General features: G+C 38.1%; 3 protein-coding genes across 5 annotated transcripts; 2 read left to right on the top strand and 1 right to left on the bottom strand.

Annotated features, from left to right (window-relative positions):
* Positions 1–10,643: 10,643 nt before the first annotated feature.
* RIOK2 (RIO kinase 2) lies at positions 10,644–33,387 on the top strand. Of its 2 annotated transcripts, none has more exons than XM_082723931.1 (10): positions 10,644–10,823; positions 13,864–14,002; positions 14,775–14,891; positions 16,938–17,113; positions 20,057–20,145; positions 22,028–22,219; positions 24,905–24,997; positions 25,783–26,304; positions 28,690–28,786; positions 32,099–33,387. In XM_082723931.1, exons 1-10 carry the CDS (start codon positions 10,758–10,760, stop codon positions 32,261–32,263), a joined length of 1,656 nt encoding a protein of 551 aa, XP_082580057.1. In that variant the 5' UTR covers positions 10,644–10,757; the 3' UTR covers positions 32,264–33,387. The 2 variants fall into 2 exon arrangements, with proteins under 2 accessions (XP_082580057.1, XP_082580058.1); XM_082723932.1 differs by having other exon boundaries at positions 32,103–33,387.
* Positions 33,388–34,094: 707 nt separating this feature from the next.
* On the top strand, positions 34,095–93,018 carry LIX1 (limb and CNS expressed 1). 2 transcript variants are annotated; one of them, XM_082723939.1, is made up of 6 exons: positions 34,095–35,041; positions 59,704–59,867; positions 77,516–77,656; positions 79,938–80,033; positions 89,347–89,424; positions 91,360–93,018. In XM_082723939.1, the coding sequence occupies exons 2-6, from the start codon at positions 59,718–59,720 to the stop codon at positions 91,645–91,647; spliced, it is 753 nt and encodes a 250-aa protein (XP_082580065.1). In that variant the 5' UTR covers positions 34,095–35,041; positions 59,704–59,717; the 3' UTR covers positions 91,648–93,018. The 2 variants fall into 2 exon arrangements, with proteins under 2 accessions (XP_082580065.1, XP_082580064.1); XM_082723938.1 differs by lacking the exon at positions 34,095–35,041 and adding an exon at positions 42,570–42,897.
* Positions 93,019–93,506: 488 nt separating this feature from the next.
* LOC309861204 (2'-5'-oligoadenylate synthase 1-like) lies at positions 93,507–121,367 on the bottom strand. Its single transcript, XM_082723935.1, has 10 exons — positions 121,253–121,367; positions 120,570–120,761; positions 119,462–119,648; positions 116,969–117,159; positions 114,618–114,778; positions 109,849–109,973; positions 103,545–103,734; positions 100,421–100,630; positions 99,754–99,906; positions 93,507–93,669 (listed from the first exon to the last, which is right to left on the bottom strand). Exons 2-10 carry the CDS (start codon positions 120,726–120,728, stop codon positions 93,558–93,560), a joined length of 1,488 nt encoding a protein of 495 aa, XP_082580061.1. The 5' UTR covers positions 120,729–120,761; positions 121,253–121,367; the 3' UTR covers positions 93,507–93,557.
* Between the last annotated feature and the right edge of the window lie 529 nt (positions 121,368–121,896).

The raw sequence follows: 121,896 nt of genomic DNA on the forward strand, positions 1-121,896 counted from the left end.
GTCAAATATTATTTTTAAGAGGATTCTTTCTGAGGGATTTGCCCAATAAAGGAAAAGAGGAAATTCAGAGCACGCAAATTACAGTAATATTTAAAACATAATTTTGGAAAAAGTTTATATTTACAGAAATATTATAAAGAAGGTTACAGCTGCATTTAACCTCCGAGTCTTAACATCTTACATAAACATGATAAATTTAGCAAAACTAGGAAGTGAAAATGGGTGAAACACCAATAACTAAAATTCAGATTTCATCAGTTTTTTGAGTAATGCTCTTTTTTTGTTCCAGGATCCAAACCAGGATATCAAGATAGTCTTGATGTCTACTTAGTCTCCTCCAATAGCTGTCAATTTCTTAGTCTGTCTTTGTTTTCCATGATTTTGATACATTTGTAAGGTACTAGTATCGTATTTTGTAGAATGTTCCTCAATTTGGGCTTGCTTGATTTTTTTTCTCATGACTATACCAGGATTAGGAATTTTTGTGACTACTACAGAGGTTATCATCACATATCACAAGGTATATGATATCAACATTACTTATCTAGTGATGGTAAATTTAATCATTTGATTAAAGTAATGTCAGCCAGTTTTTTAATGATAAAATTACTATTTTTTTCCTTTCCATTCTACTTATTGGAAGTAAGTCCCTAAAATCCTGATCACCCTGAAGGGGGAGAACATAACTCAACCTCAGAGAGAAGAGTATCAAAGCATTTTTACACATATATGAAGTCACCAGAATAATTTATAAGTATTTGAGAAGAGATACTTTCAGGCTATGCAAATATCCTGTTTACTCTTTATAGTGTTACCCCCTAATTTTAGCATTCATCAGTACATGAATCATTATTGGGCTGTGCTGTGATTTTCTATTTCCCTCATTATTTTTACATTTATTATTTAGAATTCTTTTGTAAAAAATATTTGTCTTTTGTCCTTCATTCATTTATTTATTCAATTACTTATTTGTATCAGTATTGACTCACAAATATCTATTTTATTCTTTGAGTTATAATTCATTACTATTGCTATTTATTTTGTTGCTCAAATAATTCCATCTTTGACTATGGTTCTTTCAGTTTGGCTCCTGCATCCTCAAAGCAGAGAAATTTTTATTTCTTTTTTTGGATATCAAGGAAGAGGAAAGGATGGGTACATAGCACCACTCCCACAGGGCCAGGTGGAAATTATACCGCTGTCTCATCTCACACACAAGAGCTAGAAGTACTTGGCTTCGCCACAGAACCCAGGTTCTGGGAACAGCCAGGCTAGGTATCAACTGGTCCTTACAGAGGACATGAAGGGATCAGGTGAGTTGGTAAGTGCCCCACACACCACGGACTATGCTGTGAATGACAAAGCAGAATAATTTTAAGTGTACAGTTCAGTGCCTTTTAGCATATTTTCAAAGTTGTACAATAGTCACCTCTAATTCTAAAACATTTTCACCATCCCAAAAAGAAATGTGGTTCTTCTGATACTTCTTTTTTTTTTTTTTTTAAGATTTTATTTATTTGACAGAGAGAGATCACAAGTAGGCAGAGAGGCAGGGAGAGAGGAGGAAACAGGCCCCCCCACCCGCTAAGCAGAGAGCCTGAAGTGGGGGTCCATCCCAGCACACTGGGATCATGAACTGAGCTGAAGGCAGAGACTTAACCTACTGAGCCACCCAGGCGCCCCTCTTCTGACACTTCTGCCTAGCCAACTACAAATTCAGAAGTTCCCACACCTATCAAGTTCGAGAATTCACTAAAGAATTCACAGAACTCAAAAAACCACTTTACTTATATTTTCTGATTTATTATAAGGGATACAACTCAGTCCAGCCAAATGGAATACATAGAACAGGGTACGGGGAAAAGGACTGGCACAAAGCTTCCATGCACTCTGAGGGACGCCACATTCCCAGCACATCGATGTGTTTACCAGCCTAGAAACTCTCTCAGAACTCTTATCTATTTAGCAATTTTTAATGGAGATTTCATATTGTAGGCAGTGCTGATTGACTCACTGGCCATTGTTGACTGAATTCACTCTCTAGCCCCCCCCCCCCTTTCCCTGGAAAGTCAGTGGGTGTGGCTGAAAGTTCTAACCCTTTGGCAACCAACTCCCATCCTAAAGCCATCTAGGATTCCTCTAGGTATTATTTTATTACCATACAAAAGACAGTATCAAAATAAAATAAAATGGAGACCAGGTTTGAAGAATCGCTCAGGCAGCACACAAAACCATGCAAGCAAAACTTAAACTAGCTTACTTCATGAATGTAAGCACAACTTAATTTAGATTATTTCTTATAAATGCCTCAGATAATCATAAATAAAACTTAAGCCATCTTCCTGAAAGAGTATAAGATAATCACTTTTAACCAATCCCTGCCATCTGAAAATCTCCTTTGTAATAAGCAATTATTGTAAAGTTTACAACATCCTCATTTTCACTTTATAAGCCACCCTGTAATGTCCTGCCTCTTAGCTTCATACCACTTTTAAGTTTGACGTCTCCCTGTTCATAGAGTTTGTTTCTCACCCAATATAATATTCATATCAAGTAAAGCTCTGAATTTTCTTTCAATAAGAGTACATTCCAAGTCCTTTAGGAGCCCTGTGCTAGGAACACAGGACAAACACCAAATACTTATTTTTTATTATACCACAAAACCCCATTTCAATTAGAAGTCATTCCATATTCCCCCTCCTCTGGCAACCACTAATCTATATTTTGTTTCCATGGATTTACATATTTTGGACCTCTCTGACAAAAGGATTCATGTAGTATTTTCTCTATTATGTCTTCTTCATTAATTTATTACAATGTTTTCAAGTAGGCAGAGAACTTCATTCCTTTTTTGGCAAAATATTATTCCATAGGATGGATATAATACACTTCTTTTATCCAATCATCAGTTGATGAACATTTGGATGGTGTCCACCTTTTGGCTACTATACACACACACACACACACACACACATATATAAAATAATGTCCCATTTTTTACTATGTATATATATATATATATATATACACAAAATGATGTCCTATTTTTTCAATGGCAAATCCAATTAAAAAGCTTTTTTAAAAAAAAATGAATATATAAACTTTTATGTATATATATATGGAATCACCAAACACCTATTAATAAAATTAAATTCACTAAATTTAGTATACTTAAATCACATATAAGATTATATATAAATCTAGAAATATTGCTTTGTTCCACTTAGAGCTTGATTAAACAATTTTATTCAAACTCATCACATATATCTTCAACATTTGGTTCTTCACCATTAGCACAGCCACTCATACCATAAGGACATTTCAAAATAGGTGGCTAAGAAATGGATAGACAATTCACCTTTACCAAGTCTATAAAGCCTTGACCTCTAGAATCTTTTTTGAAACTCCAAGTCATCAGAAAAATATTTACTTAAAATCTTGTTTGTATTATTAGGTTCAGAACAAATATTTTGTAACAAAAGACCCCCAAATACAGTAGCTCAAAGAAAGTAGAAGTATGATGCTCTTCCATTTAACATTCAGAGCCACGCAAGTGGAGTAGAATCGGAAGGCAGACTGCTCCTTGATGTCACCCAGGGATCAGGGCACTTCCACATTATTTTTTAGATATCCCCTCAGAGTATAGCCTTATCAGCATGGTTGAAGATAACTCACTACCATAAAAGTTAAGGTCCAGTCTGTAGAAGAATGGAATAAAAGACGGATCTACACAGGTGCCTGCGTGGCTCAGCGAGTTAAAGCCTCTGTCTTCGGCTCAGGTCATGATCCCAGGGTCCTGGGATGGAGCCCTGAATTGGGCTCTCTGCTTGGCAGGTGGGCCTGCTTCCTCCTCTTTCTCCCCCTGCCTGCCTCTCTGCCTACTTGTGATCTCTGTCTGTCAAATAAATAAATAAAATCTTAAAAAAAAAAAAAAGATGGATCTATGTAGATCCATCTATAGATGGATGCTATATACTCAGTTTTTTAAAGGCAAGACTTAAAAGGTGCATTTATAATTTCTACTGACACACCATAGGTAAAAATTAAGACATGTAACCACATCTAGTTCTAACAAGGCTGGGAAATATCATCTCCAGCTTACGGCCCATGTGCCCAAATGGAAATCAGAAGCTGCTCTTGCTAAAACAAAAAAGGGAAGAATGGGCATTGGGGATAATTACCAGACTCTGTTAACAAGCCTTATAAGTAAATTCAAAATTAAAAATGAATATTGAAAAAGAAATTACTGAGGAAGTTTAACATGAAATGCTATATTCAGAATATACTTTTAAAAATAAAAATGTGTCTCTTTAAAAATTTAGTCCTAAAATACCTCAAACATGCATAAATTATAATCTATCTTGACATTTAAGAAACTAATGTTGAGATCTTTGGGATCTACTTTTAGTGACCTAGAGAAATAGTGGGGGAAAAAATCCTTAGATAAGCCAGGACCCTCAATGTAATCCCGTCAAACTCTCAAATATTTTATCTGAGCTAATAAAATAAAAACAACAATAAAAATAGCATAGTTTTTGTTTCATCTACTTTTATCCACCTATCCTGAGTTAAACAGGTAATAAAATGCCTAGAGCAGGAACTAAAAGAAAAAAAACAAGAGAGGGGTACAAAGTAAATAATTCCTCCGTGACTGTAAAGAAGGCCACATATTACATACTAGAAGACATCACTTCTTTTATAGAAATAGTGAAAGTTCTGAAAATTACCAGCCAATGGGTTATTTTTGGCTAAACTGCACTGTGTGAGCTTTATTCCATGCAGGCTTAATATATTTTAGATATGTTCAAAAAATAAATCAGTTCAGCATGAACTAATAATCAGGTGGCAACCAGATCAGTTAAAGCCAAGTTCTGACTTCCTTGATGAAAACTCCCTAGTAGGTTAATAAATGAGTTTGGCGTATCAGAGTATTAGGGACTATGATAACTCCAGTCACTTTTTAAAACCTAATTCCAACATTTCTAGATGTCCTCTGACTATAGGTGGCAGCTTAACGAAGTTGAGAATTCTAAAAGAACTAAACAATCTTATCCTTAGAAGTCCTGTTTGAAAGAGGACACCTGCAGTAATAAAGGTAGAACCATCTGAACATGTCTTAAGAACACTGATTTCCCAAAATGAGAATGAAAGAGCCCATATATGAACTGCTCTGTTCAGGGTGGACTTTCAGCAAGTATTTATATAAATTTACCTATGGAAAAGAATTTGCAGCATTTGGGGGTCTGGCATGAGTACTACCTTTCATTAAGCCTAACTAGAACCATTTTCACAATTTGGATCTTAGAGAATGTGTATTTTTGGAACATCACATATATTTTATATAGAAAATAAAAGTGTTTTCATTGATTATTATTTAAAATAAAGTTTCAACTGATAAACAGAAGTGACTAAATAACTACATTTTCATACATTTATTAATGTCAACAGACTTTTTAAGTATTCTTCAGCTAATTAAACCACCATTCCACTTTTGAACCTCATTTTTAATATTTTCTATTTATTTGGTCATTTCCTACTATAAGTTTAATACCACATTTTATATAAAGTCTACTTTAATGAGAATTCCTTGTGAGCAAATAATGTTTTCACATTGAAGCATAGCATATTAAACTATGTTAAAAGGGGCATAGTAAGAATGTTTAACAAAGTTTGGAATTCAAGCAGTAGCTTAGCCTAAAAAAAGCTATTCTGACAGAAGTGCTCCACTGTCAGAAAAATGTTTTTAAAACCCAGACTCACAATTCAAAGAATAAAATGATAAAACTAAGTAAAATTTAGTGTGTGGAAACTTAAAATTTGGAAGAGTAACTTGGAATAATAGGTCAAGTGCTTAACTTGTATTCAAAATAATTACACTATTTTTAGGGAACCCAAGAGCCCTTATTTATTAAAAGTATGTAACAGAATAATGAGATGACTTTTGATTCTTGTAAACAATAAAATAACAAAAACAACAACAACAACAACAATGGACTAAAACTGATACATCCATTAACTCAAGTAAAGCAATAAAGTAGAAGAACAAAAATCTGAAACAAGTTATTTATTCTCTAAATCAAGGTACATAAAAAGAAAACACACCAAAAAAAGACAAACTATAAAAATCTCACTTGATAATTACTCAGTGCAGGTCTATAAGGCAGACAAGTAGAATATTAAATCTCAAAAATCTTTTAGAGATTGTGCCAGTTATTAAGCTATTGTCTCTAAGTTTCAAAACCCAGACCTCTAACCCCACTTTCTGGTACAAGAGCTGGAACCTTGTAAGCCACATTTCTGCTTTGCCAGCTAGCTCCACACTGCACTCTTCCGAAAAGCAATCCTAAAGGAGGAAGAATTATTTTGTTCCTCTCTCTGCTTCCTGTTTGCTTCCTCCAGGCTTCCTAGGTATTTCATTTTTATTAGCATTGTCCCAACACTTATTCAACCCAGCAGCATCTCTTTCCATCTAGTTTGCAGTTGTTCCAAACTTGCCAAACTAGCCTTATCAAGTCTTCCTGCTCCTGAACTATTATCATCAACCTGGCAATGCCCCTCCTCAGAGGTCTGGGTCTCAGGTCAATGGTGCCTTTCCCCTAAGCTTCCAAGTCATTTCAGTTTTATTTTAGTTGCTCTAGCCTTAGTAGTGGCAGCTATGGTGCCTCAGTATTCTCCTTTCCCATTATTCAGTTTTCTATTTAGCTTTATGACAAATTCATGAGTCTTAATATTAACATCTATGTTTAAATAACAAATATGGTTTCTGTCCTGACTGAACTCAAAGTGATTGTTCAGTAGTTCCTTAGGTGTTATCAAAATCATTAAGGCTTGGGAGATACAAGGCATATCTATTTTCACGTTACATAATTTTCTATTTGCAAAATAAAAGAATCTTATTTTCATAAAATAAATCTTAACCAAATATTCTTGGTTCCTAGGGATATACAGAAGAGAGTGATTCTCAACGTGAGTGGAATGGAGATTATGGAGCTTGAGATGGAGACTTAAATTAACAAAAGGTTTAGAAACACAATTCAAGTTGAGTCCTTTCATAATATAAATAAACAACCTAAGCATTATTAGACCTATAAGCTCCTTGAGGAAAGGAACTGAGTTTTGTTTACCAAAATATGTTGTATAATAAACATTCAAAATAAAAACTTGTATGAATAAGAAAAGTTAAAGAGAGTACCTAAGATCAAAAAGCTAATTAGTGGCAGAATTAAGCCTCAGTTGGCTGGTCTTTTTCTGCCTGTCCCATTTTTATAACAGTACCCTATTAACACTGCACTGAGGGCCCAAGAAAGCAATGGTAAAGGTTGAGTTCCTCAGGAACCAGATCTGTACTGTATTAGGGGTATTAATTATGATCAACCCCTGGAGGAGAACGGGGAAAGACAAGGAGTAAACAAAGAAAGAGGTTGGACTACAGTGCAGTACCAAGAGAGGTTGCAGTTGACTTTACAAGAAATTTGAAAGATCCCGTGATCCTTTGGATTATGCTGAGTTATGCTGATCTGGCAAAGAATTTGAGCCTTTAGATGTCTATGTCAATCAGCCATTGGATCCAGGCAAACCCAGAAAGGAGTATGACTTTCAGTGAGGTAGTTCCATCAACATAGGCAATCCCAGTGGAGGCTGACTACTCAGCATTTTCTGCTGGCAGTACTTCCAGGAGCTGGGGGTCGGGGGAGTAAGTCCTTCATTCCTGGAGGGGGACAGCTGGGTGGTATATCACGGTGTCCACTACAGTCCAATCCTTGTGCTACTAAATGGAAAGACATGCATTTTTATAAGACAGAAAAAGAGAGACACACACATAGAAATGGAGAAGGCAACGTGACTCCAGAGGCAGAGATGGAGGGATACAACCACAAGCCAAGAAATGTCAGTAGTCATCAAATGCTGATAGAAGCTGAAAGAGGAAAGAAACTAATTGTCTCTCGGAGCCTCCGGAGGGAGCATGGGCCAGAACTGTAAAAGACTAAATTTCTATGGTTTTAAACCACCAAATTTGTGGTTATTCATTACAGCAACCCTAGGAAAATAACATAAGGATAATAAAGAAAAATGTTATGGGATGCATAGCGTTTTATGAACAGTAGGTAAGACTTAGATATGTGGTGACTAGAAAGAAGGAAAAAAATGGTGGGAAGGTAAGCATTACAGATGAAGGGAAATGGCAGTAAGACAGGAAATCAAGGGGACAGTACTTGATTGAACTGTAAAAAAAAAAAGAAGCTGTTCAATTAGGCAGGAGCATATGTTATTTGAAAGTAAGCAGTGATGCAGATTATTGAAGATCCTGAATGTCAGCCTAAGAAGTTTAATTTAATCTCAGAAAAGAAGTTTGAACTTCCATCTACGGATGGTCAAGATCCTCTTGCAACTTGTGAGAACAAACTGTGTGTGTGTGTGTGTGTGTGTGTGTGTGAGAGAGAGAGAGAGAGAGAGAGAGAGATGGGAGTCTGGGAGTGGGTAATAATAATATGCTAAATCCTTTGCACACCTCTATCTTATTATTCTCCTATTTTCTATTCATCTTCTTCTACCTCAAGACTTAAGGGTTAGGTTTCTTTCCCCAGGACCAAGCAAAAAATCTGGCATGTATTTTTGATAAATAGTAAATAAGTGAATAAAAAATACTGTGTAATTTCTTATTGTCATTACTAAGCACGATAGGACAAAGTAAATCAGGATACTAAATAATACCTGAATCACTTTTACTCTTCAAGGGTCTGATTAAGATAACTGTATTAAAAATAAATATAAATATTGAAAGTAGAAGAGATTTGGGCTCAGTGTGATTCTCGATTCTGGAATGCTCCAGAAACAGGACAACAACTGGAGCCAAATCCCTTCAATAAGCGGTGGTTGTCTGGAGCACAGTTTAGAAGTAACATAAGGTTTGTGCCTTAATAGATGAGCGATGTCTGCTAGAATGTTGGATTAGTAATTGACAGCCAAACGACTTATGTTTCCCATTTCACTCTCGCTCCATAAAAAACCTTTCATTTTTATGTCTTACGTGAAGTACAGAAAGAAAAAGTCCATTTCAGTGTAGGTTTCCAATAGTTAAGCATGGTTAATCAAAGGCTTACTGCATTCAGGAGTGAAAAAGCAGCCAAAGGTGGTAGTGTAAAGGGGATGGAAGATGGTTCTGCTGCTTGTATTCTACGGTTTCAGAGTATTAACTATTCTGACTTGGAAAGAAAGGGCATGTTCAGTTGCTTGCCTTGGAACTGCAGTCAGGTTTTATGATAAAGCTAACTGTTTTGGACAAAGCAAGATACTCAGTGGGGCCTTGGAGTGTTGGAATATGGGACCACCGGCCAGTGGAAGCCCAGCAGGAAAAAATGGTCTCTGTAAATAATGAACTCCAAAGTTTACACTTAAAAGTTTTGAGACTCAACCCAGAGAGAGGCTAAACAGCAGTCGCTGGAAGTGAAGTCAAGGCTGAAGTAGGCCACCATCTTCCGTGACCGTATATAGTACCCACTCCCAACGTGTGAGGGGTGTACCAAAACAGGTATGTCTTTTAAAGGTTTAAAACGTGGTTCATGAAACAAGACAAAACACAAACATTATCACACAAGTTTTGTTACCCTTGTTGCTTTTGTAGGGAAGGTAGAGTATCCACTCTCTGAGGAGCAAGTTGTTGAAGGGTTGCCCCAGTTACCATTTTTTTGACGTGGAGAGGAGTTCAGGTTCAGTGTGGGTAGCTCTCCTAAAGCCCTGAAATCACGGCTTGGTCTTTGATAAACAGCCCTCGCACATCCTTTCCAACTCGTCAAACTCGCCGGCTTTTCTCTGGAAATGCGCGGGAGAAGCAACCACGCCAGCACGCTTTGCACCGAGCCAGCGCTCTGTGGAACCTCACACCGCCGCCCACGCCCCCCTCCCGCCGCCACGCCCCCACACCCCCACCGCCACGCCCCCTCCTGCCGCCTGGCGCAAGCGCATTCCGAGTCTGGAGAACTAACCTTAAGCCGGTACTGAAGCCAGGAGAGCTCTCTTTAGCCACGCCTTCTTCTTTTCTAAACTGGCGTGGTTAGGGAAGGGACTAGCTATATGATTAGCTTTTATTTATTTATTTTAAAGATTTTATTTATTTAGTTGACAGAGATCACAAGTAGATAGAAAGGCAAGCAAAGAGAGAGGAGGAAGCAGGGTCTCTGCTGAGCAGAGAGCCCGATGGGGGGGCTCCATCCCGGGACCCTGAGATCATGAGTTGAGCCAAAGGCAGAGGCTTAACCCACTGAGCCACCGAGGCGCCCCTTTATTTTTTAATCGCCTTGTGTATCTGGACCCTCTTGGGTTCATTTCACCCCCGACTCTTGTTGGAACTCACTTTGCCTAAAGTAGGAGTTGCTGGTTGGGGATGAAATTTGCTCCTCCCATTTGTTACGGTTCTGCTCTCCCAGGCGGAATGCGTCCTTTACGCAGCCGGTCCTGACAGATATGAAAAACTAAATAACTTATCATAGACACTCCAAATCCGCTCACTTACATGACAAAAATCCCCTTACAAAATAATTTTCTGCGTTGTTCCATTCAACATACATCATAAACCCAGACTTTCATTTTCCCCAGCCAGACAAAAAAATTCTTCTGTTTATTAACAAGGACCTGCCGGGAGGAGCGGCGCACGCGCAAGCCACCAGCCGGCAGTGAGGCACCGGAGAGGCCAGTGTACACGCTTACCTTGTGCTCTCCAGCTGTAGTGAAGGAGTTTCCTGGCTTGGTCTCGGGCCGCCATGGGGAAAGTGAATGTGGCCAAGTTACGTTATATGAGCCGGGATGACTTCAGGGTCCTGACCGCGGTAAGAAGTTCGCTGTTTTTCCCTGCCCGCAGTCCTTTCCCACCGCGCGTTTTTCTTTTCTGCGACTCGGCTGAGAGCTGAGCGCGCTGTAGGCCCTCTGAGGAGACTCCGGCTGGGAATGAGGAAGAGAGGACCCCGACGGTCAGATTTCTCAGAGCCCTTGTTCGGAAGCTTTTGTCTTCCCCCAAACTGAGCAAAGTCCTCTCTTCTCATCATTTCCATCCTTTTCTGCTCCCCGACTTGTGCTCCAGAGCTTTACTGGCATCTCAGTAGCCTGGAACGCTTCTCTTGACCCTGGGCCTCCGACACCCACCCCCCACCCCCGACCCCCGACCCCCGCCGCCCCCGCCCCGGGAAGAGTGGAAGAAGGCTCCTGAGAATTGATAGCACTGAGTTCCTCCCTCACAGATTCCCTCACATAGCTTTTATTCAATTTCATTCTGTCAACACTTACTTGTCCGGATTTTAGTAACAATTTTGGGATACAAGACGTGGGTAATAGATCATCGAGTGAAGGAGTCAATAAATGAGGAAGACAGTATCTGATAATAAGTGTTGTGAAGGTGATAAAGAGGAGAATACAACAGAAACTCTTTGCACCTTTGGGCTGGGGAGCATGAATGCCATCTTTAAATTGTGCAGTCAGAGAAGATTGCCAGAGTGAAAGAATCTTGTCTGTTAAGTGTTGCAGCCAAAGTTACGGCCTTTTGAAAAAGTTCCTGTCGTTTGGTAGGTACTGAATAAATATTTGCAAATGAAAGAAAGACTGGCAGGGGAAAGGGGGAAATAATAGGAGCTGAATGAGAAGGAGGTAATCCAGTGGGCTTGGAAACAGCTGTAGTAAGTGAACAGCTGAGCTAGAAACCGTTTTTGAAGAATGGAAAGGCCAGTGTGGCTGGAGCATAGTGAGCAAGACGTTGACTGGTTGGAGATGAAATTGGACAAGGTGAGACAGATCATGTGCTATAGAGCCTCGCAGGCTTGGTAAAGAATTTGGAATATATTCTAAATACAGGGGAGACACTGAAGGTTTTAAGTGGGGAAGTGACAAAAACTGATTTTTCTTTTAGATTTTTTTTTTTTTTTTTTTTTTGACAGAGAGAGAGAAATCACAAGTAGGCAGAGAGACAGGCAGAGAGAGAGACAGGTGAGGAAGCAGGCTCCCTGCGGAGCAGAGCGCCCAACATGGGGCTTGATCCCAGGACCCTGGGATCACGACCTGAGCCAAAGTCAGAGGCTTTAACCCACTGAGCCACCCAGGTGCCCCGACAAAAACTGATTTTAATAGTGGTAGTCTTATGGCACAAAGATCAACAACATGTAGATTAGTCATCTCAAGAATAAAACAATGAGGGGTCCTGGGATAGAGCCCCACATCGGGCTCTCTGCTCAGCAGGGAGCCTGCTTCCTCCTCTCTCTCTGCCTGCCTCTCTGCCTACTTGTGATCTCTCTCTGTCAAATAAACAAAATCTTAAAAAAAAAAAAAATGAATTTTTTAGAAGCTGATATCTTTTGCGTAAATAGGCAATACTTAAAATATTCAATTCAAATTCAGTATGAAATTTAGAAGGCACTCAATTCATCTGCACGTTCTCTAAACACCTACTGTCACTTCTGAAAGATACCTTCCTTCTCTGCTTCCTCACCACATTTATTTATTCCTAATGTGGGACAGAAACAGGGGAGTCAAGAAAGAGTATTAGAGGCTAACAAGGGAATGAGTTAAGGTGTGAGATTTTGGTTGGGACATCATAACAGTTCCAGTTTTATCTTCCAAACCTTTATCTCTGCAATATTTAACTTTTTTATTTGAAGCTCACCAATAAATGACCTACTTGTTAAATATATTTCGTTCTCTGTTGAATCTTAACCATCCTTGGTATCAGCAGTCATCTTTCCTTGACTCTCTCTTTACTTCTCAGGCACTCCTATATCAATAATCATACTTTGACTGGCTGCCCTTACCTTTTAATGTGAACTTCCCCCAAAATTCTGTCCCTCCACCCTCCTTTGTCTTCCATTTATCTCTTGTTTGATGATCACATCCACTTTACAGCTTTATCTGTCACCTCTATCAAATAATAACAACTTTACCCTTTAATTATGACTTCATTACTGAGTATAGATACATCTTTCCAAATTACCTTAAACATCCTCGTTTGAAAGACCTTCCAGAACTCTGAGTTGTGATTAATGTCCTTAGAACATCTCTGTTCATGTATCTCCCTTGTGTAAATACCTTCAGGGGTTTTCAGTTTTCCTCAACAAGAAATCTAAAACTCCTTGATCTACATTTCAAGGCCTTCCATACCTTTCTCAAAAGCATTTTCAAGCACCTTTTCACGAATTCTGTTTGCCATCGCATCTGAGGTAGCACTATCCTAGCTGTTGCTGTGCTTTATATTTTCTTGCCTGTGTGTCATGTCCAAATCTTTTGTCTTTCTCTGATATTCTCTGATGTTATGTGTTTTTTTGGTTTTCCTGCATCTAAAAGTCAATCTCAAGTTCCGCTTCTTTGAAACTGATCCCTCAGCTAGAATTATTTTTGTTCAGCCCTGAGTCACTTCTTTTTTAGCTCTTTCCATTTCTTGTCTTCTAATAAAGTTAGATGTCTAGGTTCTTATTTCCACAATCAGATAATAAATTCCCCAGGGGTAGGGATTATTTTTATATATTTTTAAATCTTCCATCATGGCTGCATATGATATTTTCATAGTAAATAACTTCTCAATAAATATCAGAAATATGTATAGTTTTTAAAGATAAATATTTAGATGTCAACAAATATCTTAGTATTTGCCACATCAGTAACTGTTAAGTACTTGCAATTTTTACTCTTAGAGTTTAGTAGAGAGGCAGAATATGAATATCTGTGATTATATAATCAGATTGTGATTAGAAATATGTCTAGAATTACATCTCAGAGTTGGCTGGGTAAGTGCATGGTTAGAGAAATTTGAAGAAGTTAATTACTTAGCAAAGTTTTGGTAGACAACAGCTCTATGTTGATTATGATTACATATGATTCTTTTAATTTCAGGTTGAAATGGGCATGAAGAACCATGAAATAGTTCCATGCAGTTTAGTTGCTTCTATAGCCAGCCTTAAACATGGTGGCTGTAATAAAGTTTTAAGAGAATTAGTGAAACATAAACTCATAGCTTGGGAGCGTACCAAAAGTAAGTTTTTATGGCACCATTTGTGATTTTTCATGTATCTGGGTTCCCCCAGAGCGGGCATTTCAAAAGGTGGAAAGTGAAAGTTGCCAAACCAGCAAAGTACTCTTTGTAGACCTGAAAGTGGCATACATTTACCATATTCTATTAGAGCATTGACAGGGCCCACCCAGATCAAAGAGAGTAGAGAAATAGCCTCCATCTCCTATTAGGAGATTAACAAGTTCTAATTGGCAGAAGAGCAAGTAGGAGAGAATTAATGCCACCATCTTAGGCAAATACATTGTACTGTACTACTCTAAAGCATTAATTCTCAAACCGTCTGCAATGAGGGTTGTTTCTTTTTTGCAATCCATCATGCATCCATACTTTAGTAAAATAACAATAAAGAAATAATTACTAGAAAAGTGAAATTTAAAAACTGGTAAAATATAGGCACAAATTCCTTACTAGAGTTGAAGACAAAATAACTTGGTCTAAGTGATATAAAAATTTCTTAAAGGTAACCACTTCATTCCAGTTTCTGTGTCTTATCACAGACTGGTAACAAATATTTAGAGACTGGTCTCTGTCTGTGAGTTATACTTTGAGTAACACTGCTCTAGAGAAAAAAATACAAATCATAGGAAGAAATGCCACACTCTTTTAAAGACTGGGTAAGCTAATCATTCCAACTAAGATATCTTATGTTTAAATTCTTCTCTTGACTTGAACTAATGTGACTTTATTGTACAATGTAAGTAATACACAGTCTTTTTTGTTTTATTTTGTCTAGCTGTCCAGGGCTACCGATTGACAAATGCAGGCTATGATTACCTAGCTTTGAAAACACTTTCTTCTAGACAGGTAGTTGAGTCTGTTGGAAACCAGATGGGTGTTGGCAAAGAATCTGGTAAGTGCTAATAGTACTACTGAACTCATTTTCTTCGCTCTAGTTTCTATTTATATTTCCCCCTGAGAAAGCATTATTTTTTAAGTTTTCCATCTTTTCCAACTGAGCAGTGAATTGAAAAGTTGGTTGGAAACAATATAGATGATGAAATTACCCTTAGGTTAGGTTATTGTTTTTCATAAGTTTGTCACTGAAAATTCAGTTGTAGCAGGAATTAATTTTCTTCTAATGACTGACATCTTTGGCAAATATTTTTTTTGCTTTTGTTTTATATATGGTAAATGGATATTTGTAATAGTTAAAATGTGTAACACAAAGGAGTATTAGAAGACAGTGAATATTTAAAAGCCACAAGCACATTTTTCATCATAGAAATATGGTAAACTTAGATATTTGTAAAACACAGGAAAAAGCATTCTAAAATAGCATTGAGCAAATAAGTATTGCAGGAGTGCTATTTAGCACTGTTATATTTATAACACTGTGTGTGTGCGTGTGTGTGTGAGAAATTTATTATGTGAAATGTATATATAAAATGAGGTAATGAACACCTTTTCTTAGATATGCTGCCTCTTTTTTATGTCCAATTTTTTTATTTTTAAAAAATGGCTTTTTTTTTTTTTAAGAATTTCACTACATGGGAATGATAAATAGTACAAAAGAAAGTACAATAAAAAGTAAATCTTACTCTTAACCCAGGTCTCAATCTGCTGTTATTTCTTCCCAAAGTTGTTACTGTTGAATAATATTTTATATGTCCTTCTAGATATATTTTGTTAATACTAGTACATAAGGTACTGACGATATATGTATATGCATTCACATATTTTTTAATCACAGGTGAAACCAAATATTACTTAACTATTTTACACCTAGATTTTTTCCACTTGATGCCATATATACATATATTATTTTTGAGTAATCTCTACACCCAACCTGGGGCTCTAACTTACAACCCCAAGGTCAGGAGTCCTGTGCTGTACTGACGGAGCCAGCCAGATGCTTCTTGATGCACTTCTGATACCATTTCATGTTAACAGATGGGTCTTTTTCATAGTTGCAGAGTTTTACCTAGTAAATCAGTAATTGATTTACCAGTCCCAGTTGTTAGGGCATTTATGTTACTTCATCTTGTCCTTTGTAAGTAATGATGTGGTATACATCCTTTTGCACATATCTCTATCCAAATGTGCAAATAAATTCATAAATACAGTCTTAGAAATTTAATTATTAGAGCAAAATTTACGTACATTTGAAACTTGTAGTACCAAATTTCCCTTCAAAAGTTTACACTAATTTATAATCCTGCCAATGTGAAAGACAGTTTCTTGATGTGTGATAATTAAAATTTCTCATGAATAATTAGGATGTGTTTTAAATATCAGGATTTCAAATAGCAACTATTTTTTTATAATTGCAATACTTTGGGAAGATCTCCATTCTGATTCCTATAGGATTATATATATATATTTATTTTTAAGATTTTTATTTATTTATTTAACGGAGAGCACAAGCAGGGGGAGCAGCAAAGGGAGAGAGAGAAGCAGGCTTTCCACCAAGTAGAGAGTCCAATGCAGGGCTCAATCCCAGGACCCTAGGGATCATGACCCAAGCTAAAGGCTGACACCTAACTGACTGAGCCACCTAGGCACCCCTACGGGATTATATTCTAACAATTGAATATTATTCACTGAAGCAGTAGAAAGATTGAGCTTCATATTGTTGAAAAAAGGTATTAACTCACTTCTCATATATGTAGGACACTAAGGGACAATGAGATTTTTGCCACTAAATTGAACTGAGTATTGAGCACCTTTGGGAGCAGTAACCTTTGACACACCACATCTGTGTTTTCTTTTGTATCAGATATTAATACATGTCATCTTATTTTGCACTGTATTTAAGAGAAAGAATTTTGCTGAGTAGTAAATATTCCTGGTTATTAGGAAAGAAAATTTGATAAAAATAAAATCAAAGTTTGGAAATTACAAATGAACTTTTTGGAATGATAGTATAATAATGATCTTTTCTAAATCTTGGTTCTAGATATTTACATTGTTGCAAATGAAGAGGGGCAGCAATTTGCATTAAAGCTTCACAGATTGGGAAGAACCTCCTTTCGAAATCTGAAAAACAAACGTGATTATCATAAACACAGGCATAACATGTCTTGGCTTTATTTATCTCGTCTCTCTGCCATGAAAGAATTTGCCTATATGAAGGTATTTGGTCAATAAATTTATATTTCTTAACCAAATAATACATGTAGTTGAAAAGATGTAGTGACAGTTATCAGTCTGCTGCCCCTACATCTCTCTACCCCCAGTCCCAATTCTTTCACTTACTTTTAATTATTGCTTTTTTCTGTTATTTGTGCTTCTGGTGACTTTTTTTTCTGATATGAAGGCATTTTTCATTGTTACTAATGCAAATCAAGGAAAAATGTGTTCTATAATATTAGTAAAGTATTATCTTGTAATATGAGATAATATTCTACAATATTAATAATATTTAATAATTAACATTTAATTATTAAATATTTAATAATTAATAAACTTAATAATTAATGATGTAATTGCCTCACAGATGTTTGTGTGAATGTATATCTATTCAGTATACATAAATATGCATACGTTTGTCTCTAATTGAAAATCCCAGGGAATTACCTATAGTAGTTATCTGTAGAAACTTTAGTGTCTCGGGTAAGTTGACTAGTGTTTTTCCTTCATGTAATAGAAAAGAAATGTTGATTTACAAATATGCATGCATATTAGGAATGGTAAAAATCTTTAGCCTTTAACCTTTCACCTTCAAAATTAAGTTCAGGATAGATTTGTTAAATATCTCTTTTTATTTATTTATTTATTTATTTATTTTTTATTGATTTGAGAGAGAGAGAGTGAGAGAGCACAAGCAGGGGGACTGGCAAAGGGAGAGGGAGAAGTAGGCTCTCACTGAGCAGAGCCTGACCTGCGGCTCCATCCCAGGACCCAGGGATGATGACCTGATCTGAAGGCAGATGCTTAACCGACTGAGTCACCCAAATGCCCCAAGATTTGTTAAATATCTTTAATAACTAAATTAAATATCTTCAATAACATTTAATTAAACAGAAAATAGTATCATATTGCTATTATTCTCCAAAATAATAGTGTTTGTTTATTACTACTTATCTTCACTTTTTAAAATTTTGATTTACTAAAGTCACTCTAGGGGCACCAGGCTAGCTAAGTTGAAAGAGCATGCAACTCTTGATCTCAGGGTTGTGAGTTTGAGTCCCATGTTAGATAAAGAGATTACTAAGAATACATACATATATACATACATACATTTAAAAAAAAAAAAAAAGGAGTCACTCTAGTATATGACCAGTATATGAAACTCTTAGGAGTGTTCTTTGAGTAGGTTATTTTAATTCATGTGCTTAAATTTTTAGTAATCATGGGAGAATTCTCAAGACAATATAAGTGATGCTGATGCCGTACATACATGATAGATGTTTCTTGTCTTATACTAATGGTTTGTAACCAATGATAAACAATCAGTAAGTAGGCAGTTTGGTAGGGATTGTTACACATTTTCCCAAAACTGCACTAGGTGTTTCTCAGATGTTTATTTGAAGGTACTAGAATAGAACGAGGTTGTGCATAAATATGCTTCTTGAATTTATTCTCTTTTTTTCCTAGTGTGTAAAATAAGATTAGGTGATACCTTAAACGATTAAGCCATAGTGCAAGGGCTAGACCACTATGACAATAGTTAAGATTATTATATGCTATTGAGCTGCCAAGGCATGTTCAAAAGAATTTGCATCGGGAGAAAAAAAAATTATTAAAGCCAAACAAACAAAAACCTTTGGGGAATGAGAAGTAATTCAGTTCCTCTCACAAAAAAGATAGGAAGTAAACAGCTTTCTAAAACTAACCCTGTTAATAGATAATATATTAAATACCAGTTGTATGCCTACCACTGTATTAAGTTGTTGGCATGCAGTGGGGTGAAGGTGTGTATACCGAAGAAATAAGTAATGCAGTCAGTGTCTTAAAATTAGGAACACAACACAAATATGTTATATATAGAGAGAGAGAGAATAGTTTAAAAATTAAATTGCATCTTATATTTAGAGAAACTTCTGTAGACTAGAATAGTTGATAAAGGAGGTTTCATAAAGTAAGTAGAAGTTGAGTAGAGTCATGAAGCATGCATATAATTTGTCTCTAAGGAGAAGATAGTAAGACTGTACTTTGCAGAGGAGTCACTATGGGCAAAGACATGAATGCACTCCATTCTGTGTGTACTCCAGAGTGCTTATTAAAAAGAGTACTGGAAAAACTAGGACTGGATAAGTAGATTAAAGAGAGTTTTGACAACCAGGAAAAGTTTTCCAGACTGAAATCAATACTTACAACATTGTAGGTTTTCTTCAATGGACCATTGACATAACTATTTAAGTTTGGTATTGGTACACAGAGTAAAGGTTAGATATCGTGGCAAAAGCTAGAACCACTGTTGGAGCAAATAGGTGTAAGTAACAAAGGCCTACATTGAAATAGTAGCATTCCAAATTGTAGAGGGCATAAATTTCCCAATTACAACTTATTTCCATGTAAATTTTTAAAGATTATATATTTATTTGAGAGAGAGTACAAAGGGAAAATGAAAGGGATAAACAGACTCCTCACCAAGCAGAGGCAAGCCCGATATGGGACTTGACCCCAGGACCCTGAGATCACAAACTGAGCCAAAGGCAGACACCTAACCAATTGAGGCACCCAGGCACCCTCCACGTGAATTTTTAAGTACACTCCCAATTAGTGACAAAAATTTAACAAAATAAGATAAATCCTAAGAGACTGTAGGCTTCTTGGGGACAGACTTTTTAACACTGAATTTTGTAACCCTAACACCATGTATAATATTCAGTAAATGTTAAGTAAATTAATGCTTGGTGAAAAAGTGAATTAAGTAAACTGGTTTAAAATTTTGTTTTATGTATAGTTCATTTTTGCTGTGAATAAGCCATACATAAATAAGCGTGTGTTAACTGTAATTTTGTAAAGACTTCTGTGTTTTTTTTCTGTTTGTGAGCCAGTATTTTTGCTTTTATTTTTCCCTAAAAATTAATGACGTCTTCATTAGTTTATACCTGTTTTGGTATGTTTCAGGCATTGTATGAGAGGAAATTCCCAGTCCCAAAACCAATTGATTATAATCGCCATGCGGTGGTCATGGAACTCATAAATGGCTATCCTCTGTAAGTATTTATTATTCTGGAAACTATGGATCCTAATAAATAAATGTAAGGTTTAGCTTTCAAAATGTCTATTAATTAAATGAAATATTTAATAGAGATAAATTCATAGAAAGCTGTAGTCTCGTGCAAACTAAAAACTCAGTTTCATTCTAACAGTATGGATTTTGTAATCTCTGTGATTCATTCAACAAGTATTTAGTAACAATCTAGTATATACCAAGCACTATTCTAGGACATACCAAGGCTCAGCAGTGAACAAAACAAAATCTCTGCCTTCATAGAGCTTATATTCTGTTGGAAGGAGACATGCAATAAATAGCTAATTAAGGAAATGTATGATTATCAGGTGGTAGAAAATGCAGTGGATAAAAATAAAGCGGGTAAGGAGGACAGAAAGTACTGATGTAGGTGGAGGAAGCTGCTATTTTCACATAAATGGGCAGGAAGAGTCTCATTGATGAGGTGTTTTTTAAGCACAGTCCTAAAGAAATGAGAGAGAAAACCATACAGCTATCTAAGAGATAGCTTAGAGAAGGGACAGCAACTACATAAATCCTGAGATGAGAGCATGCCTAAATGTTCAGGGACCAGTTGAGAGACTGGTGTGGCTGCAGTTAAGTGAGTGAGGGCAGAGAATACAAGTGATAAGATCAGAGAGGCTGCTGGGAACTAGATCATTTAGGCTTTAAAGGCCATTGCAAGGAATTTTTAATTTCTTTTTTAATACATTTGATATATAAATATAAACTGCGCAACGTGTTGATTTTATACATTTATATATTGCAGTGTCATTGCCAATGTAGTAATAGTTAGGACAAGGGCTTTTTTATTTTGATTGGGATAGGAGGCTATGGATGATTTTGGAGAAGAGACATGGTGTGACTATTTTAATAGAATTACTGTGGCTGTTTTGAGAATAGACTGAAATGAGATAAGGACAATTAGGAAGACAAATTAGGTGATTATTGTAATAATCCAGGCAAGAGATAATGGTTGTTTAGATCAGAATTGTAGATTTTAAGGTGATTAAAAGTGTTCAGATTCTGGATATATTTTTTGGGTAGAGACAACATGATTTGTTTGGGATTGGATATTGATATGAAGGAAGAGGAATGTCAAGGGTAATGCCAAGGATTTGGGCCTGAATAACAAATTAATTGGAGGTACAAAGTTTTCATTTACAGAAATGGGAAAGATTATAGAAACAGCAGCTTGGAGTTAGAGGGTGAATTAGAATCAGAGGTTCAGTGTGGGACTGAGATGTTAAGTTTGAGAAGCCTCAGAGTATGTAAAGCCATGAGCCTGAATGAGATCACCAAAAATGATTGTAAATAAAAGCTCCTAACAATAACCTTTGAGGAGTGCTAAAATTTAAAGGTCAAGGAAAGATGAAGAACTAGTCAAACAAAAGACTAAGCCAGAGTAATAAATATGGAAAGAGGATAGCCTGAAGAGTTGGTATACTAAGGGTAAAGTGAAGGAAGTATTTCAACAAGGGTGAAGAGTTTAACTGACAGACCAAATAATGACTACTGGACTTAACAACATGGAAGTGATTTGTAGCTTTGACCAGACTTACTTCTTTGGAACAAGGTGGATGAAAATGTTTGAAATGGTTTCCTTAGAATGGGAGGGAAGAATGAGGAGAAGTTTGGCTGTAATTCTCAGAGAAAGTCTATAGTGGATAGAGGATACAGAATTGAGGCAGAGATGGCTTCTTTTAAAGAAAAAAAATAATAAGTGGGAGCTGTTATGTCTGTATGCTGATAGAAATGAAGAGAAAGTTGTTAGGGTATTAAAGAATGGAAATATTAATACACATACATGCTTGCTTTCATGAAAATCGTAAATAAATACAAATAACCTATTTTCATACTTTGAGATGTCAGATACACCATGTTGAAGATCCTGCATCAGTATATGATGAAGCTATGGAACTGATCGTCAAACTTGCAAATCATGGACTAATTCATGGAGATTTCAATGAATTTAATCTCATTTTGGATAAAGATGACCACATCACCATGATTGACTTTCCACAGATGGTTTCAACTTCTCATCCCAATGCTGAATGGTATATGCCAAAACTGATTCTGGATATGGGTGTGTTTATGTGTGATGTAATAATTTTTTTCTTAATTTTTCAATGTTGTAATACTCTCATTTGGGTCAGTAACTGGTTTGAAACAGCTGATGTTAACGGTCTAAAAAATTGTTGCTTTTCTTAAGATTTATTTATTTGAGAGAGCGTGCATGTGTGGAGGGAGGGGCAGTGGAAGAAGGAGACAGTCCTAGAGCAGATTCCCTTCTGAGCACAGAACCTGACATGGTGCTCAATCCCAGGACCCTGAGATCATGACCTGAGCTAAAATCAAGAGTCAGACACTTAACTGACTGAGCCATCCAGGTACCCCTAAAATTTAGTTTTTTATTAAAGGATGTCAGACTAGGATAATCCCCCCTATAAGAGAATCTTTCTTATTCAATGTTTTTAGAAGGGGAAAAAAATGCACTTTGATCCTGTTTTTAAAACCAGTGGTCATTAAGTATATACTGTAAATGGGAAATCTGAAGAAACTGCCCACTTTATAACCCATCAAAAGAATTTGAATTATTTGTGTAATCTGACAGACTTTTGAAAGTCAAACTTTCTTAGTCCAAGGACCCTTTATTCATACTTTTAGGTGAAAGCCCAGTTTTTAAAACAGGCCTGCTCAGAAAAAGTAGGGACATAGAGAAGGAAACTGTAGAACCCCATCTTCTCTGCCTTTCCCCCTTTCTCTCTGCTCCATGATTGCCTCCAAGAGTGTTTCACCAAGCATAATTTGATAATTATGACGGTCTTAATAAAAATTGTGATTTTGGAGTGGACTCGGTTGCTAAAACAAGAATATCTCTCCTCTTTTTTAGTTTTTATTTTATTACTAGGAAAGAATTCATGTAAAACCTCATCCCTGACACAGGACAGAATCACTTTATATACTGTGATAATCTCATTCCTCACATTACTTAACATGTAAGCTAGCAAAGCTGCAAAATATGACAGAATATTTTCCCTTGTATTTTATGATGAAACTGATGGTAATCAAGTTAAAGTTGAATATTTTTTTCCTCCTGTTCCAAGTTACAATATGAAAAACTTCTCTTTATTCCTGAAGATAACACTGCTATCACTTAGATAATAGAGATAATGAATTCTTGGAAAGTTGGAGTTCAAACCAGTTTGTGTTCAGTCAAGGTTTTCTTCCTCCTGATCTTCATTAGAAAATGTCTATACTTATTCTAGAAAAAGAAATGTTCATTTAAATATAAACTTAAAGAGTATTCCCAACCAAACAATTACTAATAGATTGTTAGGTGCTTGGGTGGTTAAAATATTTTTGGATGTTGACTAATCACCATTTTTATTATATGGGGTAACATAGTCACAATGAAGGAACATCCAGGAACCACCAGAATTATAGGAAGAAACGATGACAAATCATGGCATTTGAAATGTAGGGTGCATTATTCTATAGGGAAACAGTGTGATTTAACTTGATTTTTTTTTTAAGATTTTATTTATTTATTTGCCAGAGAGAGAGAGCGAGAGAGAGAGCACAGGCAGACAGAATGGCAGGCAGAGGCAGAGGGAGAAGCAGGCTCCCTGCTGAGCAAGGAGCCCGATGTGGGACTCGATCCCAGGACACTAGGATCATGACCTGAGCTGAAGGCAGCTGCTTAACCAACTGAGCCACTCACGTTTCCCTTAACTTGATATTTAATGGGCAAGTACTGGGGTATAGAAGTTGTGCTAACACCAGAAATTAAGAAGATATAAATTAATAAATAATTAAAATATAAATAACACCTATCTCTGCTTTTGAAGATTTTGAGATTTTATTAAGTTGGATGAGACATAGACATATATAAAAATATAATTTTAAAATAATTTTATTAAAGTTTTTCCCTCTGGTGTCCTAAAAGGAAAGAAGAGTGGCATTATCTTTCTGTTTCCAGACTTCATATTTTTCTAAAATATTAATTAATTAATATTCAAGCAGGTAGTCAATTCCACAGTACCCTGTTTCTTTATTCTCCCTTATCTAGGAACCTAGAGAATTTAATCTGTTCTTACTACTTTACCGTGGCCTAAAAAGCAATGTGATATTCACAGGTCCTTCTACACTTGGACCAGATTAACATGTCTTCAGATCATTATTTATAAGCCATAGTATTATTTATCTCTCTTGGCTGTTGTTGCAAATTAGCTAACAGATAATAAAAGTATATAAACATAACATAATTAATAGTCCCCAAAGTTTTTCTTAGGTGTCACTAACCTATTTTATCTTTAGCTTTTGCAGTTGACTAGGTTCTCTTGGTATAGTTGATGAGAAGTATAACCAGACAGACTGGAAATTAAAAAGGAAAAGTGGAAATCTACCCCCACACCACAGATCCAGGATCTTCGTTCCTGAAATTCATATACATCTTATCTTCTCTTAGTATGTCTGTTACAGTATGGGAAGACCTTGAATTTTCTAACTATAGGGACTTAATCCCTTTGACAGCTTTTATTTCCTCTTCATTTCTTTGCTTTTAGTTTTAATTTTTCAAACACACTGGCAACTGAGCTGTTTCTTTTATTTTCTTCTCATGAGTAACTCCTTTTTCATACAGTGATTAAGTGTCATTATTAAGGATATTGTCATTGACTAATAAGGAAAAACATGAGCAACACTGGCTATATGTAAAAAAATGATTCTTGCCTTTACAGGTATTTTGACAGAGATGTTAAATGCATTAGAGATTTCTTCATGAAACGTTTCAGCTATGAAAGTGAGCTTTATCCAACTTTTAGTGATATCAGGTTTGTATTCCTCTTTGTTTAAAATGATAAAACTTTAAATAACCTGATTTATTTAGTTCTAAGAGTTTTAACAGTTAGTTTCATTTTAAAAATTTCCAAATAGTGACCTCCAGCACATTATAATAATTGTGGGGTATCATCATTGTTGAGTATCATTGCTGTCTAATGTATAAATGAAACTTAAACACTAGAAAATTTCTACCTTTGGTCTACTAAGGCAATGTTACTGGATTTAGGGGAGGAACATCCCTAGTTTCTTACAAATTCTCAAACTTTTACTGCAAAGTGCAGCTTAATAGTGAATAACCCATTTTTAAGGAAGCAAGTCAAGTGTTCATTGGGGTTTACGTTTTCCTTTGTTCAGAAGAGAAACTATATTTAATTGATTTATGGAAAATAATTATATATAAATTCTCAAAGCAAAATTTCCCCATTTATTTTATATACTTAATATACAGTTTTCTGATTTGGGATGATTGACATAACTTAAAAGAAGAAATCTTTAGCCCCTTTTGAAAGTGAGTTTATTAAATAAATATCAACTGATGTTAATACTTTCTACTAGTATTTATTGCTTTCCATAGTCACTTTATTCTTACATGAAAATAAGCCTGTATTTTTTACATTTGAATACCTAACTAAGTATTAGATTTTAGGGAAAGAATAATCTTTAAAGCATACAAACTACTAAACTCATTTGAGGATTATAATTTGTCAGAATAATAAATACCCATGTCAGGTACATTTTTTTTCCTATTACTTAAGCAGTCATTCCTTTTTCCTAGGAGGGAAGACTCTCTTGATGTAGAGGTTTCTGCCAGTGGCTACACAAAGGAAATGCAAGCAGATGATGAACTGCTTCATCCAGTAGGTCCAGATGATAAAAATACTGAAACAAAAGACGAGTCTGAATTCTCACATTCTGATGAAGAGATGTTAGAAAAAGCAAAGGTTTATAGTTTAGAAAATCATAGTGATCCAAACTCTACAGATGAAACAGCTAACTGCTGTTGCAAATCATCTGGAGATCTTGAGCAAATAAAGGAAGATGATTTGTCAGATGAGAGTGCTGATGCACACAATTTTGAAATACCTGAATTTAGTCAAGCTTTAAAAGAAATAGAAGAGCAGGTTGTTAACAGTTCTGTAACTGAGTGTTCTGAGGAGAAAAACAAAACTGAAAATGACACCAGGCAAAATGGTAAAGCAGGTCAAGGAGGAATCTGCATGGGCTATGGAGAATATGAAGATGTATGCCCTCATCTGCTTGCCTTGTCGTCATTAAACAAAGAAATCAGGCCTTTCAGGTATAGATGTCTGTGGATTGATTTTTTTTTTTTTTTTTAACACTTTAATGTGGAGACCTATACTTTGTTCAGGGCTGGTAGATGACTGGGTGTGTTTGTTTGTTTGTTTGTTTTTTCCCAAATGATGTAACAGAGTTATAGTCTTCTCCATTACGTGTAAATAATGAAAGCAAATAACCTTTTGTTAAAGTTCACATTACCCTTTACAACCTATTATGTCAGTTTTAAGCAGTTCTGCCTTAAAAATGCAAACCAATTACATTAAAAGAATTATTTACAAACATTTGATAAATTGATCTTTTTTTAAAGATTTGATTTAATTCTTCCCCATTACATGTAAATAATGAAAGCAAATAACCTTTTGTTGTTAAAATTCACATTACCCTTTGCAACCTATTATGTCAGTTTTAAGCAGTTCTGCCTTAAAATTCAAACCAATTACATTAAAAGAATTATTTACAAATAGTTGATAAATTGATCTTTTTTTTTAAAGATTTTATTTTATTTGACAGAACAAGATCACAAGTAGGCAGAGAGGCAGGCAGAGAGAATGGGGGAAGCAGGCCCCCCGCCAAGCAGAGAGCCCAATACGGGAGTCAATCTCAGGACCCTAAGATCATACCTGAGCCAAAGGCAGAGGCTTAACCCACCAAGCCACCCAGGCTCCTCAAATTAATCTTGATAAATAGACCAAGTTGTAGATGGATGAATGTTCAGATATTTTTGTGATTTTACATCTAATGTATGTTTGATTTATGTGTAGTCCAATAAATATGCAGTAAATATGCTCTCTTCCTAAAATACCTACTTATAGTGAATTTTCTCTGGTACTTTGAATCCTGTATCCCTATTTGCTCATTTACAGTTAAGATTATATAATGTTACTATATTATTTTTCTTGTAAGAGTTTTTTTCTTGCAAATATTAATACTAGCAAAAGATATAAAAAACTTAATTTCTAGACTTGGAATAGTTTATCCAGAATCAAATAACTATAGTTCAATGAAATGGAGGTTTTTTAAATTATTTTTGTTAACATATAATGTATTATTTGCTCAAGAGCTACAGGTTTGTGAATTGTCAGGCTTACACACTTCACAGCACTCACCTATCACATACCCTCCCCAATGTCCATAACCCAACCACCCTCTCCACACCCCACTCCCTCCAGCAGCCCTCAGTTTGTTTTGTGAGATTAAGAGTCTCTTATGGTTTGTTTCCCTCCCGATCCCATCTTGTTTCATTTTATCCTTCCCTATTCCCCAGACCCCCTACTCTGCCTTTCAAATTCCTCATATCGTATGATATGAGGGAGAGTGTATGATAATTGTCTTTCTCTGATTGACTTATTTCACTCAGCATAATACCCTCTAGTTCCATCCATGACATTGCAAATGGCAAGATTTCATTTCTTTTGATGGCTGCATAGTATTCCAGTGTGTGTGTGTGTGTGTGTGTGTGTGTGTGTATCTGTATCTGTATATATCACATCTTCTTTATCCTGAAGTGGGAGTTTTATTCAAAATAGTAATATGACAAAACTAAATTAATAGTATTTATTAGGCATTTCTCAGTACATGTTCAGGCTTACATGCTAAGGCTGTCTTAACTAGTTTTATTGTGAAGCAAAACACAAAAATTTTGTGCCTTTTTTGTATAACCATATCCAGAATCTCAGGGCTATTACCACTCAAATAGTAAGCTTGTAAAATTAAATTCAAATCAAGGGTGGCAGTGGCTGAGGAGTTTGAGTAAGTAAAAGAAGAAAATCTACATAGGTTTAATAGTTTTAGTATGGAGTAATTTGTTCTCTTTAAACACATGTTGGGCAAAATTTTTGTTATTCAGAATGGAAACAAGATAACATTTTGATGAAAAATACTGTTAGGGGTTAATGTTGTCTGAATTTCTTATACCTTGTATACATAAAAACTTTGAGCATGTGTAAAACAAGTTATTTTCTGTCATGTTTTCTGCCTTAACAGAGCAGACCACAAGAGTGTCCTCAGTTGTTGTCTGGGAGATGGCAGGAAAGTTTTACAAGGATTTACGTTGTAAGAGGCAGACATTGGTAAAGTTCAGTGAAAGAAAAGAAGATGATTAGTGGGAAAGATATGAATTGTGGGGACGTGATAACAAATTTTGTGGCTGAAACATTCTACCATTTTGCAATTTTGATAGTGACTATTTGAATGCTAAAAAATGAAGTGTTAATAAATTGGGCTGAATTGTGGATAGTTTTACCTACACAGAAATTTTAAATATAATGACCTTTCTGGCATGTGTGTTTTTTAGGTTTTACTATAATGTAGGAATAATATAAGTTAATTGCCATAATTAAATAAAAAATTAACTGGATAATTTGTGACTTTCTTTTAATTTTAGAGATGAAGAAAATACAGAAGATATTAAACAGAGCAGAACAAGAACTCTGAGTGTTACTTCTGCGGGCAGTGTTTTAAGCTGTTCAACAATTCCTCAGGTAACTATTCAGCATTTTCCAAATGTTGATTAGGTCATAACCTAACCTAATGGACAGATTGTAGACACTCATATATATGGTCTAGTCTTTGCAGTTTAATAATGAGGAAATTGAGGCCCAGTTGGTTACATGACTTTGCTCAGGGTTACCCAGTGACAGCAGTGCAGCTGAAGTGCAAAGATGCACCAGTTTCACTAGCTAGTTCTTTAATTCTGAAGGAGAAAAATAGGTGATTTTAAAATGTTGGGTATCATAACTTTTTGTTACACAATTAGCAGCTGTGTTCAAAACAATTTCTTAAGGGGCATTTTCTGTGCAGGAGAGTGAACACAAATAGTCCAGCTTCTGAGGAGCTTTACTGCCTGCCATCCTTCTCTGCAGGGTGTCCTCTAGGAAGTTTCATTTCCTTAGTCAAATTTTTTTTTATGATTTTATTTATTTATTTGACAGAGATCACAAGTAGGCAGAGAGGCAGGCAGAGAGAGAGGGGGAAGCAGGCTCCCTGATGAGCAGAGAGCCCGATGCAGAGCTCGATCCCAGAACCCTGGGATCATGGCCTGAGCTGAAGGCAGAGACTTTAACCCCCTGAGCCACCCAGGCGCCCCTCCTTAGTCAATTTTTAGGGAAAGAAATAAAATTACATCGTTGGTGTATTTTCCTAATGCTTAAAGGCATGAACTTAAATACCATTGAAACCAGTTTTTAGTGATAACTTAAAATGAACAAAAGAAAATCAGTTTAGAAGTTAATGAGAAAAAAGATATCTTAAGCCTAGTTTGATCAAAAAGTTACCCTATAGTCTTTGGAAAAAAATTGATCATCTTAATTCTTCTTTCTTTTGGAAGTTTGGTCACACTGTTTTCCTTGAGGTCACATTTTATTTTGTTAAAAGATCAGGAGAAAACAATTTTTGTTACCTCTCTCTCTCTCTCTCTTTTAAGATTTTATTTATTTACTTGACAAGGAGAGAGACAAGCAAGAGTGGAAACAGAAGCAGGGGGTGTGGGAGAGGGAGAAGCAGGCCTCCTGCTGAGCAGGGAGCTGGATGCGGGACTTGATGCCAGGCTCGATCCCAGACCCTGCGATCATGACTTGAGCTAAAGGCAGACACTTAATGACTGAGCCACCCAGCCTCAGTAACCTTTTTTGTTACCTCTCTTAATTTGATGATTATTGTTTCACTATCTGGTAAAAGATTTTCTCTGTGCTCTTTGAAACTGTAATTGTAAGATCTGTTTTCTTCATATAAATACTTTTATAGTTCTCTGTTTATTGGCAGTTGCCACGTCTCAACCCTGTTCTTCCTAATATGTAACAAATTCTAATTAAACATTAAGGTATATAGCTTTTTAATAAATATATATGGCCAATAATAACAAAACAAACAATGAAATCAACAAAGTGCATGATTTTTGTTAATTTTTTAATGTACTCTAATAATACACAAGTATTTTATTTTGTGTTTCTTCATTTTAAAAAAATATGTAGTAAGTGAGATTTTTCTCTCCCTTTTTTAACATGAAAAATTAACCTTGTAGGATTCATAAATTATTCCGGATCAGGAGTAGGTGCATGCATAGTAATCTGTTATCTCCTTATTTTCTTCAGTTTCTTGGTATGATTATCCTATGGTCTCATCAAAGTGAAAAACCAAGGGAAAATTCAAGCAGAACATTTAGAAAAGAAATTGATTTTTCTTTCTTGGCAATATTCTAGAGACATTTGTGAACTCTTGTAGTTTTTTAGATGTGGTTCATGTACTACTGTTGTCTTCCTGGGACTCTTAGTTTCCTATTTTTGGTTGCCTTTCCTGTTCCATGTCTTTCTCTTACCTAGTGTAATTCTTTATTTGGCAGTACAGATTCCAGTAATTACATGAGTGAATGGGAGGGTCAGTACTTTTTATTACTTAAAATGTCTTACCCTGTTCTAACACTTGATTGGGAGCTTAAGTGTTTGAGTTGTGGTTTGGGAATAATTTTCCTTCAGAATTCTGAAGGTATTGCTGTTTTGTCCTTGTTGTAGTTAAGAAGATGCTTTTCTAATTCAGGATTCTGGTCTCCTGTTGGGGTAAGGAGGTTATGATAGTTTGCTAGTCTTCCTAGGGTATCGAAGAATCCTGGGGGCCAGTCACACTTATTCTAAACTTTCAGCCAATCCTACAGCTTTCAGTTCTGAAACTTTGGGATACCAGTTCCTTCTAAATCTCCTCCCTTACTGGTTTGGGTGACTGCATCTCAAGGGGTTTTCTGCAGGGACTTGAATTCTGATTCTTCCATCTGTTTCTATCCTTTATTCTCTTGCCTTTTTTCCCATTGAGAATCATTAAGACTAAAATTAAGAAGGATAACTTGTTTAAAGCCTGTTGACTGAGTGTAGTGTCCTTAACTGTGTTAAATAATGCAAAGTCTCCATTTAACTAACCTGGTCCAAAGTTTTATAGTACACATATACAACCCAAGAAACAGTGTATTAGGCAGACTAATTCTTCTAGCCCCTTTTTACCTGTTATGCTTTAATTTTTTAACTTGACAGATATTTAATAAATGGTTTTTTGTGCCTAGCCTAGGGTGAGGCATATTAAAAAGAGACTCTTGCTTCAGCCATTGCAGTATCTCTTTTATAGGAAATAAGTTGGATGATACAAGGTTATATACAATTAAAAAACAGGCAGTAGTGCTACAGATGAAGAAAAGGTTATTGGGAACAGAATATTCAGACTTTTTATTCATATTGTAAGTGACACTAGGAGCCTGAGTCTTAACAAGAAATCATTTAAATTTATATTGAGAAATTATTCTACATTTCCCAAGAATTGTATAAAGACTTTTTCATGTAAATGCTGCCATCAGGTCATCCCTATACCTGAAGTTAGAAAGACTCTTGGATACATTTTGACCAGTTGTGAATGCTTTCCAACACACTTTTCTACTGCAGTGCCATTTCTACTTTTATCTTGAACACAGAGAAACAGTTTTTATCTTGGGTTTTTTGGTTTTCCATTTTTGGTTTCAGTTTTCCTGATGGACACTAGGTGGCACTATGGAGATTTGTTAGTCAAAGAATTGCGTATTACTTTTTGCTATAATCTGTATTTCTGTTAGTAATTTAATTTCTCCTATTTTGTAACCATTAGTTTGTGTTTATTTTATTGTTGGTTCATATAGGACTGTCATTATTTGGAATTCAAGAAATTGATGCTCTTAATAAATTTTTAAAAATATTAGCAATGTAAATCTTTGTTTTATTGAATATTTACTCCTTATCAGAGTGGTCAGTTATCAGTAATACTAACTCATGAACTCTTTCCAGGAAGTGGTGAAACAGAAGGTGAAACGTCAGTTGACGAAACAGCAAAAATCAGCTATCAGACGTCGATTGCAAAAAGGAGAAGCAAATATATTTACAAAACAACGAAGAGAAAACATGCAAAATATTAAGTCAAGCTTAGAAGCAGCCAACTTTTGGGGAGAGTAATATATTTAAGATCTTAAATATTTTTCAGAAAGTTATTAGGATCCCTTTTTAAGCCCCCTGTAGTCTTTTCTAGACCAAGACAGATATATAAATAGATAAATAAACTCTCTTTCTTCTATTTATTTGATTCATTTAGTACGTGTCTTCCAAAGAATAATTATCGTAATTCTGCTAAAGCAATCTAATTCTTCCAAGTATTTTAGGTGACTGGTAAATCTGCCAAAATTTGTTTTTCAAAATAATCTTTATTAGGAATATCTGGGTATTCAAAAAAAAAAAAACAAAAAAAAACACTATTTTTGTTGTTTTTTGTTCTAACTACTTTGTGGGTTGTTTTGAGGACTACCTAAGGTAACACACAGAAAGCACTTAGAACAATGCCTGGCACTTTATAAAAATTCCTTAAAGTGTAATGAATTTGTATTAGAATGAAATTATAACGATGTTTATCTTTCTGCTGTTCTAATGATTTGTTTGCATTCCATCTAACCACTAGAAGAATTTACTGTAATCTATTTTTTTTAGTTTCCAGTATTAAGAATCAGCCACATAATGCATAATTTTATTTTCTGCATTTTACATTGGTAATGCAGTCATGAGAACAAAAAGCTGCCATGGTCTCACCACAGTTTCCACATTTGCCAGTTTTTATGCAGGCCTAAGCAGAAGAATTAGGTGTGTGAGGAGGTAGACAGGATGAGGAATGAAAACTTAGCTGGGTGGGTCCTAAACATTAAAGAAATATTTGACAGTAGCAAATACTTAGCACAGGAAAGAAAGAAAATACATAAGACATGGTTCCTCCCTCAAAGACTTCATGATCCACTGAGATGTGAAGATGGGTGCTAAAGTGTGTGTACCTGATGATGAATTCAAGTCTCCTCTTGCCCAGTGGGCCAAAAGGGGCATCGCCTATGGTGAAAAATGGCCACTAGATGGCAGTGTCACTCCACAGTCACCTGGCCTACGATCTTAAAATTACTTGGATCTGTGATAAAAATAACGGATTTACTTCCAAGAATGATAAAGACAGCAGATGCCCTTTCACCTTTGTAAAATTCATTCTACTATTTGCAAGACCTATCATCTAATAAATTACCTTTAATAATGGAGATGCAAGAAAATGTCTAATTCAATTCTAAAAATTAACTAATTTTGTAGTGTAAAAATACACTATTTTTGAAGTGTTTACCTAGCTTTGAATTTTAGGTGTGCCTTTAAAGCATTTACTAAATAAATCCTATTTTAAAGCATTTTAATAGAATAAAATGGTGTTGAAGACAGCTTAATAGAACCATAGAATATTTATCTTGTATACTGTTGTTAGAATGTCAAAGGTAAACTGGGAATAAAACTATATGACTTCACCCTCAGTTTTACTGAGTTGATGGAGTCTACTTTTGGGTACCTACTACATAAAAAACATGCTGCTACTTAAGGAACATCGAAGGCAAGTAAACATAGCTCTTAATAGCCTGAGATTTCCTGTGGTTTTCAGAACAAATTAGTCAAATGCACAAATCTAAACAAATGACCCAGTGTGTAATCACGACAATTTCTAAAAGATGTTTTTGAGTAGCTATCAATTAGAAGTCAGTTTGCCTTATCGGCATGTAACCCTCGTGCTTTAAAACACCCGTACTGAATAATGAGCAAAAATAAAATAGAAGTGCACTGCTAATACAGTCAAGACATGTACTGTGATCGCTATTAAAACACTTTTGAGTCTGGGAGTTCCAAATTTTTTTTTAAAGATTTTATTTATTTATTCAACAGAGTGAGAGAGCACAAGTAGGCAGAGAGGCAGGCAGAGAGGAGGAAGCAGACTCCCCGCTGTGCAGAGAGCCCGATGTGGGGCTTGATCCCAGGACCCTGAGATCATGACCTGAGCGGAAGGCAGAGGCTTAACCCACTGAGCCACCCAGGTGTCCCATGGGAGTTCCAAATTTAAATACTGGTTCTACCATTTCCCAAACTTAAAGTGCCTTCTAACCTCACTTTTTTGATTTGTGAAATAAGGACATTTAATAATGCCTGTCTTAGAGTTATTGTAAAAATTAAATAACACCTGTAAGGAGCGTAGCACAGTGCCTGATAGCGTGCTGTATGTTAGAAAGTACTGCTCAAATGATTTCAAGTTACCAAAAGAAGGATTCCTGAGGAACCTTCCCTATTTCCAAGGTCATTGAATTTTGACCATGAACCTTTCAGTGTTGTTTTATCTAGATGCACAAATGCATTGCTTGTAGGCTTTCATCCTCTACTTGTTACTCCTATTAAGTAAGTTTTTCCTATATGATAATGCCGTTTATACTTGTTTTAAATAACAGACATTGTTAGCCATTGGTCTGTTCTTTGGTGCGTAGCTGGCTGGCTGTCTTTAAAAAGCTTTCAAGAGAACCCTGTAGATCTTTACAGGGTACTAAACAGAAGATAATCCATCTTTTAGTCATGTACGCAATAAATTTTAAGAAAAAGACGAAGAGTTACCTAATTAAAGAACTTTCCACGTAAACCTGCTGCCTTAGAAGTGTATCAGACACTCCCACAATGTGGAGGGATGAGTTCATCAGGTTCTCAGGGAAAGCACTACCCTGAGATATAGATATTTTCAAGTCACATGCAATATTCTGGGTGGTTAAGGTTCACCATCTCCACTGTTCTTCATCTTTCTTCAGAATATCTCCATAGAGAGCATCAGACCATATCTTAGTTTGACCTTGATTGCTGTATGAAGGTCTCAACCATCCTATGCAACTGTAGAAGTCTGGGAATGAGGTAAAGTTCATAATGTGACTTACACAGTTATTTTATAACTGGGAGTGTGGAAATAACTCCAAAGTCTACAACACTTGGACTGAGTGACTAATACTGTTATATTTTAAATATAATTTTTCTTTTACCTTAATATAAATAATGACATTAAAATTAGCATTCTATATACCATTTACAATCAGATTATTGTAGCTTAACTCATAAATAGGAGTATACCTTGTAACACAAAAATATATAACTTGGAATATTTGTTACGATATTATATGCTTCCATTAAAAAAAGTAACCACTTGGGGCGCCTAGGTGGCTCAGTGGGTTAAGCCGCTGCCTTCGGATCAGGTCATGATCTCAGGGTCCTGGGATTGAGTCCCACATCGGGCTCTCTGCTCAGCAGGGAGCCTGCTTCCTCCTCTCTCTGCTTGCCTCTTTGCCTACTTGTGACCTCTCTCTGTCAAATAAATAAATAAAATCTTTTAAAAAAACTTGAATGAGTCAAAAAAAAAAAAAAATCCTTACTCTAACTGCTGTGGATAGAGGTTTGGCTTACATAAAGAAAAGAAATACAGTGTTCAGATAAGTTTTGCAAATGCTTGATGTTGTCTAAAGATATTAGATTAAATTTAGATTAGATTAAATTTTTTAAAATAAAATTTTTGTTGACTGAAGGCCTCTGCTGTGTTTGGGGAGACAAAAATAAATATGCAACAATTACATGATGGTACAAAGTAGACTGTACTAAAGAGTCTGGTATCATTGATCTCATGCTGAGGAACTTCAAAGACAGTGGATAAGTGAAAGGCTAGAGTAATTTGGAGAGTTGTGGGGAAGACGGATTTATTTGAGTAAGTAGACTGAAAAATACCTTACAAATAGGAAGTCATGCAAAAGAGGAATATAATATGCTATAGTTGGGAAAGGCATATTAGGCAGCAAAGGACCAAATTAAAGATGATTTTGAAAATTTTTATGGAATTAACTCGATATATTGCAAAAGGAGCATTTGTAGATTTTGAGCCCTGTAGTGATTTGATTTTAAAGGTGTTGGGAGGGTGCTTCACTGGCTCAGTTGGCAGATATGCAAGTTTTATTTTTTTACAGATTGATTTATTTGAGAGAGAGAGAGAAAGCATGCACACACATGCATACGTGAGGGCAGGCAGAGTGGGGGTGGGGGAACAGTGGGGGAAAGAGAAGCAGCCTCCCCACTGAGCAGGGAGCCTTGCAAGGCACAGGATCTATCCCAGGACCCTGACATCAAGATCCTAAGCTGAAGGCAGATATTTAACTGAGGTATCCCAATCATGTGACTCTTGATCTTAGGGTCATGAATTCAAGCCCCGTGTTGGGGTTGATGATATTTTAAAAGTTAAAAATTTTTTTAAATTTTAAAAAATAATAAAGGGGAAGGGAGAACTAAGGGAACTTTGTCAATGTTAGACAGTTTTTTGGAAGAAATCTAACAGAAGCTAAAATATTGCACAATCAGCTTAAGTATTAAGGTTAAGAAAATCTGGGATAGAATCCTATTATACTAGAGGTATAGAGATTCTTGATTACCTTATTTTTATTTTAGGGGTGAGAAAGCATTTTTATATGTAAAATTACTTGTCCAAAGTCACTTGGAGTAAATAGGGTTGGGAATGAGGGGGAGGAAAAGATGGAATTGATACATAACCAGAAAAGCAAAAGGTAGAAGAAGCAGAGTACTCAAGTGGTTTAGAACTGTAAGGTCACCAAAGTCCACAAGCTTTGACTCGTCTTCCTGGTATGGAGGTTTGAGAAGAGACAGTCCCATACAACCAGGACAAGGTTTTGAGTCCTATCCCCACAAAATTTCCTCCCTTTTTAGAAAATGGTTTTTATTTGTTTTTTCCATGATAAACCTTTCATTTTTCTCAAAGGTCCAAGAAAACCCATCTCAATAGACTGAAGCCCTGAGTGGAACACTTCTGGTTTTTCATGGCGGGGTGGGAAGGGAGTGGGCTAGTAGGGTAGGGAGCAGTACTTTTTTCTTTGATCTCAAGGCTACTGAGGTACCTGAAGAAGATGAGAAGAATATATTATTCTCTAAATTGGTCTTGCTGTAGTTTTCATTTTGTGGAAAAATGGGGCCATTTCTATACAGTTTTCTATTTCCTTTAAACAAATTTTTGAAAATAAATATTTCTTTTGTGTCAACAGGATGCATGCTAAGTGCAGTACTCTGGTAATTAACTGTATAGGAAGTGAAATGGAAATTATAGTTTACAGTGTGAAATGGATGGGCGCAAGGCTTTTATCTTAATGTAAGCTATCCATAAATATAGCCTGAATTGAATTAAGAGTATACTAATGATGCAATCTTTACAGAAACCTTCATCTAAAATATATGGAGCTATGAAATTACTGGCTTGCTTGAACCTAACATATCCATCAACGAATCTCAGGTTTAAGTCGTTTATTTACAACCAGTAAACATTCTTCCCAGGTTTGTTTTAATCTAATATTATTAATTTTTTTCATAGTCTAGGTTTTCATTTGCTTATTACTGTTGCAAAGAACTAAACATTCCAAAGAACTCATACCCCCAGAAATATGACTACCAAAAGAAAGGGGAAAAGAAGGTAGCTTTAGTTAGCCTGTCCCATCCCTCAGCATGCCCTTCCTTTATACAACAAAGACTCAGCTGAAGTTCAGATACCTCTTTTAGAATCAATCTGATCACATAAAGTCACAACTTGTATAAAGTTGGTTTTTGTTTTTTTGTTTTTGTTTTTGTTTTAGCACCCAGCAAACTAAACTTCTGTCCCACACAGAAGTCTGTCCCAGGCAGAAGGTGAGGGTTGGGGGGCATGGGAGATGGTTCCTGTGAGGAAATGTAAGGAGAGGGAGAAGAACCAATAATTAGATAACCCTATATAAGAGAAAATATTATTATAAAGTCCACTAGAAAAATTCACTCCATAAACAAAACATTAAGCTATTCTTTCCAAAATATATATTATGCTGGATGTCAGCCAGCCACAGTTAAGGTAATGAGTTCAGTTTTCACAGAACATGTATCTAATGACCTAAGGGCTTGGCGCCATTGTCTCCAATCTTGTAAATGAATATTAAAATTCTCTCACCTTTAAGTATCTCTTGAGTTTATCCTGAAAATTTAATCTGTCAACTAGTAAAACCTCCTAGTTTTACTAGGAGATCTTTGGCCTCTAAAGTATTTCTTAAAGAATCAATTCTGACTTTTCTTCCAAGGCCAAATACCAAGACAGGGCTGCATAATTGCTTACTTTAAACAGTCAAGAAGGGGAGCCTGGATGGCTCAGTCAAGCCTTCAGCTCAGGTCATGATCTCATGGTCCTGGGATCGAGCCCCAAATTGGGCTCCTTGGTCTGCTGGGTGCCTCCTTTCTTCTCTCCCTCTGCTGCTCCCCTTGCTTGTGCTCTTTTTCTCTCTCTCTCTCTGTAAAATAAAATCTTAAAAAAAAAAAAAAATGTCATGAAGGCATGGGAAGTTTCAAAAAACAGGTATATTTTCATTGTGCTTTCTGGTTAAGAGTTTTGATTCTGAATGCCCAGACAACCTTAAAGAGCAGTTCACTAGCAGTTTTACCGGGGGGCAGAGAGGGGGGGGGATATTATTTTAAGAAAGCATTTTTTGTAATATTGTATGAAAATGAGGAGATGTACGTTTTTCTAACCTGTAAATGGGATATTAATTTTTTAATTATCTGTTCATGTAGTTAATTAAACAGATTAATACTTACTGATGATTTCCTAAATGTAGTGAAATATCAAGGTTAAAAATGAGATAAAGTTATTTTATATTACCTGTGTTTTTGAATTTTGTCTGAGGTTGCTTTACTAACTGACCTTCTCTCTCATAAATACCTTGAATCAAACATCTCATTGGTCCTTTCCCAGTTGAGAGTTTAAAAAGTTGGGGCTAACCAGACATTCATTCTTCCTACTAGTCTCTTCGGCTTTGTGTAGCTGACACTAAACCTTTAATTATTGCCTCTGCAAAGTAAGTTTCTTCCTGGCCTTGCCCCTCTTCACCCTCCAACATACCCCTAGAAACAATCTTGCTCACAGCCCTGACCCTCTTTTGCCAATCCAGCTCTTAGGCCCTTCCAGCTCCCTTCACCCAACTCCCATTGGAATCTGGAAGGAGCTGCTATCAGTCATTTCCCATTGTTTTGTAGAGGATATACTCCCTCTAACTTTAATTCTTTTTCATTTTATTTGCTTTATCTTAAATTGTAAATTTTTAAGAATCAAAACATTAGCAAGTAAGTGAAGAAATTATTGCAGGAAAGATAGTCATCCTAAGTTTCAATCCATGTTTTCTCCGCCCCTCAGTCACTTCATTTCCTACAGATGAGTAGCTATGATTTGGCTCAGGCTCAGTTACTGCAGGCCTCTTCTTTGTGGAGTCTGCATGCCTGCCCACCTGGAATTTCACCCTCTTCACTACAGCCATACCTGCAGGCCCAGTGTCCTGGTTTACTGATTCCAGCCTCCTCCTCCAGGACAGAGCAGATCATGAAGTGGGGAGGCAAGGAGAAGAGTAGAGGTTCTTTCCTTTTTTAACTAAAGATGATACTTTGATACATTTATTATGTGTTTTAACATGATGGATGTTATTTCAATTGGTGACCCCCCACTTCCTTACCCCTTTTGTGCCTATAATGAGCCACTTAACAACAAAAATATTACTGGAAATATAAGAATGAATTTTCTTTTCCTGTTTCCATAGACTTTTTTGTTGCATTGTGCATGAAATGGTGCAAAATATACCACCTTGATTTCTTACATTCTCAGAGTTCTGTACTCTGAGAATGTAAGTATGCTGTTGCCCTGAGCCTTCCTCTTTTACCATAGGGTAAAAGTTTTGAATACTAAATATGTCCATTGGATGCCATCTCTCACTCTTCTGAGTAATACAGAATTTGTAAAGACATCATTTTGGTTTTCACTGTAGTCATCTACCCTTCTTTTAATACTTGAGTTTTTTTTATGGCCTATGACTACAGGTAGTTGAGGTTGACATGAAATCTAGCATGTGAACCATAGAGTCTATATGAAATAGACATATAGCATAGGGGTTTCTTAAGCTTTTCCAATTCCATCAGGTACTTTCTACATCAAAGAGAACTGGGAGAAGCCACTGAGTTGGTTTTTTATGTCCTACCTCAGAACTCTAGGGTGAGAAGTCTTTATGGGTAGACAAGGAAAAATGTTTATCAGAGGATTTGAAAAACTTCTGCTGAAGCTTTGGACCTGAACTGAAAGAAGAAACTATACTATCCAACTGGAATGTTGTACAGTCCCCTTTCTATAATTCTTTTTTCATTTCTTAAAATATAACTCAGTAAAGATCATGATATTTTTATAGAATTATCTTTGCAAAGCTGTTTTGTGGTTCTCTAAGCAGACTCTTACAATTTGCCTTCTTTTTTTTTTTTTAATTTTATTTATTTGACAGACAGAGATCAAAAGTAGGCAGAGAGGCAGGCAGAGAGAGAGAGAGAGAGGAGAAAGCAGGCTCCATGCAGAGCAGAGAGCCTGATGTGGGACTCGATCCCAGGACCCTGGGATCATGACCTGAGCCGAAGGCAGAGGCTTTAACCCACTGAGCCACCCAGGCCCCCTACAGTTTGCCACCTTTAGAAAAATCTCGGGGAAGTTGAAAATTAATTTTCTTAACAAACTCCTAATTGGCATTGGTGACGAGTATCTTTGAATTGACCCTATTAATTTGTTTCTCTCATTTGTTGAAGGGATTTTAGGTTTACTGTGGAATTATAAGTGTTCTATTTGAAAACCAGTCCAGCTTTTAGGAAATATTTTCAGAAGGCTAGAAAATATGTGATAATATTTGTGGTCATTTGTAATATAGCCACAATATCATAGATGTTAAATCTGAATGAAAGCATCCAACTCAGCTCCTTAATTTTCTAGAGGGGCCAATGGTGAGGACACTGAGACCAGAGATGAGTAACTTCTTCAAAGTCAGAGAGGTAACAAAAATCAAATCCTAGATCTTACTAATATAAAATTCAGTGTTCTTTCCACCATACGACACAACCAAAATACTTTTATATACTGCTAGAATTAAATTTATGCCCATTAAAAAGTCCATTATTGATTGAAATCTGAGTATCAAACAATTTTTATATTATCAGTCTCATTCTTTTGAGAATTTGTTTCTCTAATGGGAACCTTAAATATCCTGGTTTCCAATTTAGCATGACACTGAAAGTACTTACGTTCATTTATATGTTGTGTCCAATCACTGTATAATAATAGGCATTTATCTAGTTTCTCTCTTAAATTTATAAACTCATGAATGGCAAGGATACTGATGATTTCTTATTTGGCTCAGCCCACATAAAGTACACTTTGGGACCCTAAATAAGTGTCTTAACATGAAGTGCTACTTCTTTCAAGTTCTTTCTTTAATAGTATCTGCACAATGGGGCAGCCCCATGTCTCTGTTGTGCGTAAGATATACTCCTGGGGGCATTTACTAAGTAATAGTCATTATGATAAGAATTATTATTACAGCCCCATTTCTTCTGTTTCCTTTTATCAAGCCCACCCTTCTACCAACTAACTGAAGAAGCCTATCACATGCAAAACATTTAACTTATATTATCTTTAAAGAACTGTTTTTAGTTAATCATATACCACATAATTATGGAATCTGAAAATTGGAAAGAACATTGGAGGGCACTCTCTTGTGCCTACTCTGGAAAAATATTTTAAGTAAAAGAGTGGTCCTCAGCAAGTTTTCAGTAACTAACATAGGTCACAGCCATTAAAAGTCAGTTCTGGTATAAATCCTAATTACTGCAGTGGAATCCCATGACTTATATTTATGTCTCCTGTGGAAAAACTATTTAACCTTGTTGTGAGTGGTACGGGAATTAGAGAAAGGTACTATAATCTGTTAAGATATTTTAGTAACTATATTCTTTAGAAGAAGACATATTTTGCTTCTCCTGAAAATTTTAATAGGAGTTATCATGAACTAAAAGGAAGTGAGTGATAGCAGATTTCACTGAATTCAATCCTAGGAATGATTGCCTTGAAGAATAAATAGGAAAACAAACATTCTCAGGCAAGCCAAAAGACAGTGCAAAGGTTTTACTTACTACTACCCTCAGAAGCTACTATAACTTGGGTGGAGGGGGGTATTTTAAACTTGGTTCCCATAGAGACTCTCCGAATTCAAATAGAAAACATAATCTGGTCCCTGGCAATATCCATAATCTTTATAGCATTTCTTTACCAAAGAATTTAGATTGTACTAATTCTTAACTAGAAATTCTGAGCTGGAAATTCCTTTGTTACTAAAGTAATTCCTTGAGAAATAACCTTCTTGATTTTATACTGGGGACAGCACATTTGAAGGTGGGGGACTAAAAGAAATACCCAAGTCAGAAAGCCGTACACCATTCAGGCAGAATCTGGTTGGAGAGGAAATCTGGTCCCATGATTATCGAGCTTCCCCTGCTAGCCTGTAGGTGGGTGTGTTTAACAGAAGGAAGCAATGGGAACCAGCCTGTCAGCCAGCCTTTAGAGCTAATTAGCTCAGCCTACAACAAAGATAAGTGAGCCTGGGAGGAGGGCCCCCTGAGGGGTCTTTAGATTCTGGGAAATGTCTGATTGGCAGATGTTAAAAGGGATTCTTTAGTAATCCTGTGCATCAATGAGCTGCACAAATTCAGTCCAGGACTGCAAGAATTCAGGCATGAGGACACTGTGCAGCAGGCTCACACAGGCAGACCCAAGATGGACAGAACCTTGGAATCCCTGAGACACATCATTGCCCAAGTCTTGCCTCACAGAGACCCCGCTCTAGTCTTCAAAGACTGTAAGTACTGAAGGGGAAAAAGTTTTCTGAAAATAGTCCTAAACGTCTAGTCACATCCTATTTAAGTATGATTTCTCCTAAATCTCTGTAGTCGTGTGCTGTGGTCTAAGTGATATTTAACTTGTTCCTGACTTCAGTCAGGAGAATGATTTCATTTCACCTACGTGTATTAGTTGCTGGGTTATTTTGTCAGTGATACATCTTACTAACTGTTTGGAAGTCTTTCCTAAAATAAAGACTGTCCAGAGACTTAATGAACTCTTCCAGATGCTTTTATAAATAAAGAAAGGCTGATTACTGCTGAGATTAAAGCTAAAAATAACTTAGATATGATAATAAATATTCTGTATTTGTTAACCTGTTTAATCCTCAAAACATATTACCTGTGTTAAATTAAATATTGTGTTTGAAAATTTTTTTTTGCAAACAAACAACAATAAATAAATCACCAGTGAGCTTTTGAATTTTGGTAACAAATAATAAATAATAAATAAATTTAACTTTAATTAAAAGGGCAATAAAATTAGAGTCTTCCCACCTCTGCAACACCTCCCCCTTAAAAAAAAAAAAAAAAAATCTGAACAGCTATGGCAAAATTATTTCAAAATTTTTTTTAATGATTATGAAAAATAATTCAATCGAGCTCTCCAATCCTAGCAATACTATTAAACCATTTGTCATGTAACTTAGTTTCTGGAACCAATTTGATTTCCTACTGCTGCAAAACAGACTATCTTCGTGTTGTATCTTATCTACAGTGAGTTTCATATTACAAAGGGCTTCTGAAATAGAATTTTGCTATGAAACTGCCCAAAAGGTAAAATGCATATGGAATTTTTTTTTTCTTCAATAAGTTACAGCTTTCTTTGTGAATCTTGTTATGTTTGTCTCCATCAAAACATCAATGCTTTGGATTTTTGCTCTCTGATTGCTGAATAATGTTAGTTTCCAGATGTCCTTTTAGTTTATATTTCTGTTATGTGTGATGAAGACAAAAATGTTAGGCCATTTTTTTCTATAAAATTTTCTTCTTAGAAATTAAATTGTTACCAGTGTGCCCATCAATACCATATTTAAGTGCTTTATTTCCTTCCTTTCTTCCTTCCTATCTTCCTTTTTTCTGTCTTTTAAAATATTCTCTTCAAGAATATGTCAATAGCTATGCTAGACAAATAAAAATCACTCCTCCCCCAATCTAACCTGGAGTATATTCAGGTTTAGTGTGTTCCTTTAAGTAAAAAGGGAAGGAAAGAACGTCTTTCTCCTACAATGGCACTGAATTCACTAGTTAAGGGTGAAAGGGCTCTTGACCTGCTCAAAGCTTTGAATAAGTTGTATAGAACCAGGGGTCTTATGCTGCGGGTTTGGAGAGTGGAAGCAGTAAAAAGAAACAGAGGAGCAACTTTTCACTGAGTTTCTTGTGAAAAAGAAGTTTAGTCTGTAATTATATGGTCACTTTTTAAGCTTAACTAAACCCCACCAATTGTTTACAGTTTAGCAGCGAGAATAAAATAGAAAAGGGGTTAAAATAAAACATACCTTATATTCTATCATCCAGACCTTTGCGGGAACTCTCTTATATGGAAAGATAAAGAAGTCTCCTATTTCATGTATCTCATTCATTAACATAGAACCTAAATTTGATCAGATAGCATTGCCTGCTTACCCTCAAATGGATTGTACTCTGCAACTGCTTGCATGGCTTAAATAGGTATGAGTATTAAACTGCTGATCCTCTCCACTCAGGTGTTTCTAATCTGAAAAATGACTAAGTGAAAGTAAGCCAAATGGCAAATTTCTGTACCAGCACTTTTTATAACATTGAAACATCCAGCCACTCACCATCCTCATGGAATAAATGGGAACAGGCTTACTCATTTTCTGGGGCAGGACATCAAAAGTCTGCTGGGGGATTATGCCATGCCTTGGCAGTCTATCATGCACATGCCAGAGTTTAGCACGTGGACTCATTTTCTTTGGCACACCCATAAGCTGCTGCCACCACACTCATCTTTTAACACAGCTTGTAAAAAGCTGCCATCAGCCCTGAATGGCAGGTTCTGAGCAGCCTCCTCTCCTCCTAGTTGCTTGTGGCCCTTTTTCCCCCACCCCAGTCCAGTGTCTTCCTGCCAGAAGGACAGAGCTAAGCACTTGAGTACATCACTGCCAAATCCTTAAGAAAAATTGCTACCTTGCTTTCTTGCAAGGTGAAAAGCCAGTCCAAGAATTTTTAAAACCCAGCTCAGTTGAACAAAGGAGCATTAACACATACTCTCTCTCTCTCTCTCTCTCTCAAAATGTTTTTCTTAATTTTCTATAAATGGAGGGACAGGTTTTTTTTTTCCTCTCTCTTCATTCTTTGGAAACACATAATACAAGAGATATATGATCATTTGAATTTTTTTTTTTTTTTTTTTTTTTTTTTTGGCCTTCAGTGGCTTTTGATTTATTTAAAAACAAGCAATTGTAAATTGAATTTTCTCTTCAAGTTGGTCAGGAAAAGTACCCAGAGAGTTTTTTGGTCTAAGACTGATACACATGGGGATAGTTACATTCATTTAAGGAAATATTATTTAGCTGCTTTTCTCAGCCAAGAAGGCCCTCCAAGTGGCATTTTGCAATGCATTAAATATCTCATTTGTTATAGACAAGGTGTTCATCTGGCAATAGTTGCACTTTGTGTTTTTGTTTTGTTTTGTTTTGTTTTTTTAATGTTCTTTCCTGGAAGGAAATGAATTCCATTAACAATTTTTTGCTTTTTTTCCAGAACTATTTCACATTTCAAATAAAAAATAATGGAAAGACATTTTAAATAAAATGGGCTCTCAATTTGAAATTTACTCATCTAAGCTGATACTGGATTGTTCTCTACTGTGTAACTGTCTCAAATTTGTAACAAGTAGTGCTAGGAGTCTCCAAACCACCAGCCAGAATCTCTTTGCAGGGAAATTAAGGCATATCTCCATGTTGCCTTACATTCCTGGCTTTGTTCAACATCCAATTTCTTTTTGTTTGTCATATGTCACAACCAAAGATGAGCTATCCTAAAAGCAGCCCTTGTCAGCTCTTTTAAAATGTGTGTCTGAGCTTACTATTTGTTTGCCACTACTTGACAGTTCCTAGTGTGCTTGCTTTCTCAAAGGAAATCTACATGATTTCAAGATGGCTGCACTTTCAGATTCTACTCTGAATGTTAACTCTTCATATAACAAGAGTATAATATGCTTATCTGCCATCTTTGGGCTTGCTCTTTATCCATTCATAGTAATGCTAGGATATCAAGTCCTCATCATGTGATGACCTGCACTATGCTAGGAACATTTATTCACAACAAACCAGTAATGTAGGCACTATTGTTGTTTGTAGGTGAGGGAACTGAGTCTCCTGGAGATTAAAGTGCCTTGCCCAAGTCCACACAGTTAATGAGTGATAGAGCCAGAATTCAAATGCTATTCCAACTCCTCACCTTTAGCCACTAGATGATATTGCCTCTCAGAAGTATTATATTACCTTGTCATTTGTGCTGTCATGGGAAAAGGGGGGGTTGGGAGGGAGGGCATTGAAATGAACTCTTCTGGGAATATGGAGGAAACTAATTAAATAGGCCCATCTGAACAGGTATGTGACAGGAGAGTCAGAGGGGAAGGGCACTTTTGAGGAGAAAGAAGAGCTTGTCCAAAGACATATCAGGCAATACAAAAACAGTGCATTGGGGAAGGTGGCGACAAGGCTATAAAATCAGGTGGAATCACACAGAAGTGTAGGCAACAGGGAGCCACTGGAGTTAATGGTGTTGTTAGATTATTTCTGCAAGCTTATGGCCTTATGTTGCATTGGGGGAAATATTAGACTGCTATGTGTTGGAGATACACTTCCTGATACTAAGGAAGAATCACAGCTTTTTCAACAGCAGAAATTCCCTTGCCCTCTTGCCCAGCCACACAAGATGCAAAATCTACAAATGTATACAGGCCTGTAGTGAGAAATCACTTTGACTAACTGAAAGCCAAAATCAAGGCAAACTTTCTTAAAACAGATTGTTAAAAAACAAACTTCAGGGGTGCCTGGGTGCCTTAGTGGGTTAAAGCCTCTGCCTTCGGCTCAGTTCGTGATCCCAGATCCTGGGATCGAGCCCCACATCAGGCTCTCTGCTCAGCCAGAAGCCTGCTTCCTCCACTCTCTCTGCCTGCCTCTCTGCCTGCTTGTGATCTCTGTCTTTTCGGATAAATAAATAAAATCTAAAAAAAAAAAAAAAAAAAAACCTCATTGTCGTTGAGGCCTTAAGATCCAGCATTGACCAACAAAGTGATGTTAGATTTCATAAATATGTTTTCCCAAATTTCATAATAAAAAAGTGAGAAGAAAACTTTACTAAACATTGCACAATTAGAAGCAAATTTCTCACATATTTGAGGTGCATTAACTTCCATTTGGGAAACATTTTTCTTCATGAAAGGTTTTATTTATATCAGATAGGTAAATACTTCAAAAGGTACATTTTTACCCTTTGGAAAAATTGGACCAGACTATAAAGCTATTAAAAACACCTTAGTAATCATGAATCTGGCTGTATGCAACCCAAGAGAGCAAAAATCCTCAAGAGTAAAGTGTTTTCTCCATCCCATGCTTTTTAGTGTAGTTATCTGAAATCTATAAATTTGATGATACATTTATGGTTTTTGCATTTCACAAAAAGGAATGGAGTAGGATGTAAGGGATGAAGGTACTTGTGCAGTAAAATCTCTACACATATTGCATTACATTCCACCACATAAAGTATGCCTAAAAGAATATGGTTAAGGAAAAAAAAACCCTCCTCTGCTCACTAGCTTATTTTGCTAACAACATCATCTTAATTACAATAATTTGAATTCTGATAATTTTAGCATCTAAAGTGTGAGCTGAAGCCTACTCACATGCTGGCTTTACTTTATTACAGGATACAACTAGTTTTATTTTAATTATACCAAGAGAAAAAAGCAGATTTTGGTTTCAGCCATTAGTGCCATAAGCACTGTTCTCTAATCCTTTATACAGTATATATACATTTGGTAGATTTAAATACTGAAAGTCTCAGCCCCAGAGGAAAATTTTTCAAAATGGAGAAAAAAAAATTTTAGTGGCCTCTTGATCGTTTAAAGGCCATCTGTCCTAATACGTTTATTTTTTAATATATAAGTAAGATTTAACAAATAAACAAATAAACTACAATCGACATTCAACCTGTGATCACATCTAGTCCTTCTTCATGGTCTGCCATCTCATCTCACTATAGGCTTTTTTTTTTAACAGTTAAGATTTGTTAGCCTGATCTCAACTTTAACAACTTCTGAAACTCATGTGTTAAGTTACAGCCATAATAGGATACAGCTGCACAAGGGTGAGTTTCTAAGTCATGATTTTTCTGTTTAAATGATATGGTTTTACTGATTATGTGCTACAGATTGATTTAAGAAATGTAAGACAACTTTAGAAGCCTTTCATAAAAGAATCTTCTGTATTTAATACATTTCATATTGAAGTTTTAACCCCAAAGGCTCTTACTTCTTTTCCTCCATGTTCAAATGCTCATGTAAGTTTAGTCTGTCACGGTAGTTAAGACCATCTTATTTTAAAAGAAAAAGAAAGAAAAAAGATTCTTATTGAAAGCTTAATATTGACGAAATAGTCAATTATTACACTCCCTGTAGTTCTCTGTATTCTATATTCTTTCTCTGGTGTCTGTGGAATGCTGTCTGAATTATGGTCTTCCCCCCCGCCCTACTGCGATGATAATCAGTTGATCCCTATTTTGACCTCATCCACTTAGGCAGCTGTGGGAACCCGTCATTTTGTCACCACTCCTTTGGCACTCATGGCCTATACTATGTAGTTTACATTTCTCTTGTGCATTATGAGTTACAGCTTTGCTGGCATGTTTTTGTCTACACCTAAGTTGGAAGTCCCAGGAGGGCAAAGCCATATCTTGCACTTCCATGTGCCCTCCCACAGGTCAGGCAGGTGCACAAAAGACATTTTTTGGTTTTCTCCCTCACAAAAAGGGAGAAAGATTTTTACTATTGTCAGATATTCTCCTTTACTGTAAAATAAACTGTACCTTCTAAAACATCATCACTGACCCCTTAATCACAGCTTAATTGCATGCAAGGTTAAACTGACAGCCAGATGAAACAGGATGGAGGAAGAAGGGGCTCTGGAAATAAACACAGCCACCTCAGACAACTTCCCCAGAGCACTGTCTTGGGTTGCCCATGGTAGAGGACCCTAAATCATTCCATACACCACAGTGGCACAGTAATTTAGATTGCCAGTCCTTATATTCATCTTCAGGGTCTAACCTCAACTGTGGATAACTCAAAAGCCATGTACCATGCTCTTTAGAGCAAAACTCTATCTATCTTTGAACTTGTACATAAACCCTAGTTAGATAGCTATTGCAGAGTCGTGAAGGGTTTTCTTATGACTTTTCCTAGGGAGAGTACATTGTATGCCTAAAGCCACATTTGCACAAACTTGACCATTTTAGCTAAACAGAATTTGTCAGCAAAGCAACCATGTTTGCTTTTATTTTTTTAATCTTGGATTAGTTACCTACAATCAGCAGTCCTACAAAGTCTCCTAAATACAGTGTAATGTCAGTGCCTGACGGAAAATGGGAGAGATATATTCTTTCTGATTGGTTAAATAGATTACATCAGGTTTTTATTTTATGTAGCTTTTGTGATTGGATGACATCATCCCAACATGCTGAATGTGTAAACCACACATGGGAACTTATGCATACTGATGCTGTTTTATTCTGGTATACTTAATGATCTTTTATTTTATTTTCATTTGTCTTTGTGATTCCTTCTTGCTCCTTCATATTCTCTCCCATTTGCCCTCTTTAAAAAAATTACGCAGTACTTCCAAAGATATAAAAAAAAATGTCACTTTAATTTCTCCCAAAATGACTCAAAGTTCAGCAATTTTAAACTCTGAAGGTGAAAATTAAACGAAAAAGAATGGGATACTTTTTACACATTTTGGACAGTCTCCCAAGAGGTTAACTTTGTAGAACAACCCAAAGGATCATAATTCCCTCAAGAAAAGTATTCAGGGAAGCACATGGGACCAGAGCAGAAGAAAAGAAAAAGCAAACAAAAGGAGAAACACACCAGCTTTCCAGCTGCTCAAAGAGCTAGGTGCTGACTCTGAAACATTTATAGTAAAGAAAAGTTCCTCTCCTGGGAGTATAGCAAGACTCCAAGCTGTCTCAGTCCTGCAGTGTAGCTGTAGCTATCTTTGAAAGAGTATCTACACGTAAGAAAAAGAGGCCCAAAATTCCTACAAGTTGTACCTGACCTGATACACAAGCTATGTCAGCAAGATTCCATTAGCCTGATCAAAATCTCGCAGGACGTGACGATAGTTATAAATGATTAGACAATTAGGTTTTTTGGTCAGTGTCCTGGAGTTTACCAAGCCAACCACAAGACCCAAAGATACTCTGTTTTACAACCCATTTGGCACAAATCATAAATTGACATCACATCTTGAGCTTGCCCTTAAATTATTTGGGGGTCCTTTTTCTATTTTTCCTCAAAAAAAACAAAACAAACAAAAAAAAAGCTAGGAAGTCACATTTGGCAAGTTGTACATGATCAAATTGCTAGAATAGAAAATACTCATTAAGCTTATTTTAAAATGTCACCTGCTAAGGCTAATTTAATTAAAGATTTAATCTTTAATTAAATTAAAGATTATATTAAAATATTGCATAACATAAATCTATCTGGTTGGAGACAGAGAATCAATTTGAAAATATGTTAATCATCTTGAAAGCCTTTTAATGATTTATCCTTAAATTGTAGCCTTTCCAATTTGTCTTTAACTGTTTGGCAAGGGGTATTTTACCCAGCTAGAATTTTTTCTCTGAAAGGCAAAAAGAAAATGGTTCCTTTTTTCTGATAGATTTATAACATACTTTTAAGAGCTTTTTTTGCTGACAAATGACTGTCTCTCACACAGGACTTACCACATATTAAGTAATTGAACTGGGCAATGGACTGTAATGTTTCTATTTTCCTGAAGCATAAGCAGTCATTTAAACATTAATTTTAAATAGAAGTTAGCTCCTCTCATTGTTTCTGCTAAGAGCAGTTCTATTGCCTTTAGCATCCATTAGAAAGTGAGTAATTTGGACAAACATCCCTATTTTCAGATTTTGAGATGTACCATTTCATCCATTATTTTCTGGCTAGTTTCAAGTTTTGACTTTACTAGTGAATAATATAAAAAGAGCCTTCTCTTTCCCATCTCTGAATTCTTTACATATTTTGGAAATAAATAGCACAATATGTACAATCAGAGAATTTTCAGATGCGCAGACTTTTTTAGAATGTTTAATGATATGGTTTCTAATTCAGGAATAGTAATTTTCAAAGATGCATTATGCAAGCATATAATCATGCCATTTCCTTTCCTCCTTCACCTTCTTTAACCACAAATAATAGCTAACATTCTCGTGCTTACTATGTGTGAAGCTCTATTCTGAGCATTTTCCATTTAAACCTTACAGAAACTTTGTGTAGGAAGTACTGCATTTTACAGATAGAACTGGGGTAGTTAGGTAGGTATCTTAGAGTGGTACAGACAGAATTCAAACACAAGCATTCTGGCTCCAGATTCCATGCTTTAAAGTACTAAATAAATTGCCTGCTGGTTGATAAAATGTAGAGAGACAAGATCCAGTACACACGTCGCTGTGTTTGAAACAGTGACTATATTTGAGGACTCTTCTATAACATATTCTGTAATCCATGGGGCATTTACTTTCTATACATCTCAGATTGTCCATATGAAAACATAGATCATGTATCCTTATTGGCATCTTTATAGCACCCAATCCATGAAAATGACAAGTTCTGAATTTGTAGGATAAAAGCCCTCTGAGCATCCAGTTATTGATGATCTTGTCTTAAGGGGCTTTGTGCTCCTTCCAGGCTGCAAAATGAACCTTCTCTTGCTTGTCTCATCCCCTACCCACTTCTCATAGATTTTTATGCCCAAACCCCTCCCAGAAACTTTCTCCTTGGGGTCACCCAGATCTACAAGTGCAGCCAAGCATTCTCTCCACATGTCTGGGCCCTGCTTCTTGAATGGAACCACTATGAGCAGAAGAGCATCTTAGGCAAAGACAAAGGGCAAGGGACTCTATTCTCCTGCCATTCTTACCCACTCAGGTAAAGCTAGGGCACTAGAACAGTAGGCTTGATTTCCAGTTCTTAGAAGAAACTAACTCCCCTTACCCTGTCTTCTGTCCAAATCAAACCCCTTTCCTATGCCCACTTACAAAATTCCTTGGCTGAGGCATTTTAGTTTTCTTACTCTTCTTGTCAAGTCATCCTTACTCCTTTGAGAGCACAACTTCTCTCTCATCATGGCTAGATCTCTTCTCAAGTGGCTCAGCTTAGCTTCTTCCAGGGCAGATTTTACCTGAACTTTTCAACCCACATTCATTTACTTTCCCCCCTGTGTTGGTTTAATTATAGTGCAATAAATTTTTAGGTTTTAAATATTACTTTAAAATTATATCTGTTGGGGGATGCCTGGGTGGCTCAGTTGGTTAAGCCGATGTCTTTGGCTCAGGTCATGATCCCAGGCTCCTTGCTTGGTGGGGAGCCTGCTTCTCTCTCTGCCTCTGCCTGCCTGCCACTCTGCCTGCTTGTGCACTCACTGGCTCACGGGCTCTTTCTCTCTCTCTCTCTCACTCTGACAAATAAATAAAATCTTTAAGAAAATAAAATAAAATCATATCATATCATATCTGTTGGGGTGCCTGGGTGGCTCAGTGGGTTAAAACCTCTGCCTTAGGCTCAGGTCATGATCCCAGGGTCCTGGGATCGAGCACTGCATCGGGCTCTCTGCTCAACAAGGAGCTTGCTTTCCCTCCTCTCTCTGCCTACCTCTCTGCCTGCTTGTGATCTCTGTCAAATAAATAAAATCTTTAAAAATAAATAAAATCATATCTGCTCCAAAATGTAACACTCTTAACATTTTCTTCACTAATTATATTACACATTTATTATTTCTTCAATCAATTTTTATGGGAAGAAGCCTGTTTTGAGCTTCTTTTTTTTTTTTTTTAACTCCGTATCACCAAGGTCAGTGTTGTCAAATAAACCATGCCAGTGCCACAACGTTGGTTAATTCTGGTGTTCTTTTCCGCTTATCCCGGAAGCTACTTTCAAATCCTTTTCAACATGATGTTCCAGGCAGTCAACATAAAAGGATTAGGGTTGGCACTCCAATATAAAATTACTCACCATCTCCATTCAGGATTTTTTTTAAAGCGTAAGCTATTATGAAAGGAAAGACCTAGCCAGAAAGTGACGAAAAAAATCATGTGTCTACTCTGACCAGGCATGATCCACCTGTACCTGCTCCCATCTCCGGCTGAAGCGTGGCTGCCACCATCATATCCATGCTGTGTGAGCATCATAGTGGTTCATACATGAAATCTCCTGTTCAAGGAAGAAGCCTCAAACTCTCCAGGAATCATAGTGACTTCACTTACTTTCTACACATTCATTCAGTTGCATTCAAATGGCTCAGAAGTGTAACGTCTTCTTATATTCCAAGTGAATTCAACAGTTGCTTCATGTGTTGGGTACCAAGGAGGCTAGAGAGAAGAAAGAACCAGAGTCACTGCCCTCCAGATTCTCACAGTCTGCTGTGAGTTAAGTAACAAAACTGTATGATATAAGATGAATTCTTATCATAAGGCATTTCATTCCTGCGGCCAGAAAGAAGTCCAGCCAAGTCTGACTTGATCAATTTAGCCTGGAACACCACATCCATTTCATTAGCATGGTTTAGAGGAGATTAAGTGCTAAGACACAGGACCACTAATGGAATGAGAGCTCAGAAAAGGAGATTCATGTGGGCCAGAACCAGTGAGTAAGGCATGATGGAATAGGTGGTATTTCCTCTGAAGTTTGGGAGTAAGTGGGGTAGATAGAGGGGAGCGGCAGAAACAATACTCCTGGGAGAACTTGAACCAAGGCACAGGTGAAAAAAACAAAAAACAAACAAACAAAATACCACTCTACGTTCAGAGAAATAAAGGCACTGCTTTTCTGAAGCTGACTGAGGATATCTATAGAGCAGGTCAAAGGTTAGATGGTCAATGTATTCCACATTGTTGGATGTCTTCTCTGTTCAACTGCCTTTTGTGAAAGCCTTAATACTCACCTTTTTATAATCAAAAAGAAAGCCTGAGGTAGGGAAAAACAAAAGCCTCATTCAAGAGAGATTTACTTGGGGATAGAATTACCACTCTCAAAACTCTGTCACATTTCAAATTTCAAAACACTGTGACAAAGAAGTTAACTATATTAATGCCTATAAACTACTTTGTAAATTGTCTTGTTGATACACAAAATATTCAAAACTGCTAAAGAGGTTTGTGTTAGTCAGCTCAGGCTATTGCAAAAAAAAAAAAAAAAAAAAGCCTTAGACTGGGTACTTACATCACAGGAATTTATTTTCTCACAGTTCTGAAGGCAGGGAAGTCCAAGTTCAAGTTGTCAGCACATTTGCTTCCTGGTGATAGACCTTTTCCTGACTTGCAGATGGCTACCTTATAGTCACATGGCCAAGGAAGGCAGCTCTAGTGTCTCTGTCTATTCTTAAAAAGGCACTAATCCCATCATGGGACCCCCAGCCCCATGACCTCCTCTGAACCTAATTATTTCCAAAAGGCGCCACTATCCTGTGGGTTAGGACTTCAGCGAATGAACTGGGGAGAGGGAAGGTACAGGGGAGAGAGGTAGAAGGTACAAATATTTAGTCCATATCAGGCTCAATCACTTGTGTCTGAGAAAGCGATTTGGGGTGATGCAATGGATTTAAAAGTTTGATGTGCAAAGTATATTCAGAGGCTAAATTGCTTTCTTTACTCTCAGATGTTATAAACTGAGAGAAGTCACAAAAATGAACTGGATTTCATGCAGTTATTCTAGGATAGCCCTAACAATTCTCTCTCCTCCTACTTCCTCCCACATCTCTTTTCTCAGCCATTTGATATTCTACTTCTTCATAGTAATTTTACCCATTTAATATCAGTGACCTTGATAAAGGTACCTCCAGTAGAGTAGACACACATGAAAACAACTTAAATTCTGTCATATTAGAGAGTGTCTTAGAATGAACAAAGAGCATGAACTATGCACTCAAGACAGCAATAGGTTGAAAATCCCAGGTCTAAGACTTTGTAGCTGTGTGATTATATCTTAAGCATCTTTAATTTCTAATCTGTAAATTGTGGATGATAATACCTGTTTCTAGCGGATGTTGTAAAGATTAGATGAGAAAATGCATGGAGCCTGGAATGTAATAGATACTTAATAAAGGAGATGAGAATAACAACTTCTTCCTACAAAAAGACTTCTCAAACTTCAGTGCACATCAGATTGACTGAGAATCGTATTAAAATGCAGATTATGGTTCAATAGCCCTGGGGTGGGGCCTGAAATCCTTCATTTCTAACAAGACCCCTGGTGATATCTAGGCTGCTTCTTAGAGGACTGCAATTTCTGTACAAAGGTTTAGTGATTATTTTGTTTTTGTTTTTATTTTTAAGTAGCTGATGGTTGAGGGGAATGAGTAGATGAGTAGACCATGTAGGAAGACAATAGTCAGTAGAAAAAAGGGCATTCCACATGTGGGAATGGAAGTAAAGTGTTTGCCAGTAGCATAGAAAGCATGGGAGTATGTGAAGCCTGGAAGGTGACTTGAGGAGGAGAGAAGTATGGAATGAGAAACCATATCAAGAGAGAGGGTCTTCTATGCATTGCCAAGGAGTTATTTATCTTTAGGTAATGAAGAACTCACAGAAGGATTTTAAGTTGTGAATGATTTGATGAGCTATGAGATTTAGATTACCTGGGAAACAATTGGAGGATAGGAGAATAATGGAAATCAGGAGGATATTGTATATTTGGTGAGATAAGAACCAATGCAGCAATGGCAGTACAAATTGAGAGGAAGTGAGGGCTATAGGAGGCATCAGGATATAGAATCAATAAAACTTGGGGATTTATTAGGAAGGAAAGAGGACATAAAGTTTAAGGTGCCTGCCAGGTTTCTGATTAGGTTATTGGGTAGGTGATAATATTACTTTCTAAGTAATTCAGGAGAAAGAGAAGAGTTTGTGGGAAAGAAAATGAGTTGAGCTTGGGAAATGTTGAATTTGTGTCACATCTGACAAGGAGGTATCTGTAAACAAAGTTGGAGTTATAGAAGTTTGTGGAAACTGTCAGCTTATATTATTTTGGATGGATGGAGTAATGGAGATAGGTTCTGTCATTTAAGGAGAATGGTAGAAAGAGAGCAAGAAAAGACAAGGACAGGACTTTTATTCAAATCAACATGAAGGGTGAGCAGAGGAAGAGAAACCCACAAAAGAATTTGAGAGGAAACAATTAGAAATAGAAAAGCAGAATCAGACAATACTATCAGAAAAGCCTAGGGATATGAGAGTTTCTAGAAGAAACTGATCAGCTGTGTGAAAATGCAGTTAGACGTCAAGTACATAAAGACTGAAAATTAGGAATTGGTGGTGTTTGCTAGAGCAGTTTCTGTGGAATAAATTGTGGAAGAAAGATTGTGGAGGGTTAAAAATAAATGGAAGATAAGGAAGTGGAGATAGTCATATAAAATAGTCCTTCTAGCAGCTTCTTTACAATTGAAAAATATTAATAATTAGTAGTCTGATAAAGTCTCGAGGTTGAGTGTTTCATTTAATTAATGGATTGATTCATATATTCATTATCTAAAGCATACTTTTAGCTGCTGAAAAGGTGTGAATAAAGTGGAAACCTTTAAAACTAAGAGGTGACGAGAATTACTACTAGAACAAGGCCATTTGAGACTGGAATAAAATCTTCTGGAGCTGGGCACTTGTGCAGATGGGTCACTAGATGTGGGGATGGATATCACATGCTTGGTAGCCCAAATCTGTTCTGAAATAAGGAAGGCGGGTTCATCGCCTGAGCACTGAAGTACAACTGAAGCTAGGGACTAAACTGTGTCATGTGGCCTCTCTTCAAACTTGTGCTTTTCCTCAGCAGAACTTGAGCTTCTGCTTGCATTATCTTTGACATTGTCCATGAACCTTGTTGTTGCTACTTCAAAAAAAATAAAGAAGCATGTGTTTCTTAAATAGAGCATCCTCTGATATACTGCTCTTTGGAATTCCAAATAGCAAGCTGGCCCTCTTCTCTCTGTACTCCATTCATCTGGTTTTCCAGTCGACAAGAGGAGATAGAGATAGAAAGATGGATTGTGTGTGTGCATGTACATACATTGTACTCTTCAGAGGTGATGACATACATAGGACTTTAAAAGAAGCCTTCTAAGGTTGCAGAATGAAAAATTTGAAAACTGCTACTTTTATTCATGTAGAATTCTACTTAGTACCTACCTTTGAACTCTTTAATCCACATAGCTTTACATGCCAAAAGTCTCGTGTTCATTATACCTGGACAGTCATGAGGCTTCATCTTCCTGCTCCAGTACTCAGCTCACATCCACTCAACAACAAACTAACTTAAAATAGCAGGCTAATATGCCTTGTTGACTATCAAAGCAACGGGCCGGTTTTTGTTTCAGCCTTCAATCTTTAAGACATCCTGCTGAATTCCAGAGGTCACCTGCAGTAGAAATGCAAGTCAACCAACTCAAAAATCCTTGTTTTCTTGGAGTTGGGAGGCAGGAGAAGATGGGAGATAGAAAATATTATTAGGTATTTTGAATAAATGAAAAACTCTGTAATGACCAATGTCACCTTTACCACTTCAAAATGTACCTTTTTGTTAAGTCAGTTGTTCCCTATGATAGTCTTACCTTTTCCCAGTTTTTTTTTTTCCAAAACACTTCTTAAATACTGAACACTGCAGTTTTAAAATATGCACAGCCATCTAATTCCTTAGGCATCTTGAGAATTTGCCTGAACTACACACGGTGAAGCTAATCCATGTCCTAGGGATGAGGTAAAGGAGCCAGGTGCTCTAGTAAACAGCTTAGAAAGTGGTTGTGCATTATTTTTGCCTCCAGGTCAAACTCTGTGACTTTCTTGACACCTGAAAAATATCAAAGCCCACATTTTGAAGCACAGTTAGCAATGTGTTTAAGAGGGTACCCAAGGGCATAGACAACATGTTATACAAAGACTGGAAGAAAAAAAAAAAAGATTTAATTGAGAACTTGAGGCAGCCTGGGAGTTCTCTGTTTTGGTATACTTTCATATACAAGTGAGAGACACCAGTTCAAAATGATTTAAGAAAAAGGTAGATGTGTTGCCTCGGGCTCAAAGTGTGTCAGCAGAACGTAATCTTTCTTTCTAGAAAGATTTCTTTCTAGAACTTAATCTTTCTTTCTCCCTTGGTTCTATCCTTCTCTCTGTTGGCTTTCTTCTCAACCAAGTTTTCCCCCTGCTTCGGCTGTGTCACACTTAATCTCCTATTACCCCAGCAACCCTAGTGAAAAAGGAGAATCTCTTCTTCCAACATTTCCAGCAGAAGTCCTGGACTCATTCATTGGTTCTAAATGATTTGTCTTTGGTCAAATCCCTATCCGTCAACCCCAGAGAAGACATGGTTGAAGGAAAGACTATTGTTTAAGGAAAGCCTTTGTGCTCCTAGGCAGGAAAAAACACAGATGTCCTTATATTGATTGCCTTTGTGCATGCAGTGGACTCTCATGTGGATAAGGGTATAAACTTCTGTGAGACCCCAGAAATGAAAAATGGACCTCTTGCATCAACTTCACAGGAAAGCAGATTTCAGCTTACTCCCAAGAAGGATCTTTTCACAACAGGTAGAACCATTAGGAGTTGAAAGGGGCTGCCTCAAGGTGTGCCAAGTACCAGGTCCTTCCATTTGTTCAGGCACAAACCAGATAGGCAGCTGTCAATAGTGTTGTGTAAGGAATTCCTACGTTAGGCAGAGCTTTGCCTAAATGACCTGAAAGGTCTCTTTTGACGCTACAATTCTATTATCCTTGTTAATTTCCACAATTCAATTTGCAGTACAGGATAAACAAACCAACCAAATTTGATCTGAAACTTCTGCAGGCTATCACAGGTCATTTAATCTAAACCACATGGCTATAGCCATTACTCTGTTTTCTGAAGTCATCTAACAGACGTGGTCCTTAACAAGGTCTCCATGTTATTAGTTTCACTTACGGCTTTTTCCAGCCTCCTGCTTATTACACAATTGCCTTTCATTCTCCTTTAGATTGGCATGGAGAGGAGCATGAGAGTTTTCTTCTTTCTGCCTTTCGCCTCTTAAACCTTATAATAGGTGGGCCCCAATTAAAATTACATTGTTTATACCTTTACCTCCAAATTTGGCTTTCACTTGGCAGGTTCAAGAATTGATGAGAAACAGGAGCAGGAGCCATGGATAACCATAGCTCTAAACTTTATTGAGGCAAATTTTCAAAAAAGGAAGAGTGAGATTTTTAAACTCTTGATATTAAAAATTAATCTATAAAGTAAGTTTAACACATTACAATATTGCTAGAATTAGCGTACCAAACCATTTGAGCCATAACTCAAGAAGAAATAAACACATTTGCGTTAAACAGGATTTGCTCCTTTCACAACTGAAAGCACTCCCTCCCCCACCATCTACATATATACTCTGTTCTGCTTAAACTGGAAATGACATGTCACACAATCCGGGCTGTAAATAAAATTTTGCTTTTGCCAGAATACAATCCTTAATAACTGATTATGTTTTTTTTTATGTTTTTCAGTGAATGTTGTGTCAATGTTACAGGAATTTTGGGAAAGTAAGCAGCAGCAGAGAGCTGCATTCCCAAGTGAAGGCGTGGTGGTCTATGAGTCACTGCCTTCTCCAGGACCTCCCTTTGTGAGTTATGTGACCCTCCCAGGGGGAAGCTGTTTTGGCAACTTTCAGGTAAGAAACAACCATAAATTGGTTAGTAAAAGTTAATTGGGTTAAAATAGAGTAAGTCCTTTAATAAAATGGTAACATTATCAGCTTTCTTGGTTGTAGTGAAAATAAAGTTGTGTTGCATTCCATTATATACCCAGGAAAGTTGGCCAGGTGTTCCAATTTTTTAAAAATGCAAGTGTTTTATATTAGAGTGTCCCCTGATATTTCTTTATGGAAAATTAATTTTATATCATTTTATTTGCCTGATAGCTGCTGCCTTCCTCCAAAATATTTTGAAATAAACCATAAAGAACAAGGAAACTTCTATAAAGTCCTTCCATCAGGGCCCTTCCATCACTAGGAAGTCTCCACTTTCATGAATTTTGAATCAAGTCCTAATCGATCTACTATACAGCAAAGTATGAACCAACAGCAAAGGTTGAGACTTACCAGTTTTGGGTTCAGGCACTTGTGCTAAGCCCAAGTTCTGCCTCTGAATAACTGTATATTCTTGGGACACTTATTTAACTTCTTGATTTCCCAGACTTTGAAATGGGGAATAATATCCATGGTGTTGGTTGAGAGTCATGAGATATACATACAATGTATATATCTGACACATGCTAGGTATTCCAGTTATTTTTTATGATTATTATAAAGACCCTTCTTGTTGGTGAAAGCTTTATTATGTCTATGATAAGGATAATGATGACCATCAACACCTGAATGTCCAGTGTATATGACAAATATTTGTTCAGTGACTAGGAAATATCAAGCATTGGGCCAAGTAATGAGGATATAGTCCATACCTTGAGGAAATCAGTGTGCAAAAAAATTATAGTAATTAAATAGGGTTATATTTGGGGGTTGATGAAAGCATAAAGAAGAAACCTGTCAGTTTATGAGTACTCCTTTAGTGTAGTAAACTCTCAGTTTTCAATAACTTTCAATATGGACAATATGCTCAACAAGCATTCAAGTGTCCCTCAAAACTTTGACAATAAGAGGCAAATTTTCAGTGTATCTCTTGGTAGTGTTAAGTCTACAAAACTTAAAGTCATGTAATTTTTTGGACTAATGTCATATTTGATATTATTTATATTTCTACCTTTACTCTCCCTTTGAACCTAGCTGTGCCTCACTCATTTATTTTATCCTGTTACTGTGTATCTATTACATGTTATTTCAAACCTTTATGAAGTGAAGGAAGACTATAGTTTAATAAATAGACCCACCAACCTATGTCTGAGCCAGATAAGTCAAAGGATTCATGGGGAATGCAAACACAAGCTGAAATATGCAGTTGAGGGTATCTTCGCCAGTCACTACATGACATTCCTAGCATAGGGAGCAGTATGTGAAAAGGCCCGCCTGGAGCAAGAGAAAAACCACAAGCACTTTCAGAATTTGGGAAGCCTGAGTGCGTCTGTGGCAGGGAAGTGGTAGGAGATGATGAGTTAGGCACTCATATCAAACCATAATGGGTCTTTATGCTCTGCAAGGAAGGAATGCAAGGAAGAACAGGTTTTACTCCATATAAAATCAGGACCCCTGAAGAGTTCTGAGCGGGAGACTAATATATTCAAATATGTTTCAGAAAGATTATTCTGGCAGTAGCATGGGGGTTATCTTAAGGCTAATTAAAGAACTATTTTCAAAATTTCTGGCCCAGATAGCCTCCAAAGTCTTGCTTTCTCCTGCCCTGGTCAACATTAAATCTGTTTCCCCTCTGTCTAGTGACAGTGAATTGCCTGATGAGAGTGATTTGAAAGTGGGTCTAGAAGCCTCAAAACAGAGCTTAATAGGTGCTCCTAGGTAGCTCAGTTAATTAAGCATGTCCAGCTTAGTTTCGGCTCAAGTCATGATCTCAAGGTTGTGAGATTAAGCCCTGCATCCAGCAGAGAGTCTGCTTGAGATTCTCTTCCTCTCCCTCTGTCCCTCCCACTACCCATGACCCCCTCCCGCTCTTAAATAAATATATATATATATATGTATATATATATATATACACACACACACAGTCTTTTAAAAAAAAGCCAAAAAAACCCACAAAAACACAGAGCTTAGTATAACCACAGACAGACAAGGATGAGGGGCTGGAGAAGGAGAAGAAAGCAGCAACTGAGGAAGGGATTTCCTAACCCATGTGAGCCTGCAGGTCGGTCCATCATCAAGCATTCTAAGGTGAAATCAACCTACTCATACAGAGCTTCCATCAGATTTCCCATTCAAGGTAGACCTTCTAGGGAAACACACCTACTCAGACACAGAGCAAGGTCTTGCCAGCCAACTGAATGAATCTCTTTGTTCATGAATGTTAATGGACTAAAGACCACCAAACATTTGAAGAAAACCAAAAACAAAAGAGAAAGTCCAAGTTAAACAAACAAAAGTATATAAATAATTCAAGCCATAGATGACATAAGAGAAGATTCCAGTGAGTATCCTCAGAAAATTGTGGTAAGATATTTATCCCTAAAACAGCTATGAAAAAAGGAGCAATCAGGGAACAAGAAATTTAAAATATGATGCCAAAACAGAACAATAAAAATAAAAAAGAGTGAGTAGATGAGTGGACATAGGTCACAGCCAAATTAGTGAAGGATGACAAAATAAAACATAAATAGTAAAGTAAATCTTTTAGAACATAGAGCAAAAAGACAAAGAGATGGGGGAAAAAATAATACAGGAGACATGAAGATAAATCTTGGAGGTAAACATTAACAAGAGTTCCAGAAAGAGACAAAGGAAATAGAGGGGTGGAAATAAGTAATGGAAGCAATTTTCTTTTCTCCCCCAAATTCTCTTTCTTTCTTTCTTTCTTTCTTTCTTTCTTTCTTTCTTTCTTTCTTTCTTTCTTTCCTTCTTTCTTTCCTTCCTACCTACCTTCCTTCCTTCTTCCTTTCTTTATCTGTTTGAGGTGGGGTAAGGGAGAGAGAGCATGAGTCTGGGGAGGGTCAGAGAGGGAGGGAGAGAATCTCAAGCAGACTCCCCACTGAGCTCAGAGACCCAGGGAGGGCTCAGTCTCACAAACTGGAGATCATGGTCTGAGCCAAAATCAAGAGTTGGACACTTAACTGACTGAGCAACCAAGGCAGCCCAACAGAAACAATTTTCTTGAGTTAAAGAAAAGCACAAATTTTCATACTGAACTGGCCCACCGTGTTCCAAACAAGATCATGAAGAAAGAATCACAGGGCTCCATAGCTATTTGGAACTTAGGGACAACTCTCTGCATAAAAGATGGATCAAGGTGCTTTTTTTTGATACTGGATTTATAATTGATCTCTGGTTTGGTTTTTAGTTTTTAATTTTATTTTAATGTAGATTGAGTGTATACATAAGATATGGAAGATCTAATGTAATAGGGCAAAAACTGGCAAACCCAGTCAACAAAACCAAACTGTTTTTTTAAAAAGATGAGTAAGAAAGAAAAATCTTTGGCATTTCTGAGTAAGAAAAAATGCAAAGCATATACTACACTAAGCATGATAAGAGGAATGCAATCATGGGTGTATGATGTAAGAATGCTACATAAATAATTACATTAAACAACAAAGATGATATTGAATGCTTTGGGGGAAGTCTTTGTATTATCTGTGAAACTCTTCCATAAGTCTAAAAAATTAAAAGTTAAAAAAACTTCAGTGTCTCCCTATTACCTTCTTATTAAAGCCTGAATCTGAATTCTTTACTCTGAAAATAAAAGCTCTACAGCTGATCCCAGCTTTCCCTTTCAGCTTTATCTTCCTGAATTCCTCTTCTGACACTCAGTGCTTCATCCTAACTGTTCTTCATTCATGCCTTCACTTCTTCTAGCTGCTATTTATGTGCATGTTCTGTCTCTATAATAAAACATAAATGCCTCAGGGACAGGGTCTGTATCTTCATATCCCTATGACTCCAAGCACTGTGCTTTGCATATAGTAAGTGCCCAATAAATTTTGTTGAATGAATAGCTAAGTGAGTGGACAAGAAATCTCAAATATCAATGGAGTTTATATTTGTTCACTATTGTATATAATCACTATTGATTGATACACAAAATAGTGAGTACTATTATATACAATATAACTATTATATACAATACAATATATCAAACAAGATATTTAACCTAATAAGATATTTTACCTAATATTTTACCTAATAAGATGGTGGGCTGGCAAAGAAAAGTCAGGAACATTAAAGTTAAGTAATATTATTATGTTCATATTTGTGGTTTTAAGTTTTGAAGGTGGGTTAGCTTAAAAATATTGATGTGAAAAAAATCCAGTTCTCTCTGAATTTAATTTGTGCATAGTAACTTCCCTTCTACGAAATACCCATGACCAAAAATAAGCAAGATTTGGCCATTTCCTTACCCAGGTGTGCATTATGTTTATTTATATGTAATAAATGCACTCATTATAATCTTTTAGAATGTAACATATTTGACAGATCAGTGAATGGATCTAGAGGATATAAATTTTAGAAATTCAAATTTCCTTATTTTTGTTTTTGCTTTCACTACCTTGAGAATTATGAATTTCCCAAGCATCTCATAAATTTCTCCTCAAAATGATAGGACTTCCCCTTGATAGTACATTCAACATCCTCCTTGTGGTCTTTAAAAAATAGAAGAAAAAATGAAAAAACTGAACTCTTCAACAGGGAGGCCTCTTGGTGATTTCTCTAATCATTTCAGGGCTCCTTTACCTTATGTTTAAATCATTATATTTTAAAGTTCTCAGGAGGATTGTTAACATCCTTGCTTTAAAAGACGCAGAATTTCCTGAATCAAATGTTTTGAAAATGTGTTTTGTTGATTGGCTGACAAATCTGGCCCCTTAGCCTTCTTTGGCCCCCCAAAATATGATTTGAGAAAGGAAAACCAGGAAGTAAAAAAAAGAAAGAAAATTTCTCCTAAAGCAGCGTCCTTACACTTTTCTTTGACTGTTCAAAAGCCATCTTAAATGCTATTTTCACCATATAACATTTCATCATGTTTTTGCCAGCAATTGGCCAGTAAGAGCCTACATGCTCATTCCTGCAATGCCTTTCACATAATCAAATGTCACCCTTGTGCATTGCAAGTCATTTCACGATGGATTATTAATGCCAAGACCATGTGCTGAGACATGGAGAAACCATTATGCCAGCAGTAGCCTTCTTACTGAGCCATGGACGTCACCTCCAATGGTGCCAAGTAATTGAAAATACTTGAAGTGGAGTTTGGGACTGGATTGAAGGATTAATCCTTCTGGTTTCATGAAAGCTGTAAGAGATTATGCCCATTCATTCTTTAGAAAAATGGTATTCAGACTGAGCTTTAGTTTTCTGATTAATCAAAGGAAAGCAGTCAAAGGCTCTGATGGACATAAACCACTGGTTTTATGCAAAGAAACCTCCCACTGAAGTAAATGGGAGGCTTGTGTCCAAGAAGACTAATTAAGGAATTTTCAGATAGTCTTGACACCACAACCCACAAAAAACAGAGAGCCAGAGAGAAAGAAAGCAGTCATAATCTTGTTTAAACTATGCCTTCATAAGCTACTACAGTATTAGAAAAAGAGAAGTAAAAATGATTCATTTTTGAATTTCAAAATAATAAATAAAATGATCTATTCATATTAAATTATTTTTCTTTTAGAAAGTTATATCGAAACACTTTAGTTCTTATTGTGTCTTTTATAAAAGAAACCATCCTCTAATACTACAGGCATTCAGTAGGAATTCGTGCATTTTGGACATATTTTCTTTATGCCATTCTCGTCTAGGCAGTTAATCCTTCCATAGCCACATATCATGACCATGAAAACTTGCAGTAATTTCCATTCTTTACAATAAGAGCAACACAAAGGCCATCAGATCAGCGTCTGGCTCCCCTCTTGATGAACTCAGAAGGAAAGCCACTCACTGCTTTAGCAGCTGTTTTTGTTTTCAAGTGCAAAAGGAGAACTTATTTGAGTATTTTATCTTATTTTATATTTTGATTAAAAGGTTTGTGATTCAAGTTTTTTTTCCAATGACGTGACCTTCCATGTCATCTGCTAGGGTTATTTGGATTAATGAATTTCATTCTTCTTTGGAATAAAAACCAAAAATTCCTTTGAGTGTAGTATAAGACCATATGATTATTTGTGTGCATAAGTTAGGATTGATAAAAAAATGTGTCCTCTGGCTAAAACACGGATGTGATAACTTGATTTATTTGAAGTGTAGGACACTAATTCATTTGGGTATCATATATTTTTTACCTTATTATTTTTTGTTGTTAAGATTTCTTCATGGAAAATAAATATAGGTGTTAAACACGGTTTAGGTATTTAGGCTCTTTGTGTATTGCCAAGCAACCCATGGAACTGAGACATTTAATATTACCATAGGCAAACTGTTACTGGTTTTTGTTTTTGTTTTTGTTTTCGTTTTCAACCAAAGCTTGTTGCATAATTGGGTGACATGAGAGGACAAAGCAGTTAAGCTCCTGGCAAAGCTCTGTCTCTAAAAGTTCTCTTTATTTTTATGCCTCTTAGTTTTCAAACCAAAACCTTTGCGCATGAAGATACCTGGAAAAATTACTTTTCCAAGATGCGTACTGTCTAAGAGAAGATAGAACTGTTTGATTTTGTTGTGTTTAGTTTCTTGAGGCAGTAAGCGTACTTCACCTATATTATCAGATATAAAACACATGTTTTACACTTCCATGCATTGAATGATTCTTCTCAAGTTCCAGGGAATTGAAAGTATATTTAAAGCACAATAAACTCAGTTTATGAAATTAAGTTTTTACCAGGAGAGAAGGACTAAGAGAAATTTTTATTAATTCATAGACTTGGCTAATTCTAATCGTAAGGCTCTTTTCACTGCTTATTAAATGAGGCTTAACCTTAATAGTCTATGTCTCAAATAGAGATCTAGCTCCTGCCATAAAATTGAGACTATTGCCCTGCACTGAAGCTGTTTTAATGCCAAGCATTTCTATTTAAAATCATCCATGACCTCTTCTTTGTCTCTAGACTTGTATACCTTGACTCAAATGCACAACCCACTATGCACTGTAACTTAACTTCTAAAGGAGGCATTTCCTGGTAGAAATCTCCACAGTAAAGCATCCTGTTTTGTAACTAATGAGACCCAAAGATAGAAAGGTTAGTTATAACCCCTTCCCATTTGAAAGTCATATGTCAAGACTTTAATGACTTGCCCATGAAACTGGGAGAACATATTGTTTTAATGAGACGTTGTATTTATTCCCCAGTCCCATTCCCTAACTTTAATCTGTGTCTTTTCTTAGCAAGTAAAGTGAATAGAGATGCTTGGCCTCCAAACAGAACAGGAGAGTGCAGTGAAAGAAATGCTTAGGAAGAGAATCTGAGTGGTAAATAAAGACTTGGGACTATCTTCACAGAAGTCTACAAGCCCCTAGTTGATGAGCTTTAGGAAGATGCTAACTATCTCAGGAGTTACTGAGCGAGAAAGAAAAGCTGACTCCCATCTTTCCCCATCCCCCCCCCCCATCCCTCTCAGTGCAATCAGAGCCAAGTCCTTTCACATCAAAGCAACTATAAAAATAAACCAAAACTTTGAGCCTGATCAATTCATCTTGTCTTCACCTTAACTTGAAAAAAAGAAAAAGAAGAAAAGAAAAAAGGGAAAAGAAAAAAACCTCAAGGAGCAAAACACAACATGGTTTTGTAATAGTTACCAGGGACCTTGCTCTAGGTATGTGTGTAGAATACCATTTGTGGCAGAGGTAAACGAGGAGGAGGCCAGGTGGTTTATATTATAAAAATAACATTCTGACCTACCATGTGCATGAAACGTTTCTTTCAGTTGACAGGAACTGGTGAGTTTTCTCTGAAAATTGGACTCCCAGACCACTCCCCTCCCCCATACCTAGCAAAGACCCCCATTCCCAGCACACACAGAGCTCCAAATTGTTCCCAACATATTTGCAGGCAGCCTGACCTAGGGAGAAAGAGACACAATATTAACTTGGGTGACTGAGTTTCAACGGTTGCCCTTTTTCACATCACCATCTGGAAGGGGGGAAATGCTAATATATCCACAATTAGATAAATTGGAACACATGCAAATGTTCATGCTTGGACCGGGGCAGTCAAGGTCTTAAGGAACTGAAAAGGGGACAATTAACAGCAAGGCCTGGCTTGCGGCACTCTTTGTGCCCATGCCTTGCTGTCAGGATGAAACAGAGGTGTTGGTGACACTGACCAGAGCTGACAGACCGTACACACAAACTCTGCAAGACACTTGCTGAGACTTGAATTCTGATTCACAAAAGCAAAACATTCCCAGCCACCTGAATGACAGACTTGACAGCCTAAAAGATTTGGGCAAGAATTCTCACCTCTCACAGGGTCAGTTTATTTGGTTTTGCCACCTGCAAAGCCCCAGCTCAGGAGATCCCTTGGGTAAATGTGCTATTGAGTGAATGTCACCTAAATAACATTGACCTGCCCTTGACCTACCCCTCTCCACCTCCCCCCCCCAAGGGGAGTGGGAACAACATCTTCAGCTTTGAGTTCATATGTACATTCAATCTGTCACATTTGTGACTATATTATTGTTCTCATTCAGAAACCTCATTCCTTACAGACTATTTTTCAACTCCTTGGCCACCATTGGTAGTGGCTGAGTAAAGTGTACCTAACTTGGTTTTATACATTTTGGGTCTACAAACCTTTTTATTCCTTGATATCTTTAAAATAAAAATACGAAAAATCTTTAGAAGTCAGTTAAGATGGAGTAAAGTTACTTAAATTGATGTCTTTCTACTTGCTTTCCAGTAGAAAACACTGTAGTTGAGATGCATGTGCAATTAAATCTTGGCATCTAGAAACAGCTTTCAACATGTGTATCCTGCCTATTTTCTAATACTAAACCTGGGGAAAATTATTAATCAAATGAAGGCTACCAGGAAAGTAACTGTTCAGAGAATGGCAGCCTTGTTAGAAACGGTTTTTACAAACAAGTAACATAGTTGTCAATAATTTTTAAATATTTAATAAATAATTAACAATAAAACTAGTTTCTTAGTAGGCATTTATATTTTTATACACATACATGACTACCAAAATTTTATTTCACTTAATTTAAGAACCGTACATCTTGGGGCACCTGGGTGGCTCAGTCATTAAGCCTCTGCCTTCAGTTCAGGTCACGGTCTCAGGGTCCTGGGATCCAGACCTACATTGGGCTCTCTGCTCAGCAGGGAACCTGCTTCCCCCCACTCTGCTGCTCTGCCTACTTGTGATCTCTCTCTCTCTGTCAAATAAATAAATAAATTCTTAAAAAAAAAAAAACTGTACATCTTAAAAGTTGATAAATCTCTATTTTATTTCAGGACAATCTACTTGGCCCATGAATTAATCTTGGTTGATTAATTTGCCGTTGTATAGTGTCACACTTTGGAAAATTATCATGGTAGAAATAAAAACTGCTCAGCAGAAAAGGAAAATTGAGACCTCACTTACTTAAGTCAGCAGGCTTATATACTTCCTAAGGGCCTAATTTCAGAACTGTCATAAAGAACTTTTTTTTTTTCAACTTGAACACTGCTTTCCTTGATTCTTGGGTAGAGGCAATTTCACTAGTGAGAAATAAACATTTTGATGTTAGCAAAGGTGGACTTACCATTGTGATATTGTTATTTATAAAAAGAAATATATATTTGGCCTTTATCCTGGTCCCTGGCGCAGAACTCCTAAAACCCTTAGAATTTCCTAAGTGGTAAGAATGAAAAAGGTATCTTTTATTATTCATAACAAAACCCTTTCTACCATACTTAAGTTTATGTTAATGAGGTGGTTTCTGAAAAGCCCCTAATGATGGTGACTGGTTGCCTAGCTAACAAATCACATGATTAGAAGGTTGAAAGTTTCAGCCCTAGCATCTGACCTTCTTGGAAATGAGAAGGACTAAAGAATAATTTAATCACTGGTGGCCAAAGATTTAATCAATCATGTCTATGTTATGAAACCTCCATAAAAATCCTAAGTGTTGGAACTCGGAGAGATTCTAGATTGGTGTTCAAATGGAAGTTCTGGGAGGGTGGTGCACCTGGGAAGGGCATGGTGCTCTGGGCCTCTTCTCACACTTGTGCTCTATGCATCTTTTCCTCGGGCTGTTCCTGAGTTCTATCCCTATATAATAAACCAGTAAGCTCTTAAGTGAGCCATCTTCCTGAGTTCTGTGAATTGTTCCAGCCACTGATAGAACCAGAGGAAGGGGTCATGGGAGTTACTCATTTTTACCTGGTTGATCAGAAACCCAGATGACAACCTGGAATTCCTATTCATGTCTAAATTGGGGGTAGTCATGTAGGACAGAACCATTAAAAGGTGGGATGTGATGCTATCTCCAGGTAACTAGTTTGAGAATTATGTTAAATTGTAGAACACCCAGCTGGTGTCATGGAATTCATTTGTGTGATGTACTAGTTGTGTTGGGGAACAGAGTATAGAAGTGTAGAATGATACAGTGTAGTAGAGGAGAGACTTACCCTTTACATGAACCCAGTGAAGCTTCTGCTCAGACTTCTTCTAAATCCAATGTCAGTTTTTTAAATTTCTTATTGTTCTTCTTAAACAAGATCCCCCAAATTATGTAAACTTCATGCCCCACAAAACCTGGTTCTGCTGCTGACATTTAGAAATGGGACACGGGGGGCGCCTGGGTGGCTCAGTGGGTTAAGGCCTCTGTTTACGGCTCAGGTCATGATCCCAGGGTCCTGGGATCGAGGCCCACATCGGGTTCTCTGCTCAGCAGGGAGCCTGCTTCCTCCTCTCTCTCTGTCTATCTCTCTGCCTGCTTGTGATCTCTGTCTGTCAAATAAATAAATCTTAAAAAAAAAAAAAAAAAAAAAAAAGAAATGGGACACGGAAGACATAGAAGTTAGAGCAGTGTTCCTCTGAAAATAGTCATGGGTTCACTTGCCTCAGAATCACCTGGAAGCTTGATAAAATGCAGACAACCTCCCCCACCCCACCCGCCCCAGTACAATCCAACTAAAGAAACTGATTAAGTAGGTCAGATTGGGGCCTGGGAATCTTCATGTTTAACAGTTTCCCCCAGGTGATCTTACTATCAACACTAGAGTTTTTGAACTCTTGGTTCAGATTCCTGGCCTAGGTTTATCATTGGTCTTCATAGTGTACTCTGTGGGCTTCTAGCATCCTATTGGTGGTCTAACGTGCAAAATAAAATATAAGGCAAGAATGAGTTGATCTTGGGATAATTTCTTATCCAATAGAGCTGGAAAAGTATAATTTAAAATGATTTTTTCTCTTGAAAAATTAACCAACACTTCTTAAAATTATTGAGCAATCTTATGTGGCAGAATTCCAAATTCTCTTGGCCCCATACTTAATCAAGGGGTCACTTTCAGGAGAACCCTCCTACACCGTTGGTGGGAATGCAAGCTGGTGCAGCCACTCTGGAAAAAAGTATGGAAGTTCCTCAAAAAGTTGAAAACAGAGCTACCTAGGATGCAGCAGTTACACTGCTTGGTATTTACAACGAAGATAAAAATATAGTGATCTAAAGGGGCACCTGCCCACCAGTGTTTATAGCAGCAATGTCCACAATAACCCAACTATAGGAAGAGCCCAGATATCCATTGACAGGTGAATGTATAAAGAAAACGTGGTGCATATATCTACAATGGAATATTATGCAGCCATCAAAAATGAAATCTTACCATTTGCAATGATGTGGTTGGAACTAGAGGTTATTATGCTAAGTGAATAAGTCAATCACAGAAAGATAATTATATGATCTCACTCATATGTGAAATTTAAGAAACAAAACAGAAAACCAGAGGGGAAGAAAGGAAAAAAATAAAACAAGACAAAACCAGAAAGGGAGACAAACAGTAAGAGATTCTTAATCTTGGGAAACAAACTGAGGGTTGCAGGATGGGAGGGGAGAGAGGGTTGGGGTAACTGAGTAATGGACATTAAGGAGGGCCTGTGATGTAATGAGCACTGGGTGTTATATAAGACTGATGTGAATCATAAACCTGTACCTCTGAAACCAATAATACATTATATATTAATTGAATTTTTTAAAAGGGGGGGTCACTTTGAGCCAGCATGAGAAAAAATAATTGTCAGCACATTGCCCTCCTCATTGAGCACTTTTGCTTGCCACAGTGTGCTGCTTCCACATTTGGCCTTTTGTTCTGAATGAAGTTGAGTTTGTTATGCAATGGGTGGCGATAAGCTTGAAGTCTTTTGTCAAAAATGACCCACAGAATATCAAAGTAGAAGGTTTGGCTAAAAAACTATATTGATTTGTAGAGTGTTGTGAGATTTTAGCCAAATTATATATTCTATTTCCAGGTGGGTGATCATTTCTGTGATAAGCAGAATAGTGTAGTAGTTAAAAATTTGGACTCTCAAGTCAGGCAGACCTGGAAATTGATCTTTTTTTTTTTTAATCACCTTTTTTTGCAGTGGGGCGGCAGGTGGGGTGGGGGGCTTGCTGTGCGAGAAAGAGAGAGAGAGAGAATCTTAAGCAGGCTCCACGCTCAGCATCGAGGCCAACTTGGGGCTCAGTCTTACAACCCTGAGATCATGACCTGATCTGAAATCAAGAATCAGAGGCTTAACTGACAGAGCCACCCACGTGCCTCTTTTTCATCACTTCTTAAGTTGTATGACTTTGGGATATGACTTGTTTTCTCATCTGCAAATTAAGGATAACAATGAAGAGAAATGCCTTTACATTAGTGATCTTTGGCTGGGTAACAAATTGCCTCAAATCTTTTTTTTTTTTTTTTTAAGATTTTATTTATTTATTTGACAGAGAGAGATTACAAGTAGGCAGAGAGGCAGGCAGAGAGGCAGGCAGAGAGAGAGAGGAGGAAGCAGGCTCCCCGCTGAGCAGAGAGCCCAATGCGGGACTTGATCCCAGGACCCTGAAATCATGACCTGAGCCGAAGGCAGTGGCTTAACCCACTGAGCCACCGAGGCTCCCCACAAATTGCCTCAAATCTTAATATTCATTGTCTCCTATTGTTTCTGGGCATCAGGAATCTGGAAACAGCTTAGTTGGGTAGTTCTGGCACAGGGTCTCCTGGACGTTGTAGTCAAGCTGTTGGTTGAAGCTGAAGTCATCTGAAGTCTTGATTGGTTCTGGAGGATCAGCTTCAATCTCATTCAGATGTCTGTTGGCAGAAGGCATTAGTTGCCTACCACGTGTGTCTTTCTGTAGGGCTGCTTACAACATGGCAACAGAGTCTTCCCAGAGCAAGCCATCTAAGAGAGAAAGCAAGTGTTACCAAGGCAGATGGTCACAGTGTCTTTTATAACCTAATATTGAAAGTGACATACCATAACTTCTGTCATATTCTATTGGTTACATAGACCAACCACAGTATAGTGTAGGAGGGGACTGCATAAGGGTGTGAATGCCAGGAGCAGAGATCACAGGGAGCTGTCTCAGGGCTGGTTACCCCTCAAATAGTTTTCCTCAGCAACAAGGCACTCTTTTCTTTTTCTTTTTCTTTTTTTGCCTTAATTTTAGATGAGAGCCAGGAGGCTTGGAAATGATCATAGTGGTTTATAATGTAGCAGCAAATGAAAGGCATCTGAGCATCAAGATAAATGTCTGAGTGGGGTCTACTAGCCACTTGAAAAGCATGTGGCTCCACATGCCTAAGAAATACACAGCTGACTTTAGTAAAATCTCAGATATTAAATATTGCAGCTCTGCACTCTAACAAAGTGCAAAGGACAGAAGTTGTCTCTCTATATTAACAAGTAAGAATGGTGAGCGGATAAGGCATGATTTACAAATCTGTATTTATGATTGGTGTCTGGCTGAAAAACAGCAAGAATAAACCATACAATCTGGGAAGTCTAATTCTAGCAGGAAGTTGTTTTGAAATAACATCATACTTCATTCACTCCCCAAGTATGTCTTTGATGACCGGTTTGGACACATCAATAAGATGTCCTGTCACTTACCATATTTTATTTTCTTGCAGCATTTCCTACTGATGGTAATTCTAACGGTGCCTATTCTTACAGTGGAATCCACACTCTGATTTAGATTTGCCAAGCAGATTGCTCTTGGCTAAATTTCTTGCCCAAGTGCAGGCCCTTATGCTTGGAGAGATCTCATTGAAAGATCCCTAAAGAAAAATATGCAGCCTTTACTGGCTTGGATTTGTAGCTCCAAATTTTAGAATAAAGCGACTGGTTAACATTATAGACATTTTGAAGTACTTGTCTTTCAGAAATGCGAAGAACAATAGCAAGAAAAACCTTTTGATCGTTCAGAATTTATTTTATTTTATGTACTTATTAATTGGTACACTTTCTCCCCCCATTTTAACCAAAGATTCTGTACATTGAAACAATAAGTAAAGACATGTGTCTGCTTTAAAATCTTGATATTGGTTAAGTCTCCGTAGTCCTTTTTCATGCTTTCTGGGAAAAGGCTCTTCTGTTCTCTCAGCCCAGCAGTACTTTGATCTCAGAAGCAGTGCCATTTGGTTGTAAATGTATGTGGTGCCTTTGATCTACTATTTAGCTGGCCTTTCTTAAAATAGATAGCTTCTTTTATCTAAGTAGTGTTTACTAGGTCTCTCTCTATGAAAGATGGCTTAAATTGCTATTATTTAGATAGAAAGTTATATAAAGTTTCTTAGGATTACCCAGATCTGAATCTAGTTCTCTAAACTCTAAAACCCCAATGGCTCTATTATAGATTTTGTAAAGCAGATTCCTATTAAAATGGGCTACTCCTACAGATGTCAGGTAATATTTGCAAAGACTTTGCTTGCTTTTTGATAGGAAACTGATTTTCCAAAGAATAATAAACATATCCTACACTCGCGCAAAATGGTAATTTTAGAGTGTCTGAACTTAACCAATTACCCCCTGAAATTCAAATATTTATATATTTTTTAATCTTTTTAAAAAAATATTTTTATTTATTTATTTGACAGAGATCACAAGTAGAGGCAGAGAGAGAGAGAGAGAGGAGGGAGCAGGCTCCCTGCTGAGCAGAGAGCCCGATGCGGGGCTCGATCCCAGGACCCGGGATCATGACCTGAGCCCAAGGCAGAGGCTTCAACCCACTGAGCCACCCAGGGGTCCCTATTTATATATTTTTATATTACATCCCTCATAGGGTTTATTGAGATGAGATTTTTTTTTAAATAATGAGTATATATATTTAATTCTCTTCTTTATATGAGGATTTCTTGAACACTTTGTCAGGTGCCTTAATGAATTGTGTTTGACTTTTCTAGGCCTCAATCAGTTATTTATTCAACAAACTGTCTATTTCAAGTTCAGAGACACAAAGATGATTTAGTGACAGACTCCGCCTTTAGATCGCTCACAGCCAAGGGTTGTGGGGCAGAGCACTTGCAGACAATTTCATGGCAGTGTGGTGAATGCCTCTCATGGACGGTGATCCTCCCACCCTGGTCTTGGGAATCGTCATGGAAAACTTTCTAGAAGACGTGGCATCTGAGCTTCTTTGCAAGCCTGTAATGAAGAACTCAATGTCCTATAAATTCCTGGCCAAGTCCATAAGTCAAAATCGACCTATCTGTCCAGACCTCCCTAGTTTAATAGAAGTGTCCTAAACCATAGGAAAGGTCTAAAGCTTCGATGGCTTTTGCTGCCTGAAGCTACCCCAAAGCCTTCTTACTTGTCATTCAACTCTAAGGAGGAAATCCCCAAACCACTTTCACATACATTTTAGAACTTTTGCACCATTCTTTATTTAAAAGGAAGTATTGGAATTCTCTTTGTGTTGTAAACAAAAATAACTTTGTACATTGCTACTTTGTTGGACTACCAACACGTGGTTTGTTTTTTTTTCCCCCCATCCTCCTTGGTTTCATGTTCCTATTTCAGAAGTCTTGTCATTACTTCATCTGAATACTAACCATGTGTGAGCACTTCCAAATGCTGACCCTGAGAGCAGGCACTCCGGAGGACTCTCAAGAAATATATGTGACCCTTCCCACATTACTGTAGCAGTCACAACTGTCCAAAGAGGGAGGTCAAATCAGAGGGACCTGGGGCCTGACCTCAGGGGACCCCTACAGTGTTCATGGAGAGGAGAGGTCAGCCTCTAGAGGATACAAGAACACGAGTTTGGAGCATTCTTCAGTCAGTGCAGGCATGGTCAGTGTGGGACAGATGAGGTAGAGGCGGGAATGTGTGGAAAGCAAACTGAAGGGGTTTGGCTTTTTCCCAGGGGAGTTACTGAGTCCTTGAGGCTGCAAAATGGGAAAATAAAATGGAATCTTTGGTACTTGTCCTGTTCTTTCACATTAGTCACCAAACACTACTGATTCTGAGAATTATGCATTTTAGGTGGTAGAGTCCTAGAGATCAGAGAGACTGGCCTTCCCATTTGTCCAGTGAGGAAATAAGTCCCAAAGTTGCAGAGGCCTGGGTCTCACAATCACTAAGTAGCAGAGCCAGGGGTACTGGTCCACCCTATTCACCAGGACCTGAGCCTGAGCTTCTCTTCCTATGGCTTGTTTCCCACCAGGAGTTTTAAAGTAGGGTCTAGAACCTTTGATGGTTCCCGGGAACCTAAAGGAGAAATGGCAACCCACCCTCCAGTAAGAGTGGGCTCCAGTGCACTTCTCATAGGGCTTCATCCCTTTATATGGACCCCCAGGGTCCACACCAAACAAGAATTTGAATGGGAGCTGTGGTTGGTAACCAAAGAGACAGAGAGAATAGAAAAGAATCAGGATACATTGAGCAGGCCCAAATGAGCCACAGGAAAGCCAGGTTATAGAGAATAGAGAGCAATATTACTTTTAGGAGAATTTTTTAATGGAGTTGCTAATCATAGTCTTTCTATGGTTCCTAACTTCAGAAAAGCCTAATGGAGCATGTCCCACCCAAACTGTGGCCTGAGAGCAAGGTGGACATGGTAGTCCTCAAGAAAATCAAGGATCTATTAATAGAAGGAAAGTGGGAGGATAAATGCTGGAAAAACCAAAACAATAGATTTTGACAGCAGTTCCCTTGTCCTCACCTGGACATGTGAGTACATAAAAGACTGGGATAGTCCCATAGAATATTACCATACACCAGGTATTCTCATTGCTTCATGTATATTTAGTAATTGTTTCAATCCTCAGCCATTGCTATTATTCCCATTTACAGAGGAGGAAATTGAGGCACAGAATGCTAACTTGTCTACAGTCATTCAGCTAATTAAGTACCATAGCTGGGATCTGAATCTAAGCAGCCTGACTCCAGAACCTGTGTTATTAATTATTGCATTAAAAATATACCATTTTCCTTCTTTCCTTACATTTTTTCCCTCTGAAACAAGAATTCAAGGAAGGTCCTGAAAGTGAATGTAATCCCTAATTATACCACGGTAGCTATTATTACTTTTATTACTATTTATTAATAGTATGAAAAGTCTCTGATGCAGAATAGACATTCAAAGACTGCAAAATAAGGCAAAAATCATTTGAAGACCAGCCAAGACATTTGCATGGGCTCTAGGGCAGAAAGAAGATCTGCATGATCTTCAGGGGATTAGCAATGGGTAAGAAAGAATAGGAGCAGAGTAATGTACAAATGAAAATGTCCAGAAATCCACGGAGGCAGTGACAAAAATGGTGAGATGCCAAATCCTGTAATAATTTCCTTTCTCCTTCCCTTCTCAAGTGCTGCTTAAGTAGAGCTGAGGCCAGACGGGATGCAGCGAAAGTGGCCCTAATCAACTCCCTCTTCAATGAGCTGCCCTCTCGAAGGATCACTAAGGAATTCATTGTGGAAAGTGTGCAGGAAGCAGTCGCCTCCACCAGTGTGAGTACCCAGCAGGGTAGAGAGCTGGATGCACTGACACATCAAGGCCCTTGAATCTAGGGAAATACTAAAGTGAGCAAATTCATTGAGAACTGAGCAAGTTTAGGAAGACTGGCTGACTTGGCCACGAGTTTCAGCCTCACACTGGGCAGAGTTTACTTTAAAAAAAAAAAAAAAGAGAGAGAGAGTGAAAGAATTGTGCAGGCTTCATTTTGACCCATGAAATCATTGATCTTCAACAAAATGAACACTTGGATTGAAAATCAAGAAATTGGAGCTGGTTCTTTATGCCACATCTCAGAAATATTTTTTAGCTGCCCTGGATGACCATTAATCAAATTTTAAATCAAAGTAGATAGTTTGATCCATCCTGATTTATTTATTTGAATGTTTGCTGTTTGAAAAGTATTGATTTTTTTAGGGCCCGGGAATGCATGCAATTGAATACTGCTTTAATCTAGAGATAAACTAGCTTATTTTTTCCCCAAACTTGACTAATCATAAAAATTATCCTAAGTGCTTATTAAAAGTGCCAATTCCCCAGTCACTGTGGGGATCCTGCAACCTGTATTTTTAAGGAAAGGCTGACTGCTTAGAAATGGAAAAAGCATATGTCCAATTTTTTAGCTCTTAAATTATTATGCTTACTATTAATTCTTTCAGAGAGCTGAAAAATTTTTTTTTTTTTTCAGAGAAAATTTCTGTTAATGGCCATAATTAATGCAAAATGCTTTAAGAGCAAAATCTCTTGTCTTGGAAATTTAGATAGAATATATATTCAGCAATCCAGGAGTAGATGATTCGCACCATGGATTATTTAGAACTTCTGATACTTGATACCTACCAGTTACAAACAATGGAGGAAGCCTTGGCTTCCCACCGTGGCAGGTGTCTCCTTGTGTGTCCACCAAAGGCAGAAACTTGGCATTACTGAGGGAATTAGCCACCTCCTGGCTTTGCCACCTCCTGGCTTTGCCTTTAGCATGGACAAACCCCATCTAAGACGCGCATTCTCTGATCACCTTAATCTCATTATAAAGGTTCTGTCATTTTGGAGAAGCTGCTGAAAATGAAGGACACATTATCACTCTAGCAGTGACCCTTCTGTTTCTTTTTCCCTCATAAAAGCTCTTGTCACTCACAGAAGAGATAAGAGAATGGACAGGGGACAGAGAGTGGTTGACCTGGCAAGGAGACATCAGGGAGATCTGTTCTGGATCTGCTGTCAGGATGAAAGGAAGCTTTTATTTCCTTGACTTGTAAATTTCAAGGGCCTTTGAGGAAGAGAAGTTAGGAAAATGATGCCTGATTCATACGTGTGGAATTTACTCAGGAGCACGGAGGGGCCCTCAGTGTAAATGTAATTTATCATTTTTTCATGGAAATTTCTAAGGAAAGAGAATATATAAAGTTTGCAGGCTTCTGGATGGATTTCCTCTGGGATATTTAAAAAGCCAACATAAATATTTCAACAGCAGCATGTTAATGTTATTGCATCCAGAAGCTGTAAATTTGCTGCTATCTGATGCTGGCAGTTGTTTGTTCAGCCTCACAAAGGCATAGCCCACCTTCCCAGAAATCCGAGGCCCTGGGATCCTGCAGGACAGACCTCACTGCCACTCCAGCACTTGCGTTAGCTTTTTTTCCTGCCACTACCCCTAACCAAACTGAAGGGCAATTTCATTTCTACTCGTCACCCCCACCCACTTTGTTTCCTAAAGATTAAGGAGTCCAGATGTGAAAAAAATACATACCAAGATCCGTGTCTCTAGGTCAAACACCAGCGTATTATAAAAAGCTCCCATTAAGAATCATGGCAATAAAATATGAATGGTCCAAACAATCAGAGAATTCTTTCCCAGTCAGTTATACAATCTCGCCTGGTTACCATCAAATCAGAACAAGGTCAGCATTTCAAGATTTCACACCGACAAAGGCAGCCTTCCAGAGGGCAACCACTCTAACATTACCACCATCAACAACAAAAACTTTGTGCAAAGATACAGGAATTTCTACTTTGGGAAAATTTTTCTTTTAGCAAATATATAATCAGTTAACATTTGAATGAATGTTCAGATTGGTTACAAAAATCTTCTTTACTCTGAGTCATGGTGAGATTAAGAACTTTATCCCAAATCAGCTGGAGACCTAGTTGTAGGATGCACACCTGAAGGCTCAATATAATAGAAGTTTCACTGTAGGGCCACAGCATCAGCTCATGACCACAAAAGAAGAAGAGTGAAAAATCCATAATATTTTCTTTTTCTGGTTTCTTCCCAAGGGCACTTTGGATGATGCAGATGACCCCAGCACCAGTATTGGAGCCTACCACTACATGTTGGAGTCAAACATGGGGAAGACCATGCTGGAGTTCCAGGTACCTGACTTCCTGCTTCATGTTTATTTCGCTACTCAATCCAGAAAATCTGGAGAATGCCACTCTTATCGTTAACATCTCCTGTCCCAAAAATCTAGTCTTTTTGTTGTTGTTGTTGTTGTTTGGGTCACTTTAATTTAACCCCCTTTGACTTCAGCATGGTAGCTCTGTCTTAGCCACACCCAAAGGAGGCTAAAACAAACAAGCAAGCAAGGCAAAGTCTTTGCTTTCTTGAAGCAGAGTAAAGCACTTAGATCTACGAAACAGCTGGGGAACCCCACCATCTGACCTGCAACATTTCACCAGCTTTTCAGTACAAAGTTCCCTTTTAAGCCAGTTGAACAGTTTGAAGTGTTGGTTGTGACCATTTGGTTTTTAATTTTCCGAAGTCATAGAGGTAGTTGTCTGTACTGTACATTAAACAATGCCCCCCTCAGTTCTGGTATTTCCATTAAACAAGATCAGCCACCACCCGTTGTTAACTAGATCAAAACATTCAGCAAACTGTAATCCTGTTTCATCCACTGCTGACAAGCAGTAAAGAGCTGAGGAACAATACTACCTATTATTTGCAAATTAAATAACTGCCTGAATAACATTAGCATAAGAATAATAGTAGCCAACAGTGATTGGATGCTTACTTTCTCTGACACTGTGCTCACTGTACTAAGCATTTAACAAATGTAGTTTAACACTCATGACAAACATGAGTATTTACTATCCCCAAGTCATCGTTGTAGGAAGGAGTGCTGTATAGCTCAGTCAATTGCAGAACAAGGACCCGCAGTCTGATTTCTCAGCTCACACCCCCAACTCTTATCTTTTATGGGCTGGGCAGATGAAAATTCAGCAGTGATTGGGCATGAAATGTGTGCCCTCTAAAAAAACTAACTTTGAATGTTGAATAGCCGCATTTATATAATGCTAGTAGGACTCAATACACGGTGTTATGATGAAGAGATTGTGCCCCCAGTATTTCTGTTGCTTTAGGTTAGAGTCCCAGAAGCAATCAGAGATACAAGTTTTATGGAACAAAAAATTCATCATAGTGTAAATTACAACAGTGTTTCATCTGCGCCCTGAAACCACGAGCTTTCAAATACCTTTCAGACTGTTTCTGGACTACAGTGGCATAGTCACTTTGCAGGTAGATACGTACCTCCTGCCCATTTATTAAAAAATCGGTATTTTTTGTCATTAGTCCCCATGTTTAGCTGAAGCAAAAATACTCCCTCTTCATTTGGTCATCCAGGTTATTTTTAAGTGGCAGTGGTTTCACTGAATTTTGATGTTGATTGCCTTGGGTTTGAAGACACCAGGTATCCCTAAATCCTACCCTCTGGAATAGACAGACATTGATTCTGAGTTCAGCCGCTGAAGCGGGCTGGTCCAGTTTAGCTTGGCTCAAGTCAACTTTTCACCTCTCAATCTGTTTCCTCATTACATGCCTATTAGGGAGACTAATAGTACTAGTGTTACCTCCCAGTGCCCATGTTAGCATTAAATGGGACAATAATTTAAAGAGTCCAGAACAGTTCCTGGCATATGGTAAACACTCATTGAAGACCGACAACTGTTACCATACATACTTCTGAAGAAGGACCACTTCACTTGAAATGCCATACTACCGGATGGATTCCCTTGACAACTTGATCTAACTTAAAGGTTTCAAATGAAGACAAGGCAACTCCCTGCAAACATTTCAGGCCTCTTGTTATAGAATAAAAGGGTGGAACTATAAAGGGCCCATGCTTTTTCCCCCATAACCATCTAAGGTCGAGGAGAGTAAAAAACAAAAGGGAGGAGCATAACACAAGAGAATTTTTACAAACTGAACAGAACTGTATGTGAAACCTGCTCTACCACTTCCTGCCTGTGCACATTAATTATCTGAGACTCAGTTTTCTCATCTATAATACAAGAATCATAATGCCCATTGTGTAGGATTTTTGTGGAATTGACATAACATGTAAAACATAGCATCTAGTATAGTAATTTCCCCCAAGGAAGAACGCCATTTATCTTAATTCCTCTCCTCTCAATCCCAACAAAAGAATATTTTACATCTCTTATTATAAAATGAATGTTGCCTGCCCTGGTACGTAGTAACTTATATGTGATTTAGTAGCTCTTTTCAGAAAATTAAGAATGAGTTTTGAATGCAATCAAATTAGTCTCCCAAATATGGAGAAGGTAAGATTTTTTAAAAATTATTGAAATTTTGTCCAAGTACTATGAATGGCTGTTCTCAACCACCTTTTAGTAATTCTTAATCACCCCGCAATGGGCTGTATGTTTTCTGTGTGGTCTATGTAGTAAGTTACTTAAATATGTGAAATAATAACTTGAAGCAAACTGTGGAAATGCTTCATAAATTCTCATAAAAGAGGCTGGGAGCAGGATGGGGGACACAGGAAGAGGAAGATGTGAGGGCAGGAAAAATCCAAACTCGGTCCCCCAGTAGGGATGCTGGCAACCCACTAGGAGGGCCATGGAACACATCCCTTTTCCTTCCGCCAGTCTGAGGTTGCCTGCTGGGTCCAGCACATTCCTTGGTGGCCTGGGTTAAATACATCAGCTTGTTTCTGCACATAATGGAAATTGACCACAGACCCGGGCTGTTTGTAGCCAACACAGCACTTCAGTGCCCTGGTGGGTAATGGATGTGTGTCTGTATCTAGCTACGGAAGACTATCCTGTGTAAAAACAAGGCCGGTGTCTCCTGACTGCCTGCAGGCTTTCCAGGGAGGCTGTCAAGGAGGCAGCACTCAGAGGAAACATGATAGGCTTCTGCTTACCTTTACTTCGTGGGAGGGAAGCGGAATAGCCTCGCCATACAGAAAACTGCCTGGTATTTGGGGGGAGGGATGGCGACAGCACTAGCCACTGGGTCTTGTCAAGGTCAGATTTGAGACGGACTTTGACTGAAGCTGGTTAATATATTTATTCTGAAGCCTAATGCAGTCCAAGAACGAGTTGTTTATTTACGTCTTTGCTAAATTCTCCAGGTCGCCTTTTAAAACCTCATCCCATAAACAAATTTCCTCTTAAATCCATTCTCTTGGAGGGGGGAGATGGTGCCCACCTGTTTTTCAAGTTCTCCATTTACAGTGTTTGTTTTTCTTATTTCTGATGAATCACAGAACCAAGCGAGTCTCCCAGACAAAGTTCCAGAGAGAAGCATAGTGCATTTTCTCCCCACGAAGTAGCTCAAAAGGCAAACATTGCTCCTGATAGGAGAAACACCAGGAAGCACTGTGAGGACAGAGCCCAGCTGTTGGTGGTTTAAACAGAATGAATGACAAATAGAACTAGGAAAGCTGTAGAATGAAAGCTGCAACTTGCAGAAATCACAGAGCTTTCTTCTCCGTTTGATTTCAAATTTACCTTACTGGTCGGGACTGGCCACATCATTCTTGGGGCCCAGACAAAGTAAAAATCCAGTGCCTTTTGTAAAAAAATTACTAAGAATTTCAAGTCAGCGGAGCATGAAATCAAGCTTGGGGTCTTGTGTGACTGCCCACACAGGGCCTGTGTGACTGCCACCCCAAGCTCATGAGGCCAGCATTGTCCCTGAGACAGCTGACCAGAAGGGACCAGAGTAGGGTAAGGAGAGTTAGGCCTTCACCTCAGGCAAAAAATTTAAAGGAGTGTCAAAAACTCAGTGATCAAGACAATATTATAATGCACTATTTTAAAAACTTAAAATGAATGTGTAAAAATTCACAACAAAATATCAAAATTTTAAATAAAGACAGAATTTTTTTTTAAAGATTTTATTCCCTTAAGCGCGTGCGCGAGAGAGTAGGGTGTAGGGGCAGAGGGAGAGAGAGATGCAGGCTCCCCACTGAGCAGGGGCTTGATCCCAGGACCCCGAGATCATGACCTGAGTCGAAAGCAGATGTTTAACGGACTGAGATACCCATGTGCTCCTAAAGACAGAATTTTAAATAAAAGACCCTGAACTTTCATGATTCAGCTTTAATCTTGCTTCACTCTCCTCAAAGTAGTCCCAACCCAATTTATATGCCAGCTTCTTGTTTGTCTGTCAGCCTACCCTAATTCCTCGGGGTTCTAGATCAGCCACATAACAAATAGCACAGCCCAAAGACTTGCATGAGGAGCAGGACAGATAGCTCACCAAACAGATTTCCTTTAAAGTGATAAGGCTTTGACAGAAAAACAGTGAAAAACTATGAAAACCAGGCAACAAGGAATCCTGGTGAAACTAGGAAGTCCTTACTGAAGTCCACAGCTCTCTCCTTGCCAGTCTATTATAATGCAAGGATTTCTGATGGAATCCGTGAATCCGTGAGAGGCATACAAGGATTTCCTGGGCTCATACAGCTTCAGGAAGATCTGAGGATGGTGAATTTGGTCTTATGAGGGGGAAATAATGAGGTGAGACACGAAGAATGTGGCGATATTTCCATATATGTTACATAGTGATGGTAAGAGTAGTATCTCTACAGAGGAGGGTAAGAACTAGACTGGGACATCATGTACAAAGGCAGAAAGAAGGTGATTTTCCCTGTGGGATTTTAGGAATGAGAACAACACTGAGAAAGAGGCAGTTATGTTACAACAAAAACTCCTTGGGGATGGAATAGAAATTTAGACAAACCAGAAGGGGTGTGGGGATGACTCTCCTGCAGTCAAAAACAGTTCAAGTCTCTGTGGGGAAGTTTTTGAGAGATGTACGTTGCCAAGGGACAAGAGAATGGTTTCTGGCTCTTTCACAGCAGAATTGTGTGTCTTAAAGTCTTAGGAGCCTTGCTGGGTGGAATGATGGGAGTTTATCTGGAAGAGGGGCCATGGTTAGTATATAGATAAGAATGAGACCTTAGAAGACGTTGGAGGAAGACTATGTTACTAAGGCATATGTTGCAAATGTTACCGTGTTTCTGGGTTATACAGAGTTTAATCATTATAAACTTGGGTTGGGGGGAAGGTAGAGGACTGGAGGTGGTATTTATTATTCTAAAAAATGGACATATACAATGAAAAATTCAAATGGAGTCTTAAAACATTAAACCAAAAGAACTGTCTTATTTGGATATAGTGGCCGTTCTGTAACACCACAGAGACTGTCCCCTATAAGGACATAAAAAGTGTTCCTTTTCATATTTATGGCTACAAAGTCTTTAGTGAGAAGATTAAAGATAGAGTAGGAAAGGCAGCACAGATTTACCCTCCTCAGTCACTGGGGTTACTTTGTTAAGAAGCACAGGGTGATAAGCAGATGATGTGAGATTTGGCCATAGAACTAACCCCACTCACGATTCCAGGTTATCATTGTGAAGTGACAGAGTGCAAATCTGGATGGGGCAGGGAGAGGTGGAGGAGAGAGGGCCCGAGAGAGGCGGCTTCCCTCGGCAGTGGGCCCTGGACCCTCGGCAGATGGTGGCCTCTCTGTTTGGGGCGGGAGGAGTAATTCCCCTGGTATCTATGTCGCATTTTAATTAATGGAAACACATGGTTTTGCTTTTACTGAAGTCTCTATGAGCTCTTCGAGTGCTTAAGGTATAGTAAAATATAGACAAAGTCCCCAACTGAAAAGAAGACAAAAAACCCATTACATTATACTGGCAATTTCAACATAAGAATGGTGATATTTGCTCTTCTGAATATCTTATAGTTTTAAAATTTTTACCTAATAATTTTAAGATGTCTGAAATCTTAGAATGCCTTCGGTCTCCTCATTTTCATAATTTAAGATTTTTGGTAAGCAAGCAGAGGTAAAGACAATAAAAATCAGCTTTTTTGAATGGTCAGTAGGACAACTGTCTAAATGTTAAGTTTTCATAACTAGTGTCATAACCAAAAATTGCCTTAATTTCCTGAATTGTGTTGAGTATATGTGGTTTGTGCAGTCAATACACAATATATGTCTCTTCACCAAAAAAGAAAAAAATGCAGATAGCTTTCAATTGAAGACTGCTACTTTTAATCACATTAGGAAAATAGAGTCTTCAGAGTTTACATTGTTTAAGTTGCCCTTGATATCATGAAGGAAAAGGATGCTGACAGAATCTTAATGCTGTGCTCAACAGCGGCCATTGGGTATGGAAACTAGGGATTGGTTTTAATGTCAATTCTACTTGATTATCCATATTTTCAGGCATTTTCTTGACTGAATTTATACACATAGGAGTATTTTACAGTTTCTTTCATTTGTCCATTATATGTTATCTATATTCTTGACCAAAATTTTTAAAACTTTAAGTGGTTTTCTTTAATATATATTGTCACGTGATTCAAAACTCAAAAGGTACAAACGAATGTCAGTCAGTGGTCTCCCTTGTACTTCTGCCCCACAGGCATTCCTGTTTCTACCCCAGAAACAACTATGTTATCCAGTTCTTTTGTATCTTGCAGGAAATCTCATAGGCATTTACAAGCAAATATTCATAGGTATTTTCTACTCTTTTTTAATCAAATACTAGTACACAGTATATATGGTGTGCACCTTGCTTTTCTTTCAACACCACATCATAGAGATTCTTTATATTAGATCCTAGGGGGGGGGACGCCTGGGTGGCTCAGTTGGTTAAGCATCTGCCTTCAGCTCAAGTCATGATCCCAGGGTCTTGGGATCAAGTCCTGCACCAGGATCAGCCACTTCTCCCACTGCCTGCCACACCCTCTGCTTGTACTCTTTCTCTGACGAATAAATAAATCAATCTTAAAAAAAAAAGAAAAAGAAAAAGAACTAGGAGGGCCTTCTCATCCATTCTCTATGAATGAAAGTATTCAGTGGTATGACTTCATTGTAGGGGAGGAAAAATAATTTTTTCTCTACCCTTCTGAGTTCTTAGGTGAGACCCCTGTAATAAAATATTAATAAGAGAAAAACAGAAGTGGTGTTTTGTTTTTTTTTTTAACACATATACTGCATGTATACATGAGAGATGCTCAGGGAAAAATAGTATCTTCCTGAGGTGGCTTGGAATTTAGGATCAAATACCATCTTAATAAGGAAAGAGGAGGGGGATGTAGGCCTCTTACGAGATAGTAAATGATTCTTAAGAAAGATGAATGGCCCCTTAGAAGAATAGCTGGGAGGTATGTTAGTCTGTGTCTTCTTTTGTGATAAGAATCAATCTTCCCCAGTTGATGAAATTGCTCAGGAGGGGATTTATCATAATTGGGTTCCTTCTGGAGGATGTGTCTTTAGGCAGATAAGGGGAGTTCAGAGAAAGCCTTTCTTTCCATTTGCTGTTTTTCAAGTGCTTGCCGCTTAAAACGAATATAACAAAGCGGCGTGTTTTGGGGTGGCATGTCCTGAACTCATATTTTGGTGGCAACAAATTCTGCTACTCTTCAGTATCGTCCTTTTTAAAACTGTTCCTTTAAAAATGAGCATTTAAAGGTGCCTGGGTGGCTCAGTGGGTTGAGCTTCTGCCTTGGGCTCAGGTCATGATCTCAGGGTCCTGGGATCGAGCCCGGCATCGGGCTCTCTGCTGGGTGGGGAGCCTGCTTCCCCATCTCTCTCTGCCTGCGTCTCTGCATACTTGTGATCTCTCTCTCCCTCTCTCTCTCTCTCTGTCAAATAAATAAATAAAATCTTAAAAAAAAAAAAATGAGCATGTGAGGGGTGCCTGGATGACTCAGTCAGCTAAGCATCTGAGTCAGTTTTGGATCAGTTAATGATCTCTTGGGTGGTGAGATGGAAACCTATTTTGGGCTCTGTGCTCACCCAGCTGTCAGCTTGAAGATTCTCTCCCTCTGCCCCTCCCCCCACTCACACACACAATGAATAAATCTTTAAAAATTTTCTTTAAGATTATATTTATTTGAGAGAGAGAGCATGAGCAAGGAGGGGGGTGGACTCCCCACTGAGAAAGTAGCCTGATGTGGGGCTTGATCCCAGGACTCTGGGATCAAGACCTGAGCTGAAGGCAGATGCTTAACCAACTGAGCAACCTAGGCACTCCTAAAAAAAAATGTTTTGATGATGTCCACCTCAAATGACACCATCTAATTAGGTGTAGGAACTGAAATCAGCTGGGAAAATAGTAAATTTATTCTCTGCCCTACAATCAGAAAACTGCACCATTCTGTAAACTAAAAGCAGAGGTTCTTGCCCCTTGGCCAATGGCAGTTTTTCTCAGCCAGTGAAAACTGCCCACTCTTCCTGGAATGGCATGAAACCTATAGCAAAAGAAACAGAAGTCAGAATCTTTGCCATTGCTGAGCCCTTTGATGCTCATTTAGAGCAAATTAATGTCAGCTAAGACACAAGGTACATCAATCAGTACCTGTCAGTACATTATTCACACATTCATAATTCCAGACTCCAGAAGAGCCAGGTTGAAAAGCAAAGTCGATTATTACAACTTTTCCTTTTCTGTATCTTGTTCTCAGTGATACCCTGTGCTGAGGAGGATCACAGTGGAGGATTCGCTATTTAAATAAATCCTTAAAAAATAAAAATAAGCACTTAAAATATTTTCAATTTTCAACCTCAGGCAATTTTAAAAACAGTACAATGAAAAATTTTACCTACATATTATTCTGAGATGTGCTGATATATTTAGATAACTTCTTGGGGGTAGAATTGTTAGAGCATATGTATTGTTATTTTATTTTTTATTTTTATTTTTGGAGAGTTGGTGGGGAGAGGCAGAGGAGAAGAAAGAAGAGAGAGAATCTTAAGCAGGCCCCATGCCCAGGCTAAGGTTGATGCAGGGCTCCCATCTCACAACCATGAGATCAAGACCTGAGCTAAAATCAAGAGCCCGACGCTTAACCAACTGAACCACCCAGGGACCCCAAGCATATGTACTTTTCACGTTGAAAGATATTTGTCAACTACTTAGTCATTTTATAGTGCAAATATGGATAGAACAGAGGAAGGAAGGAAGGAAGAATGCTCCAGAGGCTTGGGGACTCTGGTGTTTGAAAGGTCTTTAAGCATTCCAATGATATTGTATATTCTGTTTCCCTGAGATAACTGGGAATCAGAGTTATGCCCTACCCAGCTTTCACACTTTCTTTTTTTAAATTTAATTTAATTTTTTCTTCAGTGATCCATAATTCATGCACCACACCCAGTGCCCCATGCACTCCGTGCCCTCCTTAATACCCACCACTGGGCTCACCCAACCCCCAACCTCTCTCCCCTCCAAAACCCTCAGTTTGTTTCTCAGAGTCCACAGTCTTTCATAGTTTGTCTCCCCCTCCCCCTGCCAACTCACTTCTCCTCTCCATCTCCCAATGTCTTCTGTGTTATTCTTTATGCTCCACAAGGAAGTGAAACCACACTTTCACATTTCTGCTTTGAGAGTAATGACAGGTGTTTGTTTTGTAGGAGCTGATGACCATTTTCCAACTATTGCACTGGAATGGAAGCTTAAAAGCCCTTCGTGAAACAAAGTGTTCCCGACAGGTGAGGTTTTCCAGTCAAGAATGGGTTTGTCATCTTCCTAGATTTCCCTTATTTGGATTTTTCTCTGTTTAAATCTGATACTTTATCTATTAAGAGCAGAGGATATATGAAAAGATATATATAACAGTCCATTTGACTCAGGGACTGGTCAAATATGCACACGAAGGAGAATGTTGCTTACACATAGGACTGATTTAGATACCCATACTAAATGCCTAATAGAGGGATCATTAAGACAGACTTGGTTTCTAAGTCAAATGCTCAATCTCTCTATGCACCTGTTCTGCCTTAGAAGAAGGCAGGTATGTACTCTCCAAGGCAGGTATGTGCTATGGTGAGTGCTGTGAATTGTGTAAGACTGATGATTCACAGACCTGTACCCTTGAAGCAAATAACATATTATATGTAAGTAAGTAAGTAAGTAAATAAATATATTATACAGTAAAAATAATTAATACATTAAAAAAAGAAAAAGAAATTTGAGAATGTACTACTTCTGAACCGCCTCACTAAAGAGTACTAAAGTTGATTGTAGCAGGAAGATTTTTCTCACCCCCACCAAAAGTCCCCAGAAGACAACAAAAATGATTATAAAGTTGGGCAAGCTGGCATTCAGTCACCTCAATTTTTTGGTCTGGAAGTTTCTTCTTTATTTTTCAAAAACAAGGTGTCACTATTTCTTCATTACCTATGAGAGGCACCCTTCCCCCCTTTTTTAATGGCAAAGGCAAATCCCCTCCTATGTCATTGACAGTTTTCACCTTCTATCCTGCAAGATTCATCTTTCCTTTTTGCACCAGTGGAGTTTGAAAGATAGCCATTTATTTTTGAGAATTTGCTAACAGGAATTTGTATGAGGATTAAAGCCTCTACCAGTCAGCTATATGTGGGTGGATATAAGTTTTCCATGCACTGCAGCCCCAGGAGTTTTTTAGTTGTTCTTTGGTTAGAAAGTCTGGCTTTCAAAATGTCAAAGATGGAAAAGAAATGAGTAGTTGACAATGGCTAGGGCTATTTTTTTCTTTTCCTTTGATTTTATAAAAGGTCTTTGAAATTCGCTGGGTTGGCTATAAACACTTTTCCATGGTTGTTTTTAATTTGTTAAGGTCATAAATAAATACCATATGCTCTTGAAAATAAAAGTAAGCAATGCATCCACTCTAGGAGATCTTCTTAAAGTATATCCATTAAACCTATACATGATGTTACAATGTATTGGCAGATTTCTCACATGAGAATTGACAAGTAGTGATTCATTTCAACTAATATACAGAACAGACAATGTACATTATTATGATCATCATTATTGATAATGCCTACATTCCACAGTACATTCTTAAAAGTTCTTTCTGTAGTTTCTGTGAACCATTTGGACTGCCATCTATCTTCCTTACGCTAACAAAACAGCAGTTAGGAAATTAACCCTCCTTGGTTTCTAAGCCTTGTCCTGACTCAAAGCCTCCTGCTCTCTGCAATGGGTGTGACTAAACCGAATTCTGCCCTAACCCTTCCATATAATTGTTCTGCCTCTCTACATTGCTGACAGAGATAATGTTGGGTAAAAGAGTTCAAGGAATCAGTGAAGTAGTAATATTCATGCATAAAGGAATGCATTTTCAAAGGAAGACATTTTCTAGCAAGGTCAGAGTTCTGTTTGTGGACATTATTGAGTCATTCTTGGTGGTAGTGTTCTGACACAACCTGCAGTGACTCTGTTTTACCTGATCAGCTTAGCTCTTCATTTGCTTAAGAAGTGTATCTTGAGATTTGACCTCCATTTGTGAACATCAAAGAGGTTTGGTTGTTGGCAAAACTCCTATGGATGTGGATGTAGGGGGTGGCAGAGACAAAGGAAATGAGGTGTTGGAAAGCCATGAGCACAGGTGCCTTTATTGCTCTTCACTGACACTCTGGACTTTGTCTCTTGGCTCCCAGGAAGTCATCTCCTACTATTCCCAGTATTCCCTAGATGAAAAGATGCGCAGTCACATGGCCCTGGACTGGATCATGAAGGAGAAGGAGTCGCCAGGAATCCTCTCTCAAGAGCTACGGATGGCCCTGAGGGAGTTGGAGGAAGCCAGGAAAGCAGGACAAGAACTGCGGTTTTACAAAGAAAAGAAAGAAATCCTTAGTTTAGCCCTGACTCAGATCTACAGTGATCTTGACACCTCCTCACCCAGTGATGATCAGCTGAGCCTAACGGCCCTTTGTGGTTACCACTAGCAAGGCCAAGTCCCGGCTGCCCCGAGGTTGGCAGAGGCCAGACTAACATTAGGAAGCTCAGTGAAGGAGGTCTATCCCAGGCTTTAGCAGCTACAGCCACTACCTGGAGGCTGTACTAATTCCTCCCATCCATTCCATTCACAGAATTTGAGAGTAGTAGGACCCTTACAGGACCCAATATCCCACTTGATGCAATTTTCCCATTATGCTTTCAAGAGTTCCGCCTCTTACTGAAAGGATGGAGGAAAGATTGTTGGAAAAATATTTTCCCGGCTTCAGCCTAAAGCCCTGTTAACATGTGCCTTGCTAGATTCTATGTGTTGTTGTAAACAATGGGCCAGTGTAGCATCCCCCAAAAGAACATCAGCCAGCATTGGGGAAAAAGGAGCATGATAGCAATTTTTAAAAATACTTGGGATTAAATAAACAATATATAAAAAAATATACCAGTTGGAGTTTCTTCCTAAGCTTTAGAAGCTAAGAGATACTTATACTCTAGGTGTAATCCAAAATTACAGTGGGGATTTTATCTGGACATCCCACTACCAAAGATCTTAAAGTGGTAAAAGTATGAAAATACTTGATAAATTTAATTTGGCTTAAAATGCCAGTAATAATCATTTTTAAAAATCTACACTCTTCCATATGGGGATGACATCTAAAGTAGTACTTTGTATTCCTCAAGAAGAATTAATATCTAACGTTTACAAGTCCTGGAGCTAGTCATGTTTATTTTTAATTTGCAGGTAGATTACTTGAATTGATTTGTTTTTCTTTTGGCCACCATAGTCATATGTCTATAATGGAGAAAATTACTGGCATTTTAAAGGTTAAAGCTTTTTAAAAAATCATTAGCTTTTAACAGTGCTTGCGTTTGATTAGTTTCTCATGCATTAGAGAGGAGTCTTTAGCTGTCTTTTTGTTGTTCAAGAACATGAGCCATGAGTTGCTCAAATGGAGTGTCATTTTTAGGTTTTAATTAGACATCTCTCTTTGAAAATGGCTTGGGTCAATTAATTGATTAGAAAACCAAAAGCAAATACAGACCAATTTTTGGATAGTTTCTGGTCACTCAAATTTAAGAATGGCAGCGGCAAAATTTAAACATTTGTAGGAATTTCCATATTTATAACATGAAAACTATTATCTTACATTTAGTTCCAAATTTCAAAATAAAGAACACAGTTTTTTCAATATTAAACATGTTTCTTTTTCTTCATCTTTAAGCAAATGCAAACTAACTCTCCTGAAGGCTAAAACCACTGTATTAAAATTTACAGAAACATGATAGTTCAACTTCGTATCTAAATACGTGCAGATGTAATTGTCCCTCCTTAAGTCCCCATGAAAACTATGTATACTGATCATGTATTTTATAATAATAATAATAAATGATAATAAATTGATAATCAAGATAATAAATCTTGAGAATAAAAAATTAATTTCATATATCCTATTTCTCATACCAGGGGAGAATTTAGCTTCATGTCTGCCCTACTCTAATGTGGGAAGGTAATACTATATAATATTAAATAAATTTAATTTTAAAATATTATTTTAACAAATGTTACATTCCTCCCCATAATGAGGCTAAATGTCACCTAGAATATAACTGCATTCCCTTATAATTCCAAAAAGGAATTAGGATTAATATTTATAAGTTGAATATTTGTAAGTTGTAAATTTTAAAATTAAGCAAACTTTCTATTTAAAGGAATTTTTTCATAAAGTAATTACTCTTTAACATTTCAAAAAGCCATAATTTCCCATGTCGGGTGTATGCAAAGCTAGGTACAACTTTGCTAGCATTTGCAGACTTTGACAATGACTACCTCAAGCTGACACCATCTAATTAGATGCAGGAACTGAAATCAGCTGGGAAAATAGTAAATTTATTCTCTGCCCTACAATCAGAAAACTGCACCATTCTGTAAAATAAAAGCAGAGGTTCTCACCCCCGGGCCAATAGTAGTTTTTCTCAGCCGGTCAAAACTGCCCACTCTTCCTGGAATGGCATGGAACCTATAGCAAAAGAAACAGAAGTCAGAATCTTTGCCATTGCTGAGCCCTTTGATGCTCATTTAGAGCAAATTAATGTCAGCTAAGACACAAGGTACATCAATCAGTACATCACTCAAACATTCATAATTCTAGACTCCAGAAGAGCCAGGTTGAAAAGCAAAGTCGATTATTACTACTTTTCCTTTTCTGTATCTGTTCTCAGTGATACACTGTGCTGAGGAGGATTACGGTAGAGGATTCGCTATTTAAATATATGGAGCTCTGGGTCCTAAACTTTTGTGGTGACAGCCCCTTTGAGAATCCAGTGAAAGACATGGACCTCTTCCTAGGAAAATAGAGTGCAGTATATACATTCAAATTTGTATAAACAGTTTCAGAGAGTTTGTGGACTTTTCCAAAGTCCATGGATTACTCTGTCCAAGAATCTTCAGTTCAGAACTCTTAGTTTTCAGCAGACTTACCATCTCTTAAACTTTTCAGCAGGGATCCGAGCTATTTTAGACATAGCCCCGTGTAGCCTACTTCCAAGATAAATGTCATTATTCTTACATACAGAATCATATTGTGTCTTGACAAGAGATAGTTTAATTTTCACAAAATCCGAAACACCCAAATTGTTATGAAAAAGCAGTTGAAAGCAAACTAGTCACTAAATGTGTGTGAACCTATCAGAATATCACTGATTTAATGAAGTCATTGTTCCTCTAATGACCAGAATCTGGTTGTCCATTTGTTCAAAAGCTATAGTCCACTGATATGTTTTCTGTTAAATTCATTCACTTACCTCTACAAAAGAAGAAGAAAATCACAAATATTCTTGAAATGCTGTACCCACATCAACTTTGAATCTGATCATTTATGTCTCAGGGAAAAGCGGAAAAAGCATATAAAGATTTAACACTTCCCTGATTCTTTAGAGGAAAATTTTGAAGCTAGCAGTATTGGTGTAGTTGACTTTATCTCTGAAATGCTTTAGAGAATTTTGAGTTGTATCATGCCATGCCTTTCGTTCTTGCCAAAGGACGGAAGAAGCCAGCAGAAGAATATTTTCATTATCCTTGACTATGTTTACAAGTAAACACTACTCAAGATATTATCACTTACATATTATTGATACTTTTTCATTTTGCCTTGTAGAAAGGCAAATATTAAGTTTTCTTCTATGGTGTCTATGGTGTTAAAGTGTGAATATTATTTTTAGCCAGGGCTCTTAGGAACATGAAAATCACTTTCTCTGCCACAGTGGTTCTCAACTTTGGCTGCACATCAGAAATAATTAAGGAGCTTTAAAAAATCCTAAATGTCTAGACTATACTCAGACCAATGAAATCAAACTCTCTGGAAGCATGGCCCAGGCATCAGTGTTTTTTAAAACTCTCCAGGTTGTTTCAATGTGCAACAAGATTTGAGAATGACTTCTACCCAGGAAGGTCCTTAGCCTAGCTAGTGGGAGCTATTACTCCAATTGGCCTTGGCCCCGATTCAAATGTTGAGCTCCTTTGAGCGAGGTATGACCTGTGTAAGCAACAAGCTTTCCTGGAGCCCAGAGCTAAAGGAGGGTAAGCACATGCATACACCTGCGCGCACACACACACACACACACACACACTGCATCTTAGCGGTACAGCCAGGTTCTGCCCCAGGATCTAGGCTTTCTTTCCCAAATATGATACATAAAATATCCATACCAGAAGCATCTGGCTTGCTCATTAAAAAAAAAAAAAAAAAAAAAAAGTTCCTGGGCCACACCCAGACCTGTTGACCAAATTACAGGAGAAGATCTGGATAATTCACCACTTTACCAGGTGTTTCTTTCTTTTTTTTTTTTTTTTTAAAGATTTTATTTATTTATTTGACAGAGAACACAAGTAGGCAGAGAGAGAGGAGGAAGCAGGCTCCCTGATGAGCAGAGAGCCCGATGCGGGACTCGATCCCAGGACTCTGAGATCATGACCTGAGCCGAAGACAGCGGCTTAACCCACTGAACCACCCAGGCGCCCTTACCAGGTGTTTCTGATCAGACTTAAATTTGAGCTCTTGGCCTAAATCTACCTAACACATTCTTTAGTGGGCAGCACAGCCCTGCCCTTTCAGATGTAACCAGCCTCTTGGGGCAGAGTGCAGAAAGGAATAAAGGAGAGAAGGGAATATTGCCCCTCTACCTTTTCTGGAAGCTGGAGAAAAACAGAAGGGGCAAAGAGATACGGCTGCCTTTCTTCTACCGAAAGAGCAGCTCCCAGTGTTTTATCACTTAGGCTTTAACAACATTTGGACTTAGTTTTAATCCCTTTACCAGAGACCATGCAAATCTCTTTTAGCTCCTGTTAAAGTCACTTCTCTAAACCTGACTAAAGCCTGGTAGCACTTTGTACCTTGGAACAAAGTAGGCTGTGGGAAAGGCAAGCAGAAGCCGCTTCTCAAGAAGCACGGATTCTTGAGTGGTTTGCAAGTGAAAACCCCAGATTGCTAACTATAGCAGTTCTCACTTGGTAGGGGCAATGATACACCACAAATACATTGTAAGTCAGCTGTTCAACCCTGAGGGTGCATTTTTCTATAAAAGCGAGGTCATAAATGGGGGGCAAGTTTCCCGAACTAGTCTTCTCCTACTAGCCTAGCAGTAGGACACCCCAAATATTGATCTATGGGATCTAACACATCCCTAGGTTGTGAGTAGGCAGGAGAAGGTAGAACAAGGGTAGTCTGGGTCTAGTGCATAGTATTGAAATCCTCCCGGGGTGTATTTCTCAGCCCCAAACTGGTTCTCCAGTCTCTTTATTTTCTCTTTGTCCCCCCAGATTACTTTGCCAACCCCCCACCCACTGCTATTACTTGTTGCTTCTTCTGATCATGCTTTCTTCCACTTGCTGACTTACTGAAGAAAAGGTACCTTTTTCCTGCCTTCTTACAAAGTCTTTGAAAATTTTTAAGAGTTGGTATCACCAGAGAAATAGGAATATTTGTGTGACCTACAAATGACAGCTACTAAGCTTCTCTGCAGACTTGTTTTCACCAGGGCTGGTGAGGAAAGCCACAGACACACAAAGGAGGACTACACTGAACAGGGTAGTAGCCATGGAACCTGTCCCATGCACCCACAGTCCCAAGGCTTCCTGCTTCTTGGGTGTTCTCATTAGGCTCCACATGACCCTGCCCCATCCTGACCACAGCTGCCCCATGATTCGCCGGTGATTCTGGGTAACCTGGCTTGAAACTCCAAACTGGACTGATCAGTCTGTCCCCCCAGGAATGTGAACTAAGAAACACGAAAGGATTTTGCCAGGTTGAGTTGGGAGCGGAAGTTGGAAGAGTCACCTTCACTGTGGTCTGTGGTCTGTGCAAGCACAAGTGATGAGGAAGAAGAAACCATCAGTCAGTATAGGAAGCTGCTGAGTAGAAAGAGGAGATGCCGAATGGTGCAGAGAACAGATGCAGAGAAAGGCAGAGATGAAAGGAGAAGCTAAAGGTATGAAGTCCACGCAGGGATGACAAGAGCTGCTGGCCCAAGCGCCCTGCACTAAATTCTTACTTTTTATCTGAGTGGATCACATACCTTGCAACCAAAGAAATCGGACCTTTCTCATTTCAGAGCAAAATCACACTATATTATTCTGTTTTGCTTTTTTTTTTTTAATCCTCCGAGTAGACAAAAACAAAAACAAAAACAAAAAAAACCCACCAAACTGATGTAAGGAAGAGCCTCTTCAAGTGAAAAAATGCTGCTGAAAAATGTAGATCTAAAACTGGTGACAGAGTTGACTTCTTCCCCACTCACTGCCTCTCTCACTCCAATGTCAGATCTCACAGAGTTCAGGAGTTCTTCCAACTCTGAAATAAATTTATGTATTATGTGCTAATCATCCTCCTGCTCCCCTACATAGAAATTCTTGTGTTCTCATGTTCTGTAGGAAGTATGACCACAGAAGGAAAATGGGACTCTATTTTTAAAAAGATAGAACTCATAACCTCAAATGACTGTTGTCTTCTTAAGAAATTAGTCACCTCAGGAAACTAGTAACATGCTCTGACAGTGCTCAAGAATGCCATCTTTGGCAAAGACATTCCAGCCATGAACTCCTCTTTGGAAATGATCCTCTGAATTCATTTGAGTAAAGGAAGAAGAAAAGCAGTGTCTGTTGTGGGCTGAAAACTCCTTCCCCTGAACCAACTAGTTTACTTTAGCATCTGGACTATTAGATCACATACTTAGCAGGTGCTCAATGAATGTTTCTTGAGTAGAAATGTATTATCAGTGTATTGGTGTCTTCCTTACTCCTTGATGATGAGTTAATTCATTGACCAGACCTGGCTTTGTTCTACTGGACTAATCAGGGCTCATTTGGTTGTAAGGTAGAACCCCAAATCAAACCTAGTAGGCAAAGGGGGAATTTATTGGCTTGTGACACAAGAGTTTTTGTTCCAGATACATCTGTATCTAGGAGCACAAACCAAGACTTGATCTCTCTCATGATACCGATGCGCACATATTTGCATATATGTGCATTGTTGCTCACTTCTCAAATCAGCTTTCTTTTGTACTGACTTCATTTTTAGGCAGGTTGTCCCTGTGGAGCAGCAAGATGATGACCTGTGTTTTCATGCTCCCCTCATAGCAGCAGAAGAAATTCTTTGCCACCAGTTCAAATCCAAATTCCAGAATGGGGTGCTATACTGGTATTTTAGTTCGATGAATCACTGTACCATTCCCAAGTCACACGCCTGTCCCCCCAGAACTAGTGGTCAATTTGTCCAATCTAAACAACGTAGATCTTGTGGAGAAGGAGGAGTCACCTGAGGTAAATATGGGTTCAGTTACCAAAGTGAGAAAATGTGGCCATTTCCCAAGATATTTAAAAAAATATTTGTCCTTAGCCTTCAGAGACAGAATGAACAATAGAAGAAATGCAGTCTCCAACCATTAATTGGAGAAAAGGATTCTGGGTAGACAAAAAAATAACAGATGTCCACTGTGAATACATTGTACCATTTCCAAAAATCAAATCCAACCTCAAAGACAAATTTTGTCACCGTTAAGGATGTTCAAAAGAACATTCTCCCCTGAGGGGAAGTCTAAAAGTGTTTCCAGACCAATCACATCACTGGAATAAGCATACAAGTTCTCTGAGGACTCGCCTGAAGGGGCCAGTGCTCATTTATATGTAAGAGTTCTGTCTTGTGGAGGAGCCTAATCACTCACATTAATCTGCAGTCACACTTCATACATCTTTCGTGCTGATGAATCATTGCTATGCAAGTGAGTCAGGAAATTTCCTCCGGTCTATTTCTGGTGGGCCCTGGCTTTCATTATCAGTGGCTGCTAACACTGCTTAATAGAAAAAAACAAAACAAAACAAAACAATTTACGCCACCAATTGAAAACAGTTGTGGCAAAACTGGACAGTTCATAGCCTGAGTATTTTATTTTCCCCTACTTAGGGCTGAGCACCTTACAACCTCAAGAATGGCTGTACTCTGACCCATAAGTTGTGACATAAAATGATTTTGGAAACAGTTTATTCTGAGGCAGTCCATGGTATTTCTTCCAGATAGTTCCATGTTTCCATGTAACAATTTGTTAGTTTATGTCTGGAAATGAACAGGCTGTACATAGTGCAAGCAGGTTTTTGTAGGGAAATCTTGAAAACACAGGTGACCCAGTGAAACTCCAGATCACCAAGAGAGTTAAAAAGTCAACCTGAAGACATAATGAACTAAAACTAAAAAATGGAAGTGATTTTTTTACCCTTTCAGTTAATCTCTCAAATGACCTGGGAATTTTATTTATTTATTCACTTGTGGCTACTTTGATTTTTTTTAAAATTTTTTTCACAAGGCCACCAAAGCAAATAAATCCAAATGATGGGAGAGGATGGTTCAACTCTCCTGAAGGCTGAAATGGATTCTTTTATCTTAAATGATAAGTCACATCAATACGTTTGTTAAAGATGGGGTTATGAACGTCATGACTTAGAGTGAGACAATCATACAGACTTTCCTCCAGACCACTCTAACTGGGAATGTGTTCAGCGTCCTTTTTATTTTCTTCATGGAAATCCAAGGATAGTAGCTCTTTGTCCAGTTTACCAGTTGTCTGTGAAAAGCCAAGGGGGCTCAGCTCTCACTCCGCTGAAAAGAGGTTTCAGTAGGCTATGTCTTGCCACAAGGGCAACTTCATCCCAGGCATTGCACGTGTCACAAACGTTGACAGTAGGATTGGCAGGGTCTAAAATGAATGGTCTAAAACAAAACAAAACAAAACAAGACAAAACACAAAACTATCCATGTCTGACCTCAGTTTTGATTGCTGTATAGTGAGAAAAGGGGATGTCAGAGTTAAAGAAGGAACGTGGTTAAGAAAAGGGCCCTTGGAAGGATGAAAGCAAGCCCATGGAGGGCTAATACCCATCAGGAAGCAGCATCTTGCTTTTGCCTCCCCACCGCACCCCCCCAACACAGACGCCTTCTCCTTTTTCCTCTTCACTTCAGGAGGCATTTCCTCCCTGCTTTCCTGTCTTCAATTTCCTCCCCATTGGCCATGTGTATCCACATTTGATTCATTCCACTCAAATTACTCATAATTCACACTTGAGAATTAAAGTTCTGTGAGAAGTAATCAAAGGGAATGGACTCTGTGCTAATTAAGGACTGCTCATTTACAGTGAATCACAATAAAGCTATCTTTGCTCCAGACTTTCTTTGTGGCTGACAAATATGCTGCTTCTTTCCTAAGGGCACAGAAAAAGATAGTTACCTTGTGTGTTTCTGCTTCACCTTTACAAAAATGGGGAACGTGGGACAGTAGTGTCTGTGCCAAACAACCTCGATTTCTGCGTATCGAACCAGAAGCTTGAGGACTGCCCTCATTCCCTGCACCAGGCTGAAGAGCAGCGGCTTTCCCGCCAGTTCCCAGATGTGAATGGTGAGGAGCTCCACGGTGTAAGAGGAGGGAAGTTTCCGGAACCTAGACACACAGATGGAAGGGTTGTCTACTTCCCTGGGTTGTCTTTTTCCCAGAAAATGAAGACAGATTTATTCAGTTATGAGAAAAATTTAAGCCCAACAGGCAATTTACAGAAGAAGAAATTCTATTTTCAATCTGTTTATCAAACAATAATTTTCCACCCAGTAGATTGACAAAATATAAAGAATGATAATATCCAATGTGGCTGAGTTTGTGAGAAAACAGACACACTCTGTTGGTAAGAATGTAAATCAATACAGTCTTTTTTGTAAATTAATACAATCAACTCTATACAAATTTGACATATGCTTCCCTTTATCAGCATTTTCCACTCTATTCCTTCTGTAGAGAATGTGGCTCAGCTGACTTGAACACACTCTGGATTTTGAAGACTTATATTTTTAAAAAAGGAAAATATTAATTAATAAGTTTTATATTGATTGCATGTTGAAATGGTAACATTTTTGATATAGTGGACTAAATATATTATTAAAATTAATTTCATCTATTACTTTTTACCTTTCTATATATTGCTACCAGAATACCTAATATTGCATATGTGGTTTGTATTTGAACCTTACATTCTATTTGTCTTAGCAGTAATCTGTGCTGTGCACTCATTAAAAGAAGGTAGATCTCTAAGATCTCTAGGTACAGATATAAAAAGATATAATATAGATAAACGAAAAACAATTTTTAAGTGACACATAAACTGCAAAACCCATTTGTCCTTTGTTTTTAAAAAACTAAGCATACATAAAAAACAAATTTGGCAAAATATATCCTAAATATTCTTAGGGAGGTGGGAATTTGAGGTCAAGAAGGAAAATTTTTTTTTACAGTAATCTTTTAAGTTGCAGTTTATGTTACACCAGGGAAAAATGAAATAGAAATTAAAGCCGAGGGTTAAAAACAAACTCATGAGAGAAAATAAAACAGGTGGTTTCAGGATTTTGTGTTGATTGATATCCAAATATGTATTTTTGTTGCCTTGGCATTCATCAGCCATACAATCTCTTTTGAAGATGTGTTGCAAAATCAAGCAATTTTTTTCCCCAAGCAGAATGGAAATATTTTCATACTATCACTATTGGTCGTTTGTTTTTACTTCAGTAAGGGAAATAAGAAAAACCAGAAGTAAACAACACTTTTTATCCTGGTCATGAAATAACAAACCAGATTTCAGCTGATCAATAATTCAGTTCCTGCAGGACTCCCTTAGGGACTGACAACAACAAACACCAGACTCCAAATCCATCTCCACGGGAACCAGCTAATATTCCCATGTGCCAAAAGGAAACCATGGTTGAAAACCACTCAAGCAGGAGACGCTCTTCATATTCCATGAGAGTAAATGTAGGGGGGAGAAAGACATTTTACGGCATGTTCTCATGGGTAGTTACATACCTCAAACACTTGTTCTTATTATCCTGTGTTCTATTTGGGCCATTTAACACTGTTTCATTTAACTCTTTCCAGTTGTGTGCAAGTTTATTTGTTCTTCAGGAGCATTTCTGTTGTTCCCAGCTTTCCTTATCATGGGAAGCACAATTCTGAATATATTTATATGAATTCCTTTTAAAAATGGGATTTATTTTCCCCAAGGTTGGTTCCCCAGGTATTTCTAAACTCTTTTTTTAAACATTTATTTTTAGTACTCTTTTTTTATAACATATTTTTAATAAATGGCCTCAACCTTTTTTTTGAAACCAAGTAATAAATAAACAATTTTTATGTTTTATTATCACTTTTTTATATAAGAGAATTACCTCGAAAAATGGTTGAGTATTTTAAAATCCTTAACACATAATAAATATTTAATACAACCTTACCAGATTACTTTCCCAAAATAGAAAACCAATTACCATATTATAACATATGTGGTCCAATTTCCCCACAATACCACCTTTTTTAAGTCTTAGAATTATTGTTCTGCTATAGCGATAGATAAGTTTCTTCTTCCAGACCTATAAAGGCTCTCCATTAAAAAAAAAGTGTTAGATTTCAAAACCAGTGCTTGTCATCTGACCAAGAATCTTACTTAGGCAGAAGCTTTATTTCTTTGTTCTTCTGTCCTTCTATCTTTAATAATAAATTTTTACCCAACCAAATGAGAAAAAACATATAGGACGTTTAAAGACTTTTAGAAATAGGAGGAAATTATACAGAAGTAATACATGTTTTTGCAAAGTGACTAATGTTTTCAATAGTAAACAGAAAAATACACAAAGAGTAGAGTGAGTGATTAAGATGAACAAATCAAGATATTAGCAACTTTATACAAAGACAAAGAAGACACAGTCCTTGTAGAAAGTGCCATATATAAATATGTTATAGTAAATACCTTGTCTCTGCTATTTCTGCCGAATGGAAAATTCATTTCTACATCTTTATGAAAAGTTTATCTTAAAATACTCAGATGAGTCACTGAATCTCCCTCACATCCCTTCATCATAAGTGAGAGCACATTTCTACCAAAGGCAAGGAAAGATACAAGAACACGCACATGTTAGCTTTTGAGGACCCCCTTCTCTGAAAGACAGCTCTGCCCCTAATAAAACTGGCGAAAGAGGAAGGAACAATTGAGGCTTCAAAGAGTAAACATCCCACTCACATTGTGCTAGTAGTTTCCCTTTTCTTCTTCCTGTGCCTTCCTTCTTTGCCCCAATCCATCTGGTTATGCCAGGGAATATTTTTGTTTCTGTTCTTTGGTTCCTACCAAACCATTATGTTGTTCTAGAATAATTGATACAGATGTCCCATATCCTAGACAGCCCTTTCTCCTTCTCTCTCTCACTCTCTCCATATATTCCCTCTCCTCTGCCTACCAAGGGAAGAGGTGGGGCCTGGAAGTGTGAAGGAAAGGGATATGAAAAGAGGAAGGCTCCCATGGTGTCCCTGTGCTGGTACATACTTATTTTCCTCTGTGGAGTTGGCAAATGATGTCTTGAACCAATGTATCATTAAACGAGTGAGCTCCTTCACCCTTGCCACAGATGTCTTGACAAAATCCACTTGGTATGGCAAGAGGGCCAAGGCACACAGCTGCGCCATGTCACTGTCGTCACAGAGGTACAGTCTGCGATAAAGGTGAAGTTTTAAATCTGTTGACACCAAGGAACAAAGACCATTGTGAGTATGTGCTCCCTCCTCTCCTTTTTTGGTTTCCCCTGATACAAGGTTACCCTGATTAATGAGACCTTGGTCATTTAAAACAAAACTGTTCTTTTTTTCTTCTTAGGAAAGTTGTTCCAGTTTGCCCAAGTCATTAAAAGAGAAAGCTTCAACATCATGATCCCAGAGCAGTTCAAATTGAGCAAACTCTGCTAGGAGCAACTCTGATGAGGCAGATTTTCTGTCTATTCTCAGAGGAAGTTTATTTCCAGAAGCAGATTTCATTACCTTACTTCAAATATCATCTACATATAAGTTAAATGCCATCAGGCTCTCTCAACAATAACCTATATAAACCCCCTTGTTCCATATCTAAATTGTTCCTGTTTGTACACAAACTTGCAGAAGAGATTCTACCACCCGGACTCTTGAGGGAATTTATTATATTTATAAGGGTAGAGAAGATTTAAAGATGTGTTAAGGTCAAATTTAAAACAAATAATCCACTTCAGTTAACTGTAAACCAAAGAGAGAGGAAAACTAGATTAAATGGCAAGAATGATCAAATAATCATCTGTAGACTTACTACTACAATCTCATAAAACACCAACTCAGGTTGTGCTTACTCTACTTGTAGGAAATATAAATGTTTAGTATCTTTGATCATAATCTATTTAAATTTTCCCAATTCAACATAATTTGAATTTCTAATATGATTTTATTTTGGATACATACCTATATGCTACCTATCCTTCTGTCCAATTAAATTGTCCCACAATGACACCCTTGTTAATTGTGGCAAATTTTGAATCTACAACACATATTTTAAAGTTAACTGGCCAGGAACTTATTTAACTTATAAAATATATTTTATAATAAATAACATATATGACTTGATCTAGAGTCCTAATTTCAAGCATATCTATACAGCCTTTTCATACTGGTCCAGTTGTTCAGGTCAAATCAGAGTTCTAAAGTAGGTTGATTATCAACAGATTAGAGAGTAAAATCAAATTCCTATGATAAACATAAGCGAATAGAGTTACATATGGCAAATATTCTTACCAAGACATATTATAACACATATATTTTAGCTCCAAACTTTCTAAGCCACAATCGTTAGAACAACTTCCAAAAGACATTTCGGTTCTACAGGGAGGCTCTCTGCCTTTCTTAGCAATCAGACTGGCACAGAAACTCAAGATTTATGATGATAAGGAGGAAAAAAACCCAATAATTTAACTCAAATTTTGGTATTCAATAGGTATGTCAGGTATTTGATGACCTACTCTAGCTGATAAGATGACTTGGCTGACCCAGAGATTATCTACTCAAAGCTACTACTGTATCAACATTTACTCTCCTTCAAAGTTCCTCACTGGCAGGAACCCAAGTTAAAGGTCTCTAACTTATTTTTGAGGCTTATGATTTTTTGTTTCTTTTCTGTGTGACTTAGGTGGGTTTATTAAGCCTTATTTTATCATCATCCTATCATAGCCACCACTTGTAAAGCAGGAATACTTGGCTCCCTTGCTTTGAATCAAATACTATTCTAAGTGCTTAATAATTATTAACACATTTACTCTTCGACATCCCAGAGATGCAGGAACTATGATTCTCGCCAGTGTGTAAGTGAGGAAGTAGAGTCTGAGAGGTTAAGTAGGTTGCACAAAGTCAGCATGGCTGGGAAGCTAAGCCTTCTGTTGTCACCTTACTGCCCTTTATTGCAGGTTGGATCTGAGCCCAAATGCTTCCTAACTGGTGGCTAATTCAGGTGTTCTCAGACTTTAATGAGTACAGGAATCATGTGGGAATCTTTTGAAAGGCAGTTTCTCATTTAGTAGGTCTGGGATGGAGCCCAAGATTCTGTATTTCTGGCATGTTCCCAAGGGACGCTGGTAGAGATGGTCTGAGTATCCTATCTGGAGCAGAAATGTTATCAATCAGATCTCGTCAGATATCCGGCTCTGGGCTGCATTGTGGCACACAGGCTGTGCTGTTCATTGTTCAGCGCGTACGTAAGATGTGCAGGGAATAACAACAAGATGCCTATGAAGATTTGAGGCGATCATCGGAGTCTTGATCTGACAATTATTAGTAACATAGAGCTGCCCACTAAAATTCCTTGAAATCCTAGGACTTGTTGGAGTTGCTGGACTCTTGTTGTTCTATAAAACCCACTCCCCAACCTCAGTGGAGAGAAGCGGGGCTACATAATAATTTCAGGCTTTTTCAATTCATTTCACACAGCTGTGCTCAAGAACTTAGGGGACTTAGAAGCCAGTGTAAAAACATGCTTCTGCTCCTCTGGGGGACATTTTCACCCGAGAGCTACTGATATAGCCTCAAATCCTCAAGACAATTACCCAGGAGCTGCTGTTAGCTAACCACTGTGCTTTTGAAGTCTGCACCAAAGAGAAAGAAAGCAATTTGCACAAATATGAGAGCATGGTGAGCCTATGGTAAGACTTAAAGGGATAGAATTACCTTTTTAAAAAAAATTTTCATTGTACTAAGTATTCTGCTACATGATTTCAAATTAAATCTCATTATTATAATTCTTGCAACTATCTCTGTTTTATAGATGAAAAAAATGAGGCTTGAGAGTTTTATAGGACTTACTTAAGGTCTCGTAGGTAATATGAAATAGATCTGGGATTTGGCCTCAAGCCCAGGGTGTTCTCTCCATTACAGAACTTGGAGGTTGTATCAGTCTCCACGGGTCCTAGACAGTCTGAAGGCCCTGGATTGACAACCCAGCCCCTTTATGTTCTGGTGACCTAACTGTGGGTAAGTTGCTTACATTTTCTAAGGCTCAATTTTTTAAAATATTGAAACTGGAGATAGTATCTTTCTTTTAGGCTTTTAGTGAAAGTCAAATGGGATCATTTATTCAGATTTTAACTTTAGCAATGAGAATTATATATGGCATATAATGGGGGCTGGATACATCACAGCATTTCAAAAAAATCTGACAGGATCAGCAAGATTATCAGAGCCAAGAGGACTTAATAAAACTGCAGGATAGCCTAAGAGTCCACACTCCCTTTCCCAGCACTTTCTTATTTCAGAGTTCCCCATACTTTTGTCTTATTATAGGTGATGTTATAGTAAAATGACCTATGCATGTATCTGTTTTCCCCTCCAGACTATAAACCTTATTGGGTCTTATTCATGTTTGCAACCCCAGTGCTGATAGCTTCTAGAAGGTGGCAAGCATGCAATATATGTAATTTTAACATGAGCAGCACACTGTCCAACAGTATTGGTAAGTAAAAGAACTAGATCAAGAAAGTCAACATGTTCCTCTAGAGTGTGGCTGAGAGGGTAGGACCAATGTTATATGTATTCATTCCGTTTATTCCATAAGCAGTTATTGAATAAAACAGTGCCAGAGGGGTGCCTGGGTGCAGTGGGTTAAGCCTCTGATGTCGGCTCAGGTCATGGTCTCAGGGTCCTGGGATGGAGCCCCGCATCGGACTCTCTGCTCAGCAGGGAGTCTGCTTCTCTCTCTCTCTCTCTCTCTGCCTGCCTTTCTGCCTACTTGTGATCTCTGTCAAATAAATAAATAAAATCTAAAAAAAAAAAAAAAAATTAAAACCAGTGTCAGGCACAAAGAAAAAGCTTATGCTCGTGGAGCTCAAACACTGTAGGAAGCCAAACTCGTGCACAGTGACAATACAGGAGGACTGCACTGTGGCAGTGATACAAGGAGAAAGGAGAAAAGCACAACAGGCAGGTCTAGGAAAGATTAGAGAAGGAAGTTGAGCTCACACTGAGCTGAGTCTTGAAAGGTAAGCAGAAACTGCAAGGCAGAGTGTAGGATGGGACCAGTTTAGAAAAGTATACCATTAGGGGCGCCGGCTGGCTCAGGCAGGAGAGCTTATGACTCTTGATCTCAGGGTCGTGAGTTCGAGAACCCCACATTGGGTAGAGCAATTATTTAAATAAACTTAAAAAAAAAATAAAGTTGGGGCACCTGGGTGGCTCAGTGGGTTAAAGCCTCTGCCTTCAGCTCAGGTCATGATCCCAGGGTCCTGGGATCGAGCCCCGCATCGGGCTCCCTGCCAGGGAGCCTGCTTCCCCTCCTCTCTCTGTCTGCCTCTCTGCCTACTTGTGATCTCTCTCAGTCAAATAAATAGATAAAATCTTAAAAAAAATAAAGAAAAATGTATCAATGGAAACAGTGTGCAAAGACATAGAGATGGGAGAGAGCATGGAGCTTTAGGAAAATCAGATACTTCAGGGCTACAGATACTTCATGAATCTCTCGCCTACAAAATGCGAGCTCCAAAAGAACAAAAATCTTGATCTCCTATGAGATCACGTGGTAGATATTGCACAAATAATAGTCCAAAAGGATAAATAACAGTGAAAATGTTTAATATGTCCTGATAAACTGCAGAAGAATCACTGACCATGTATTGGCTCATGGCAATTTGGCAATTTGTTTCCACCTATTGCCTCAAAGAGAATACACACACACACACACACACACACACACACACACACACACATACTTATATATGTATTTATATGTATACAAGAATATACATATTCTTCACACAGAAGCCTAGATTCAAGTCCCAAGTTCTCTGGAGAATGTATTTACATCTATATAAATCACTTAGTCTGGGCCTCTTCTTGGGCTACTATAACCAAATACCACAGACCAGATGGCTTAAACAACAGAAATATATTTTTCCACATTTCTGGAGGCTGAGAAGTGGTCAAGGTGCTGGTAGATTTGGTTTCTGGTGATAGACCTCTTTCTGGTATGCAGTGGGCTGCCTTCTTGCTGTCACGTGACCCAGAGAGGAAGCTCAGAGGTCTCCTTCTCTTCTTCTCAGGATGCTAATCCTCAAGGGGTCTCTAGTCCCATGACCTCATCTAAATCTGATTACCTCCTAAAGGCCTCTCATCACAATACCTTCACACTGGAGTTAGGGCTTCAATAAGTGAATTCTGAGGGGCCCATAACAGGGTCTTCATCTTCTTGCCTAATGGAGATACTTTATCCTCCCTTTTTATACATCTGACTAAATTTTATATTTCATATCTCATTCCAGATACCACAACTTCTTAGGGATAAATGTAACATCACAATGGCCATAACAATGTCATTCTATGACTCTGTCCTTCTCATTTCCCATTTCCTGAAGGAGTTCCCTCAGATTCCTCCCCTATCTAAGATGCCCCCATCGACTAGCTCACTTATGTTTGTAGACTCTTCCTTTCCATACCACATGCTATTTGTCATTACCATCTTCTCTGGATCTTTTGCATGGTCCAGTGTCTTCTATGGCTGCTGTTACCAGAAGTATTAAGGGTCCTACCAAAAACAGTAATGCCATCAGGGTGGTCGTGCTTGCCAAAGGCACAACCATTTCTGCCAGTACCAAGAAAGTAGGAGCATCAAGGAGAGAGGCCTGTTCTTGCCTCTTCTCAAGGCAGAGTGAAGGTGCCTCTTGACTACTAAGGCCCTCTGGACGCCTTCCTCACTCCACAAAAGCCCCAGAGCTACACACTACCACTCAGGCTACAAAGCTGGGCTGACTTGAGCTCTGGCTACCATAGCAGATAGCCAGAAAACAGCTCTTCCAATTTTCCCTCGAAATTTTTTGAAATCTTCCCCCAAGAGACAGGGAGGGGCATGTATCCACTGGTGCTAAGTATTAAGCCCCTCTCTCTTCAACAATGATCTGTTGAGTTTGGGCTAAAGTTGTGTTTCTAACCCATCTCTCCCCCTGGAGGAGACTCATTCATCCTCCTGAGTTTGCCTGATGGTGAGTGAATCCTGGTGCAAATTCAAGTTAGGCTCAAAAAGGGATTCTTGCACTCTTTCTCTACTCCATTATATCAGACAAATAGTCAATCCTTGATCACATTTCTTAAATTAGAAACCGGTGGCATACAGATACATGGTGTTCATGTGCTGTAGAAAAGTGCCTTCTAAAAACACTCTGTGTTCCAGTTCTACTATAAGCAGTCTGGTTCCCTATGCCTCAATCAATATAGCGTCCAGAGTGGTCAGCCCTCCTAAATACAATCTGAAAAGGCACCCATTTTAAGGCTTCCTGTGAAACAAAACAAATATATCTTACCTGTGGAGGGAGCAGGCCCCAGGATGTCCCAGTAGGCCATGATCTCAAAGGAATGACTGTGGAGACCTTCCGTACATACAAAATTGAATCTTAAAGACAATGGTGCTCTCTTTCCCATTAGGATCCTTAAAAAGGAATATGACATGGCATGAGAAAGAATAGAGAAAGAATGAAACACAGGATGATTTTCAACCATCCTTCCCCTTACTCTACCGCTGCTACTCTCTTGACTATTTCTTGAACATTCCAGAAATGTTCTCTCCTCAGGGTCTTTGCAGTTGTTGTTCCCATACCTATAATACACTCACTGAAGATGATCCACGTGGTTTCAGCACTGGCTTTATTCAGGTCTCTGCTGCTCCAGTTGGCCTTTCCTGGCCACCCTTTAAAACAAGAGCTCCCTCCCTGTTTCCTGCCCCCTTACCCTGCTTGATGGGTCTTTACAACATTTAGTTACCACTTGGAATTATATTATTTGCTTATTTCTCTCACACTTGGGTATTAGTTGAACAAAGGCAGGAGCTGTGCATATTTTCTTCACTCCCCTGTCCCTAGTAACTGGCAAGTAATAGGTGATTAACAAGTAACTTAAATGAATTAGCATCTGAGTATGGACTGGGGCATAGATAATAGTCAATCATGAATATGATGAAGTAAAATATTTTAAAAGAAAGCTGGCTTCTACTTCTGGGTATAATGGAGTAGTTTATAAGCTGATGCTCAATAAGAACAACCAGAAAATTAGATTTTAAAAACCATGTGTATGGGCACCTGGGTGGCTCAGGGGGTTAAAGCCTCTGCCTTTGGCTCAGGTCCTGATCCCAGGGTCCTGGGATCGATCCCCATGTCAGGCTCTCTGCTCGGTGGGGAGCTTGCTTCCTCTTCTCCTCTCTCTCTCTCTCTCTCTCTGCCTACTTGTGGTATCTGTCAAATAAATAAATAAAATCTTTTAAAAAATAAAAAATAAAAATAAATAAATAAATAACCATGTTTAGGCATATTTGAGAGGCACCAGGTAGTTGAAGCTAGAGAGGCTGAGGTCCGGTGAGGGTCAGGACAGCAGATCATGAACAGATGGGTGTATACGCTGCTGCTTTCTTTCTGGGGACATACACTGATTTGGGGAATAGGTTAGAGGATGAAAATATGGATTTTGTTTGGGTAAAGAGAAGCTGCTGGGGTTAAAGAAACCAGCAGAGAACCCTGCCAAGCTCCTGGGGCTAACACAATGTGGAGAGACTTGGAGGCCACAATCCTGATGAAAAGGGAATGGTGGATAGTTGAACCTGAAATATGACCTTTTCTTCTCCCTCCAAACATCTGCTGAATTCTAAAGATGCTTGAGACACGTATGGTTAAAGAAACAAAGCAGGACGTCTTGAAGAGTTGAATGGGATTGTTGACAGTCTTTTTTTTTTTTTTTTTTTTTTTTTTATATAAATTTATTTTTTATTTTCAGCATAACAGTATTCATTATTTTTCACCACACCCAGTTGACAGTCTTAATGGGTTGAGACAACATGGATTAGGGTTCAGTCTCCAGGGCTGAGGTGACAAGGACTAGTAGGGAGTTCCTGACAAACATACCAAGCTGTAACAGTGGTCCATTAACTTGGCCACATGGTAGAGTCACCTGGGGATCCTTAAAATACACCAATGCTTTTGCCTCCACACATGTTTTTTTTGATGGGTATGAGGTGTGACACAGACAATCAGCTCTTACTCTATTTGGTGAAGAAAGAAACAGTAAACCCTCATTGGAAAAAGAACATACCTGAGGCAACTAAGATTTTTTATGCACAGTGTCCTGGGTTTAATCTTTAAAAATCACTAGAAATTCCAAGAGATAGGGCTATGGGGGACATGGCCATAGGTGTGTGAAGCTTATTCTTGTGGATACCAGAGAGTCTGAGTGAAGTATTAGATCTGCTGAGGAATTCAGAGTTCTAGAATGGGTCAAGATTAGAGAGAATGCCAGTACTCTCTTATGCTACCCTGCAAGTATCTTACTCTCCAATGAGTATCCCAAAAGATTTTTGCTAATATTATTAGTAGAAATGAGGCATGGGACATAGCAGGGCCTGCTCATAAACCCTCAGGTGATATTATTTCCCCTTCTGTTCTTGTCAGCCTAGTCCCTGAACAGGTCTTGTCTTGTCCGTGTCTTATTAAGACAATGCCTGCGATGTCCTGCGATGTCCTGCGATGTCCTGTGATGTGGCTCAGAGGAGAGCCTTAAGATGCTCTGACTGGATAATACAATGAAACAGAGATTCTTGTTTTCAAAACCTCTAAATCAAAGCCATAGGAGATAATGGCGAGAACTCCCCATTATAACCATAACCATTATAGGCATGACGCATATTTTATAGCTGTGTCTCCTTAAAAGCGGAGAGTATGTTTTCCCGTTGTGGTATTTTAATAATAAACACACTGACATGTAAAGAGAGGAGCACAGTTCCTCTGGCGTGTAAATGATTTCCAGTACCTTGGGCTTAATGGGAAAGTCTCCTGAGATTTCATTCACAAGCAGGGCCCAGCAAATGTCTGACACAGAACAGTTGCTGTTACTGGTAGGTTAAGACATAGAACAGTTTCAAAAGAAAAGAAAGAGGTTTTTTGTTTTTTGGTTTTTTTTTTTTTTCTCTCACACCCATCTCTCAAAATAAAGTAACTGAATAGCTTTAAAAATAACAGCAACAAACAATATATCACCAAAAACCAGGCATCAACTGAAACAATAAACTCTATACTCTCAGTGGGTGGGAGTCTAAACCAACTGTCAGACCCACATATCTGCTTCTTTTCCATGCTTAATTCAATTTTCCCTTCAAATGAATTGCAATATGGTCTCTGTTGCTCTGAGTCGTGGAGAAGAAAACCCCAAAAAACACCTGCTGCACACAGATCTCAGCATAGGCCAACACCTTCGACAACCTGCTTCCTTCCCTGCCTCCAGGGTGCTTCCTCAGTTTGCCTTGAAGCCTCATTCCTCAGCAAATACGCTCCTATTCAGCCACGGGAACCATTCAGCAAAATAAAACGTGGGCTAAAATGGATTCTGGGCTGAATTAAAACAATTCAGTCCCTGGAAAAGTCACTTGGGGGAAGAGGAAATGAACAGGCACTTAGCAGGTACAAAGGAAAGACCGTGGTTACCTGGGAATTCGGTTCAACCTTAAAGGGTTTCAATTAAATTATTTAATGAGTTGAAAGAATAGAAGGAACACAGATGAGAAAATGAGTTTGCGTGTTCTTAGTCAGGAACAATTAGAGTAAATGAACCAAGGTTTTCAGGGCTGTTATTTTTCATGGGTTTTACTTCAAAACTCATTCTGGAAATCTAAAAAGTAAAGACCTTCAAGGACTGGTTTGGGGGGTTCTGTTTGTTTGTTTGTTTTACTTTGGGTTTGTTTTGTTTTTCCAGGAAAAGGGCACCTGAGTTGTGGAGGAGGGGAAAAAGGTTTAGGGAGAGTGTGTCCATAAGGTTTTTTGAAGTTGGGTGGGCGAGGAGTATAGAAAAAGGACCTAACAATGAAAAACAAATATTTTGATTCCACATAAGGTCACCCTGGGAAGCGTATAGCCTAACTCTTATTTTTAATGTGCCTTTAGAGTACATTAACATTCTGTTTTGATAAATAATAATAACAATGGTATAATGTACCATAGAGTTTACAAATTTAATGGGGAAAACTTGGAAGAAGCAATGGGTAAAATGAAAAACACATTCTCCCATTTCTCCTTTTTGTTTTCTTTTGTCTTAAAGGTGGTCTTTCTCCATTCAAAGCATAATCATATGTGAAACTCCATCATTTCTCTTTCTGCCTTTCCAACCCAATGGACTTCATTACAGCTACCATTGTGCCATTCATCTGACGTCTTTTGCTAACTGCCACAATTTAGTAGGTGTTTGGTATTCCTGAAGGTAGTGTTTTTCAATAAAAGGCACATTCAAGCTACTTCTCTATACTCAGTTGAAGCAAGGACTTGGTAACGAATCTATTGTTTAAATTAAGAAACAGTTCTGAGACACTGTTTTAAAACGCTGATCTTATTTTCACATTCAGGTGGCACCTAGCTTGGTCTGTTTTATACAGGAGAACTGTTTTCTTCATTTTATAACACAGATATTTGCATTTTTCTTCAACCACAATTCACTAGACTGGAAAAAGTAACAGGTGATATAAAAATAAAATAAAAAAATAAATAACAAGTCAAGCCTTTTTCATTTCTTTCTTTTTCTCTTTTTGGAACTTACCAAAACACACACACACACACACACACACACTCCAGGCCTGATTAGTTCAACATTTGGAGCAAAGAGGAGACATTGTGCGTAATGTCAGCAAAGCCACATCAGCAAGAGACCCCAGGATACCGCTGAAGGGAATGTTTATCAGACAAATGTGTCTCAAAGATTCTTGGTACTTGGAGGCACCTTTTCCACCCCTTCCTGTTTGCATTCCTCAGAGTCAGATTTCAGCTAAGGGGATGGAAATTAAATAAAGGTGCATTGGAGAAGACATAATTAGTCCTTAAATCATAAGATCTCAAATTCATGAACTTTCATTGGAAGTTTATCTAGAAGTCTTAAAAAAAAAATGCCTCCGAGGCAATCTCTCCAAATTTCCTCCTAGGAATTTAATGTTAGCATACACAAGTAATTATTATTTAATAATGCCCTTTTGTGCCAAGCTAAGAGTTTGCCTTAGCTGACTTTTCTACCTATGGAACAAGAGAATTCACAGTAACACCTTCAGCCAGACCTGTTTCCATGTGAAGTTTGCTTCAAGTTTTCTCTCAGAGCATCCAACCCTTCTGTCAGTTGTTTCTTGCAATGGTTCACATCGGCAAACACATCACTGAACAGCACAATGTCAATCTCAGAGCATCCTTGAGTATCAGTCCCCTTTATGTAAGACCCACCCTGTGAAGACAAACAATACAATGTAGGTAAAACCAAACTAACCCTGAGAGAAGCACAGATTTCAAGTTGTAGCATTTTAGGGTCAATTAACATTGTGGAATAGCTCAAATATGTGCAGTTGAGCCCCACTCGCCCTGAAAGAAGAAAAAGAAAAGGAGGAAGCAATGTATTATGGTCTACTGAGAACCGAGCCTCGCCTATGAAAAAGAAAGTATTCTTTGCAGAAAAAAGCCTGAAAATCCTTGGGAAGACTTAGCACCACAAGTTCTTAGACTCTTTCTGCTTGGGAGCCACTGGCCTGGGGCAGGAATCAAATTTGCCACTGTATAGTCCAAAGCTCACAACAGCAGCCCTCAGTGAACACCCAGACAGGCAGCCCCAGCCCTAAGTGTCCTAACAAACCTGACCCGTGAGAGTTGTAACCGGAAGTGACTACCATTCCTGGTAGATGTTCGTTTGCTCTGCTTCTAAATAGATCTTGAATGATTTTTAATAAAAAGTTCTGTAGTAATAATACATTATATGTTAATAAAAATTTTTAAAATGTCCTGTAATTATAATTAATGAGATTTTTACTTCGGATCTCTTACTAAATATAACTTTATAAAAGTTAAAATGTTAAGTAATTAACAGTACACTGTTGCCTTCTTTAGCACTCAAGGAAAATGTAGGTTGCCAGTTCCCAAAGGAATCTCTCTGTCAGTAAAAGAAGCCTGTTACCTATGATTTGGGAACCATAATGTCCCAAATAAGGCAAAAGCAGTCTGTCAAAGGAGGACCGTGACACACAAAGGGACAACACACTTTCACGTGACATTGGAAAGCGTTCCCGGGTTTGACTCCAGCGTCGTTCTCTATCTGCTAGTCATGAGGACTAGCTCAAATGGGTGCCTTGTGTCCCCCCTGTCTCTCCCGTCCCAACTGTTCTTAACACAGTTCTCACTAGTGCAATTAATTTATGAAACCTATTTCCCATTAGAAATTTCTTATAATAAAAGAAAAATAAATTATAGTGACAAAGGAATATGAGAAATGGAGTTTTGAGCAGTCTTCACCCGAGAGTTCTCAATACACTAATGTGTACTGTCAGGCTCCAAGAATGGAATAAATGGCACAACAATTCTGCAACTTAATCGAACAGTGGCCCTTGTTTTGAACGAGTGTCGTACAGGACCAGAATTGAACACTGGCTCCCAATATCCAGCTCTGTGTCCACACCTCGTCTCTGTAGAAGAAAATACAACCTTCGTATGCCGGCTTTTGTCATAACTATCTTCAGGAAGAATTTAATCATACTCAAGTCATATTTGCTATTGAGTTACATTTTAAAAAATCACTTTTTATTTCAAATGAATGCATGGCTTAAGGATGATTTTATAACAGTTACATGTGCACTTGGGGGCACCTTTTAAAATTCTTTTTTATTTTTTTTTTAAGTGATGTCTACACTCTTCCGCAGGCTCAAACTCATGACCCCAAGATTAAGAGTATCCTACTCTACCTACTGAGCCAGGCAGGAACCCCTATCTGTGCATTTTTAAATGAAGGGGCAGAAAAATTATTGGAATGAAAGGCCCTCAGAACTGCCCTATATTGTTTCTCTACAAAGATTCAAAAGTATGTGCTGAAGGTGTTAATGTTAACAGTAATAACAACAATAGGGAGAAAACCATATCATCCTTGTCATTGGGATCCCTTTTTTGTCCAGGAAATGTTCTGTGCTCTGCGGACAGCCATTCCTGGACACACCGAGCTGTCTTCAGGCTGACAGGGAGCCCATCAGTGCAGCACCTAATTACTTCCACAGGCAGACTGCTCAGCCATGAAACAGGGCCCTGGGGGACAGGCTCACCTCCTTTGCCTCAAAGTCCCTTAAGCATTTACAAACATCGGTCAAGTGTGAGCCAGTTCCCTGGTCCTGCCAATGTAAAGGTACTTTCATCCCTCGGGCAGAAACTGCCAACCCTAATGGGCTCCAGATGTCGCGTGGTTGCGTGCCTGCTCCACCAGCCTGAAGCCTGCCCTGGCATTTCCAAGGGCTCCTTGCAGGCTGTGTCGCCCCACGCAGGAGGCAACACTGGCCTTTGAACTCACGTGACCTTGCCCGGTTGATGTGCGTTACCTCCACGGGAGAAGAATGGCTTCCGTAGGGCTGTGTGGCCTGGCCAGAGGGCTGAGGGCTCAGATTACCTGGATCACCCGGGAGGTCGGCACCGGAAAGCAAGCCTGGATCCGCGTGAGCAGGGCCACGATCTCAGCCACACAGGCAGCGCTCTGAGGACCTGAGGCTGGGCGGATATTTTCATCTGCAAATCTCTGTAGCTCTTGGGGACTCTTACACTCCAACATATGATGAGGTGAAAATCCTATAGACATTTGGGCTGTACAGAGAAATAACCAGGATTTCATATTCGCTGCACAGAAATAGATGTGTGTCAAAGGCAAGAATCTAATTTTACATGCAAATTCTGTCTAGTTAATCCCCAGGATTACCTAGCTGTGATAACGGGCAGACTGACTCTGCTGGCTGGTAAAGCATCAGATGAACAGCAAACGTCACCCCCTCTAGACTTAGCTGACATTTAACCCTAGGTCTTTATAGAAGAATGGCTGAATTTCTTAGAAAACAGATATTTCAACCGTTCTATGTGAGAAAGAAAAAAAAATCTTTTGTTCCAGTCGATGAAATCATTTAAAGTTTCTAAATGAAAAACATGTATGTTAACAAGTTTCAACAAAATGATCCCAGGGTACAGAATTCCAAGTTAAACCATCTATTAAAAGTCTGAAACTAGCAGCCCACAGGCCATATTCTGCCTCCAGAATGTTTGGTTTGGCCTGCACGGTGCTTTCAAAAAGAAAAAACTAAGCCAACATGTAGAAATCTGGAGACAGTACATTGTTTTTAAAGGGGGACATTGTAGGTGTGTGGGGTTTTTGTTTGTTTTGAACCAGAAATGCTGACAAGACTGACCCCACCTTCAGGAGAAGGAAGTGAACACTGAATCGCTAAGTTCAGTGAAAGGGACATGTGAACTAAACTGACAACAGACAGAGTCACAGGAGAAGAGGTATACACATTTTATCACTGTTAACATTTTTTTTTTTTAATATGCACAGAATTCTTTACAGAAAAGAACTCAAAGTAGCTATGAGACCTGGGGGCTCGTACACCACTTATACAAAGTACAATAAATTGGAAACAAGTGACTAGATAAAGGGAAGAGGGTTTGGGGCTTCTAAGGCCAATAAATTGTGGGAAAGTGACTAGGAAATATAAAAGGGGAGCTAATGGCAGATAAAGGATATAAAGGTTTGTTTGTTTATGAAGACTCATATGCCATCCATCTCTAGATTTCCAGTGATAAAGGCTACTCTCCTGGTCGTGGTCCGGGGGAGGGGGTGATTACTGGCTTGTTTTTAGGTAGGGAAAGCAGAGTGCTCTTGTTTTTCCTGTTTCCCAACTGCCTCACCTCCAAATAATTAATACAACAAATTGGCATTGGGGTGGCATATCCTGAGCCCCTTCAACATCAAAGAAACTTTCATAATTTCTGCATTGGATGGACCAGGGGGAAAAAAAATCCTTGAGTATCTGCAATCACAAAGTGTCCCTTAATCAGGGTCATACAACCAATTCATATTAGCACTGAGAATTCATTTTAGATTGGCCGCTGACTAGAAGAGAGCTCAAGTGCCTTAAAGCATTCACTAATGCTCTCTGGGAATGAACTTCCCCCTCAAGCACGCATGGAACATTCACAAGAATTGAATATATACTCAGCTACCAATAAAACCCAGCACGTGCCAGAGAACTAACGTCCCACAGATTATATTCTCTGGCCACTGTGCAATTAAATGAGAAGCCAGTAATAAAATAACTAAAAATAGTTCAAGCTTTAAGGAATTTTAAGAACCACAGACTTTAAATAAATCATGGATCCCAGGAAAAAAATCATAATGGAAATCAGAACATACTCAGAACTAATCAGTAACAAGAAACTTTGTATCAGCACTCAAGGGATACAGAGCCCCTTGGTTAGGCTTTGTCAATTAAGCCGAGTTAACAGATTGTTGGTTTTGTTGTTGTTGTTGTTTTGACACTCTGATTCTTCAGCTTGAAACATCATATCCAATTTATATACTACTCTCTTTAGGGAAAGTTCATCAAAAAATGATTACTTTTCAGTGACACCTGCGTATCCAGAAGCAATGACTACTTCCTGGAAAAAGTTTTATTTATTAAGAGCCTTTCAGAGAGCAGCTGTCACCAGTTAGTTTAGAGGACAGACCGCACATATGAGAGCAAAATGTGTTAAGATCTTAGTTCTGTGGTTTATCTGGTCTTTGACATGGATAAACCATAACCTGACTCCCACTTGAATTCCTGACATGGTTCCGCTTTTGACTGCAAGCCCACAGAATCGTGCTGTATTGTCTCTCTGAATGATACCTTGGCTTTCCCACTTCTTCTTCAAATTTGGTTTGGCAAAATTATTCTTCATCTCTGCCACCCCAAAAGCGTGTAGTTCCAAGCCACACCCTGGTCCCATCTTCCGTTCTCTATTTCCTGTTCCTGGAAGCAACCCTCAAGCCTTGCGCTGAGGGAAAACCAAAATATGGTTTCTCCGTTGCATAAATATATACAGAGGGAAAGAGCGAGGCTTTTTTTTTTTTTTTTACCTCTTTTCCTGGCTGTGAATCGATGCTCCTGTAGTTCATGGTTCTCCCGACTAAGGATTGTTCCAAAGCGCCTCGAACACATCCTACAGGTTTTTGATATTTCTGTAGTCATATGCTTTATATTCCTTTCTTCTAGATTTTCCCAGCTGAGCTTGTGCGTCTGCATGGTTGACCTCTCCTGTACAGGCTGAGAAAAAGTAAACACGTAACATAGGAATTACAAGAGCTGTTTGAAAGGTCTCCTCGTCTTCATTTGGCTTCTGACTAAATGTTCTCAGTCACGAGCAGAGAGATTCTCATTCCGTTTCCTAAACACAGCAAAGCCCATTCGTTCTTTAGATATAGATGGAACACTGCTGTAGTTTTTTTTTTTTTTTTTTAAGATTTTATTTATTTATTTGACAGAGAAAGCACAAACAGGCAGAGAAGGCAGAGGGAGAAGAAGCAGAGAGCCCAACATGGTGCTTGATCCCAGGAACCCCGGACCATGACCGGAGCGGACGGCAGACACTTAACAGACTGAGCCACCCAGACACCCCTGAATACTGCTATAGATTAATAAATGAACCATGAAAACCACAGTGCTGAAAAAAGGGTACTTTTTTTTTTTTTTTTTTTTTAAGCACTAGGTTTTGTTTTATAAAATCAGAAGAATGACATACTGGCTCTTTTTCTGACATTTACTATTTGGAGACTTTGGGCAAACCATTTTCCCTAATTGGGTCTCTGATCCCTTATTTGGGAGAAGGGAGAAGAGGAAGGTGGGAAGAATATACATGTACCTCTTAAGGTTACACTGAACGTAAAAATTCTAGAACTGTGAGAATCCCGGCACGTCACAAGCATTTTGGAATAATAATTACAACCACGGCAGCTGCTCTGAATACAACACTTGTGTCCAGTGAATTCTGCTGAGCATCCTTAACAAAGGGAAGTCCCAGGAGGTGTATATTTCCTAGCGGACACTGAAAAGGGTGCTTTCCTGCTGCATCCCACCACCTGGCCTATGGCCATGAGCTCTGTTCTAATTTTTAGTCTCCTGTCAACAAATCTCCATGAAGAGAATTAAAAACCAAATAAAAAGCAGGGTTGCTTTCCCCACGTGTACCTCACTGTGATGCTGCAGTCTTTCCCTTGGGACTTCGTGCCCACATTCTTCGCAGTGAACTTTTCCAAAATGCTTCTGTCGAAAGTGATACTTCAGAGCCTTGTAGCTGACAAAATCACTCCCACAGCACTCACACTTATAGCATTTAAGAGCCCACATCCTCTCCCAGTGAAGTAGTAGGTGTGGATCCTGCTGATGACAAAAACAAAAAGCATCAGCCCTTTGAAGAAAATCTAGCCCCTTACAGTTAACGAGAACACAGATGTTACTTCTAGTGCACTAATTGGTGCTCAGCCCCAGAAGTGTCTTCTAAGAAGTTTCTCCCTCACTAAAATCAAACACCATACTTATTTAGATGAGCTGTTTGTAAACGTGGGCATGTAAACAGGAAGGAAGCTGTAACATCAGTAAAACCAAAGGCAAAATCGTGTCTAGGTATATATGCACAGTCTTCTAAAAACGATCTCAAGTGAGTCTGTGACCCAAAAGACGTTAGCATCTACTCCTTTAGACACGCTCTTTACTCAAGGATTCTCCAAGAGCCATTGTCTCTTCAATTTTTACCACCCCCTGAAACCCATATTTGAGAAAATTATCATGAGTAATGATTTACACATGTCTTTTGAATCACTCCCTGGACTTTTAAAAGTAGTTAGAAACAGACAAAAAATAAAAGTTTGTACCAAGAGACACAGTAAGGTAGATGTCCGGGATTCCGGTCTCCAGCAGGCTGCTCCTGAAATGGTTTGTTTTTCTGGTTGCCAAGTAACTCTGCTTGCATTGGTAAAGCTGGTCCTGAAGCTTAGACTTCCTCAGAGGTTAGAAGTCTGCGATTTATAGTTAACCAGTGTCTTGGCAATTGATTAGATCCAACTTCTATTTTCATTTTTTTTTAAAGATTTATTTATTTATTTTATTATTATTATTTATTAAGATTTTATTTATTTATTTGACAGAGATCACAAGTAGGCAGAGAGGCAGGCAGAGAGAAAGGGGGAAGCAGGCTCCCTGCTGAGCAGAGAGCCCGATGCGGGGCTTGATCCCAGGACCCTGAGATCATGACCTGAGCCGAAGGCAGAGGCTTTAACCCACTGAGCCACCCAGGCGCCCCATGATTTATTTATTTATTTTAAAGAGTTAGAGAAAGGAAGAGAGAGAGAAAGAGTGTTAAGCAGACTTCCTTCTGAGCCTGGAGTCTAACACAGGGCTCGATCCTGCGACCCTGAGATTAGAACCTGAGCCAAAATCCAAGGTGGGCTGCTCAAATGAGTGAGCCACCCCGGCATCCCAAGGTGCAACTTTTCTGTTTGCATAAATTATCTTGCAT

This window comes from Mustela nivalis, assembly GCF_964662115.1.
Source record: "Mustela nivalis genome assembly, chromosome: 3".
NCBI classification, from domain to species: domain Eukaryota; kingdom Metazoa; phylum Chordata; class Mammalia; order Carnivora; family Mustelidae; genus Mustela; species Mustela nivalis.

Bases quoted from the DNA above. Each gene is read 5' to 3' on its own strand.
- RIOK2 (XM_082723931.1), top strand. From the start codon at position 10,758: ATGGGGAAAGTGAATGTGGCCAAGTTACGTTATATGAGCCGGGATGAC. The intron at 17,114-20,056 runs GTATTTGGTCAA...GGTATGTTTCAG, and splicing joins AAGAATTTGCCTATATGAAG to GCATTGTATGAGAGGAAATT. The intron at 28,787-32,098 runs GTAACTATTCAG...AACTCTTTCCAG, and splicing joins GCTGTTCAACAATTCCTCAG to GAAGTGGTGAAACAGAAGGT.
- LOC309861204 (XM_082723935.1), bottom strand. From the start codon at position 120,728: ATGTGGGCTCTTAAATGCTATAAGTGTGAGTGCTGTGGGAGTGATTTT. The intron at 99,907-100,420 runs GTAACTATCTTT...GTTTTGTTTTAG, and splicing joins GTGAAGCAGAAACACACAAG to ACCATTCATTTTAGACCCTG. The intron at 93,670-99,753 runs GTAAACTGGACA...CTTTTGCTATAG, and splicing joins TGGCTTTTCACAGACAACTG to GTTCCATGCCATTCCAGGAA.
- LIX1 (XM_082723938.1), top strand. From the start codon at position 42,816: ATGGACAGAACCTTGGAATCCCTGAGACACATCATTGCCCAAGTCTTG. The intron at 59,868-77,515 runs GTAAGAAACAAC...TCCCTTCTCAAG, and splicing joins GCTGTTTTGGCAACTTTCAG to TGCTGCTTAAGTAGAGCTGA. The intron at 80,034-89,346 runs GTACCTGACTTC...TTTGTTTTGTAG, and splicing joins AGACCATGCTGGAGTTCCAG to GAGCTGATGACCATTTTCCA.